We start from the raw sequence: 143,087 nt of genomic DNA, 5'->3' as shown, positions 1-143,087 counted from the left end.
CAGTTGATCATGATCTTAATTGAGTTAATTTATTGTCCGGGCTAATTTGTAACAAGCTTAAAGCTTAGTAAGCTTTAGCTTGAGGGGTGATGTTAGAAGTTTATTTTATTTGGTAGTTTATTTTATTTTCGTATTTTGTTTGACAAACTCATAATGCTTCTTGTTGATGCATCATGAGTTTGAGAGTAGGTGTTAGATAATAAAATAATAGTTTATGTTATTGGGCCTGTTAGTTTAGAGTCCATTAGGTTTTATTATATATTCTCTAGTAACCTTTTTGTAATGTTAAGCAATGCAATAATATTCTATTGAAACCCTAGCCGTCTTTCTCTTTTCCTATTTGTGTATCTTTGATTCTAACACTATCCATGTCGAAAAAACATGGGGATGTATCACCATGAAGTGCAGGTTGTAATTGTATAATTATATCTTACCTTCTCTAACCTATACTTAGGGTGCATTTGATGACAAAAACTGAAATTCTTGTTGCCACTAAATCACAGTTACTTTTTATCCTCTGCACAAGTTGTCTAAAATACCAAAATAACCTTTTGCCTATCAAATATCATGCAACACATAATCGTCCTATGCTGTCATGTCATGTATTGTTGTGTCCAGTAACTATTAATTTCACTAATGTTGAGTTTAATTAGTTCTATATTATATTGATGAAAAAGATTGTTTATGATGACTGAATGTTGTTTCTTTTCAGGTGTGGTTGTACATTCTGCTACAGATGTGGTATGCTTTGGAGTAGCTCCCATAGGTGCGGTGGACATTTTGCTACAGGTGCGGGTGTGGTTGTACCTACTGAAAGGTAACTATATGAAACTGATCTTACTCTTTGCATATGGCATGTAATCCTAATTCTAGTAACATACAAACAAAATATTATACATATCTCATATATATACTGATCATCTAATAAAAATCAATTTGTTTACAATTAGCTCATATGTATTCTATGAAATGACTTGAAATCATTTTAAAGTTAAATGCACAGTTAAAACATTTTTGTAAGTTCTTTGTGAATTAGATTTTCTTCAAATAAGATAATGTGTTTTATAAGAAGGCATTGAATTGAAAGTAAACCACGAAGAACTGATTACGATTTTTTTAACTATAGATTGATCATCCCTAGATTCGTCAAGATTGGAACATGCCTATTATATTTGGGTGTCGTGTGGTTTGCGTCCGCAAGCGGAGCACGTAAGAGGTGACATTACCTCTACTTATAAATTTATATTCAGATTTTTTTTTTTTTTACACTTCAGATAGTTTGCAAGAGGTGAAAATTCTCTGTTTTATGACTTGTGGACATTATTCTAGATACCCCTTAAATTATTGAACATGTTCTACAATAATACTTCAGTTATATTTATGCTTCTAATTTTTGTGTGCCTAACGACCTAATAATTTAGTATGTAATTCTTATTCCTTCTTTTAAATTTTGGGAGAATAACATTATTTGTGTACATGCAATATTATGGTAATATGAATATATTAGTGGTTTTTATCCAAATTATAGTCACTCTTTATGCATGGCTTGTCCACATAGTGAATGATGATGTATTTCATTGAAACATAAAGGACCGATTGAAGGTGTGAAAACACAAGAAGGGGGGGTTGAATTGTGTTTTAGCTAAGTTAAAACTTTTTCAAGTTCTTAACTCAACTACGTTAGCAGCGGAAAAGTAACACAATAAATAACAAGTTAAGGAGATAGAGAGAGAGATCACACAAGCAATTTATACTGGTTCCTCTCACAAAACGAGAGTAGTCCAGTCCCCTTGCACTTCCAAGGGAGTTCACTATAATCACACAAGATTACACCTGCTCAAGCACACAAGCAAGAGACTTCACAACTATGCTCAAGCACACAAGCTTAAGACTTCACACTTAAACACACAAGTTTAAGTTACACACTTAAGCACACAAGCTTAAGTTTCCTCAAGTAATGGTAAAGTATATAAAAATATACAAATGCTCTTAGATGAACCTAAAGTGAGCAAATACAAATAGTACAGAGTATTTGGCTAAAGTGCAAAAACACTTGAGAAAGGTTCAGAGCTTGTATATCACAGAGTTCAGAGTTTGTTCAGCGCACGTTCAATTCTTGATAATTGTTATTTTGTTGTAGCTGATCCTTCTAGTATATATACCACTAGAAAAGAGTCGTTGCAAAAGGAACCGTTGGAGTTGATAACCTTTTGTCTTCAAGCAGTCTGTCTTGATGCAGTTGGTTGTATCCAAAACTAAGAAAGAGTTTCAGGTACTTTGACTACTGCAGAGTGGACTTTCCTTATTCAGCTAACAAAACTGAAGACCCACGTTCTCAAGATAGGACAGACAAAACAGAGGTAGCTGAGCTGATCAGACTTGAAAGGTCCTTTTCTTCATTGGAAGAAGAGTTGACTAGTAAAGAGAATCTTCACAGCTTTCAAAGAGATCTTCAGAGTTTGATGAAGCTCGTAGACAGACAAGAAGTACTGAAGTCTTCATCCTCTGAACGTTGTAACCTCTGAAGTCCAACATCTTCTGAGCGCTTGTGAACTTCTGAATTCACATCCTCTGAACTTCACTCAGAGCTTATATGATGCTTATATCTGCGCACTTAAAATAAATTTTTAGTCCTTCCAATTGTTTATTAATACTTTGTTATCATCAAAACCTTTATAGATTTAGGGGCAAACATTTTTAAATCAATTTTGTTCCAACAATCTCCCCCTTTTTGATGATGACAAACATAAGTATTAATTGACAATTGTTGTTAAATTAACTTATCATGTTTCTCTTAGGTTTATGAGGTTTGCAAGCTCCCCCTAAGATTGATACTCCATAAAGTCTGAACTTTATGTTTTATCCATGATATTTTAATTTAGTATAAGATTAAGATGTTTTGAAATAAAACAAATTTCATATCTTTCTTCAGAGTGAGAGGTTTGCAAGCTCTCCCCCTAAGTCTCATAAGGCTAAGTTAAAATTGCACTCTTAACTTATCCTTACTTATGAAATTTATTTCAGTTTCAACTAACTTAGTCTCCGCATTGAAATACGTAAAGAAACAACTTTTAATTTAACAGATAAAAACGAGATAAAAGGCGTGGTTTCAGTTTTGGAACATATCAATTAATGCGTAACTACTCCCCCTTTTGTCATTATCAAAAAGTAAAACAAAGTTATAAAACCAAGACAGTCAAAGAAGAAAGAGTGGTTGTTACAAAGGTGAATTAATTTCAAAAACAAAAACCAACGCGCTCAAGGGTTTATAAAAAGGAACAAGTTAACATGCCTGCTTCACGTAAAAACAAGAAGAAACAAGTGAAGCAAGAGAAGGTTGGAATAATGAAAAGATTCAGTTTACGCATCGCAGATTTTAAGAGAAGGAAAGAAGACGAAAAACGCGAAGACGATGAGAAGAAGAAAAAAGATAACAAGAAACCACAAGATGCTGAGATAATAATCATCTCATCAGACTCTGAAGCTGAAGAGAATGAAGATGATGCTGACTATGTGGAGTTCTTGGCTAGCTATGTTCCAGAAGAGGAACAAGAAGAAGAAGAACAAGAGCAAAACCCAGATCCCATTGAAATATCATCAGAGGATGCTGAGGAGAAATCAGAGATTTCTTCTGAGTTTTATCCATCTGATTAGGATTAGGTTGTCTTTTTCTTTTTCTTTTTACCAATGTACTCTACATTATCAGATCAGTAATAAAAAGATTTTGTTTTTAGAAAGCATCTTGTGTTCTTATGTTCTAATTTAACAGGGAAAATAATCACAAGCAAAATAGACAAAACATATAACAGACCACATAAAAATCAAACATAACTTAAAAGAAAATTGTTCAGAGGATAAAAAGAAAATAGAAGGAAAGCATAAAACATGTGCATAGAATCCTAGGGTTTCTTAAGAAAGGCTAAGAGTTGGTCGAATTTATCATTCAAGGATCCCACATTGGAAACTAAACCATCCACCTTGGTTTCCAATGTCTCTTGAGCAGCTCTTTGGCGTTCTAGACCTTCTTGCTGTTCCCTCAGGGCTTCTTGAAAAATCTGCAACTGATCTGCCATAGCAGGAGCTTGATCTTTAATCACAGGTTCTGGTTCTTCAACTAAAGGTGCCTTGCCTTTATCAGAGGGTTCACCTTCCTCTGGATAGTCTATCATCAGCACATCCTCTTGATTCTGAGAAGCAAGCACATCCAGTACATCCTCTTCTGTGGCATCTTCATTCTGTAGCTCATTTGCCAACTCAGCAACTCTAGCAGCAACTTCTTCCAGACGTTCATTCTCAGTCCGTTGATCCTCAAGACGTTGCAGAAGAGTAGAATCAACCCAGCAATCTTTGAATTCAGACATACGCCTCACAGCAGCAGCTATAGCGACAAGCTTAGCACGCTCATGCTCTTCATGATTGAATGGCGTTAACCTTTTCAACTCAGCCCTAGCCAGACTGTCCCTCATGAAGCTTATACCTTCCAGATCCCGCTTACCAATAACAGCCTTAACCTTTGCAGCAGCAACATCCAAAGCATTGCAAATCCTTGCCTTAATGCTTGATACTTCGAGATCCACATCAGAAGGACAAACTAAGAACCTGTCCTTTATTGTAGATAATCTAAGCAAGTCTTCATGAAATTGAGTGGATAGATTTCTAAAAGTGTTGGATGATGATGGTGAAGGATTGGGAATGGTAGAGAGAGTAGGTATTTCAGGAGTGGGGTTGTCAATAATCACAACTTCTACCTCTGAAGGCTTGGGAGCACAAGTGTGAATACGCTCAGGAGAAGCATGTTCAGCACTTGGGTTAGGATGGGGTTCAGGGGTTGGTTCAGATGATGAGATGTCAGAAGTGGATTCACGGTGAACATGTTCAGGAGATGGTTCAGGAGATTTATGTTCAGGAGTTGGTTTAGGAGCAATTTGTTCAGGAGTTGGTTCAGGAGATTTGTGTGCAGGGGTTGGTTCAGGAGGTGGAGAGGATTGTTTTGTGGGAGAAGTTGGTTTAGTGACAGGAATATCTGGTTGAGGTTCAGATGGTGGAATGTCAGGTTGAGGTTCAGGTTGAGGTGATGTAGATTTTGGAGGTGAGCTAGATTTGTGTTGAGTTTCATGAGAAAAAGGGTGATTATTAAGAGGGTCAGGGCTCAGATGTTTTTCAAGTTCAGATAGGGGGTTATCAGAGGTTGAAATATCAGAGGTTGGTAAGATGGTTTTGAGAGGTTTGGTGTAACCTAATCCAATCTCTTTTTCATTAAAGACATACTTAGAAGACTTACCTTTATCTTTAGGAGTAGGAGCAGGTCTTTTCCTCAAACGAGTAGCAAGAGTCTCCTCATCAGATTCAGTCTCATCTTCTGATGTAGATCCTTCAGATGAACTGTCTGAACTATCTTCCTCAATAACAATAGGCTTTTTAGAAGCTCCCTCAGCAGCCTTGTTTGCAGTTTCTTCATGCTTCCTCTTAGTTCTCTGTTCAGCCATAGATTGCTCAACCTTAACCTTCTTCTGAGCAAGAAGATCTGGCTTAACTTGCTCATCCTGAGAATCAGCTTTTCTCTTTGGTTTCCTCTTAGGGTTATACAGATTGACAGGAGCAGGAGGAATCATACTCCTATCAACAACAAAACCTTCTTGTCTGAGCACTTCCAAGTAGCCTTGAATTACATGCTCAGCATCAGCTTCAGATATAAGTGGATAGCCTGCGACATACAGACGATCCTCAAGCCTAACAGTGAACTCTTGTGGGGGAGCAACAGGCTTAGATGCAATCAAACGCATCTTGGACAGAAAGTTAGCGTTCAGAATTTCTGGATAGAACCTCTTCTCAACCAATTCAGGGTGGAATTTCCTCAAGTTCTGAACAACATGACCTTGATGCAGAAGGTCAGACAACAGCCTAGGATAAACTATAGTAGTTTTCCTCTGAGATTTACTTGCAAAAATGGCTTCACAAATACGTTCAAAAAAGTAATCTCCAAGATTAACCTTCTTTTCAGTCAGAAGAAAGTACAGCAGATGACGATGAGTCCAGGAGATAGTATCAGTCCCACCAACCCTTGGACTGATAGCTGCTAGGATGATCTTGAAAAGAACTCTACATTCATCAGTCAGACCCTTTACTTTCCCTTTTAAAGAGAAATCTGTGCAAATGAGATGCAGAAGATCATCCCTGTATCTTGTATCCTTTTCAAACACATCTAACTCTATCCCAGAGTTAGGTAGACCAAGAAGAGCATTGAAATGAATAGGCGAGATTGCCATGTTCATCCCACAGATATTTGACCTAATCTGTACACCTGTATAATCCAGCAAACCCATTTCCTTCCTAGTTTTACCTTTCAGACTAGGATCTCTTTCTATTGCAGCAAGCTCTTCCTTCTTAGCTTCATGCTTATCAAACACCTTTGCTTTCATCCAGAATTTCTTCAACAAATCTGGATAAATGGGACCATTAAGCATGTCGAAGTACTTATCCCATCCCTGAGCGATAAAGTACTTTTTAACATCAAACCCATTCGCTTGTAGACCATCGAAATCAACCATCTTCTCTGAAAGAAAAGTAAGTTCAGATTCTGGGAATTCCATCTCATTCCCAACAATCTGAAGATTCTTGAATATGAACGGTGGAATCCTTTTTGAAGAAGAAGACGAAGCACCAGCCATTGTTGGAGATTAGGGTAAGGTTTGGAAGACTAACGAGAGAGAAAGAAATTGTGTTGGAGGTTTAGAGAGAATATGAAAGTGTAGGTTGTGAAAGTGAATAGTGTGCAAGTGTATTGTGTAAGTTTATTTAAATGAGTACAGTTAACACGAAAATAGCAAATTTGGGAAGTTACGCTAATTGACAAAAAGTTGAATACCAAAAATCATCATTAACCACCCACTACCTGACACACGTAGACCACGTGCAGAAAATTTACTCGGTAACTGCTATTTTAATGGACAACTGTTCAGCAGTGAATACTGAACGTTTCCCACTAAAATAATTCAGAGCCTCTGAGTTATTTAAAATTCTCTATCAGAGTTAAGTACTTCAGAGCTTGTGTTTCAGATGTTCTGAATCATAAGTTCTGATATACATAACTTCTTACACTTTAATTGCCAAAAAAAATTTTCATTCAGAGATTGAAAACATGTTCAGATGTTTCTTTATAAAATCAAATCTTTCAACAGATAAGGCTTTAGTAAATATATCAGCCCATTGATTTTCAGTATCAACAAACTTAATATCTATAATGCCTCTCTGAACATAATCTCTGATAAAATGGTGTTTAATTTCAATATGTTTGGCTCTAGAGTGTAGGATAGGATTTTTAGATAAATGAATGGCTGCAGTATTATCACAATATAAAGGAATATTGTTACTGCTTACCTGGTAATCTTCTAACTGATATTTTAACCAGAGTAGTTGTGTGCAACACTTAGCTGCTGAAATGTATTCTGCTTCTGCTGTAGACAAAGCTATAGTAGTTTGTCTCTTACTAGCCCAGGAGATAAGGTTTTCACCAACAAATTGACAATTGCCACTTGTGGATTTTCTTTCAATTTTATCTCCAGCATAGTCAGCATCACAGAATCCATTTAGCACATAATCATTGGATTTCTTGTAGAGAAGTCCAAGATTAGTTGTTCCTTTCAGATACCTAAAGATTCTCTTTACAGCAGTAAGATGAGATTCTCTGGGATCTGACTGGAATCTTGCACATAAGCAAACACTGAATAGAATATCTGGTCTAGAGGCTGTCAGATAGAGTAAGGAACCAATCATACCTCTGTAGACCTTTTGATCTACCTTTCCTTCATCATCTGACTTGCCCATGTTGGTAGTTGGATGCATAGGAGTATTCATTATCTTGCAGTCATCTAGATTGAATTTCTTCAGAAGTTCTTTAGTGTATTTTGATTGATGAACATAAGTTCCTTCCTTCTTCTGATTGATTTGAATTCCAAGAAAGAACTTCAACTCTCCCATCATGCTCATTTCAAATTCATCCTGCATTATCTTAGAAAAACTCTTGCACAAAGCAGCATTAGTTGAACCAAAAATAATATCATCAACATAAATTTGAATGATTAAGATGTCTTCTTTGGTTGTCTTTCTAAAGAGTGTGCAGTCAACCTTTCCTTTCTCAAAACCTTTTTCAAGAAGGAAATTACTGAGTCTGTCATACCAAGCTCTTGGAGCTTGTTTCAGACCATACAGTGATTTCTTCAGTTTAAAAACATGTTCAGGGTTTGAGACATCTTCAAAACCAGGAGGTTGCTTAACATACACTTCTTCAGAAATAAAACCATTTAAGAAGGCACTTTTAACATCCATTTGATATAAGGTTATTCCATGATTAACAGCATAAGATAGAAGTAACCTGATAGCTTCAAGTCTAGCAACTGGTGCAAAGGTTTCAGTATAGTCAATCCCCTCTTGTTGACTATAACCTTGTGCAACCAATCTAGCCTTGTTCCTTACCACTTCACCTTGTTCATTCAGCTTGTTTCTGAATACCCATTTTGTTCCAATAATGTTCTTGTGTGAAGGTTTAGGCACTAGAGTCCATACATCATTCCTTTGGAATTGATTCAGCTCTTCTTGCATTGCTACAATCCAAGCATCATCCTTCAGAGCTTCATCAATCTTTGAAGGTTCCATCATTGAGATAAGACCAACTAATGATTCCTCATTTCTCAGTTGAGATCTTGTCTTTCTTGGACTATCCTTATTGCCTAAGATCAGTTCCTCTGGATGTGATGACTTGTATTTGAAAGTATTTCTTGGGGGCTCATCATCTTCAGACTCATCAACATCAGGTTCAGCAGATGCTTCTGTTCTTGGTTGTTCAGAGTCTGTAGGAACTATTGTGTTCAGAGGTACTTCAGAGAATGGATGTTCTGAGTAGTTTGGAATATCTGAATATTGATCCTCTGATACCTGAAATCTAGATAAACCTTCCACAAGCTCTGACACTTGGTCAGGCTCTTTGTCATCAAATTTGACATGCATACTTTCTTCCACAGTGTGTGTTTCAGAAATATATAGTCTGTATGCTTTTGAGCGTTCAGAATATCCTATAAAGATACCCTTATAACCTCTAGCATCAAATTTCTTTAGATGGACTTTGTTATTTAAGATGTAACACGTACATCCAAACTGATGAAAATAAGAAATATCAGGTTTTCTTCCTTTGAACAATTCATAAGCAGTTTTGTTCAACTTAGATCTGATATAGATTCTATTTTGAACATAACATGCTGTGTTTACAGCTTCTGCCCATAAAAACTTTGCTACATTTGTTTCATGCATCATGGTTCTGGCCATTTCTTGCAGAGTTCTATTCTTCCTTTCTACAACCCCATTTTGTTGAGGAGTTCTAGGAGAAGAGAATTCATGCAGAATGCCAAATTTTTCACAAAAGTTTTCAAAAGGTTCATTTTCAAATTCTCCACCATGATCACTTCTAACTTTTAAAATAGTGTAGCCTTTTTCATTTTGAATTTGTTTGCAGAAGATGCTAAACTCATCATAAGCTTCATCTTTTGTTCTTAGGAATTTTACCCAAGTCCATCTACTGTAATCATCAACAATCACTAATCCATATTTCTTTCCATTGATTGAAGCAGTGTTAACTGGTCCAAAAAGATCAATGTGAAGAAGTTCCAATGGTCTTGAGGTAGAGACAATGTTCTTAGGTTTAAAAGATGACTTTGTAATCTTTCCTTTTTGACATGAACCACAAAGTGTGTTTGAGTGATATTTAATTTTAGGTAAACCTCTGACAAGGTCAAGCTTACTAAGCTTAGAGATTAACCTCCAGTTAGCATGGCCTAACCTCTTATGCCAGATCCATTTTTCTTCACTCAAGGTCAAAAGACACATTACTTTTTGTTCATTCAAATCAGAAAGATTAATTTTATAAACATTGTTCTTTCTCAGACCTTTGAAAATCATGGTGTTATCAGATTGTTTAGACACAGTACATGATTCCTTATTAAAGACAACTACATAACCATTGTCGCAAAATTGACTTATGCTCAATAGATTATGCTTAAGTCCATCAACTAACCAAACATCATTAATAGATAGGGAGGAATTACCTACTGTACCTGTACCTATTATCTTTCCTTTCTGATTACCTCCAAAGCCAACAGAACCTCCTTCTTTCATGGTTAGCTTGGAAAACAGTTGTTTGTCACCAGTCATGTGCCTTGAACACCCACTATCCAGATACCATGAATGATTCATGATACTTCTTTGAGTGATAGGCTCATCAGTTACTTCTGAATCTGATTCTGATTCATCGTCTGAGTCTACATCTGAGTCAGTTGAAGCCATCAGGGCTAGATTTGCTTCTTCTTCTTCCTCAACTTCTTCCTCAGATGATAGCTCTTCAAAAGTAGCCATCAGACTCTTTCTCAATTTACTCTTGAATTGTTGCTTCTTTGAGCTGTATCTTTTGCTTTTGTCTTTAGCAGACATTTCTGGACAATCAGCAATAAAGTGTCCTGGCTTCTTACAGTTGAAGCAGTTCTTCTGATCATCCTTTTTGCTGACAAAATTTCTGGAGCTGTTTCCTCTGAAATTTCTTTTGTTAAATCTGTTCCATTGCTGAAACTTGGTGAATAACGCAAACTCATCCTCATTCATCTCATCCTCTTGACCATCAGCAGAAGATTCTTCTTCAATATCAAGAAGCTGAGTCTTAAGAGCCTTAGAAGTAGTCTTAGTTGACTGTAAAGCCACTGACTTAGACTTCTTCTTAGTTTCTGAGTCAGCATCCAGAACCATCTCATGGCTTCTGAGATTGCTTATCAGAGCTTCAAGACTCAGAGTCTTGAGATTTTGAGCTTCCTCTATTGCAGTGACCTTGGGTCTCCAAGCAATAGGAAGACTTCTCAGAATCTTCTGAACATGGTCATAGGTAGAATAACTTCTCTTAAGAGCTTTAAGACCAGATACAAGGATTTGAAACCTTGTAAACATAGTCTCAATGTTTTCATCTTGTTGCATAGTGAAAAGTTCATATTGTCTTATCAAAAGACTAGCTTTAGCCTCTTGAACCTTTTCATTACCATCATAGGTAGCACACATAGAATCAAAGATAGATTTAGCAGTAGACTTGTTCTCTATTCTGACATAGTCCTCATGTCTAATAGCACCAACAACAATGTCCTTTACTCTATGATGTTTTGTGTAGATTTTTAGGTTAGCTGGTGTGAGTAACTTTCTATTCTCCATGGACAACCTACCATGTTCATTCAAGTTTTCAAAAGTTACTCCCAACTCAACCAAATCCCACAACTCATGATCAATAGCAGTAATATTGCTATACAGTCTCTCTTTCCACCACTCAAATAATGAAGCATCACCATTGAATATAGGGGCTTTTCTATTGCCACTATGTTCATGTGATTCATTACTTAAGTAGTCATAACCAAAAGCATTTCTAGGACCACCACCAGCTCCACTGGCCTCACCTTCACCAGTAGTTCTAGTACTACTATCATCTCCTCCAGACATAGTGTTCTCACAAGATCTTTACTGTCTCACTGTTAAGTGAAAGTAACAGACCAGGTGCTCTGATGCCAATTGAAGGTGTGAAAACACAAGAAGGGGGGGGTTGAATTGTGTTTTAGCTAAGTTAAAACTTTTTCAAGTTCTTAACTCAACTACGTTAGCAGCGGAAAAGTAACACAATAAATAACAAGTTAAGGAGATAGAGAGAGAGATCACACAAGCAATTTATACTGGTTCCTCTCACAAAACGAGAGTAGTCCAGTCCCCTTGCACTTCCAAGGGAGTTCACTATAATCACACAAGATTACACCTGCTCAAGCACACAAGCAAGAGACTTCACAACTATGCTCAAGCACACAAGCTTAAGACTTCACACTTAAACACACAAGTTTAAGTTACACACTTAAGCACACAAGCTTAAGTTTCCTCAAGTAATGGTAAAGTATATAAAAATATACAAATGCTCTTAGATGAACCTAAAGTGAGCAAATACAAATAGTACAGAGTATTTGGCTAAAGTGCAAAAACACTTGAGAAAGGTTCAGAGCTTGTATATCACAGAGTTCAGAGTTTGTTCAGCGCACGTTCAATTCTTGATAATTGTTATTTTGTTGTAGCTGATCCTTCTAGTATATATACCACTAGAAAAGAGTCGTTGCAAAAGGAACCGTTGGAGTTGATAACCTTTTGTCTTCAAGCAGTCTGTCTTGATGCAGTTGGTTGTATCCAAAACTAAGAAAGAGTTTCAGGTACTTTGACTACTGCAGAGTGGACTTTCCTTATTCAGCTAACAAAACTGAAGACCCACGTTCTCAAGATAGGACAGACAAAACAGAGGTAGCTGAGCTGATCAGACTTGAAAGGTCCTTTTCTTCATTGGAAGAAGAGTTGACTAGTAAAGAGAATCTTCACAGCTTTCAAAGAGATCTTCAGAGTTTGATGAAGCTCGTAGACAGACAAGAAGTACTGAAGTCTTCATCCTCTGAACGTTGTAACCTCTGAAGTCCAACATCTTCTGAGCGCTTGTGAACTTCTGAATTCACATCCTCTGAACTTCACTCAGAGCTTATATGATGCTTATATCTGCGCACTTAAAATAAATTTTTAGTCCTTCCAATTGTTTATTAATACTTTGTTATCATCAAAACCTTTATAGATTTAGGGGCAAACATTTTTAAATCAATTTTGTTCCAACACCGAGTTGAGATTCTTTCTATTTCTTATGGGTGTGTTTGTTTCGGGGATTAAAATTATAATCCTAGGATTATTATTCCTTGGAACATTATTGCTGGGAGTATTATTCCTATCAATGTGTTTGGTAAATAAATAAAGTTCCTTGGAACATTTTTAAAATAAATTCAATTAACATTTTAAAATATTAAAATAAAAAAATAAATGAGTTAAAAACAATGGGAGAGTGGGGAGTTATGGGTGGTTACATCTTATTCCCATGGGAATATAAGATTCCCACCATTTAACATGGGAATGAAAAGTGGGAAAGTCATGTGTAATTTATATTCCAAGGAATAAAAAATTCCTAGGCATAATTTTTTAAAACTTGAAACAAACATAGGAATTAAAGATTCCCAAAGTCACATTCCTGGGAATAAATTTATAATCCATGAAACAAACACCCCCTATGAAAAAAAAAGGACAAGACAGTTACCAAAATTTAGATGTATAAATATTCAAATAATATCAACAATTCTCAAAAAACGTGTATTTATATTTTTTGACTTACTCCAACACATACTAGAGATATTCTTCCATGGACCCGTGACCAAAACTTTTATTTGGTCTCATCCAATCAAAATATTTGTATCATGTAGAGAGGGAGTGAAATTAAAAGATTGAAATATAGAAGGATGAAGAAGGCAAGGCTTAAATGCAGTTTTTCCCCCTGTTTTGATTAAATCGGAATTTTACCCTATGTTTTAAAACGCAGACTTTTAATATTCTGATGCTATGCAGTTACGAATGCTCGTAATAGAGATTTTGTGCGAAGCTTTGAAGTTGTGACTCGAAAGCCGATTTTGTGCAGAATTTTGGGGGACATACCTTCACTAAAATGATAATTAATCTCTCTTTGTAACTCCAAATTTAGTGGGGGTTTGATTTTGTGGAAAGATAACTCGATTACGGTCATTTCGATATCTGTTTGGTGAATTATTGATCTAAATTGAGTTGTGTGCGAAGCTTTGAAGTTGTGACTCGAAAGTAGAATTTTAGGGGGGGCAAAATCCAAAAAATTATAAAACAGAGAGTAAAAGTCCGCGTTTTAAAACAGAAGAGGTAAAAGTCCGATTTAATCAAAACAGGGAAGTAAAACTGCATTTAAACCAAAAAAGAAAAATGAGAGAATGGAATTGTTTTCTCTCTCTTTGCTTTCCGTTTGCAATTTTCTCTCTCCGAGTTGTCATATTTTGATTGGTTGACCAAATGTCATTTTTTGGTCACTAGACCATACAAGAATATCTCCACTATAATAATGGACATTCCCATTTTTTTGAGTAATGAAGTGGATCCCTACTTGAAGGAACGTGTACGGGGTTTAAAAAATACAGTGATTCTCTGTTTGAAGAAAATTTAAAGAGATAATATGTATTTTATTTCAAAAGTCAAGTTTTGGTCCCCATTTTCATAACATTCTTGCAATTTTGGTTATAATACAGTTTGATTCTCAAATGGTGATTTTTTAATTTTAATTTTTTTTTTTGAAATAATGGTATTTTTTAACTTAAAAGTGGTAATTTTGTTTCAAAAATGATAATTTTTTTGGTAATTTATCTTCATATTTGAATATGGAGCCAAAATTCATACCTTGTAAGGCTAAAATCTGATGAGACTAAAATTGCAACACAAGTTGTGTTCTAAGCACATGGTTTTCTGTTGGTGTTAAGTTGGGAATTAATTCAAAATTCAATTGAAATTCAAATGATATATAATATTTTCCCAAATCAATTAGTCAAGGAAGCTTTTCAGGTGATATGCCTCTAGGAATTTCTGGTATTTTCAATTTTATGATTGTATTTCAGGCTATGTATAATATTCTTATACATCTATAATTGGTGTATTTGGCGAATATTTTGTATTCTCTTGTAAAGGAATTAGATGTCCACTCTTAAACAAAATTTTTTTTAAAAAAATTGCATGGTGTTTTCATATGGTAAGAGTTGTTGGGTGGGATATTTAATATATTGGGGTTGTCGAATTAGAACCCACATTTATGCATTTTTCTTCACTTAGTGTATGTGAATTTCGTTACTGAACTCTCTAGAAAATAAAGCGGGTGAATAAGCTTGTTGGTACTTGAATTTGTACCAATCGATTAAATTGGTCCCTCAAAATTCTCAATGTGCAGATGTTCTAGCCAAACATGATAAACATATGTGTTTGTTAATTGATGTATGTCCTAGTGATATTAGCCATGTAATTTTAAAGGATGTTTTGAGGATCGTGATCCCCTCGTTTAGTTCTTTTGTAATTTTTTCTCTTCCGAGCATAGGCCCCATTATTACAAAAAAAAAAAGTCAAAGAAAATTAATGTATTTTGAATTAAATACATCAATTTTTTATCTACTTTTGTTTGTAACTAAGGTGAAAAGGAGAAATGAAATGCTGTTACTAGGTTTCCTCCACAAATTCAATTCATTTTAAATTCATAGGTTTTATTAAAGGAATGCAGTACAAGAGAAATATATATATAAAAAATTCACTGGCTTATAATGAGTTGTGCAGTGGAGTAAGTAGTTCACATTTAAAAAAATGTATTAGCCTCATTTTTTACCGGAATGTAGTTTTCTAACAAATTGGTGGCAAAACCTTTATTACCTATGGACGAAATGTAGTTTTCATGGCATATGGCTTGAGACTTGTTTCATTCCTGTGATTATATATGTTGTTCTACACTATAATTTTAATTCCAAAAGATCGACTTGATGTAATTCAATTGTACGTGTTGGCATGGTTCTAAATCGCCATAGAGAAAACTTCATTTGTAGTTTTGTACTGCAATCCTAAATCAAGTCAGGAATTTTTGTTTGATTAATATCATCATGATTCAACGATAACATAAGATTTAAGACAAAAAAAAAAACGACAATATGAGATTCTCACATAGTCACACCTCAACTATGAGAATTTTATGATTGGTTAACGATGGACTATGCAGCTCTTTATCCATAAACTTTAATAAAGACCGGAAAAAATAGTTGAAAGAAAAGAAGAGATAATTGAGAGGAGAGATGAGGATGATGAATGGTGAAAAATAAGAATGAAGGACAACATTCATAGACTACCATGTAAAATGTATAGATTATATATATATTTTTTTTGTTTATAATCTTTTGGTTCCTACGGGAAAGGGGCCCTAGTAGTCCAGAGTTCGGTCGCGAAGTAAGTAAAGTCTGACCAATAAATTGTTTCACCTAGGAATCCAACCCGGGTTCTCCCGAAATCCGTCCTTTTTGATGAATCTCATTAACCACTTGAGCCTAATATCTTGGTTTAAAATTTATAGATTATATTCTATTCAAAAAAAAAAAATGTATAAAACGAGAGAGAAATGAGAAGTTATAAAGAATATAATTCATAAAATTTGTTATTCAAATTTCAAATTGTTCTTTGGTAGAAAAATAAAGAATTGAATATGAGTATGACTCATTGGATAAATGTATGACAAAGTTGAAAAGATGACGATGACATGTGACAATTGTATTTAATATTTGGCATAAAAAATGGCTTGATTGACTTGATTTTAAAAGCAACCAAATTTGGCTTGGTTGGCCAAAAATCAATTTTTTTCTAATGTTATGGTGAATTTGTTATTAACAAATTTATTATAACATAAAACATTTTTTTTAGCCGTAAAAATCTTTTATTAACAAACTCATCATAACATAAGACTTTCATTTTGTAATTTTTGACATAAGTTTGCATAATAGACACAGAAAGCACGAAACGCTCCCTATCTAACCGCTAGTATATAATAATAATAATATAGGTATAGATTGCTTCAAAAAAGATATAGGTATAGATATTGGTAAGATTTTTTTGCTTTTTATGTTATGACGAGTTTGTTATTAAAAGATTTTTGTTGCTACTGAAAGAAGTTAAGAATATTGTCGGTATTATGAAAAATATACATCAAAACTTTTATATCATCTTTTTATACATGTATAGATGCAACAATATGTTTGTTTCTAATGAAAAAAAAACACAAAATAATAGGTAGGCCACGTGGTAAAAAGCCAAAAAATTAACCCACAAAATAACAGTTGGGCACATTAAAAAGTCCAAAAAAAAGTTAAAAGAAAATCTTAGGAAAATTTCTCAACGCACCCACCCACTTTCTCCCGCACTCCCTAGCGCAACTAAAAAAATTCGGAAAATACGTTCCGAACTGTTTTTTAGTGTAAAATTTACACTATAAAAAATTCGGGAAATGTTTTCCGAATTTTTTGGGGAGTGCGGGAGAAAATGGTGGGTGCGTTGAGAAACTGTCAAATCTTAGTGCTATATTGGACCTGTTTGTTTAAACTTTAAAAAAAATGATTTACTTTTAAAAAAAATCTAAAGATTTTTTTTATAGAGATTTCGAAGAAAATGTAAAAGTATTTATTCTGAAGAAAATCAAGGGTAAACAATAAATACTCTTCCTGTCTGCCGCTCACACAATGTTTCTTTTTGAATGATAGTTTTTATGTTCTTCCTTCTTCTTCTTCTTTTTTTTTTTCCTGAATTCTTCCTTCTTTTTTTGTTGCCTGCATCTTCTTAGCAACTATGCTTTTTCCTATTTTCTTTCTGCTGTGTTTTCTTCTTCTATTTTGGTGGGTGCAAAGGTAATAATTTAGGAAATTTAAAGTGCAAAATATATATATAATTTTTTCAAGTTGAAGGGGTAATTTTTTTTAACCACCAAGAATATATAGGCACACACATTCTCAACCACATTATTTCCATACACTGGAATCATAAATCAAACTCTTAAATTAAGCGGATCCAAAACTCTTGCAACTTGTATATATTTATTGTTGATAAATACCAATAACTTTGAATAATCTTCGAAAAATCAAACCATAATTGGAGTAGTCTATTCCAATTTCCAATTAAAATTTCGAAAAAGTTAAGATTAGACTAATACTCCTTCGATCGTTGTTTTTTGTTGAATAAAATCAATAAATCCTTTAATAATTCAGTGCAATCGTATCGTTACACTAAATTTTTATTTTTGACCAAATCGTTACACTAAATAATTAATTGATATTTAATTATTATATATCCACTGAAATTTTGTCATACTTAATTACTCCTTCTTTTACTCCTTCAATCCAGGAATAAACTCCCTATAAATGGTGGGACTCAAAAAATGACCAGTGAAGAAAGAAAAATAAAACCGTTGAAGATGAAAAGGGCTGAAGCTGAAAATGATAGGAAATTTTTGGAGTTAGTCAAAAGAGAGATGTGGCAGAAATGTCCTATATGTTCCATCTATGTTGAGAGGCATAGTGGATGTGAACATATTCGGTGTAGGTTGTATTTTGTAAACTTTATTTCTCTTACTAATCCTATAATATTCATGTTTCTAAACAATTTTTTTTACTCTATACTAACCCTAGTTTATCTTTTTATAGGTGTGGATGTAATTTTTGTTACATGTGTGGAAAGTTTTGGGAGCATGGACATCTATGCAATAAATAGGTAACATACCATGCATAGAGAAATAAACTTCATCTTGATATATAAGCAATGGTGAAAATTTTAGGTTTTTATATTTTACAATATTGGTCAATTCTTGGATACTTGCTTTTATGTTTTCATATATACACAAAATATAGTCTCAATATGTCGATCCAATATATTATTTGAACATCTCAAAAGCTTATTTGTCCCTTAGGTGTATATATGTATTTGTTATATGATTGTCATGTGTGACAATGGGGTTTTGAGTTTTCTATGGTATATACATAAAGTTTTATTAAGATGTTTTGGTAAAAATATTCCTTCCGATCCCAAATACATATATTCATTAGATCTGATATATAAATAAAGGATTTAATTGATATGCACCGACGGTGTAAAATAATTTTACACCGTCAACCAATACCAACCATGTTTTCCGCCACATCACCCACTTTATCCCACTTTCTTGACATGACATGGCAAAATGATGGTTATTTATTGGACGATGGTGTAAAACTATTTTACACCGTCAGTGCATATCAATTAAACTCATAAACAAATCATATTTTTACCGATATTCTTTATTCTAATCCACGCTAATTTTTTGGAACAAATCAATAATAGCTTTTCGATCACATTGCCACGAAATTTTATGAAAAGAGGAAGACAAAAGGGGATAGATCCATTTGTAGACATTGATCAATACTATCTTCGGTTTTCTTTATATAGGAGACATATGATCAATAAAAATTGATGTATATATACACATCAATTTTTATCAACTAATTTTTCTTATAAAAGTGATGATAGGGAGTAGTATACAAAATTCTTAGTAGTTTGTTACATTTTTATACTCTTGTTATGGTGCTTAATTAATTAGTCCCTATTTGAGTGTAATATACCACTAACACATGGTAGATAACAGGTGGTAAAAGGAATTGAATCCTCGCGTGGAAAAGTGCATGAACTTGTAGCTATTGGTGTGTCACAAGGAAATAAATTTTTTGTTACATCACATTCTCCCTAAAAGAGTAGTAATGTTTTTTATGAGGCAACAAAAGAAAGTATTGAAAATTTGATTTTCTTTTGTTCCTTTTTTGGTTGTAATTTTTAAGTTTATATATATATTGTACAATTTCATTGTTGTTATTTATATCCTCATATGAGTGGTCGCTAACTAGACAACCTAAACATTGAAAAAGAAACACAAGTACTCCATGAAACCTTCCTGATTATGAATATCAACATGAAGCATGTTAGACACACCCACACTACCATAGAACTCAAATGGCAATGTACCATCCTTATTCCTTACCAAGCCACCAATACCAACCTTTTCCAATTACGTTTTATTGGAATCAAGTTGGTTCATAAACTACGATCTTAAAGTTTTGATGATAACAAAATTATTAGAATAGTTTAATTTTATTCTATTGTGTTTGCTCAATGAGAAAGAAACAATCATTTATTGCTTATGATCATATAGATCAACCTAAGACACAACATACATATGTTACCTCAGATTAAAGACCAACTTGTGCTTACGGTAAGTTAACATACGTATTGCACGAGATGTATTTGATATCGAGAAACTCATATCATTTGGTGTTCACTCGCGCTAACACATGTGAAGCACATAGTGTATTTGGTACTAAAAGTTGTTACCATCTATCCACCATGTGATATCTACTTCATTTGGTCCTATTAAATTTATGTTAGTCAAGACAACATCATCTACCACTTGAAAGAAAACACTTAAGAGATTTCATTAAATTTGTCAAATTTATCCTTTAACCCAGTTTTTTTTATCCTTGATTTTTTTTTATAATAGCCAAAACATGACCAATTTATCCTTTAACCCAGTTTTTTTTTTTTATGCTTCTTATTGTTATGATGTAGTGTTTGAACTTACGGCGCATTATCATTTTTTCCTTTTATATATTCACCTTGGGTGTCAGACACTAAAATGTGAATAACTCTCATAATTAAAATTCAAACCTTAGGAACATGTTTTGGGAGTTTGAATACAATTGGAATTCAAACTTAATTGATTCATGGTGTTTTATGTTTCGATCCTCTTTGGTTAGTGTAGTAAAAACCATATTCATTTGAAGATCATGGAACATCATATATTATAATAAAGTGTATAAGCACCGTATATCTTATGAGTCTATGCACGCGGTCCAAAATATATGAGAAAATATTATAAAATGGTAAAAATGTATAGTTATCATATTTTTATCTAAATTTGTTGTTCAAATATCTTTTCTCATTATAATATTAACCCTCAAAACAAACACAAAGTTTAGACAATCTAAAACATTCATGGAACATAATTCACCAAAGAAAAAAGCATTTCCATATATTAACTAAGAAAATCAAATATCCACAAACCCTACTAACATAAAATCATAATAGAAAAGTAAAACTTTCCAAGATCATCATATACATGAAATTTCTTTAGTCAACGCGCAACATCAAAGGGTCCAGTAGGATCAAGTTGCTTACAAAGATCAAGATAAGTTAAATAAAGAACCCTATTCTTGGCACCGGTTCGATGATGATTATTGTACTTGCAAAAATATTTCAACTGTTCAAGCTTGCAACAACCAAGCATTTGTCCCAACAACAAAAACAACCAATTGATATTCCTTTTCTTCTTAGCAATCACCGGTTTCACGCTCTTTTCTTGGCCGCAATGCACACATCTCGGCAATGTTGGATGCATCCAAATAGCCGGTGCCCTATCTCTCATGTTGTTCATATTTGTAATAAAATATTGAGAGATTACATCAAATTTTGCCATCAAATCGAATGATATTTGAAACTCTCTTTGACAACTCTTGCATTTAACGTCCCCCGTAATGTTAAAGATTCCGTTTTGTAAGAGATGGTTGAGAGTGTGAATCTTTGCTCGACGATTGGTGGCCCATCCGAAAGGGATAGGGATTGGGTCGTTACGTGGAGGTCGGTAGCGAGAACGAACACGGTGACAGTTAGTGGCAGGGAGATCTTGAGGCGGTGGTGGTGGAGGAGGATTTGATGCCTCAGGGAGAAACATACGTTGAAAAGCTGTTAGAGTTGTGTCCATTTTCTTGGATGAGATGTGAGAGAACTAAAGAAAGAATAAAGAAAGTGTTAGTGTGAAAGAGAATAAGAAAAATAGTAGTAATAATCGATACATATATAGTAATAATGTCTTGGTTTTGAATTTGAAGGCAATGGATATTGTAGGTTCAATGTAACAAAAACTCCTAAAATTCTGTTGTAGAGAAATAAATTTGCTATGTCCAAGATCAAATAACCAACTGAATTCTTTTATTCTCTTAATGGAATTGCCTTTGTCCAAGATCAAAGACCAACTCGGTCAACAAAATAAATATCTAACAACTGAATTCTCCTATTATATTGCCTTTTAATTGCTCTAATTTGTTAGTTCAAATCACATCAAACACAAGTACCTGCTGCAACTGAATTACAGTATGTTGTATATATGCCTGTTACAAATAATGAAATTTGTATCCATCTATTAACAATTTTTTTTTCTTTTTAATTTACCTCAGTAGGACATCACATCGTATATGTATGAGGTTGAAGTTTGGGATATTTAAACTCGGATCACTCCATTCGTGTAAAGTTTTAGTCACTATATTACTTAACTAAAAAAAAATTCTAAAATTTCTTATTCTATCAAAAATTATATAAATTTTTATATCTATAGTTGTATGAATCAACCAAAAAAAACAAAATTTGTCAATTTTATAAAGAAAAAGTTAAATAAGTTTTTTATTTTTATTTTTAAATCATCAAATCATTATTTTTTTCGAAAGTTTTTTGTGCTGAAAATAACAAATTGTGCAAATAACTGAGAATATATTTTTTATTGGCAGTGACGGAGCCAGAAACTTTGAGAAGTAGGGGCAATATTTAAGAAAGTAAAAATATGATATTAAAAATATAACATATCATTTTCAATATATATATATACTGATATGTATCATAAATATTTTTTTGGAGTTTTATTATTCCAAACATTGCCAAAATTAAATAAGTGTTTCAAAAATATATTAACAAGAATTTTTTTAAAATTAATCTTCTAATTCACGGGAGAAGGAGTCATGGTAATATAGTGTTCGATTGTGATGTAACTAAAATCTGATCAATAATTGCTCTGCCAGAATTTGTTTTTGTTATTATTTAAAGGCAAATGCTAATAAGTGCCATAAATATATTTATTAAGAAGCTAAATATAAATATATAAAAATCATTTAAGAAATTGTGTATTCTAAACACCTTAAAAGTAAAAAAATTGTTCTTTTCAAGAGAAAAATAAAAATCTCTTCTATTTTCTTTTTTAGTTTTTTAATAAGAGACACTTGTTAGCAAGACGATTATTTAAAATATAAACAAAAAATTGCGCCAAACTATCAACTTAGATACTATTAAATTGTACACAAATACATTTGTTGTTGTGGTAATAGTTAATTAAATCTATCAATCGTTAGTTGGTTCAGTGGTGATTGACATTGAACTTGGTAGGGAGGGTCGCGGTTCAATCCCCCGCAACTGCGATCGCAAGAAGCTGAAATTACTTAATATCAGAACTGAATCCCGAACCAAATTAAACCGATAGTAAAAACAAAAAAATTAAAAATCTATGCATCACAAGTGACATGCACATATACATATTACATAGTAGTACTAGTAGTAGCAAATTATAATTAAAGTGGGGGCACCAGCCTGCTCCGTCCCTGTCTATTGGTATTGATTAAAAAAAAAACATTTCTATTGGTATAGCATCAACAAAATATGAAATTTTATGATTGATGTAAATAAAAAAGATAAACTAAAATTGTTGACGGACCGACTGACCTGCAAATTTCAGCCATGGGATAAGTGGGGTGAGGCTATACTTACAATATCTATATTTGATTTGTTAATTAAAGATTGATATTACTCTATTCACTTTTCAAGGCTACACAGAGAAGACAAGGATGTTTTGTACCTTTGAGACTCATGTGGAAGGCGACTCTTTAGCTTGAATCCTTTAGACCCCTTAACATGTGGACAACGGCCGTAATTTATAGGTCCTATGAAATTGATAGCTCTAAATCCATTTAACATTACTACAACTCGCAATGAAAAGATTTTCACCACTATGCTGTTGAATTGAAAATTTATATCATGTAAATATTCGATAATTTTTATTTCTAAAAAATTAAAAATCATTTAATATGTTTGATCCATAGACTTGGTTATTTGTTTTTATCATATCACATCTATCATATTAATCTCTTCACCTCTCTTGCTCTCAAGATGTGTACACTTAAATGGCAGGACTTACAAAAAAAAAATGTTGTGTCAGGAAACATTTTCCAAAATTGAATTAGCCTTTGAATCAAAATAAGGGTAAGATCAATCGCTTTTCACACTTAGTAGTGTCACACATAAGTTTCATTTCATCACATTCTACATACGGAATTGAATCAAATGCAGTCGATAGTGGCTGCAATCAAACATCTATGAACCACCCAATCTTAGATCTTAAAATAATTTTTATTTTCCCTTAATATAAAATTTTAAGATTAATTTTTTTTACGGTAAGATTGAAATTTAAATCATCTAATTTTAATCAAACGATCTCGAGTTTGCCGATTATCTTAGAATTGTGTTTTGCGACTAACTCATCCTTATAAAATCAGTTTGTAAGATGAAGATTTTGCGATTATCTCTACTTTATAAACACTTATTCAGCTTATTTTGCAAACGATGTGAAAATTCTTAATAGATTACATGACTATAATGTGAAACCCAATGTCCTGCATATCCTCTAGAAAATAGAAGTGATTTTCATCTTGGGTCATGTTAGTAATAATAATATGTGAGGCCTATGATGGGATATGGTCCTATAAATAAGACAGGGAAAGAACCACTTATACCCTTAAACACACACAGTGAATACTAATTATGTCCCTTCCTTCATTCAGTGTTCTTTCACTTCACTTCCACTGTAACTAACATGCTCTCACACACTGTTATACTCTGTTTCCACTCACACTCTCACCCATGACTTCCAAAACGCATCGTTTAACCACCTGTCACCGTCACCCTTCCCAACCTATCACCGGTTTTTGCGCATCCTGTCTCACCGAACGTCTCGCCGGAATCGAATCCTCTTCTGTCGAACCACAACCCAAACTCCGCCGTACCAAATCTTGCTCCGGCAGTGCCGCTGCCGACCAAGCTTCTTCCTCCGCCGTCGAGCCTCGCCGTAGGTCTTGTGAGATCCTCGCTGCACCTGAGCAGAATCGTGGCACGTTATCGGACCTTTTCAATCTCGACGACGAGAAGAAGAAGAATAAGAAGCAGAGTTCGATTCGGAATCAGAATGTAGAAATCGATTCGAGAAAATCTGGTTTCGAGATTGGGGATTTTGAAGGTGGAGAGACTGTTAGGGTTTTAGTTGAAGATGACATTGAAGAAGAGACGAAGACGATGAAGGAGTTTATAGATCTTGAAATTCGTAGCGGAAAAAACGGAGGGAGAGATTCTAGATTGAGTTTCTGGGATGCGGCTTCGGTTTTCAGTAAGAGATTGAGGAAATGGAAGAAGAAACAGAAGTTGAAGAGAAATGATGCTGCTTGTGACGGTTTTGTTACCGGAAATGGCGTTGGTTTGAGGAACATGGAGGTTGAGAAGCAAAGGGTGAGAAATTTGAGAGAGACACAGTCTGAGGTTGGAGAATATGGTTTATCATTGGGTAGAAGATCATGTGACACTGAGCCTAGATTTTCTGTTGATGATTCGAGGTTTTCGTTTGATGCGCCTCGAGCTTCATGGGATGGTTATTTGATTGGGAAATCGTGTTCGAGGTTTTCGCCAATGGTTGCTATAAATGGTGATGGGGTTTTGGTTGAGGAAGAAGAAGATGAAGAAGAAGGAGAAGAGGTGGTGAATTTGGAAGGTAGTGGTGTTGGTGGTGGAGAGCATTATCCGGGTGGTTCAGCTCAGACAAAGCATTATTATTTGGATCGGAAAAGGAGGAGTTTTGATAGGTCAAACTCTCGAAGGAAATCGGTGGTGATTGGAGATGATGAATTGAGAGTGATATCTAATGCCAAGGTTTCTCCTGCCACAACCGAGTTATTCTATGGTGCAAAAGTTCTAATCACTGAGGAAGATTTGAGGGATGCTAATTTGAAACCTAAGAATAATGTTATTGTTGATAGAACAACAGGATCTGCTTCTAAGGAAGCTTGTGATGCCGAAATTGGAAGTTATCAAAAGGGAACGAACAAGTTTCACAAATGGGGCAAGTTATGGAATAAGTTGGGATTAGTACAGAGGAGAAAAGAAGATAAATTGGTAGAGGAAGAATGTGTTTCCGGTGATGTTGTTAATAAGCCAATTGCAGAGTCTTGGCAGAAGCTGAGGAGGGTTGTTAATGGACAAGGGAGCGAATCGGTTAGCCAGAAGCTTATTCGTAGCTATAGTGTTAGTTGTAGAAATCATAGTAGAATGGCTGGTTTAGTCAATGGCCTTGGCGGTGGTTCTGAAACCAAGGCAAATGTTTTGAATGGAAGACAAGAGTTTACGCTTCAAAGGAATCGGAGTGTTAGGTATTCCACGAGTAATGTTGACACCGGCCTGTTAAGATTCTATTTGACACCGTTGAAGAGCTATAGGCGAAGCAGGTCCGGAAAGAGTAGCTCAAAGGATTTGAATCCATCCGCCAGAAGTTTCTTGTAAAGCTGTAACTTTTGATAGAATATCTGGTTGGAAATATTATATATAGTGTTGTTTCTTATCCGAGATAAAGTTTATCACATTGTTAGATTTTTGTTGCAGTTGTTTACTTAATGTTGGTAGCAGAATAGAACATCGATACCACGATATTATTGGCACAATAAATTTCTGATTTCAACATTGCTAGGAGTAACATGATACACAACACTAGAATTTTACTATAATTTACTGCTATCGAATAAAACTTTTGAATCTGGCAAGATGCATGTTAGGTTTTCAAAGCTTGTTAAGGTAGCATTGAATATGCTTTAGTTCATACATCTATAACAACAGCATAGCTGGGCCAGTATGTAACTTTCTATTCTGTTTATAGTAAGTACTACACATTAATGATAATGATGCTCTCATGCAGTCATGCTCTTATTCTTGGTATGTAATCTTGAAATTATTTCAGTTGGCCTTGAGTTCCTGACTTAACATTGAGGTATGTTCATGAGAGTTTTAAGGCAGTTATTTGATTGGTAACTTTAGTTGCATAAATCAAAATTAGGATATTGTAACTTTAGTTGCATAAATCAAAATTAGGATATTGCATTGCCTTACTACTTCACTCATGTGGTTGGCTTGAAACTGGGCATTGCAGATTGAGAATCTATCCAGTTTACCTGAATTAGAAACCTTCTATATTAACTTTCGTTCGTTTCTCATAAAACCAAGTATGTTTTGGTGCATAGCTTCTGCTGTTCTAATATAGGAGTATGTTTTTCACTGAGTTTATGTGCTGCTTGTGTTTTGGTTGGAAATGACAAAAATTAAGTTCATATTTGTTGAATTTCAATTTATTTCATAGCTTACTGGGTAATTTTACGTTTTCTGATACTGTTAAAAATGAATATTTGGAATTTAGCAAGTTATGTACTCTTTATAGTATCTCTGATGAATGAAAGGGTCATTGCTAATTTGCTAATTCTGTTCTAGTGTTGTGGATATATCTTCATTGTTCACTCACTGATTTTGTTTTTTTGAATTTTTCATCGTTAAAAGATCGCATTAGTAGTAGTATTTTTGCTGATCAGCTTTCTGTCACCTATTTGGTTCAAAAAACACTTTAATTACCTTAAAGTTAACCCAGCTGCAGATCTTGACTAGGATGATGTCAGGTTTCTAGCAGTTACTGACGTTGTAGTACAGTTAAAACTTGACTATTCATAAAGTGGTTACACTTCCACTTTTGTCTAGTCCTCCAACCATGTCCTGTCTCTAACATAATGAATGCATAAGAACGAGTGTTAGGACACCCGTTGACTTAACTTAAAATGAATTTCCTTTGCTTAAACATTATAATTGCCCAAATCCACCGTTCAGTAAACCATGGAAAGAAACTGAATTGGATTTGACACCAGTGATCTTTTTCTCAGGAGTGTTTCTTCTTGTTTCCTTTCATGTTTTTCTTTATAGGACATTCTATAAAAAGCTCCATCCTGCAAACGGTGGAGCACTTGATTGGTAATCAATACATTCTGGAAGATTTTTTAAGTATTCCATTTGGAAAAAAGCTTATTCATCGAGTAAATTAAATTAACCCCAGGGCTAAATTCTCAACTCCCTAAGCTCTTGCCTGTTAACATATTGTTTAAAAAATTGAACCAAATATCAAATTGGTGTGATTTTTGACTTATGGTTGTTTAACTGTATTAAATCATTCGAATTGGGATGAAAGTACACTCGAATTTTTGAACTGGTTTAACCATGTTTTTTTTTAACAAGCTGGTTTAACCATTTTTAGATTTCATTTTTAAAACATTGTGTTAACATTGTATTTTATGATTAGTGATTACTATACTTGATGCTGAGTGAATATGCTGCTAGCATGAACAAATAATCAAAGTTGATGCTAATATGAATATAAGCATAACGGGCAATACTTTTTTGTGTGTAAAAATGAAAATAAGAAAGCTTTTTCTCATGAATGTTTCTTTGTTTCCTTTCATGTCTAACTTTACAGGAACATACTATAGAAAGCTCAATCCTTCAAACGGCAGTGTATTTGGTTGGTAATCAATGGCTTTTGAGAGGTTTTTTCAAGTCAAAACGAAACTCATCAAGTAAATCATCAAGTAAATTAAATTAATCGCGGGGCTAAGTTTTCAACTCTCTTGCCTGTTAACATAATGTTTTAAATTTGAACAAAATATCAAATCGGCAAGACCTTGAATTATGGTTCAACTATTTTAAACCACTTATGTGATGCAACCGTGATCAAACACTAAAATAATCAAATTGTAGACAGTGTTGGTTCATGTATAGTTTTATTCGATTTTTAAAACGCTGCATTACCATTGTAGTTATGATGACTATACTTGGTGCGGAGTGAATGCTAGTAGTCCTCCATTTCTAGTAAAAAGTGGACGTATTTTCTTTAAAGTTTTTCACATTTGTTGCAACTTATAAGCTCTGCATTCAAAAATATCAAAGCTGATGCTAATATGCATCAAAGCTGATACAAATGGCAATACTACTTGGATCTATAAACAGAGCAACAGATATTAACAAATTTGTCCCACACCTATTGTTATGATTATGCAAAAATGAAAATAAGAAAGCTATAACAAGCTTAATCTCCAGCAAGGGAAATTACTTATCAGTTCACTATTTATCACGTAGCAGCATACATATGTTTTCTAAAGTATACTACAATGGCAACCAAATCAGTTCATCAATCATAGGAGTGAGTCGAGTGACGCTGGAATTCATTGTGCTATCACTCGACATCAATACCCTTCTCTCGAAGCTCAGCAACAACCTCATTCTTCATCTTCAACCACATCTTCTGAGCTTCGTGATCAGTCTTCTTTTTCTCCATCTCCTCCCGGCGTCCATATCCATCCTTATCATCACTTTCAACCATCCCTTTTACTTTGGCTACGAACTCCTTCACAGATTCTACATCACTAGGGTACAAATTGGCTTGCGCAAGCTTCTCCTTTATCATCGGTGAATTCATCCTCCACCACTCCACTGGTGAAGAACCATTGTAAATCCACAAAGCCCCAAGTATGGAATAGGAGAAAAGTACGGCCTTCCCAATTTGTTTATAAAAGTGGTAGTCTTCTCTTTCCATCCCAATTTTATTCATGTATTTTTTTGCATGCATTGAACTCAGCATATGAAAACCTGCATCGAAGAAATAATTTAGGTTCAGTTTTTGTGTGAGACATTTTATCAAACAGTTGGTGAGCAAAACTTGGGTTGCAAATAAAAAGGTACCTGTTTTGGGGTCGTTAAAGCGCTTGGGAAACATTGCAACAGTTCAAGTTTTGGTAACCAGTGAATGTGATAATTTAGGGATGGAGCGATTCTTTTATTAACGATAACCTTCAAAATCAAAAGGGATTGTTTTTGCTTCAGTTGCCGAAAACATGGATATAGCGATGTATTTAGCTTAGATTTTTTTCTCAAAATATACCCATGGACCCCTCTTATTTCCCGTAATACCCCCCTCCCATATTTTTTTTCCCGTAATATCTCTCTCAAAGGACAGAAACTGACGCCGCAGAAGGGAGAGGAAGTAGCAACACTCCCAATGTCGCCATAGCCTCTAGGTAGCGACGGTTAGACTATCGCTATTGACCAAGGAATGTTGGTTTTGTTTTTTTCGGTCTCTACATGGGAGGGAGAGATAGAAGAGTTTTTGAATTATTATTTATTAAATATTTTTTTTACTACTATCTCATTCTATAAATATTACACTTCATACTTTCATTTTCCACTCAACTAACTTCATCTTCTTCATTTTATTGTCTCATTTTCTCCACTCTCTTTATTTTTATAAGAAATGATATCTTCTTCCAATGGTTGCCATAATTTTTATGTTAAATTTGAAGGCTGCCAAGAACATTTTAAGTTACTGATTGGCAAATTGAGTTCGCTTGCAGCTTTAAAGAATAAGACTCAAGAAATGTTCTTGTTCAAAAACAATGAACATATAGAAATCGAGCATATGGCCTATTTAGATTCATGCACGGACATCACAAGTGACTCCCCCGAAGCTACGATAAAAAAAAATTGGTACAAATTGAAGGGTGATTTCGAAGTGCAATTCATGTTTTGCCGTGTTGAAAACGAAAATGAACCACATTGTTGTACGTGGTTTATTTTTTTTATGGTTTATGTACTATAGTTAATTAAGAATGATGTAAGTCTTCATTTTATGGTTTAGGTATGTGAACTTTAGTTAATTAAAAATGATGCAAGTCTTTATTTTATTTTAGTGATTTCGTATAAATGTGGACAATTACGTGTTTTGCACCGAAATTTAAGCTTTAATATTGATAGATTCATTCATAATATAATATAAAAATTTAGAAAGAAAAAAAAAATAAAAAACTAGAGTTACGAAGAGGGCCCCACAGCATTATTATCACAATGAGGCGCCCAATGACCCGACACCCGACATAACGCGACATAAACCACAACTTTTCTCTTTTTTGCCGAATTCGTCATTTCGGTTCTAATACGAGACTTTTTTGGACGTCCTTTCTTGACCCTTTTCATATCGAGATGGGGAAAAAGTACCGGACCTTCATATTTGGGCCAATATCTTTCGCTTTGAACCACATCGGAGGTATGCTCATACAAGCGACATACATTGGCAACTTTGAACACATCATCAATAACGAGTGACTGCGTGTGAGTGGGCCTTAGTCATTGCATCTGTAATCCTTTCCTGACACGATTCTGAATACACCTGACCAGAACCTAACACGGCTGTTGCCTGGATTCCGCGTTTTGCAAAACGTTCTGCAGACTTATAGTAGGTTGCTTTGACCAATGCTGTGATTGTTAGGCTGTGGATTTCCTTATACACCGAGTTCATTGCCTCAACAAGATTGCTTGTCATGTGACCCCACTGACGACCTCCATCATGGATTTTTTTCTCCCTGTACCCCCACTTTTTTTGTTTATTTCTGTAATACCCCCGTTTTCAAAAAATTTCTCGTAATACCTCTGTTTGGGACAAAAACTGCAGCTGCGCAGTGCCTGCACATGGCGGAATTGAGACTCACGCCATGTCAGTGAGTATGGCGGAAATGGGAGTCTCGCCATGTACACGTGATGGCGGAAAAGGGAGTGACGCCATTGACTGGCCTCGTTTTCAGTGCATGCGTCCAGTTTGAAACAGACAGCAGGTGTTTGTTTTTTTTTTTTTTACGTTTTTCTGGCCAAAAATGGCTTTTTTAATTTATTTTTTTAAAATAATTATAATTAATAAAACTAAACATTATTAATAAAAAATTAAAATAAATATATAAATTGCGAAATATATTTTATTAAAATAGTACTAATAATACACACTAATACTACATGTTTTCACCGGTGCCACAAGGGGGACGATTATGAGGAGGAAGTCCAAGTCCAAATAATTCTTCATCATCGGTGTCATTATTCTCCTGCACTCCAAGAAAATTTCTAGCTGCTGTTACTGGAGAGGGGGGGTTCAACCGGAGCCGATGCAGAACCTTGACCTTGAGCCCACATTGAGTTTAAATATTCGCCCGATAATTGTGCCCACGTTAATTCCTGAGTGGGTTGGTTGGGGTTGTGTAGATTCACCGGATTGGTAAAGATTTCTGAAATTCTCATTGAAACGTTGTGTTCCCGGTGATTCGAAGTTGGCGTGGACGAAGTCGAAGAAATTCCGCGTTTTGTGGAAATGGGGTCACAAAATCGGATTCACTATATGACATCGACATCAGATATTGGGTAAATGGTTGTTGTTGTGGGGTAGAGTTATGTTGTTGTTGTTGTGCGGTAAAGGTAAATGATGGTGGGTCGGAGATATATGTATGTTGTTGTTGTTGGGTGAATAATGGTGGATCTGGGATATAGGTATGTTGTTGTTGGGTAAATGGTTGTGTGAAGATTGTTTGTTGTTCTTGTTGTTGGGCATATGGGTGTGGGATATTGGTATATTGTGTGACGATTATTATTTGAATGACCTGCATCCACGTCCTGATATGCAACCACAATATACCAATATCCCACACCCATATACCCAACAACAAGAACAACAAACAATCTTCACACAACCATTTACCCAACAACAACATACCTATATCCCAGATCCACCATTATTCACCCAACAACAACAACATACCTATATCATAGATCCACCATCATTTACCTTTACCCCACAACAACAACAAAATAACTCTACCCCACAACAACAACCATTTACCCAACATTCGATGTCGATGTCATATAGTGAATCCGATTTTGTGACCCCATTTCCACAAACGCGGAATTTCTTCGACTTCAACCACGCCAACTTCGAATCACCGGGAACACAACGTTTCAATGAGAATTTCAGAAATCTTTACCAATCCGGTGAATCTACACAACCCCAACCAACCCAACAACCCCCTTAGGAATTAACGTGGGCACAATTATCGGGCGAATATTTAAACTCAACGTGGGCTCAAGGTCAAGGTTCTGCATCGGCTCCGGTTGAACCCCCCTCTCCAGTAACAGTAGCTAGAAATTTTCTTGGAGTGTAGGAGAATAATGACACCAATGATGAAGAATTATTTGGACTTGGACTTCCTCCTCGTAATCGTTCCCCTTGTGGCACCGGTGGACACATGTAGTATTAGTGTGTATTATTAGTACTATTTTAATAAAATATATTTCGCAATGTATATATTTATTTTAATTTTTTATTAATAATGTTTAGTTTTATTAATTATAATTATTTTTTAAAAAAAGAATTAAAAAAGGCCATTTTTGGCCAGAAAAACGTAAAAAAAAAAAACACACCTGCTGTCTGTTTCAAACTGGACGCATGCACTGAAAACGAGGTCAGTCAATGGCGTCACTCCCTTTTCCGCCATCACGTGTACATGGCGTGAGTCTCAATTCCGCCATGTGCAGGCACTGCGCAGCTGCAGTTTTTGTCCCCAAACAGGGGTATTACGAGAAATATTTTCAAAACGGGGGTATTACGGAAATAAACAAAAAAAGTGGGGGTACAGGGAGAAAAAAATCTCCATCATACGCTTGCGTCCATTTTTCTTTGGGGATTTTATCAACCCACCTTAAAGCATCCACGCTTTCCTTCGCAAGTTTGTCCTGCCAGTATTGGAATGAAGTTTCGCTCGGTGCATATCCTAAATTGAATTAAAAAAATTATTTTCAATAATATATTAGCGGCAAATAATAGTAAAATTTAGAAATATTTACCCATATTTATAACTAACGGCCGAATTTTTTTCTGTTTGGTTTCTCTCACGAAGTTCTGGTTGATGTGTCGGATGCAGTACACATGCGACGTTGGAGGATTATTCCAACCATTCGAAGGATTTTCATAAGCACTTTTAATGGACGTGTGCCTATCTGAAATGACGCATATGCCTTCTTGTGGAGTGACGTACTTTCTCAAATTTTTTAGGAAGAAGTTCCATGCTTCCTTGGTTTCCCCTTCAACAATTGCGAAAGCGACCAGGAAAATGTGGTTGTTTCCATCTTGGGCGACGGCCTACAACAACGTCCCCTTATACTTTCCGTACAACCAAGTTCCATCAACTTGCACAATTGGCTTGCAAAGCACAAAACCTTGAATATATATTACTCCGTCTTCCTTTAAACGACCGAGCACGTTTGTAGCGCCTTGTACATCGTGTGACGGATCACCAGAGTACTTTGTTCCGGAAGCAACGTACCTGAAATAATATTTTCACTATACAATTAATATCATAGTAAAATACATATTTATTATTAATAAATAGTATATACTTACTTAAGTTCCAATGGCCTATCGGCGGGTGGACGTACAACTCTTCGACGTTGAAATAATTTTATTTGAGAATAAGCCCATGCCTGGAGAAGTATGACACATCCTGAAATTGTTGTGATTTTTTTTGATGAAGTTGCCGCATCACACATGCCTCTATACAACGACGCCAAAGAAGTCGAACCCCAACTATAGCTTCTAATTGTCGCTATATCTTCCAAGAGTGGCAGATACATAGTATGTATACAGTCGCCAAATTTGTCGGGTAATAAAAATATTCCCAAAAAATATAGAAGGTACACCCTTAGGTGTTGCATTAGTTGTTCGGGTGTAGGTTCGTGTGGCATCGCTTGAAGATATTCTTGTAGTCATTTTGTCCTAAGAGAATACCCATGTCGCATGTTTGCTGGAGGAATGGCTCCCAATAATCGTGGAAAATCTGTTTCCCAAATGGAACTAATTGTTCCAGTAACAGTTCGTCTAGAAATTTGTACATCCAATAACATCGACATGTCTTTGAGAGTTATTGTGCACTCTCCACATGGTAAAAGGAATGTATGTGTCTCGGGTCTCCATCTCATTACAATAGATGTCATTAAATGCCAATCCAACGTACCGTTTTGGATGAGGACGACGTTACCAAAATCACATTGTTCCAAGAATGGTATTAATAAAGAATTTGGTTCCTTAAATGGCCCTGAAATCGCAGTCTACAAGTGTCGGTGTCCTACGCATAACACATATAAAAGAATATATAAATTTGATTAGCTTCCAACCACTTATTTTAAGACTAGTAAATTAAACAAAATAATAACTATAAGTTTATAGTGATTTTTTATTATAACTATGTAGTATATATACCTTAAATATAAATAAAACAATAACATAAATTTATAATAAAAAAATTATAGTGATTGTTATATTTTTTATACTTATATAAGTATAAGTATAAAAATAATTATAATTTTTTTTATTATATATAACTATATATAACATAAATATAAATAAAATAATAACATAAATTATAATAAAAAAATTTATGGCGATCTTATACTTTCTATACTTCTATAAATATAAGTATAAAAATAACTATAATTTTTTTTATTATAACTATATATAACTTAAATATAAATAAAATAATAACATAAAATTAACTCATACTTTTTTGGTTTGTGAAATATGGTGATGACCAATCCATAAATTAGCCATTTTGTGAAGTATTGTGGAGGTATTAGTGAAGAAATGTAGTGAATGTAGAAGTTATTATGGAGAAGTTTGGAGAAGAGATGTAAAAGTTGTAGTGTAGAGAAGAAATTGAGAAGTTGGTGACTTGTTGGGAAGAAATTTAGAAGTTGTAGGGAGGAAGCTAAGCATACATAGTGAAAAATTGTAGTGAAGAAGAAGTGTAGTAAAACAGTTTATTTATAGTAAGTGTATAGGAGTAAGTGTAAGTGAGAGTAGTGAGTGTGTAATTTTCGTTCCTGTACATATTGGCATATCTTATGCATTTGCTTGCATTTAATAAAATTTTCTTTAGCATCGCCATTCAAGGAAGCATGGCGACAGTTGCAGTTCCACCATCGACAGGATTCTGACACGCAGGTTACCTTTATCGGATGGCGACACTCTCAGTTCATCCATCACCTAGGAGATGGCGACGGTGGGAGTTCCACCACCTGGAAAAGTGGTCTTTCCATGCAGTCTTTGTACAGATGGCGACACTGCCATCTCCGCCATTCAATACGAGATGGCGCCGGTGCCGGTTCCAACATCTGATGTTTGCAGGAAAAAAAATTAATTTGACTTACAAATTTTTTCCAGCCAGGGAGTAAAAAAAAATTGCGTAAACTTTTTATACTTTCTCTATTCCAAAATAAATGATCTAGTTGACCACCTTTACATTTGTCAATGCACATCTTAAATCATTAATATTTTAAATTATCTAATATGTTAATATTTGCATATACTCCCTCACTTTAAATTTTGGTCACTATTATAAGCAAAAGTTACATACTTTTAAACTAATTAATACTATTATTCATAATATACCCTTATTTAATTCTATTTTATTTTAAGCATTTATTTCACTTTTACATTTTTCAAACGGATAATATGGTAAACTCAACTCATGTTTTGCATTAAATCTAGAAAATTAATTATATTTAACTAAGTTTCTTAAATAGTACATAAACAATTTTTTTTGCTTATATTTGTGTCCAGATGGAACACATTCCAGTATATAATACTCCTCATATTCCAGTATGTAATAGCCTCTTTCCCTCTGTCTAGGTTAGTAGAAACATTCAAAGAAGATCATATAAATAGTAGATAAAGTATAAAATAGGTAATTTATTTTAGGACGGAGAAAGTATATAATACTCCTAGTCCTTGCGCTTGGGAAACATTGCAACAGTTGAAGTTTTAGTGACCGGTGAATGTGATAATTTAGGGATGGAGCGATTCTTTTATTAACGATAACCTTCAAAATCAAAAGGGATTGTTTTTGCTTAGGTTGCCGAAAACATGGATATAGAGATTGTTAAGAAGTCTCATGGCCTGACTAAGTGTTTATATACTAGAGGCAATCCTCATCTTACAAGCCGGTTTTGTAAGGATGAGTTAGGCCCAATATCCATTTCTGATATGGTATCAGAGCCTCTCCAAGATTCGTTGGGCCACCCGATATCGGGCCACCTACTATTTATATCCGCGTACCAAGCCCAATAGTGCTGGACGCGAGGGGGTGTGTTAAGAAGTCTCACATCGGTTGAGAGATGGCCTGACTAAGTGTTTATATACTAGAGGCAATCCTCACCTTACAAGCCGATTTTGTAAGGATAAGTTAAGTCCAATATCCATTTCTGAGAGAGATGTATTTAGCTTATAAGCATAAGATGTGAACCCAAGACATCTAAATTATGTGATATTTAACCAAGACATTTTTTTTATCAACTCTAACAATTAAAAAGGAAGATAAAAAAAAAACACATAATTTATTTAACAATTATTTTTTTAAGAATTAAAAAAAATTATTTTGGTCCCATAATTTTTAGGGACCTATCAAATCATGTGTATAAGTGTTCCATTTTCAAATAATATAGTGTATGAGGTAATTTCATTGAGTTCTATTTTGAACTAGAAAACCCAAGGTTACATAAAAGTTATGTGGAATGCAATGTTCATCCCACAGTCTCTTTTTCCTTAAGAATCAGAACAAAGAAATTAATGATTGAGTAGGAAGAGCAAAAGGGAACAAATTTATGAAAAATGTTAGCAATACACGCTTTGTCATCCAGATTTTGGTTGCAAGGTAAATAAAACCTAGCCATAATTGTTTCCACCAAGAATCGAACTCGGATTCTCCCGAACGATTCGTCCTAGGAGGAACTCATTAACCACTTGAGTCCAATGTCTTGATTTATCCGGGGATGAAACTTTGAGTAATAGTATTAATACATGAAATTTTGCAATCATTTAACACATGAAAGTTGATTCATTGTAGTAATAGTAAGAACTTTACAATTTGCAACATCTTGATATGGTTCAATGATTTGATTTCACATACTGAGATTACAGTGAATACAAGACCCTGTGAAGTAATTAATCTTCCTTTGTACTATTGGAACTTCCATAACACAATTCAACACATTTTTTCAGCGAAGAGTTCCCACCGTTTTCTTATAAGTATACAACCTAGCCACCACAATAAACAATATCAAATTAAGTACACTTAACACTGCCAATAGCCAGAAGAAATAATCGATGTGACCGTAATTTAGATTATCAGGTATCCATCCAACACTTCCATTCTTTGTACTGATATTTGTCACAATAGTCACAAGCAGAGAACTCAAATACTGTCCGAGCGCAATAGTGAGTAGCGCAAGAGCAGAACACAAACTTCTCATAGCATCAGGAGCTTGTTCATAGAAAAACTCCAACTGACCAATTAATGTGAACACTTCTGCACAACCAATAAGAAAATACTGAGGAACCTGCCAAAATATTGTCATTGGTATCTCCTCGAGTTCATAGTAGTTGTGTCTTCTAACATATCTAAGTCTTATGAGTTCCAAAATTGCTGCAACTACCATTGCAAATATGGATATGAAGAGGCCGACTCCCATTCTTTGGAGCTGAGTTAGGCCGTTTTTGTGGCCTGTGAACTTTCTCGCTAATGGTACGATGATCCGGTCGTAAACTGGGACCCAAAATATGACGCTGAGGGTGTCGAAGATAGAGAGTGATGCTGGTGGGATTTTGAAGCTAGAATTGCCAACATGAGTATTCATGGTTTGGCCTTGTAACACGAATAATGTGCCCATTTGACCATAGACAGTTGCAAATATGATGCCAGTGGCCCATACAGGAAGCAATCTTAGAATGGATTTCAGTTCTTCCACTTGTGTTACAGTGCAAAGTCTCCATGGATTTATGGAGTCCTTTACATTATCTGATTGTCCTAGCACTGCTGCTTTGTCGAAAAATCTGTTATAATAAGAATGTGAATAAAAGTTAAATAAGAAAATAGGGTGTTATTCTTTTCTATGACTTTAAAAAAAGACTAGTGCCCAATTGGTTTGTCAATTTTCTGAATAACACTTTCAATGAACAATTGAAGAACTTGGGATCATGAGATTATCGTATATGGATACGATAGAATGTTGAAGAACTTCTATTTTAAAATTCAATTGTTGTAAAAGTAAAAAAAACACAAATTGCTCATCTAGAAATTTGTTGTATTTGCTATACCTCAACTCATCTGTGTGGTCAAGCTTGCGGCTTCCTTGGATAGCGGATTCTGTATCAGCAATTTCATATAAAAGAGACTTATCAGCAGGTGCTTTAACATTGCATTTTCTTATCGACGCGACGATGACCTGACTGATACGCGTGAGCGCGCTTCCTCCAGGCTTCTGATTCCTATACAATTTAGTACCTGAAAAGAAGCTCCCTACTGCAATTGCCATAGCAACTGCTGGAATGCCAAATCCCCATCCCCAGCCCACATTATCTTGAACCCAGACTAATAAAGAAGAAGCAATGAGAGCACCGATGTTGATTGAGAAATAGAACCAGTTGAAGAAAGAACTCTTGTGTTCCTTCTCATTCTCGTCATTGTCGTCGAACTGGTCTGCTCCGTAGGATGAAACACAAGGCTTGATTCCACCAGTGCCAAGAGCTATAAGGTAAAGAGCTGTGAAGCACACTACACTTTGTAGATCAGTAGCATGGCAATTTTCTTTTCCTTGACATGTTGGTTTTATGCCAGAAACTGATGCAGATAGTGTCAATAGTGTCATTCCCTGATCATATAAACAAGAATACCTTTTAGATCTAAGTACCATGTTGACTAAAGATATGTTTGAATATATAGCTTAACTGGTGCTTATTATATAAGTCCTTATGTATAATCTATTTCCATAACAAAAGATAAAATAGTCAAACTGTTTTCGTATAAACAGTAAGCTGTTTTCATAATCTATCAAGAAGAGCGTATGAAAATAAGTTGAAAACAGCATATGAACATATCAAAAGTTGTTTCCGTAGCTCTTCCAAGCAGTACCAAAAGTGCTTATATCAGTTGATAAGCTCAAAATAAGTTGATTAAAGCAAGCCTATACAGCCTAATAAGTTGATTTTGTGGGGTTGAGTTAAGTCTAAAACATAAGATGACTACACAAGGAGCTCCAAAATTATGTTCCCATTTTAGCAAGAAGCTAGTAATCAAATACATAATATAGTTGTGTCAAAAAAAAATAAAATAATATAGTGATTATACTCACAATAACATAGATTATTGAAAAGCTGGCAATGGTCCAGTATCTTCCAAGATAGGAATCAGCCACAAAGGCTCCAATTAATGGTGTGATGTAGCATGTTCCACTCCAATTCGAGACATTCTTGGAAGCAGTAGCACTATGCTGATGCAACCTCTCCTTAAAATAAAGCACCAAATTTGTACTCATCCCATAATAAGCCAATCTCTCACAACATTCATTTCCTGTAGAAATTGAATCTTGAAATGATAAGCATAATTACATAATACATTTGACCCTATTTGGATAAATAACTTAAGCGATTATCATATATAAGTACTTGTATATAAGCTATTTCCATAACAAAAGATAAATAAAGTCGAACTGTTTTCATATAAGTAAGTTATCATAGAGAACATGTGGAAATAAGCTGAAAACAGTTGACGGACATGCCACTTATTTTCAAAATCTCTCTTAAACGGTCTCAAAAGTGCTTATGCCCGTAAATAAACTCAAATAAGTCAAACCAAATAGACCCAATTGGCCAGTTTGGATTGGCTTATTTTTTAGCTTATGCAAATAAATAAGTTTTTATGTTAATTCATAAGCTGTCACTGAGGAAAATTGCATCTTCATAAACTGTTTTTTCATAAAGTACCGTGACAAGCTTGTATAAGCTAAAAAATAAGTTAATCCAAACGGACTCATATACTAGATACGATAGATAAGCTCAAATAAGTTGATCCAAACAGACTCTATAAAAGTGCTTATGCTGGTAGGAACACCACAATTACCTAAGATAAAAGGACATGCTTTCCAGGTTCCAGTTTTCTTTCTATTAGCTGGATTTCCAAGATAATCTACTGTTCCATCTTTTGAGTAAACATCTTCTTCTTCCATTGTAATTCAAAACTTGTACACACTAGCCACTTATTCACTTGCAACTGCAACCAAACAAAGAAACAAAGAAATTCACAAACTGAAACAACAAGAGTTGAGAATAACAATTTATAGACAAATAGAAATAGAAACATGTGGCTCAAAGATTAATCTTTGCAGTTGCGCGCAGATGATACAGTTGCGCGCAGATGATACAGGTCGCAAAATTGGAATCATCTTTATGTTTACAGAAAATTGTTAGAATCTGAAAAGAAAGATCCAAAAAATGAAAACACAAAAGGACAGTATATGGAATCAAAGAAGTGAATCTCTTACCTTAAAGTTGGTAACTCAAAGATGCAAAATCTAGTTAGCTAGATATTATAATGAATAATGAGTGTACACATTTGTGAATTATGGTTTGCTTTATTTATAGATGAGTTGCAAAACAGGACATGATGATCCTAGTTGTGTTGTGTGACTGTTGACTTGTCTCACATGTTGTGATGTAATATGAAAATAAACTTATGGTATTTGGATTTAGCCTCTTTCTATGGTCAAATACAAAGGCACATAGATAGGGAAAATTAGTGGCACTTGGACTTTAAATTCTACAATTTAGGTAAGCTGTATGTTTACATCACAAACATATTTATTTATGTTAAAATAAATTAAACTGAATATTTCAATATATGAAGGAAGGGGTTGTAATTTAAGTTAAAATATAATTTACTCATATTCGATAGATCACTTGTCCACGGTGGACCACTTGTGAAGGTGGTCCACCGTAGCATTAGCCTTCAAATTGAATATATGTATTTTTAATTGCATCGTTATTTTGGTGCATTTGGCATAATCGAAACGACAAGATCTGAAATGACAATATTCAGTCCCTGAAACAAGTTGGAAGCATGGCGTTCGTCGTCTGGAATTAGTGGTTTATCGTCCACCAAATGCAGCGTCATAACGTTGTTCCTGTTGAGGATCCTAGGCCGGTTCGGTGGGGAGAAACCAGGAGTGAGTTGGATAAAATGTAATGATGATGCTGCGTTTGTAGTTGAGTCCGGTGTTACTTTTATGGGTCTCTGCTTTCGTGATATCAATAGGCGGTTTGTTTGGTTAAAAAAAACAATTAAGAAATTAAAAATATTTTAAAATGATACGTTTTTCAATTTGATGACGGAAGTGTGAAGTGTGTACATTAATGGGAACAGAGGTACATTAATGTTTGATTTTTAAAAGGAGAAAATAAAAATATGCACGATAATGTGTTTTGAAAGAAAAAGGGACCATGACAAGTAAAGCAAGAGTTTCAACGTTCTTGGATAAGCTTTCACATATAATACAAATATTTTAGGCAAATGTTAAATAGTGCTCCCGGGGCACTCTTTAAGCCCTTAAATAGTAAGTTTTTTATAGAATTTTTATGGAAATGCGTAAAGTCAACGCATTGAAAATTGAAATGTTTAATTTTTTGAATAAAAAGTTTCTTTTAATGGAATGCTTAAAAAGTGCCCCGGGGGCGCTCGTTAGCAAGACCCAATATTTTAAATAGATTCCAAGTCTAATTTCTTTTATTTGGTTCATTAGCAGTTTGAGGCATCCAATTGGGTCCTTATTCCTTAAACGGCCAAGAGAGAATAATATATAACTTGGGTCCTTAAGGCATCATCATTGAAAGAAAAAAGGAGGTCTAATGATTATGAGTTGTAATTAAAATATTAATACAACATGATTAGTTATGAAATATGGGTAGATTATTATAATAACAACATATATAAAAATAGATACAACATAGTTTTTTTTTTTGGGTACATAATGGCAAAACAAATAAAAAAGATACAACATAATTTGACTTGTACGTAGGTTAATTTTTTAGAATTGAAATGAAAGTAATATTTTGAATGTATATGATGATGAGTTCGTAGGTTCACCAATAAAATAAAATATGATTTGACGATCGTTGTCATGCCTGCCTGCATACCGTTTCGCTTACACCGATAGAAGAAGGAACATGTAAAATAATCATGTGAACACATATTTAATTTTCTTGCAAGGATTGGACACTTTTTAAACATTTCATTTAAAAAAATAAATTATTTAAAAAATTAAATATTATAATTTCAAATGCTTTGAATTTACGTATTCTCATAAAAATTCTATAAAAAACTTACTATTTAAATTCTTAAAAAGTGCATCGGAGACACTCGTTAGCATTTACCTATAAATAATTAGGACTTGCATCTTCTTTTACAAGTACACCGTTCATAAACTTAATTATACCATGTCTTTTGATGTGTCAAAATAATCAATGTCTTTTTCTCTTTTGACAAAAAATAATCATGTTTTTTTGTTTTGTTTTTCACTACCAGTTGAATCTGGTTCGGGGGTCAGTTCTGACATCAAGTAATTTCAGCCCCCTTCCGATCGCAGTTGCGAAAATAATCATGTCTTTTGAAATCAACGTAATACATAAGCAGGATTACTAAATATTGTCACAAACGAATAGCCAGAGATGCATGCCAACCAACTAGTCACATATTCACTTGCTAATAATCTTTTTACATATTACATATTAATAAAAGAAAACATAGAAATAGTTTAAACTAATGACAACAATTACAAATATGAAAAGATAATTTCTAAAATTATCGATGATTGAAATGACATTTGAGTTACAATAAAAACTTATTTAGAGAAAGATGCAATTCTTTTAACAAAACAATTTTAAAGATATGAATCATATGCGACTTTCATTAACACGTACAAATTTTAAACCAATCAAGTCTCCAACTTTAAAGTAGTTTTGGATGCAAAACATCTTCCATTCATGTCCAACTTAAGAGTATGGTTGAGGCGAATAATAGTCATAATTGTGGCATCAATTCTCTCTCTTGTTTTCCACAAAGTAAAAGAAATTGAAATCCATTTTTGTTGATGGACTCACCAATTTTTGAATCCAATATATGATATTTATATTTGATATTTAAGTTCGTCATTATATTAAGGTGGGGGGCCAAAAGAAATTCTCTCGATGTATAGTCATATGGGCCCTTCGTATAGGCCCAATTACCTTTAGCCCAATATCTAGTCTAATAGACGAAAACGCGTGCTTTTCAAAACTCGGAAGTTGGAACGAAAAGAATGTTTCCATTTCAAAAGTGAAAAAACAACGCGCGCATTCAAATATGGATCTACAAATTTTCGCGAGGTCGCTCTTTCACTTTGCTTCAATTCTTCTCTAGCAAGTTTTAGATTCGAACAATTAAACAAAACGCAATCAGAAAACCTAACCGGTAAAATCATCTCAACCGTTTATTCATCTTCTTCGTTCTTACAAGCATAATGCAAATTCATCTGAATATCTAATTTCTTTTTCAACTAACATTTTGGTAATTGATCGAAGTTAGTTTCCATTTTTTTAAACAAGAATCGAAGCTAGTTTCCTTAATCAAACGTCTATATATGATATGAACATACATTTTCCTTTCGATTTGGTTTATGCATCTTGATTGCCTTCTCAATTTGTTCGATATTATGTTATTCATTTGTTAATCGTTATAGTTGTATGTATGTTATTCATTTGTTAATCGTTATCGTTATAAAATTGTTCCTCATTAGTGGTATGTAAAAAATAAATTAAAAAATTAAAAGAAGAGAGAGTGATAAATAGTTAAATACTTCATTGATGATGTAAATCGACTTATTATTTAGTACAAATATTTTTTTATAACAACTTATAATATGGTACGAAGGAAGTAATTGTTAAGTAATTTTCTTTTTTTTGTTTTCGCCATCAGTTTAATCTGGTTCGGGGATCAGTTCTGACATCAAGTAGTTCCAACCCCCTCCCGATCGCAGTTGCGGGAGATTTAACCGTAGTCCTCCCTATCAAGTTTAGCGTCAATCACTACTGAACCAACTAACGATTATTAAGTACTCCCTCCGGACACAAATATAAGAAAAAATAATCGTTTACGCAGTGTTTAAAAAATTTAGTTAAGTGTAGTTAATTTTCTTGATTTAATGCAAAACATGATTTAAGTTTACTATATTACCCTTTGAAAAGTGATTTATGCCTTGGAAATCACATAAACTTTTGAAAAGTAAAATGATTAAATAAAGGTATATTAGGAATAATATTATTAATTAGTTTAAAAGTAATTGACTTTTACTTATATTTATGTCCAAAATTTAAAGTTTTTTTTCTTATATTTGTGTCCGGAGGAAGTATAGATTATGAAGTATTCATAAGCTTCTCAATAACTAATCCCGATGGAAAAACTTGATTTGTCACATTTAGTGAAATAATTATACATCTCAATCACATTAGTTTTCATCTTTAAATTTCAAATCCAAAATAATCTCTTTTTTTGGAATAACATTTGATTCTAGTTCCACCTCAAATTAATGCAACAATGTAAATATATAGTTGTATTGAATACTATATGCCACCATATCCTTGACTTTAGTCAAAATTGAAAAGTGTATGTCCATGTCACAAATTGGTATGTGTTTGTTGAGTAATATTATACTTTACCCTATATAGGTGGACCAAACTTAGCATCTTATCTGGCCACTTAAAAAAACATCACTTCATAAACTCAACTAGTTTAGCTTCAAAAATCGTCCTTGTTGATGGATATATACAACAAACTTTATGTAGTATACAAGAAATTTCTTTACAGTTTTATGTTATGTGTCATTAATTTGAGTTATTTATACTTCATATACGTATTAAGTATCCCTATACAACCAAATCCTAAAAGGGACATTAGAGCAGAATAGTACGTATCTCTATATAAGGTTGTTCTTTCTTCTCACTCTTGCATTGCATTTTCAAGAGAGTAATCACTAGCCATCATAGAAGAAGCTCTATAGCAACATTTCTTTGTTGAGTAGAGGTGTAGAATACAAAAGGGTTGTTATGGCAGCGGCGCGATTTCAAATTATACTATTGTTGGTAGCATGTTTGCTTCCATTTTCTGTTGATGCTATCGTTCGACACTACAAGTTCAATGTAGGTGCATTACACTTATTTGCATTTTTATCATTTCAATCATGCATTTGAAACTTATGAGCAGAATTTATTTATTTTACTTTGTTTTACACACAGTTATTAAAGTTTTAATCTGCATGTGTTATAAATTTTAAAATAATTATGCACAATGACTTGTAAACAGAGGTCAAGAGTTCACCTTAAATCTTATGTAAATTTTGAATGTGGATAAGTAAATATAACTACTAAATTTGGCTAATATTTACGCCATGATTCCAAGTCAAATTTAACAAAAGTGCGGTGATGCAATTTTTTTAGTATGTGTTTGGTTGAGCGGTAATCATCTATCACAATAAATTTAGTTTACTTATACTATGATTTTTAGAAGCTCCAATACGTAGTTTCAGGTTCACCGTGATTTTGGTGTTTTTCAAAAATACTGAGTAGCCAAATGCTTCAATTGAAATGATGGTCCATCATGGAAGCAAATTATTCCCTCCGGTCCTGATACAAAATTTACTTTTTAGATTTATAGAATATTTGATGTATCTAATTTATAATATTGACCAAATAAATCAGACGCTAATTTTTTTTTTATAATAAGAATTAGATGGAGTATATATATTTTTTCTTCATGGAGCTAATTATCACTTCATTTTAATCTGAATCTGTCAAAAAAAATTCACATATTAAAAATGTGATGATATAGGTAGGTCATGATTTAATTTCTAGTAGTCAAACCCTTCCAATTTGTTCATTTAGTCATATATGCCAAACATCAAAGTAGGTGTAGGATTGTTGAGCAAGGTAAGGCACTTATATTTGGTGTATGTTCTCTCTAGATATTTCACTTCCATATCCTTAGTTTTTAAGAATGTGACATTAAACTGACAATATATATTCCATCGTAGTTGCTAATAATTGGCTGAATGTAATGTATAGGTTGTGACAAAAAATGCCACAAGATTGTGCTCAACCAAGCCAATTGTAACCATAAATGGAAAGTTCCCAGGTCCAACCATCTATGCTAGAGAAGATGACAATGTTCTAATTAAGGTTGTCAACCATGTCAAATACAATGTTAGCATACACTGGTGAGTTAGCTAGAGTTTCTAACCATTCTTTTTATTTTATTTTTTTGTTAAATAGTGGCTAGAATTTTACCTTTTAAGGTGAATGAATCGGGAGTATCAGGGCTCGAATACCGATCCCCATATATTATATGCAATGTTTCTGCCAACTGAGTTATGCTTACGGGACGAGTTTCTAACCATTCTATTAAAATTAAAATATTATTTTCTATTTTTTTAATTTTATATTTTTGTAAATTATTAAAATGAATTGAAATTTATAACAGGCATGGTGTCAAACAGCTAAGAACGGGTTGGGCCGACGGGCCAGCATACATAACCCAATGTCCAATTCAACCGGGCCAGGCCTATGTTTACAACTTCACTCTTACAGGCCAGAGAGGCACACTTTGGTGGCATGCTCATATTCTTTGGCTTAGAGCCACTGTCCATGGTGCCTTGGTCATTTTACCAAAGCTTGGAGTTCCTTACCCTTTTCCTAAACCTCATACGGAACAAGTTATTGTATTAGGTGAATGGTGGAAATCAGATACTGAAGCTATAATAAACGAAGCTTTGAAATCTGGATTGGCTCCAAATATCTCCGATGCTCACACGATCAATGGTCTTCCAGGGCCCGGCCAAGGTTGTGCTTCACAAGGTGAGTTTCAAGAACCAAACTTGCATTTTGCGATTACACAGCGAATGTGACTCAAAACTTGAATATTACTTTTCCGTCTCATTTTACAGCTAATTTACAGCTCAGTGGTAAAAGTTTGATTTATAATTTCAAAGAACAAAGTTCAAATTTCAACGAAAACAATATCACTTAAAAAAAGAAGTTAATTTCTCGCAACATGGACTAATAATATGTTTCAACTTTATTTCATGGACAGATGGATTTTCATTGGAAGTTCAACCAAAAAAAACCTACTTACTAAGAATCATCAATGCTGCACTCAATGAAGAACTTTTCTTCAAAATTGCAAACCATCAATTAACTGTTGTTGAAGTTGATGCAACTTATGTAAAACCCTTCAAAACTGACACAATTGTTATAGCACCTGGTCAAACCACAAACGTGCTTTTAGAAACCAAACAAAAACTAGGAAACTACTTAATTGCAGCTTCTCCTTTCATGGATGTACCAATTATTGTTGACAACAAAACAGCCATTGCCACTTTACACTATTCAAACACACTTGGTTCCACAATCACTTCCTTAACTTCTCTACCTCCAAAAAATGCTACTCCAATTGCTAATACTTTCACCGATTCTCTTAGAAGCTTAAACTCAAAAAAATACCCGGCTAATGTTCCTTTAAAGATTGATCATAAATTATTATTCACTGTTTCTCTTGGTATCAATCCTTGTCCTACTTGTGTCAATAATAGTCGTGTCGTAGCTGATTTCAACAATGTTACATTTGTGATGCCGAAAACCGCGCTTCTTCAAGCACATTTTTTTAAGATTAAAGGAGTTTTTAGTGATGATTTTCCTGGAAATCCTCCTGTGGTATATAATTTCACTGGGACACAATTGACAAATTTTGGAACTACTAAAGGGACAAGGCTTTATAGGCTTGCTTATAATTCTACTGTTGAATTGGTTTTGCAAGATACCGGAATGATAACACCTGAGAATCATCCTATTCATCTTCATGGATTCAATTTCTTTGTAGTTGGTAGTGGTAAAGGGAACTTTGATTCTAAAAATGATGTAAAAAAGTTTAATCTTGTTGATCCTGTTGAGAGGAATACTGTCGGTGTTCCGGCCGGTGGTTGGACTGCTATCAGATTCAGGGCTGATAATCCAGGTAAAGTTGTATTAAAATTAAACTTTTTAATTATGTTTGAACAATGAAAATATGATGCATTTTTTTGTAGAAAGATAAAATGATTTGAATATCAATTTGTATGATGCTAAAGTATGGTATTATGTTTTGTTAGGGGTGTGGTTTATGCATTGTCATTTGGAGATTCATACAACATGGGGACTAAAGATGGCATTTGTTGTGGACAATGGTAAAGGCCCAAATGAATCTCTATTACCACCTCCAAGTGACCTCCCCAAGTGTTGAGGAAAGTAACACCAATTAAGAGAACAACATATTTTAATGGAAGGAGTAAACAAGGCAAAAGACTATTTTATTGGAATATGGGAAGAACAAGATGTCCAATTTTCTTAAAAAAAAAAAAAAAAAGATGTCAAATTGATATTTATTGGTCTACTTTTATTCCTTTTAGTTGTATTATTTTCATTGTTTGTACTCATCTTTCTTCTTGAAAGATATTTTAGGGTTTAATCATGCATATTAATGTTAATCAAAATTTTAAGAAACCTTTCCTATTGTTGCATCAAAAGTTTTTTTAACTTGTTATTGGTACTGAGTAGAGACAGGTTCAGGCACTAATGATTATGCACTGAGGGAAAAGAAAAATAATCCAATAGTTTTCATGTCCAATATTAAGTATTGCAATAAGAGATGTCAAGACCTCTCTCCCTCTCAAGACCAATAATTTAGAACAATTTGAGTTTCATTTTTGGAGGAATAATTTTTTGGTAGATTTTATTTATTTTTCAGTCAAACTTCGAATTAAAATTTGAAAAATTAGCACCAAAAAGTTAAGAGAAAACTTTGTTGTAAACTCTGAATCGTCGTCTTATCTAACTACCGCATTGGATATTAGTTTTACCCATGTCAGACCTCTTCAGCAAATTCATTCTTTCCACTAGTGCTTCCATCTAAAGTATGAAAAATCCTAAAACTCAAAGAATGTTTAATTAGTGGATATAAATATATTTAAAAGGTCTATTTGATTTGTATCGGACAAAACAGTATAAAATAAAATAGCACAAAACAAATGTTAGGTATTTAACAAATTTTGTCTTGTATGATGTTTAGTGGACAAAAAGTTATTTTAATATTTTAGAGAACTTATGAAGAGACAAAAAGTTATCATATCGTTCGTTGAGTGATATTAGAGCAATTTGGAAGCTTTTGGGCCCAAAGATGAGGAAAAATAAGAGTAAGCTAAGGTTTCTTGTGAAGCAAGGTATTGGAAGTAAACAAGAGTTAAACACTGGTTTTTGCGCACCATGCCCAAGAAATGGCACACCAGGCGCAGAAAAGTATGGAAGCAAGGCTGCTCTCTAGAAGTTGTGCATGATGCGCAGGAAATGGCGCATGGTGCGCCATAAGTGATGAAACTGGATGAAGTTGCTGGAAGTTGCGCATGATGCGCAGGAAATGAAAGAAAGCTGAGCTCCCGGGTTAGTGCGCATGATGCGCGGAAATTGGCGCATGGTGCGCCAAAATGGACCAATCAGAGGCTACCACGTCCTATGGCGCATGATGCACAGATCGGCGGCGCATGATGCGCAGATCGCAAAGGATTAAGTATAAAAATCTTGTTCATGCATCTTTTGAAAGGTTACGAATTTTTCTGGAAGAAGTGGTTTTGAAGCTTCAGGTTACTCAACCTTTGGTGGTCCTGAGCTGAAGAATTGAAGATTGAAGATGAAGATTTCATCCTCATTTGAAGATTCTGCTGAATTAGTATTGATGTATCACTAAACTCTTAGATCGGAAACCTTAGGGGAATTTGTGTATGCTTAGGGATGTAATAATTTCTTGTTAATTGAATCAATTGAATCAATTGAATATGTTTCTTATCAATTATTCCTTGAGTTTAATGCTTCATGTTATTTGACCAATTATATGATGAATTTGATGGTTGATTTTATCATGACAGTGAGAATTGATCATGGATCTAGGAGTAGTTGAGCAATTGATGATACTTGAGAGATTTTGTGTTATTAATTGTGATCTACAGATTTAAGTACTTAAAACCTCAATTAATCACAAATCGTCCTAAGAGATTAGAAATTTGTGATCGATTGAGAGAATTGTGATTCAAGAAATTGGACTCAATTAGTTTGTTAGTTCTATCTTGAAACTATTTACTTAATTCATTCATTGACTTTGATTGTTATGTTGTAAGTATGCATGAAGGAACCGGAGGATTTCCAATCCATTACTATTCTTGAACAATTTCGTAAAATTTTCTGGAATGTGCAAATTTTCCCCCCAATCATTTACTTGCATTATAATGTTTAGCATAAGGTTCATTAGTCTTAGTTGAATAACACAATCCCTAGGGATCGATATTTTACTACTTGACACTTATTCGTGCACTTGCGAATTTGCAATCATATATTATAAAGTTCTTAAAAATTTGGGTCTATTTAATTAATATTTTTTTAAAAGGTAAATATTTTTATTTTTATTACTATGATATTTAATACAAAATTTTTAGTGTTATTTGCCTAAAATCTATTTGAGATACTGTGAGAGACACAAAGTGAATTCTTTTATTTCAACCAAATTTGTTTTTCCATAGGAATGAATCATGGATGAATCTCTAACCACTTACTTAAGCATCAAAATGTCGACCAATTTATTATTGGTGGTTTGAGCCTATTCATTTTTTTTGTGGTCAAGTAATATAGTGGTTAGAATTTCATCCTTAAGGTGAATAAGTAGTGTGTCTGAGGTTTGAACATCGGCCCTAACACCCTACTTATATAATGTAATGTCTCTACCGACTGAGTTAAGCGCCTTACGTATATAATGTAATGACCCTAGCACCCACTCATTTAATTTTGGGTCATGTTAAAATGTGCACCAAGGGCACATGTTAAGTTATCTAAAAATAGAAATATGCATTTAATAACATAAAAGAATTTAATATTTAAAAAGTATATGCACAAATTACAAGAAAATATTACTACATTTGTATTCTTAACATGTGCCCTTGGTACACATGTTAACATTTTTCATTAATTTTAGCAACCAAAATCAAATCTATTACCATATGAAACAATTTATCCATGGTAAATAAAGTGCAGTACTTTACTCTGGAGAATCAGAATATATGACCCCTCTTTAACTGGATTTGCACGCGCGCACATGAACTCATCTCGCAGAGCCCTGGCAGCATGACCTGTTTAAAATGCCACCAATCAAATTGTCTTAATAAATATAGAAAAAAAAAGCAGAAAGAAAGAATCTTTCCATTTATGGAAACATTTTGGTGGTAGTTGGTGCCTCTACCAAAAACACCGTTTACTTTATTTTATTCATTCATCAATTCAAAGTTCCTCTTCTTTTTTTATTCTTTCACAACATTAACTATTATTTTTGTTGATGCATATGGAGAGAGATACTTTTCTTTCCAACAAATACCCTTTCTTTACAAGATCATCAAGGGACAGTTAACACAACAACACTAATAGAAATACAAACTATACTTGCAGATAACGAGTTCGAACTCCGATCATCTATTTATTTATTTTATTGGTGTAATTTTTATCTATTAGATTACTTGACAAAAAAATACAAATTAGCTATACCAACTCTCATACAAATCATACAAATATACTTTCTCGGATCTGCAACGTCTAACATGCACAAGTCTCTCAAGTGGTATATGATGCACAAGTAGTGAATAACAGTGTAATGAATATGAAATTTTACAAAATTCAATATTGAATTGAAAGTTTATATCATATAAATATTTATAACTATTTTAAAAAAATTGAAAATTATTTGATATGTTATCGAGATTTATCAAAATTAACGGTATTCAATAAAAACTCGTAAATCTTTAATTTTACTTGTCTTTTGAACAAACACTTGATTATTAATAGAGTCTCACAATTCTCTAAAAACCAGAGAGGATTTACATAAACTAAAAATATGCATCTTTCTTTCTTAAGTCGTTGTCTTCTTGTAATATTTGACAAAATTATTATTTTATAGATTTATTTTCCTTAAAATATATGAATAAATAAATGTGTTTTAGTGAGTCACAAAAAATAAATAAATGTGTTTTAGTCACACACAAAAAAACTAAATGTGTTATATTATTCATTGTGGACAAAGTCAGTATTAAATTAGTGTATTAATTAATTAAGTAATATTAAAATAAGTTAGTTAAATCATTCATACACTAGAAATACAAATGGAACACAATGATGATATATCTTTTTCACACAAAAGAAAAATTGATGATGCCGTGCACAATTGTGTGTTTGTGTATACATGTAGGATCAGAGCAACACCAGTATTTGTTGCATTTTGTGAACATGTATTATTTAAATGGAAGAACATTTAACAACTTCCAAGCTAAGTGACAAAATATTTTTGTTTTCTTTTGTTTCCCACAATAAGTGAATGCATGAACTGCACAACACAATGTGATCAAACAATATTATATTTAAATTTACATTAATCATCGTGCCCATCTAATACAAACAAGCCAAAAAAAGAAAAAGAACAAAATACTTTCCGACATATATACACACCATGCTTTAAAATTGAGAATTAAAGTCTCCGTGAGTATATATATAAACGTTAAAATATAAAGTGAATTGTTAACTACTAAATAAACTACTTAATCAATAAAATAAATAAAAAGTCGGTTTTTTTTTAATTAATAATGTTAAAAGGGTTTGAATTTGTACATTCATCATTGAGCACAATGTCTTTAATTTGAGAAGTGAAACTTTCTTTTAGGGCCCAACAATAGTATCAAAGCATGATTCGACTTGATGGGTGAGTAATAAATGGACGGTGATCGATCATGAACATGGAGGGATACACTTTAATTTTTTTAGGAGAGATGTTGAGTAGCATATGGGTTAGAAAAATTGATGTTGAACAATATATAAATATGATGTCAAAATCACCTTAACTCAAAGCCGAATGTATTGATCCACCCAGCACACATACTCTATACTTTTTTTTTTTGTGAAGGATTTGTCACATACTCTATACTTATTTAATTAAATTTATAAGTAAACGTGCAAAATGTGAGCAATATGAAGTTACTCAATAGTTTCAATATCTCTTTCACTAACCTACGTGTAAGTGTATGGTTTGATTCATGTGTTTTCTCAATGACAGTGTATCCAACAATCTAGTTTCATGCGTCAAAAAGAAAGAAAGAAAACAATCTAGTTTCATTTCATCTACATTTTTTTTCTTCATATTTTTCTACAATTGCAATTACAAAAAGCCTAACAGCCACAATATTGCTTTTAAAAATTCCAATTGTTCAATCCATTAGGCTTAATTACCACAAATTTGCTTTATAATTTTTTAGTATAATTAAGAAGAAGTAAAGGAAGTGGTGCATGTGAATTTGAGAGTGTGAAACTGTGAAGCGGTTCCCGTAAGTAAAATTCAGTTACTTGAAATATTACATATAAAATATAAAGATTGGGGTTCGAACTTCAATACTCTTAAAATTTCATTTTAAAAAATGAAATTTTAGTAACTAGGCTATGATAAAAAAAAAAAAAAAACTCCCGAGGTAAGATGGGATGTTATTTGGATTCTTAAAAGAGTTTTAAGAGGTAGTATTCAAAGGGATTAATGACATTTTTATTGGAATTACATGTGAACGGTCACATATATAGTTTAGGGATGTACTTAACATCTCTATTATAGTCTTGAAAAGTTGACCCAAAATTGGCTAAAAAAGTTGTTCAAATAACATTTCTTTTCCAAAAGGAGCAATAAAATATAGCCATCACAAAATTGAAGAATACTGACCTATTTACTTATCGGTTGCATGTACAAAGTTTTAGCTAAGATTCTAGCGAATAGATTAAGGGGAGTCTACCCAAGAGTACTTAGATGAGATGGTGCGGGTCTCTTCTAACTTAACCAAGGTCCTGGTTTTGATCCTTGGTTTGGGCATGCAGCAGTGTTAAAACTCTTAGGGAGAGTTTGCCACCCATTTGGGTCTCACAAGGCTCGAGAGATTAGTCTCTGCAATTGCGCGCAGAGGATATCCGATTTACACAAAAAAAAAGATTAGGGGAGTCTCCCCGAAAGTAATTTTAGATAACCAAATTAATGTTTATAAAATGTTAGATGCGGTTTGCTAAATGAGCTAGCGAATTAAGCAAAAATAAAACAAGCTTATTTAGGCTGACTTCAAAAAGGAGTATGATTAGGTCAAATTGGCAGTTTTACAATTTATGAAGCCAAAAATGGGGGATTTAATGATAAATAATGATAAATGGAAGGCGAATTGATGAATGTCTAAGTTCAGCAGCAGCATCCATCCTAGTGAATGATAAATGGGGGATTTAAGGTGGAGAGAGGATTGAGACAAGGCGATCCTCTCTCTCCTCTCCATATCCCTCTTCATCTCCATTTCTCTCTATGTTCTTAGTTGTTGTGGAGGGGTTGGGAATGATGATGAAGGTGGTGGAGTTGAGAAAATTTGAAGTGTACAAATTTGGCGCTCAAGATCTTTAAGGGTCTTATCTACAGTGCGTTGATGACACATTGTTGACAGGGTCGAGTACATGATAAAAAAAAATGTTGTAATAAAGGCGATCCTACTTTTATTTGAGTTGTTATCTGGCTTGAAAGTAAATTTTCTTCTTGCAAGACTTGAACTCTAGACCTCCAATTCCTTAATTTTTAGCTCAACTAGTTTAATCAGTTGAACTACACATCCCACCCGTGCATTGACTTATGACAATTATTTTGAAACGAATGAAGTATAAGTTTATCATTCAAGAGAAAAAATTAATTAATGTTTTCTTTTGAGTATTTATTACATACCGTGGAAAATATAGGCTATCCGTCCCAAATTATAAACATTCTTTTGAATATTTTATTCTAAATATATTTTTATGTTAATATAATAACAAACTTAAATATTGAATAAAAATTAATGGATCGTGCGAATGTACGAGCTTATAAAAAATTATAAAGAAAAATTTCATGAGAATTACTTTACCCTTGTCTGATTTATTTTAACTTCTGTCTGTAATTTTTGTATGAAAAATAACCTATCATTATATCACCTTGGTTTTACTTTTACAAATTAAAGAACCCGTAACGTAAGAACTAAGAAGTAATGACAAGTTGCATCAAATTCATGTGGAAGGAAGATGAAAATGACACATTGATATGTAGAAGAAGGTGGTAAAATGGTTAATCAAAGAGCAAATTGATGTAGAAAAATGAAGGTGCATTGCATGAGAGGAAAGGTGATAGTGGTGGGAAACCCAAAGACGCGTAGATTTCCAAAAGGATGGAGACAAAGGCAGTGTGTGTGAGTGGAGCAGTTGGTCATATCTGAGGGGGACCGCTTTGGCTTTTACTATTTCCACCCCGACCCAGGATTTAGATTGAGTGCATTCAAAAATCATGAATGTATGCAGTTAGTGAGACTCGAAAAAAAAAAAAAAGCTCCTTCAATGTTCCGTAATTACCTCACATATTGAGCTGCCCCTAATTTAAAAATAAACACAAAAATTCTAAAACGAGTCATCCTCTATTGATATTTTTTTTTTTTACTAAAACTCTATTGATATATCATAAGTAACATAAATAACTCATTGTAAAAAAAATTAAAAAGAACACAAAAAAAAATAGGTGGCGTCTAGGTGAGGGCTCAATTAAGTCTCTCACCGGTGTACGAGACAAGTTAACCATTTGATTAAATGAGTCTACACGATATCATTAGTTGCTACCACACTGGATCTGGTCCTCCTCCCATCATCATTCACGTTCTTTCTCTCTCCAACTCGTTCTTACATCGCCTGCTAAACAATCCTCATTCATTCCCTGGTATTCTACCATGTTTTGTTCGACCAAAATACAATTGCCTCCTGGTTATAAAATTCCTCAAAACCCAACTACCATAGCAATATTAGAGGAGACATAATCAAAACATAAAACACAATTGTATTTGGATATTCAATTTCACGAGCAATAGTGCTTCAACATGGGTTTCAGTTTCAGGTGCTTTAATGGTGAAATATTTTTAGGGCTCTTGTAGATCTTAGCATAAGAAAGAATTTAATTGATTTAGTTTAGTTTAGTTTATGGTTATGGAATCACCACAACACAACCTACAATTAAACATTTTGATAATATTGAGGAACACAAACTTGTGGTCATTCATTGATAATATCCATCATTGTGTTGAAACATGAAAGATAGTTAAGATAAAATGATAAATAGATTTTGTAGGTTCTGCTTTATCAACTCATTGTTTAAACTAAGTGTGAAGAATGAACATTTATATGGTGATGTTGAAATGTTTCTCTAATCTCCCAGCAATAACCCCTACAACGAGGGTAGAAGTGAAGATTGGATTTTTTTCTAGCCATTAAAGGAGAAGAGTGTAATACAAAGTGTTAAAAGTCCTGCATATGATAAGTTTTTACTCTCAAAACTCATTTCATTCTTCCCACAATCCAGTCTTTAATTTTGAAGAAAAAATTGTTCACACAGAACCCAAACCAAACCTATATTTTTTATTTTTTTTTAAGATTAGATTTGGATCTGAAGGTTGAATTCCATGGATGGAGATGAGTGCTTCTTTCCCAGGATGAAGAAAGTTAAGAAGAGAGAGAAATAAAGGGAAGCAAAGAGAAGATATTGGATTCAGTGTGATAACAAATAATGAGATTATGTGAGATTATTTAATCTAATGGTCAAATTGGATGGTACACCGGTGAGAGACTTAATTGAGCCCTCACCCTAGATGCCACCCAAAAAATAATCATCATTATAAATAACATGCAAAAAAACACATTCTAATAATATCAAAATACAACTTTAAACTAATATTATTATTAACCTTTCTAACACTTCTACTTAACTCATCAAGTTTTTTTTTTATACACTTTCAAACTTTCTATTCATATGAGACAATTTAGGAGGCATAGAGGAATAGTGGAAAATTTTAAATTAATTGAAAAATTGATATATTTAGTCTATACTATAAATTACATTCATCAATTATTCAATGAATTAAAAAATGACTTATCTCTTATAAAAAAGACTAGACGTAGTATTTACTAGTTTATTTTAGACTAAATATCCTTTAAGTTTCGTGTTTGTAATATTTAGATCATTTAAGTTTTTTATAACAAATAGGTCATTTTAAGTTTCTAACTTGTTGCATCGTTACTCTTCCAGTAAATCCTCTCCAACCTATGTGCATTTTTCATCAAAATATCCATTAATGTTAATGGCCACAGTGCAACAAAGTAACTGAAAGAGTAACAGTGCAATAAATTTTTATAACAAAGGAAAACTGGAAGGATAATAATGCAACAAGTTAAAAATCTAAAAAACCTTAAAAAATTGAAAAAAAATTTAACTATTACAAATGTAAAAATTAAAACACCGATACATTTGACCTTTATTTTTTGAGTCTCATTATTTTATAAACGATGTTCACCGCCAAATTATGTGAAGTTGATCATGCACGCTCACGAGTCACGACCATTATAAAGAGACATATAAAGTGACACAAGGCCTTACGTGGATCCAGTGCATTGGCTGGCAGTCTTTAATTGTTTCTATACACTGTTATAGTATTAGAATAATGCTAGCAACACACTTTTTAACAAACACACTCCAACACACTTTCTTTTATTGGTTGAAATTCACATGGGTCCCATAAAAAATATGGACCCATATAACTTTTATGGGACCCATATAAATTTTAACCAATAGAAGAGAGTATGTTAGAGTGTGTCGAGTTAAATTTGGATCAATAATTCACCAAACTGATACCAAAATGATCGTAGTCGAGTTAAATTTCCACAAAATCAAACTTCACTAAATTTGGAGTTAGAGAGAGAGAGAGAGAGAGATTAATTACCGTTTTAGTGAAGGTATGTCCGCCAAAATTCTGCACAAAATTTGCTTTCGAGTCACAACTTCAAAGCTTCGCACACAACTCAATTTGGATCAATAATTCACCAAACGGATACCAAAATGACCGTAATCGAGTTAGCTTTCTACAGAATCAAACCCGACTAAATTTAGAGTTACAAAGAGAGATTAATTACCGTTTTAGTGAAGGTCTGTCCAATTACTAATTTTACATAAATCTACTTCTGACCTTCAAATTCAACATCGTCTACCAAACACATCGTCACTCCAAATTCGACAAGATTGAAATGACAACAAGGGTAATTTCGTTAGCTTTCAAAACATGTAAATACTATTAAAAAATGAGGTACAGGGTGAGAGACATGACAAAAATACCAGTAGTTGTTACATACAATAATTAATTTGGACATACCTTCACTAAAACAATAATTAATCTCTTTCTGTAACTCCAAATTTGGTGGAGTTTGATTCTGTGGAAAACTAACTCAATTGCGGTCATTTCGGTATCAGTTTAGTGAATTATGGATCAAATTGAATTCTGTGCGAAGCTTTGAAGTTGAGACTCGAAAGTAGATTTTGTGCAGAATTTTGATGGGGTGGCAAAATCCAAAAAATGATAAAACAGGGAAAAAAGTCCGCATTTTAAAACAGGAGCGGTAAAATTCCGATTTAATCAAAACAAGGGGGCAAAACTGCATTTAAGCCTACTACTTTTTTACAAATATATACTCATTTTTTCCTAAAACAAGAGAAACCACACAAATTGTTTCTATTGCACTATGTTAGTTAAACGTTAAGCGAATATGATCACTCATATTTTGGCAAAAACGACATATTTTAAAATAAGTTGTATTTTCAATTCGATTCCTCATCTTATTAATATCTACTCCCTCTGTTCCATTTTATACGATCTACTTTGACTAAGTGCATTATTTATATATCTTATTTTGACCATGTTTTTCTAAAGTATATAAATGTAAATATTATCATATAAGATCTTGTTGATTTATTTTGATGAATATTTTCAAAATATCAAATTTTTATAAATTTTACTAATAAACAATTAAAAATATCGGTAATCAAAATTATGTATTGACATACGTGCAATGATGAATGAGTTTTTGATTAATTATATATGAGTTGAATATTTTTTTTTGACAAAATGAATTGAATATCTTTATGTTAAAAAACTTATCGATATTTGATCTATATACACGGTTTTCAAAACTCCTAACACAAAATTTAATACTAGTAGTACTTCTTTTTTTTTTGGTTACAAATACTAGTAGTACTTTATTAGTTAATCATATAAGAGTAATGATTAGCATTTTCATAAACTTTAAACTTAAGATATTGGTGAAGTAATCTTGACCAATAAAAGGGATTAAGAGTAACAACACGTTTCGGAATCTGTTGATAGCTGATAGTACTTGAAGGACCCACGTCCTTGAGATCCTAAACACACAATTATTTGGGAGGCTTGCCAATGAGAAAAGAAAAGGGTAGTAAATGCTCTAATGCTACATTGGACCCATTGCATCCACTACAAGAAAAGTTGTGTATACCCAGGGTGTTTTTACCCACGGCCATTTTCCGTGGGTAATACCCACGGCAAAGCCATCGAAAAGGTAAAAATAAGAAATCACTTGTTTCCCTCTCACATTTTCAAAGGAAAGTGTTGCATCCACTAAAAAACGGGGTTAGCGCGAAAAAATATTTTGGTTACCCACGGCAAATTCGTATATAAGCACATTATAATTATTAATATTTTTTTTTATTAATTTACTTCCACTTCCACTATACCTTTCTTTTCTCTACCACTATTCATACTTTTCCCAATTCTACTCAAAAGTCTGATAAAAAAACGAAGGTTGGAAGACAACATGACGGCGAAAGGCAAAACCCTATCACTCTCTACTCCGGCGACCATCTTCGTTCTGGTGACCCTCTCCGCTCTAAAGACCGTCTCCACTTTCTTCGTTCCCACTGCGTCCTCTCTGTTCGTCCCCCCTCCACCGGAACAGTGAGTATAATCCTTACTACTCAGTCTTCATGTTTTGCTAATTAATCGACATAATCTTGTTGTGTGAAGCTGAGAATTGATTTTGTTGTTGTTGGGAAACTGGGAATTTGATGGGAATCGGTCTTAGTTGCTATATGTGTGTATTGGTTACTTCAATATCATTTTTTATCTTTGTTCTTTTGGGGATTGTTTGCTCATTTGGAAATTACAATTGAAATGTTCAATTTTCTTGTTGGATGATTTACATTTTGTAGTGAAAACCCTAAATTTAATTTTCATATGATTTGAACTTTACATTTTTTTCCTATGAAAGTTCATTCTTTTTGTGGATTCATGATATGAAAAAATTCCCAAATATGAAAAGTAATAATTACCTTTTTTTTTAATGGCAAGAATATATTAATGGTTACCTTTGTGATTTCTGATTAGTGACTACTTAACCATTGTTTTGAGCTATGAAAAAGTTGAGGTACATTCATAATGGAGATTTGTCCAAAAGTTTCTTCAATGGGTCATTGCCTTCTAACACAACCAGCTAAGTGGAATGGAATACAAATAAAAAATAGCAATATAGTCTTCTAACCATGAACCTGCAACAAGTACTACTATGGCAGCAACAACAGCTCAGGTAGCTTGTTTGTGTCTCTTTTTAATAAGAATTGTGTTGTTTTTTAGACGTTTTAGATATTGTTCTTGTTAGCGTTGTCATTAGAATTTATTTTGTTGGATTTTGACAAATAGATTGGAATTGGAAATAAATGAATTTCATATTCAAATACTTTTTATGCATTCAATTTTCCACTTATGTGCTTAGGTGATTTTGGGGTTGTTTGTCTCTTTAAATAAAACTTTTTGAGCTTTATTGGGTCTGCATTGTATGGTTTGCAGTATAGCCTGCATAGTTAGATAATTGGAGCAATTTGGATTATGTTTGCTGAGTTGTGGTTCGGTGGACACTTTGAGTATTGCTTAGGAGCTTTTGTGTGTGTATAAATTTGGGAGTTTTGTTGATGGTTTGTGCTAGGAGTTTCTGATGTATATTGGGCATATTTAATAGGGATTCTCTCATGTAACACATTTGGTTTCCATGTGGTCTCTATGCTGTTTTTTTGTATTGTTTTTCATGTACTATTTCTTTTTCAATGCATCAAATTGATAGATGATTAGTTCTACACTTCTACTGCACTGATATTGAAGACAGTGATCATAACAGATGATTAGTTCTTTGGCACATTACTCCTTGTTTTCCTTTTCGTCAGTTCCGTGTTTGTGGATTTTGACATTCTTTTACTTGTACTTTTAGGTCGCTTTGTCTCTTTAAACTGATTTGACAGTCAGAGCCAAAACAAGTGACGTTGGTGATTTTAGTGCTGGTTCTTATGCAACAATAGTTGGAGCGGAGGTGAATTTCCATTTTTTTTCTTCTTCCGTTACAGTAATCCGTCTACATTTTTTGCATACTAAGAGAAAGGTTAAAATTTGGCTCTGATATCTATGATGTTTGTTTCTATCAAATATTTATTTTTAGTCCACACATTTGACATAAATAATGTGTTTTTTTTTGGTATTGTTTTTCATGTACTATTTATTTTTCAATGCATCAAATTGTATTCAATGTTGCAAATTGATAGATGATTAGTTCTACTGCACTGATATTGATGCTCTGTGGTCATAATTTACATGTATGCCACAAATAGCAATGCTTATTTTATGGTATGGCCTCCAAGTATTATATGAAATGAAGGTAGCATACAAGACTTAGGTGCTTTTGAGTTTGTATGTATGCAATAATTCTTCCTTTGGATCTGCTTGTTCTTAATAAAGTAATGGTTAATAGCATAAAGCAAGTTTTCTTCCTATGTAAGAAATATTTGGCACAAAACTAAAGTCTGTCTTGTTTTATGTTTATGAAAGGCTGCAGAGTTGGGTAGAGTACTCACAGTGGACGGGGTCTTTGTAAGAACTCAAACCAATGCATAGAAGTCATCTTGGGTTGAACAAGATATAAATTGCAGGCCTCAGAAGCTGCAGATGGTAAGGGCTCCCAAACGATCAACACGATCGACCCTCCGACTCATTTTAAGTTATGTGTCTAATCATCTAGGGGGAAAACTGTTATGACTACATATTTTGTCCAAATTGGTAGTGTCTTATCTGTTTATTTTGAAACTTGTAATAGTGTCAATTTTTGTTAACACTACACTTTAGTTTGAGTAAGTGATCTTTTGATGATATGATTCAATTTGCTTAGTTTTAAATTTAGTTATTGTTTAGTTTGTGTTTGATTGGTATTGGTTATCTTGTTGGATGAAAATGGACGGAGTGTTATGTGATAGTAGCATACAATTGCTACCAGCTGGTTTATAGATGAAAAAAAAAATTTGAGCTTACCCACGGTAATACAGTAGGTAATGCTTTCCTATGGAAAAGCCGTGGGTAACTATTTAGAAATGTTTTCTATGGCTTTCTATGGCAAAGCCGTGGGTATGCTCTACTTATGGTATTGCCATGGGTAACTATTCACGGCAAAGTTTTGGATAATAACGTGGGAAAAGCCGTGGGTAGCCTACCCACGGCATTTTCTTGGGTAATGAGTTACCAACGAGGCAAAATGCCACGGACCAATGCCGTGGGTAATCCGTGGGTAAATCTCATGTACTCATAGTGAAGCCGTGGGTAATGGCAAAAATGGCCGTGGGTATAGACTAATTTTCTTGTAGTGATCAACTTGCTCCTTCACATTTTTCTCTCAATCTCAACCGTTCTTTGGCTGCTACCCTTTACCTCACTCACACAAGCATTTCAATTTTTTAAATAAAAAAAATTCATTTCAATAAATAAGTTGAGTGATGTTGTAATTTTGAATTTTCTTGTTTGACATAGTTAAAAAAAATCAAATTCAAATAAATATAGGTCATCATTATTACAATATAGTATTGAGAAAATAATATATGAACTCACAATGTAAATTTATATTGTCGTTAAATAGCAACCGTGTATTCTACCAAATCATCCTATTATACACTTTACTTCAATTGTATGACATGGAAAAATATTTAATTTGATTTGTATTGAATATCAGTGTAAAACTAATTTATACCAACAGAGCATATATATTAAACTCTTTAATATTTTGACTATGATGATATTTTATGTGAAATCATGAGTTTGAATAGATCACAATATTTTTTTTCTTTGTGTGAGTGTTTATTTATTAGGCCGATAACATATATAAAAGAAAAACATATACAAAGGTCAGTGTAGTTTTACAAATATATAATAGTTTGTACAACCTCTAACAATATCAATATGTATGGTCAAATTAATATATTAAATTTGTCAAGAAAAAGTCAATTAAATTAAAGAAATATCATTATTGTATATAGATAACTTGTCTAATCCAAATTACTCAAACCCTTGACCTGTATGAGAATCCATAAAATATTATGGAAGTCAATATTTTGGATAAACTTTGTTAATTACTTTGTTTTTTATATATTGTTGCTTTTTGAATACTCCTACATTAAGGTTTACATCAACATTGATAAGTAATTACTACAAAGGATTATGTAAAGCATCGTTTCTTTTTTATGACACTGAGTGAGTATAAATTCCTTTCTATATATAAATAAGCAAAAATATTGTTTCAAATTTCTTAAATGAATCTGATTATGAATATTTTAATTTTCAACAATCAAAGTTATTTTATTAGTAAAAATTGAACTTAATATTCTAAAATTTACAATACTTACATTACATACTAACCAATATAGTTCTACCATAATACTTATTCCGGTCTCTTTTATAAATAAAAAAAGAAGAAGAAAAAGAAGTGTTTATTTATTTGATCATATGTATACGAAACTTTAATACTTTTCCCTTTTAAATATTTTAATTTCTAAATTTTATTTATGCCCTTGGATATTACTAAGAGAGAATATTAAAAGTAAATCGATATAATTATGATTAATTAATAGAGGTATTTGTTAAATAAATTTAATTTTATAGCCATATTAAATGAAATCAATAAGTATATTTCAATATGTTTCATTGGTCTTGATAAATATGAGCTTTTTTGAGAAAAAAAACTAGAGCAAGTAGTTATTAATATCAAAAGAGCTACACTTTCTTACAAGTTTATGAGAGAACACCAATTCAACTAAAATTTTTAGTATAATCTTTTTAATCTCTATTATATTATAAGAAAAAATCACATAACCAACAATGAATTGGTTTAATTGTAATAGGCGTATTTGACTACTTAAGTAAGTGATTAGGAATTCTATCTTTAACTCTTACATACTATCTCATGTTTGACAAAAAAGTTCTATTTATTTACCTTGTTTTGACAATATTTTTTTAATAATATATAAATGTAAATACTAGCATATAAGATCTTGTTCAATTTGTTTCGATGAATATTTTCAAAATATTAAATTTTTATAAATTTTACTAATAGACAATAAAATGTATTAGTGATCAAAATTATGCATTGGCGTATGTGCAGTGGTCAAACATAGTCTTATAATTAGGGACAGATGTAGTATGATAAAAATTCAATTGAAAGAGGCGAGTGCACCTTATGTGCCTCACAAGTTTCTTAACGAAAATTTGTCACTGATAAACAACGGTGAAAATTTCGTATCAATAATATGATAAAAAAAAAGTCAATTTTTTAATTCATTAAACAACTAATATGTCAAAATATTAACCATTAAATTAATTTAAAAATTATTATTTTCTTATAAAAAATATCATAAGGACTAATTACTAATTAGTACAAAACCATAAGGTTGACCATTTGTACTAACAAGTTGACAAATGTTATTGATAAAGTACACAATAGTTAGAGTCTTATAGACTCTATAGAGATGAGATCGAGTGAGATCCATTGACCAACACAATAGAGCTGAACTTCCATCATTCATAGTGAGCTGCCAATCCAATCCCCCTCAATCAAAAATCAAAAAATAAAAATATAAAATAATTAATAATTAAAGTGTGCAAGTATATGATGCAATAGTATGATAACATGGTATTTAAAAATTATCAATGTCTATCGAATAGTTAGTTGGTTCAATGATGATTGATACTAAACTTAATAGGAAGGAATACAGTTCGATTCTTACAACTATGATTAAAAGAATGTTGAAATTACTTAAACACAGAACTAACATCAAAAAGCAGATTAGGCGGTCTAGTTTACCGAATTTTTTTTATCAATGTCTATATAATAATTATTACTATCATCATAATTAATTTCTTTAATAAAAAGTGCACAAAAGCAGGGGTTTTCTACTTATTATAATAAGAGGGAACTTTTTATATATTTGCAAAATTGCATTTGCAGAATCCACAAACACATAGAACCCAATCACAGCTCACCACATTCATCCACTGCTTTTTTGTTCTCTACCCTTATTGCTTCTTCTTTCATATACCCATTTTTTGTTTTCAACTTCATTAAGCTATGACACTTTCTTTTTCAACTTCAATTTATTTTCCAATCTTTTCCAATTAAAGCACTTATTTTCCTTTTTTGTGTCTTGTTTTTGTCCCAATTTTTTCTTTCCCTTTTCTTTGTTGCCCAACATCAAGGAAAAGGGAAAATAAAAAACACTTCTTTTTATTTTTTCTTCTTCTTCTTCTTCTACTTCATCACACCCTTTCATAAATTCTCAATCTTTCTGCTATTTCCAAACTGGGTTTTCACATTCAATGTCTTATGCTTATACCCTTTTGTTTTTTTCCTTAGTTTCTTATTGATTTTCCCATTTGGGTCATGCTTATGTTCATGCTACACAAATAAAGTTCTCATTTTTACCTTCAAGAAAAAAAATAATTAATTTTTAGCAGTTTTTTTTTTTTCAAGAACTTTTTGGATTTAGATCTTGCACAAGTGCTTTTTTTTTTTTGGACGAATCAGGTAATAGTCTTCAATATTCAATATCAATTTGATGCATTTTCTTTGATAAAGTTGAGTCTATTCTAGATTCTTAAAGAGTGTGTGTGTGTCTCTTTTCACACACAAAAAAATAAAAAAAAGCAAAGAAGAAATTCTGATTCCTTTTGAAAAATGCTTATTGATTTATCTTTCATATTGTTGTTGTGGTAAATTCTCCACCTCTGCTTCTCACCATTTATCTCTTTCCTCTGTTTCAAAACCATAAAGTTTTGATTTTTCAAGTGAAATCTTGAAAAAACTTTTTATACATGCTCTTATAGTTCAATTTTCCATCTTGGGTTTTTTCACTTTTTTGTGATGAAGTGGGAAATGGAAATTCTTTCACCTAATTCTCATCCTCATGCACCATTTGTTCAAAATTCTAACAATACCAACAATTGGTTTTTGGAAGATAATAGCAGCATAATTAACAGGAACACAAAATGGACTCCTGCAGAGAACAAATTGTTTGAAAATGCTCTTGCAGTTTACGATAAGGATAAGCCGGATCGGTGGCATAAAGTAGCTGAAATGATACCTGGAAAGAGTGTTATTGATGTGATGAATCAGTATAAGGAATTAGAAGCTGATGTTTGTAACATAGAAGCTGGTTTAATTCCAATTCCTGGTTATAGTACTAGTACTACTACTACTACTACTTCACCTTTTACCTTAGATTGGGTTAATTCTTCTGGTTATGATGGTTTTAGAGGAATCAATTCAAAGAGAGGCTCTTCTGGTAGATCTCCTGATCAAGAAAGGAAAAAAGGTGTACCATGGACTGAAGAAGAACACAAGTAAGGAAGATAATCACTTATTTTAATAAGTTATTGCTTTTTTCTTTTAATTAGTTCCATAAGATAATTACTTATGTTAATGAAGATTTTACTGTTTGGTTGTTTTACATGTAAATCAGTTTTAAAAAAATTATGATATTAGTGCATGTTTGGAATCACGCTGAGTTTGACAAAATCTGTGTGCAACATGATTTTGTTGAATCCTCTAAAATGTAGTTTTTGTCAAAATTACGCTGACAAGTGACATAGCGTGATTCTGCCAAACTCATCGTCAATCTAGATATGCACTAACAGGATGTAAGAGTAAGAGCCTCAGAGGTGTAATCATTCTATCCCAGAGGGTTAGATATATTTACTAATAGCTCAGATACATGAATTATGCAATGAATCTAGAAAGATGAAATTTGCTTATAAAGTGTCACAGAGGGAGTATTTATTAGTTAAGTCAAAATTGTGAAATAAAAAGTGCATATATGGTTTTTATTTAAGTTGTTGAGGAGTTAATTAAACTTTTGATTATGAAAATTGTTTGACAGGTTATTTCTATTGGGATTGAAAAAGTATGGAAAAGGTGATTGGAGAAACATTTCAAGGAATTTTGTGATAACAAGAACACCAACACAAGTTGCTAGCCATGCTCAAAAGTATTTCATAAGACAACTTTCAGGAGGCAAAGACAAAAGAAGAGCTAGCATTCATGACATAACAACAGTTAATCTCACAGAAACTTCTAGAACTTCTCCAAATTCAGAAGACACAAAAAGATTATCCACTTCACCAAACCATAACAATTCGATGAATATCAACAAGTATTCAGCTGTTAACGCCGCATCTGAGATGCATTTTCAGCCAGCTATGAATGCATTCAATCCTGCTGCACATGAACAAATTTTCATGTCTCCTTATGGAGTTAATAACTCTTATGGATTGCATAGAAATCATCCTCTTCATGAGTCTTCTTACTTTGGATCTCAGACACAAAACATGGTTTTCCAAATGCAATCTTCTCAACAACACTATTCACATGCATGATGTGGTGATTGGTTGCATTGAGTTATTTGAGTTATTTAATATTATGGCTAGAACAAGTATCTTTTGTTTGGTTTTTTACTAGTAGTAGTAGTAGTGTAGTATAGTACAGTGTTTGTGCTTTTTACCAAGTTTTATGTGAATATATTGCATTAGAATATTAGTTAGTTGGTTAGTTAAGTTAGTTATTAGTTATTACCTTCTTGGTATATGAACTTTGATGGAATTGGAAGGTATAATAGACTTTTTTTTTTCTGTAACAACCTTAAACTTCTGAAAGGTGAAAGCTGCAAGAAAAATATGTTCTGTAACTTCTGATTTTGAAGGTAGTTAATATAAGAATATTGAATTTGAAGCCAAGTTTATTTAGAATAAAATGTTAACTTTATGGAAAAAAAAGTACTTGTAGCAGCAATGCATGTGTTTGTGTGTCAAGATATGATATTGTTACTGTTACTAGAATTGCATTTATTAGATTTGGATTCAATGCAGTTACTGCATGCATACACGCATGCACTGTTGTTGGCCGTCCAATCAAATATTAAAGGTTGAGATCAAATACCGTAACAAACTATTAACTTAATGTTGCATAAATATGAACTATTGAATCATAAATCGACGACCAAGATCAACTATTGCATGTAATTACAATAGCGGTCGATCCAGAGCCGAATTTACTGTATTTGTAAAGGAAAATAGTACTGTAGTGTTAGAGTTGAGAGATTCATAATCTAGGAGCTAGTACATTGCCATTGGCAATGGTTCTTTGAAGATAAGATTACGATGCTCAAATTAATGGTACAAAGTAAGATTCATTTGGATTATTTAATAAGTTAAAATATTATAATAAAATATAAGCATATGGTACAAAGTGTGTGATTCATGTGAGATTAGATAGGTAATATATTCATAACAAAGACTTTGGCCATGCAACTGTTTTTTGTACAATTTTACACTTTATTAAGTCCAAAGTAAGCATCATAGTCTTTGTGATTCTCTTGGTACGGATCATTATGAGCCTATATGTTAAACATAATTTAAAAATGTTTTACTGTACTCCATATCTTGGCTCAAATCCTTGATCTTATTTTTGGAGACAATCAACTAAATACATATCTCAAAGTTTGGCTTTATGGTGCATTTAATTATAGACCGTTAAATTAAGCGAGATGATAATTTTTCTATATTAATTTAACGATCTGTAGTCAGATTGCACCATAAAACATAAATATTCTCTCGAAATATATCGATTTATATTTGAATGTACTATGAAGCCAATTGCAGAGGCTTTAATTTGCAACCTAAGCCTTTTTATTCAAAAAGAGTGTTTAGCATTTTCTTAATCAATTATGATAATAGATATGTGGTTGTATTGAGTTCTCGTGATGCTTAAGTGATGACTCACCTAAGAATTTCACTTAAGTGAGAGTACTATATATCACTCTCCAAATATAGACAATAAAATTAACTGGTATATTTTGGAATGAAATATAAACAAATTTTAACAATTTCTTTCCCATTTAATAATAGTATTAATATTTTTAAATCTGGATAGTTTTGTTTCTACATGATTCAAAGTATTAATATAAACAAGTTTTAAAATCTATCCAGATTCTTACAAGTCGTAAAAACAAACTTAGCTAAACTTTCTCTTGATATAAAAAAAAGAGAGTCAAGATTTACTCATTTATAATTATGAGATTCTCTTGAATGAATAAGAAAATCCATTAACCATATGCAGTGATATTTTGTGGTGACTTTCTAAGTTATCTCCAATATGTAGTAGTGCAATTTGTGATGGCCATTTACCAATTTATTCGGCATGATCAAACTTGTAAAGTGCATAGGATTCTAGAATCTAGAATATGTACTCTCTGTCTCTAAGTCAGCCCAAGCAACCAAACAAGTCCTTACTTTAGGCCCCTACAACTTCACTCAGTGTATCATATTAATCTTATAACATATGGCATATAAATTCCACTTTTTTTTTCAAAATTGTCTCTAGATAGAAATATAATTTAAAATCATTGTATACATAATTTATTTTTCTCAAATATTTCATTCTTTAAGAGGCAAACATCATGAATTAACTCAATCAACAATAATGCTCAAACACATCATAAACATGCTTAGTTTACAGAGACATTACATGTAATAGTATGTAAGGATTGAGTTTAAACCTGATACTCTCACTTATTTACATTAAAATGTAAATTTTGGATCACTAAACTACTTAACAAAAAACAATTATGCACATACACCAAAATTGATGTAAAATAAAATTAAAATCATTCACGAGATTTTAGCCAATGCCCCTAAAAAGGCTTGATGCCTTCAATTACCTAATTCACATTAACTTCCTAATGACTAAAAATAATATACTATTTCTTTTATCCAATTATCTAGTGACTAAATTCATACTGTATAAGTTCACACACTATGAGTACAAAGAAATAAGAAATTTTGTTTCTTAAGTCCTAGCTTAACTGGCAAAAATGTCGAAATTGTTAAACCGGACATCCAGGGACGGATCCAGAAACTTACTATACGGAGGGTCGAAAATAAGAACAATTGTTTTGACTCTTAAACTTTTTTTTTTTAGTTATTTTGATTCTCAAATCCTCAAATTTATCTTTTGGCCACTGCCTGCCCTCCTTTGAATCCGTCCCTGCGGACGTCGTGACCCAGGTTCGAACTCGGATCTCACAATTATATGTGAGTTTAATTTTAGTAGATTACCATTTTATCTAAGACAAAAAGAAATATCTGAATTTGAACTTCGATCTCTCCAATAATATATGTAGTAATTAATTACCAACTGAACTATCCTTATAAATATTTTTTCTTCTTTTCAAATAGACCATATTGTCGTAAATTAAATGGAAATAAGTCTCTCTTACACACACATATCCATATTCAAAATGAATATTTTAAAAATATTTATACAAAAAATGGACACATTAAATACACATCCTAATTTTTCATTTTAAAAGTAAATAAGTAAAGTGCTTGGAGTTCAAACTCTAACTTTATGTATATAATATAATGTTCCTACCAACTGAATTAAGTTTACGAAGGAAGAGAGATGCATAAAGACAAGTTTTACTACCTTGTAAGGAGAATCTAGAAATAAATAAATTAATTGAGAAATTAACAGCCTTGAAAATGCGATAATTGAAATATGCAAATCCTCACTACCTTTCTTGTTTGTAATAAGGATATTTTGACCACATCTATACCACTTTTCACATGCCTCACTTTACGAATAGCATATGCCCAGACAAATTCCTCGTGCACATTTGGGACCAATCTAAAATTACTCTCCTGTTTATAATATTTGTCCTATTTCATAAATTTTATTTATATAAATTAAAAAATAATTATAATTTTTAAATAATTATAATTTGACAGTGATGCAAATACCATTAATTAAATGGTGCTATTAGAAAGTATATAATAAAAATTATATTAGAAACTAAAATAGTGTTTTTGGAATATTTTTTAAGTGGCTAACTGCGCATCTATAATTCAATTTGTTCATAACGCGGAGTCATGCGATCAATTCACTCTACGAACAAGTTTTTTGAGTTTGAAAGACAGATACTAAACATTGTAACAACTATTAATAACTTTTCCAAAAAACAAAGACTACTAGTATAATCTTGTCTTTTGTGGTTTGTTGACAACTACGAAGCTCGGACACTTTTAGGATTAAGCGTGTCATGTTGGGCATGTGTTGATGTTCCGACATGTGTCGGAAGATTCAGACAAATGTGTTAAAAAATTATTTTTTTGTTTTGTTTCGACACTCCTTAGACCGGTGTCCGACGTCACTTGTATAACACTAATACTATTAGAAAATAAAATAATGTTGGCGTATTATGTAACAGCCCGGACCCCTTTTCTACGTATTTAGTAGGCAATCCCGGTTGAGGCTGTTACATATTAGTATCCGTATCGTGTCAAGTGTATGTGCTTCATAGATTGACAACATAAATTACGTTTTGAAATATGGATGTTGGAGTCGCAATATAATTTATTTAAGCGAGAAAAGAAGTCTTTTAATTTCACATGTTCATGAGAAATTATTTGATTTTATTGGCTGTGAGGGGAGTTTTACTAGGTTGGTTCAACACATTGGAGACTGGGCAACTACACAAGGGGAGTTTTAATTTCATATGTTCATGAGAAATTATTTGATTTTATTTGACACCACACTTTTACCTAAAATCTTAAGACATTAGGTTTATATGTCTCTCATTTATAAAGCGTTCAACCAATGTAAAACTTAACTCAGGCATAATAGATCTTGAAAACTATTTGGAATTGTTGATCAAACCTTTCCTCATTCGTTCAAGCCGAAGAACATAGATCCAAAACTTATGGAATCAAGTTAAGATAGATTCTTTTGACGTCCTATAAATTTCTCAAACATCGTCTGCCACTTAAGTAGTAGATGATGTTTTTTTTCTCAAATTTTTAATTTGTACTCATCTACTACTTAAACATCGAATAAATAAAAATAGAGCACACATGAAACTCATAGGACGGAGAAGGAAACTATCTAAAATTAATAACCCTACCCTACTAGTGTTTCAATTTAGTTTAAAGTGTGTTTGGATATGCTTCCTCATAGTTGAGCTTGTATTTTGAAGTGGCATTTTGTGACAAGCATGTATTTGGACTTTGGAGCTTTCTTTAGATGTGGGTTTAATTACTTTTCCACGCGGAAACAAATAGGTATATATGCTTAACTAGTTCACATTTTTTTTGACTAATAATAATTCACATTGTTCACTGATTCTTGCACTTTTTTTTGGTGGGTATAATTCTATTGGCTATTCCATTTTATAAGTTTTTTGAAAAATTATTTTTAAACATTTTTTTTGTGTATCAACTCAATCTTACCTACTAAATCTTATTAATCACTTAAGCTCAATAATTTATGTTTAGTTTCACATTTGAAGCCTCTTTTGGAGGTGTAAAATTGATTTTGACATGTTTAGTTTTACCTTTGAATATAATTATTTTTCATCTAAAATTAATTCTAATATGAAGTTAGAATTTGTAGCTTTTAAGTCTAAACATGATTTTTACACTAAAATTTCCTTAAAAAACAAACATTTCCTCACAAAAGAATTATTTCCTCTGAAGAAATATATATGGTCCTTGATAAAAGTAGTACCTTCACCTTTTGGCAACATTATTGAGTGAATTATGCATAAAAATTTCCAAAAATTATTGAGGCATATTTAGAAACGACTCTTGGTAGTTGTTTGCATTTGCAAGTTGGCTAAATTGTAAGCATAAGTCCAAGAAAATAAGCACCAAAATGTATGGCAGTATAACCCAAATGGTCCTGCAATTGGGCTTTGTAACAGTTTAATTATGACATGACTAACCACCACCTTTAACAAAAGGAAAACCTCCTTTTTTGCAAGTGGAATTCAAAAGCAACCTTCACCACTTTATTCTTATTTCCATCAATACTTGCTCCTGTTTCTCACCAAATTGATATACAGATATTTATTTTTGGTAATAATGTGATGCATAACCAATTCAGAAAAAAATAAAAGAAAAAAGAGTGATGCATAAGAATATAATCCAGGACAGATAATAAATATTTTTCTCGGTCTAAAATATAAGAGATAATTTGAGTCAACCAAAATTAATGGTATAAACTCACTACCAATCGAGAGTGAGTAGAAACTTCAAGTAAAATCAGCTTTAAAAAAATTTCTAACTATAGCATGACAACTATAATAAACTATAAACTCACTACCATTATCACATGCCACATTTGCTAAAGCATCCGCAACACAGTTAGCTTCGCGGTACATGTGCCTTATATTTAAGAGCAAAGAGAATAATATAGAGCTTTTTTGAATTCAGTTATATTTTAAACTTATTTAATTAAATTTATCTTATAAAAGGAAAATTTAAGTAAAAAAGTTTGTGATATTTGAACATTTATGCGAAAGTTTGCAGGTTTTTTGTATATGACATTTTTATACTCATCGTTTAATAGTAGTTAATTTCCGCCGAAAAACCTATGAAACATATAAGGTAGATTCTCTTTTCTCAATCGAATTATTTTTATATGCAGAAAACAATTATAAAGCTCCTAACCATCTCATCCATTCCACTAGTTAAAAAAGTGGGAGAAAAATATTTTTTGAACATGCATTCTAATATTAATTGTTCTCTACTGTCCATATGAATTTCATCCAACAGTTAATAAACTCATTCATAAAAAAATAATAAAAATTGTCACCATCTTTAAAAATATTAGATGGATATGAGGGATCATGATTCATGATAATATATTATGTTTACCCAATAATCACTCTCATAATAGTCTTATTGAATTGATATGACCAATCAAGGTCCAACACCAAAGGTAAAGTGGGCAGGATTCTCTCTATGCTTTCCATGGCCTAGAATCTTATAATGTACAGTATAGTGGGGTTTGTATGTTAGTACATTACATTGAAAAGAATAGAGAAAAGCTGGTGTATCAAATCTCAATATCATTAGGTAATTATTATGCACTTGTATCTCAAAGATTTCATCTTCCTATTTTATGAGATTGGGAGAATAAACCAGAATAACTAATGATTAATTTAACAAAATGGAAACAGTGAAAGACATGTCTTCTCAATAAGATTTTTGAGATCTATTGGGATTACTATAATATAATATAATATATAATTGAAATTCTAGACATGAAATACCCAATAGAATGATGCATAGCATAATTTGACCCAATTAATTTAATTTAATCTATTATGAATAAATAATAATTAAAAGCATAAAAAAAAATGTTGACTTGCGATCTTGGAGTATGTTTCTTTCAAGGTTTTCGGTTCGATTTTCTCTAGTGTCATTCATATAGAGCAAAAAATTCTGACTTTAAATGAATTCCGTAAGTGGACGGTGAGATTGGTCCCCTCATATTAATCCGTCCTTTGGCCGGTACCGAAATTTTTTTTATAAAAAAAAAAGCATAAAAGAAAGACATAAATATTAAATATAATCAAGACATTAAGTTCATGAGGATAATGGATTTCCTTAAGACAAATCATTCGAAAAGACTCAAATTTAATTCTTGATAAGAACAATTTTTTATCCCGAATTCTGGATTATTCTTATGGGAATCAAAGAGTTAATATAATAAAACACACAAATGTGCCATCAGAATCATATAGTTTCCATATGTAGTAAAAGATAATATTGCATAGAAATCTAATACAAGAAAGGTTATGCCATATAATTTATTATACCGTCCCTATTTTTTCCACCATTGAGCTTAATCTTTGAAAATATAGCAAACATGAAGGAGCATCTCACACCACATAATAGGAAAAAGTGAAAACATTTATGTTGGTTTTATGTTTTTTATATCTATATTCTTGATGATGGACATCAACCAAGTGTAATTCACTATATACAGTGGGGTAGGGAGGAATATTAATCTGTAGGCTAAATGTGGTTCACATTAGTCAATCTAGTATAAACAAGAAATTCTAAGCATGTCTATATGCTTTTGTTAAGAAACAAAATCTGATTAAATTAGTAAGCTTTGATTTAATGATAAAAATATAGTGGGTGTAGAGATTCTATATAGATTTGTTGTAGCAGCTCAGGTTTTCAACAGCCTGCAGCTCACTCTAGCTATTATTTTCTCGATCACAGCTTAATTAAAGGCCATATGATAAGGGACTCAGACACCTTAATAAATAAGTAGTTGAGATTTGAGAGTTCAATTTTTGACTTTTGAGTATGAAAAAAAATCAGTTGATAAGAGAGGATTCACTTTATATACTTGTTCCAGACTAGGCCAAGGTCCAATACACATGACCCAAGCGTTCTAATATCCAGCCCAAAACCACTCATTCACAGAGGCTTCTCATGCAAGCCAATGATAACGGATACAATTACTAATGTACACCTCATAGCGGAGTTGTTAGATTCATCTCACCGTCCACCATCGCCCCTAATGACAGTTGTTGTCAACTGGTTCATATAGTTATAACTGTCTCCCCCTATATAAAGGCAAGTTTTTGCGCCAATGTATACAATACGATCACTTTTCACTTCTCCTTGATCTCATACTAACTTGAGCGTTGGAGTGTAATGTGACTTGCAGGTACCTTATCCATCGTGAAACACCATACTTGAAGCCTTATCACCACTTTAACAGTTTCAGATCTCACTATCAGATCATCTAGTTCTCCGTTGAGCAGAATAATACTCAACAGTTTTGTTCGGTACAACTTGTATTTAAATAGTACTACGTACCAATTTACAATATTACCCTTGTATTATACCGCGGGAGCTTCACCACCCCCACACTCCAGCCTTGCACGAAACGACATATTCAGACTGTTTAAATATTAAAAGTGAATAAAAATATATATAAAAAAATAAAAAAATAGAGCATGACCTTTTGACAGAAGATGGGTTCGATTCAATCTCATACCCCCAAGAAAAAAGCAATTTTAAACAATAAAAAGAGATTATATAAATTAAACTAGATTTAGATGCAAGTATTATATGGGAGAATTTTTTTCTTAATTTATTATTCATGATACTATTACAATGTAATTCGTTGTTGTGATATTGAAATTTGAAAGCCCTTAAGCTTTAAATAAGCTTTACATAAATTTCTACCCATCTCAATTGCCATATAACATCGGCACTTTATACTGAAGGTTTGTCTGGTGTCTGACACATGTCAGTGTCCAACCCCGATACAACACTAACATGTGTGATTACATTCAACAACTTCAATTTTCATTAAGTAATATTAACATCTATGTATCAGTGTCATGTTCGTGTCTATGCCGGTAATTCATAACTCAACTGAACCTTAGGTGATAAACTGATATCTTTGGACAGTATATCACACATTCACTTATTCATGTAGTTTAGCCCAAAACCAAGAGGAAACAAAGGTTCAGATGAAGAAACACCATCACTTGGTTGATCAAGCTGTTCAACACTTCTAAACCAAGTGACTGGAAGTTGACCTTTAAAGTCATGACTACCAAAGATAACATCGGTGATTCCATCTCCTTCGGTACCTGGCAACCAAGCAGCAACAAGAGCATCTATCTTTGCCACAAGTGATGGTTCTAAAACTAAAGGTCTTCCAGATATCAGAATAACTAGTGTTGGGATTTTGTCGGCAACTAAGCTTATAATATCAGTTCCACTGAAGGGGATTGTGAGCTTTGAATTGTCGCCCAATGACTCGGCATAAGGAGCTTCACCAACTGCTACAATTGCGAAGGAGAATTCATTGTGTTCTATGGTGACTTCTGATGGATACTTCTCGTAAATAACTTGTGTTTCAGCTCCAACGGCTGCCTTAACAGCATCCAAGATTGTTGTGCCTAACATGGTGATGTAAGGTGTAAGTTAATGTGATTATGCAAACACCATGTTTAACATTGGAGGAAAAAAATGCAGAATAGTGTGGAGCAGGAAAGATATACTAGCAATTAACATTTAGTCATAGATATAAGTATGCATTTGCGTAAGCATTTGTCAAACACGGCTTTGAATGAACTTGACTTTACAAAAATGATTTAGCATAAGTTTGGATCTATGTCGCAAACACATAAACGCAGGGTCAACTCAACTGAAAGCTAGTGATAATAGCTTTAGAACAAACGTGAGGTGCCAACGCGGAAGTTACAGTTTCAAAACACACTATTAGATTGGATGTTTTACTTCAAAATCAATTTTTATGTAAAACATAGTTAAAAAAAATTGTAACCAAACATAACATAAAAGCTACTTTTTATAACATCCTATTCGATTAAGGTAGAATCAATTATGATAGTTTTCACTGCAAAATCAAACACACTAAAGTCAATCTTCACATTCTCCGTAGCAAGTTTTCTCAGAGTATATATGAGTGTCTCACACTTTTGAAAAACAATAAATATCATAACTTACCAACTGTAATCCTCCCACTACCGCCATACCAAGTTTTAGTCCAACCTCCACATTGAAATCCAAGATCATCAGCATGAGTTCCGGAAACAAGAATTTTCTTAGCATTTTTGTTCAATGGAAGAAAGGGTTCACCAATATCTTTTCCATTTTTCAAAAGAACCAAAGACTTTCGAACCGCTTCACGTGCTAGATCTCTATGTGGCTGCAGAATAAGTATTATGGTAAATGCTAATATGGCACTTATGTACTCAATTTTATGGTTTTTAATGTGATTTTAAAAAAAAATGCTCATCAAGTCGTGGTAAATTAAATACAAACAATTAACCATGGAACACAGAAATAATAAAACGTGCCGAATTTTCACTTACCTTGCAACCAACTATATCTAGCAAAGATCTGTCACTTAAAGGAAATTCAAAAAGACCAGCAACAAACTTTACTCTCAAAATTCGCTCAACAGCATCGTCGATTCTGCTGATTGGTACTTCCCCTGATTTAATCAAAGAGGTCAATTCTTTGATGAATAGTTCGTACCTGAAAGCCACCATCACCTGCATATGTTATTGGATATGTGAACACAGATCAGAAAAATACACTGATGAAAGATTCTTTGAACGGAAGATCTGTACCATGTCAATTCCAGCATTGACTGCCAAGGAGATGCAGTATCGATAATCTGAACCATGAGGTTTACAAAGTCGGTCAAGTCCCTCCCAGTCGGAAATCACAAAACCCTATAACAATGACAATGTTGTAGATTCCAAAAAATTTATTATCAAATCAAGAAAAAAATATTCCAATTTCAGTCATTTTACCTTAAAACCTAGCTTTTCTTTCAAGATTTCGGTTAAAAGAAAACGGTCAGCATGGAGTTTGCGTCCATTCCAGCTAGTATAAGACGCCATAACGGTTGAAACTCCTTGGGAAATGCAGTCTAAATAAGGTGCCATGTGTATTCTCTCTAAGTCTTCATAGGACAATATAGTATTTCCCTCATTCACACCCTTATGAGTACCTCCATCACCAACGAAATGTTTGGCACATGCGATAACATTGTTCCTGAAGTACATCTTAAACATAAGGAGGTATAAATATTGATAAAAGAAGCGAATTGTTATCGGAACAGCAATAGTTAATTTTTCAATATTTTTATACTTTAGTATTTTGTTAACATTTATATGAATGAATTTTTTTACCGACCTTCCAGCCACAAAAGGGTAACCATGTTCATGTCCTTGTGGCGGCTGACCCTGCAAACCTGAAACGATGGAAGTCATCTTTCTGACTATTTCAGTGTCTTCACTGTAACACTCGTAGGATCTTCCCCATCTAGGATCTTTGCAAACCTGTATAATTAACCAAGTAAACCGCATTTCTTTATTGTATTTGTCTAGATCGAGAAATTTAAATTAGAAAAATAAAATAAAAATGCAAATCATCCTACTTGTTTTAACTCTTGTTTAAAACCAATATACTAACATTTTACCTATCCAAAAAGAAAAAAATTCAAGACAAATATCATTATTGCCTAAAATATATTGATACGTATCTGCAATTTTTTAACTAGAAACCTTTTAAATCGTGTATTCATCAAACTTCTATAATTGATCCAATCAATGAGAATTGACTGAAAAGTCCACGACTATTGGGAAGTGTTTGTGATTGTGAAGGTAAAGTACATTTGTATTGTTTACCGATGAACATAAATTTAATGAATTCAACCAGGGGCAGAACTACATATGCTCGCAAAAATTTCAGAATATAAAATGCTTCCGATAAATGGAGCATCCAAGCAACACAACCTTGTTAAAGCAGCATGGTATATGTGCATGTTGCCACAATTCAGTCATGCATAGAATGAGTTTGTTGATTGCAATTCCTTACCGCCACACAAGGAGCAAAGTTATAGTGCATTCCACTTGCTTTAACTTCAAGTGCCGTAGCAGCTCCAATTCTTCTAACTAAATCAGCGTCTCTACACAAGATATCATCCGTAAAAGTCAAAAACTGATTCCAAATTGTATTAGTAGTATTATTAGAGAACCACATTCAAACTTCATAGTTTCCACCTTAATATTGTCAAATTCTGCTAATTGAGTTTAAAAGCAGCCATTAATCATAGGGAAATAAATGAACTAACCTAGTAGCTCCAAGGGCAACATTGTGAGGAAATATGGTAGCACCATAAACACTATTATTACCATGAACAGCATCAATTCCATAGATGATAGGTATCCCAAGTCTAGATTCTAGAGCTGATTTTTGATAGGCATCTACCATATCAGCCCAATCTGATGACAATGCATTCTCAAAAGGGGCACTTCCTCCAGAACTGAGTATGCTCCCTATAAAATGCACATATAATCAAAATCCATTCCAAACCATTCCAATAAGTCAAACCATTTTCACATAACCTATCTTGAAGAGCTTATGAAAATAAGTCAAAAACAACTATGATCTAGTCATAAGTTCAAATAAATCAATCCAAACAGACCCACATCACACACTCAAACATTAGAATTAAAGTTCCAATTTTTAAGACAGACTCTAAAATGGGTTCCTTCAAATTAATTTCAACTTCGAAAAAGATAAAAGCTTGACTAAAACGGTGGCATGGAAAACACAGAAAAATGATGAAATGGTGTGGTTGGAATTGAAAAACATATAACATACCAATGGAAAGGTTTGTGATGACAGAAGAGGTAGCAACAGTGCGTTCAATTTGGATCATCTGAGCAATCTTTTCATTGAGAGTCATGCGAGAAAGAAGGTCCTTGATACGAGCTTCAATGGGTTGGTTGGGATTCTTGTATAAGCAATCCATGGCTTCTTTGGACTTTGGAGTTCGTTGGTTGACTACAGTGTCTGTTTATTCGATAATAAAGTTATATCACTATGTCACAATATTTTAACTTCATATAGTATATGCCAACATCATTAGCAATGTGTTTTTTTGTTCAAGTACTATTATCCTCCATTCAATATACTATCCTCCATTCAATTATAAGAAAAATATATCTTTGGTTTCGGAGGAAGGGTTACGATAAACCTAAAGTTTACGAGATAAGTAAAATCAAATTAATATTTTTTTTAATCAAAAATCAAATTTGAATTTTCTCAAATGTACGTCTATTAAACATGATAGTGAAATGCGTTTAATTTACTTAATTTTGTGTGAAAAAGTAATTATACTAGTATCTACTAACTATCTCTAATTATAATGGTCATCTAAGGAATTGAATTAAGGGTGTTTTAGAAATAATAATTGTTTATACTTCAAAATAATTAAGTTGTTAGTTGAGAACGACAAACAATAGAATTTAGGATCATCTGAATTTCTTTTAGTTGAATGAAGGTTAGTTGAGTAAATAATTGTCAAATGCAAGACAACCGAGTTTTTCTCAAGTCCACAAAGGTTCATGAATGTCGTTGGAGTGTTAGAATCGGCAAAATTGAAAGGAATTTGACAATTCACATTTTACTCATGTTTTATGTTTTGTGACGCTAACTTAAGTAGTTGTTTGCGCGGAGGAGCGTATCAAGGGGCTTACATGTGGAAAGCGGGGAATCACATACTTCCAATGATGGAAAGAACCGCACACTATCCGCGAAAATAGTCTAGCAAGTACTATTATCCTCCATTCAATATACTATCCTCCATTCAATTATAAGAAAAATATATCTTTGGTTTCGGAGGAAGGGTTATGATAATCTAAAATTTATGAGATAAATAAAATCAGATTAATAATTATTAATTTTTTTTTTATCAAATATTGAATTTGAATTCTCTCAAACGTATGTATATTAAACATGATAGTGAAGTGCCTTTAATTTACTTAATTTTGTGTGAAAAAAGTAATTATACTAGTATCTACTAACTATCTCTAATTATAATGGTCATCTAAGGAATTGAATTAAGGGTGTTTTAGAAATAATAATTGTTTATACTTCAAAATAATTAAGTTGTTTGTTGAGAACGACAATCAATTGAATTTAGGATCATCTGAATTTCTTTTAGTTGAATGAAGGTTAGTTGAGTAAATAATTGTCAAATGCAAGACAACCAAGTTTTTCTCAAGTCCACAGAGGTTCATGAATGTCGTTGGAGTGTTAGAATCGGCAAAATTGAAAGGAATTTGACAATTCACATTTTACTCATGTTTTATGTTTTGTGACGCTAACTTAAGTAGTTGTTTGCGTGGAGGAGCGTATCAAGGGGCTTACGTGTGGAAAGCGGGGAATCACATACTTCCAATGATGGAAAGAACCGCACACTATCCGCGAAAATAGTCTAGCAAGTATTATTATCCTCCATTCAATATACTATCCTCCATTCAATTATAAGAAAGATATATCTTTGGTTTCGTAGGAAGGGTTATGATAATCTAAAATTTACGAGATAAGTAAAATCAGATTAATAATTATTAAATTTTTTTTTATCAAAAATTGAATTTGAATTCTCTAAAACGTATGTCTATTAAACATGATAGTGAAGTGCCTTTAATTTACTTAATTTTGTGTGAAAAAGTAATTATACTAGTATCTACTAACTATCTCTAATTATAATGGTCATCTAAGGAATTGAATTAAGGATGTTTTAGAAATAATAATTGTTTATACTTCTAAATAATTAAGTTGTTAGTTGAGAACGACAAACAATTGAATTTAGGATCATCCAAATTTATTTTAGTTGAATGAAGGTTAGTTGAGTAAATAATTGTCAAATGCAAGACAACCAAGTTTTTCTCAAGTCCACATAGGTTCATGAGTGTCGTTGGAGTGTTAGAATCGGCAAAATTGAAAGGAATTTGACAATTCACATTTTACTCATGTTTTATGTTTTGTGACGCTAACTTAAGTAGTTGTTTGCGCGGAGGAGCGTATCAAGGGGCTTACATGTGGAAAGAGGAAATGAAAAATGCCGCGAAGGAAAGAGAAGAGAGTCAAATGCGGGGAATCACATACTTCCAATGATGGAAAGAACCGCACACTATCCGCGAAAATAGTCTAGCAAGACTAAGTTTTGTAGACTACAATATCAATTTCATCGTGATAAAGAAAAATGTCATCCTCATAACTAACTATGTTTGTTGAATGAACACTCTTTAAATTTTCTATCTTCTCATTTATGGTTCACAAATCTTCAATAGATTTTGGACGTTAACGACCAAACTCTTGACAGTAATGACACTTGATTGTACTCATGTCTCTGTTGAACTTTTAATTACTAGTATTTGAGTGTAGTTGGAACTTGGAAGATTTATCAACCCCTATTATTTGTTGAGTGTACTTCAATGATATCATCACTTCATCTAGCTAGAGTGTACTTCTACTAACATTGAATGCACAAGTAGTTTATAAGATTTGATCAGTAAAGCCAACAAAAATAGTGTTTCTTCACTGTGAAGTCTATTACATAAGGATCATGTGTGTTTTTAACCTTATTCAAACAAATTAAAATTAAGGTTTTTACTACCCCTTCATAATTTGGGGTATTACTTTACCCATCAACCAACAAGAACAAGCCAATGCATGTAAAATAAAAGTTGGTTACAAATTAGTTGTAGATACCACATACAAATCTACTTATTCCCTCCGTCACAAATTATAAGGGAAAAAACCCTTTTTTTTGTCCCAAATTATAAGGGAAAAATCATTTTCAAAAATGTGTTTTTACTTAATCTCATAAAATTAAATGCAAATTGCATTTAGTTTTTTCTCTCTTCCCTTTTCTCAATAAACAACAACTAATAAGAATTGCTTTTACATCTTCTCATGCAACTTATTTCAAGAAAAACCCACAAAACATATTTCAAATTATCATGTTTTACTTTTTTTTTAATAAGTGTGATTTTTATTTTTTCCCTTATAATTTGGGATGGAAGGCGTATGTGATTTGTTCTCATTGAGGGATAAATATCCCCAAATTATGATGCGGTAGAGTAAATCTAACCTAAAATTAATGGTTTATCATAACATATCTTCGTTATTAACCATATTTGGAGGATTATAATTTTAATTTATATCCCACACAGAGTAGATATATACATTTTTCAAGAATTTTTTGAACAAGTACATTTTTTAAGGTTGTTAATATTATAATTGTTTTTTGACAGAAATATATACAATTTGTTTTATTGATATTCCCTTCGGTTTTAGTTTTTACGTGGACTAAATAAGAAAAGAGTAGTATATTTCAAGGTGTCAAAAAAGGGGAATGGATTCTCTCAAGTGTGATTTACACTTGAGAGAATAAAGTGTAATCTAACACCATTTAAATTCATTTTCTCTAAATTTTTATATGTTTCTCTCTCTTGATCAATGGTAACAAACCACACTTTATTCTCTTAAGTGTAAATTACACTTGAGAGAATCCATTCCCGTCAAAAAAAGATATTTAAACCATAATGAGACAAAATGCTAAACACCATATATCATCCACCATCTAAAAGTGCTTGTTTGAGCAAAACTAACATGTGAGAGTGGCCGCTACTCTTTCTTGCTTTGGCATCAAAAGTTACATTGAAAAATAAAACAAGCACAATACTAATCACCACCTATGAACGGTAAAGTTACAATAATCGAACAATTGGAGACATAACTATGCCCTATGCTTTCCCTTTCCCAGCCTGAAGAGATTGCATCTTTTGTTGCAATTTGAGTATCTGCAATATGACAGTAATTTTATAAAAACTGTTGTTTAAATATCACCTACCAAGGCTTACAAATGGATACAGCACAAGTAGAAATTAACACATCCATTCAAGCAAATGGAAACATAATTATGTATAATTTAAGGTTATGCCACAACTCTTAAAAAATAATTAAATATACTAATTTTCAAGATGAAGTAATCTTCTTTGACTAAATATTCTTGTGTATAGTATCAACTAGAGCAGCAGAATGACTAATTAATATAGGGTTGGTTTAGATACAGATAAATAGATGTATTATCAAAAAGTAATAATACTTTGATATTCTAAGATAACAAACAATTTGAGACAAATAAATATTCATTCTAAAGAGGATACATAATATGAGACCGAGAGAGTATAAAAATAACATATTCTATGTTCTCTCTACTCCACTTCAACAGACTCTTAGGGTGTGTTTGCTTAGGTTTTGGAGGGGAGGGCTAAGTGATATATGCTCATGAATCATGTTGTTCTTTAAGTATTTTTAAAATATCAAAAATATACATTAAAAGATAGAATTAGTCCTCCAAAGCATTCCCCCCAAAATCCAACTCGCAAACACAACCTTAGGGTATGTTTGATTTGAGGGTTTTGGAAGGTTTTTGAGGTTTCAGTCAATATGGTATATATTTAAAAATTAAAATAAATTGAAAGAACAACATGATAGATGACATTTCAATTCCACTTAATTTTTAGAAACATTTTATAGCTTCCTTAATTTGAAAAAATAAAATTAAGTCCTCCCCTCATCTGCTCCAAAATCCTTCATCCAAACATACCCTTAGAGGCCTATCTAGTAGCTAGGATGTACCAAATATTATTCTGAAATTCTTTTCCATGAGAAGTAATCTTATAGCCAAAGCTTAAAAAGTAAGTAAAAGATACAAACCGTATCTTTCTTGCTATTCTGCTTCTCTTCCAAATCTTGAACAGTTCCATCAAGACGCTTCCTGACATACAAAGACCATATAAGTTTATCCATGATGATGATAATAATTAGAAAACAAAATAGTAAAGCTCGAGATACCAAAACCATCTACACTATAACAAAACCTACAAACAACAAAACAGTATTACAATGAGGGTAACTGGAGAAAATGAGGATTTGATGTTGGTTAGGGTGGTGTTCCTGGTCTTGTCACAAAAATTTGACAAGTTTAATGTTTAGTGTCAATTGCCTAAACAACCATGTCGTTTAGCTGGGTCATGGGATTTATTATGTAAATATTTGCAACAAAGCACAAATAGGCAAGTTAAACAGCTCAGCTTATTTCATATTTTCCTGCTTAGATATTCTAAGCATCCACTAAATGTTATTTTCGTGTATAATTTTTTTACGATAGCACTCAGATATTCAAATACATCCATAGAACTTTTGAAAAGCCATGCTAATGAAATAACACATGAAAATTTCACAAAGAAACAAAGACCAACAGGTGTCAGGAAAGAAAATTCATGCAAAAGCAGACTAGAATGCAGGGTTCTGCATATTCACTGGCAGGAAATGGGAATTCAAGTCTAAGACATCCTAACAGAAATGCATTTAGATAGTAACAAAATGATATTCTAAAACAAAATGGATTGCTACATCAAACAATACGTATTATTGTGAACAGAGTAGTTATCGATTACATGGACCTGTAACATTATTTGACTGACCTAGAAGGTTGAATCCTCTACACTCCCATTTCTAATCTCTCCAAACATAAACCTTCCTAACAGAGTTCTGCCTATCAACCAATACTCCTCCCACTCCCTCAAAATTTTAAGATCCACCTTGAACATGAAAATGAGGAAAGGTTTCTTGAACGTCTACTTCTGACTCCCAAGCTATCTTCACATTTGGGTAATGTTAGGACTTCTGATGTAAGGAGTGCTAATTATGTTAGAAGAAACAGTACCACGTCAAAGCATTTTCCTTGCTTTTATTTGTTATGTCATTTCTGGTTTCTATCAAACTGGTCCAACCTGCCGGATTTGTGAGAAGGAAGACATTTTTTCATTGAAGGATCAGCTCATTGGAATCAGATGCCACCAAAGAAAATGGAGGTCAAAGTAGCAGCTGTGTAGAAAGAAATGGATACCATTGGGTTGTCTTTCAACGTAATACAATTGAAAGCAGAGAGGAATCACAAAACAATTTTAAAGCAGAGAGGAAACAGGAGAGGTTGATTGCAATGCTCACAAACATGGAGGAAGGTAGCCCTAACAAGTCAATCGCAAAACACATGACGGGCAGATTCTTGTCTAGTAGGCACGTTAGAAATGAAGTACCTCCAAGTGGAGTTTTGTCAATCTTAATAAGTAGATATACCTAAGCAGAAGTCTATTTTCAGGTTCAAGAAACAAGTTCGGCAGTTCAGGTAAATTTGGTTCAGTATGTATTGAAGGGCCAACTATTCCTTTTTTTCTTCCAAATATGTGCTTGATGAAGGAGCCGAATTGACTTGGGTAAACTCAAAGGTGAAATACTAGTTATATGGTGGAATCCGTGAAGGGGATGTGTTTGAGTAGCTAACATATCTTCAATAAGTGAGATGCTTGCTGGATGACGGTGCTCTGGGTATTTTATCCTCAAACTGAAGGAGGGGAATTCAGGGGTATGTTCACAGCATGCAAATGTTGGGATTTCGGTTTCGCTAATGGCTGATGAATGTAACAAGAGTGGTAGAGAGAAAATCACACAAAAAGAGAGAAAGCTGGAATGAGCTGATGCCTGACAAATGCTGGCAGCATAACAGTGTTGTGCGGGGTCCCAATTTCCTATGCCTTGGAATATTTTAAGCCATTGTTGTAATCAGAAAGCAGAGATAAGAGAAAGAAGAATTTTGTAATGAACTGAATGGACAAAAGGACTCAAGTATTCGCAAGACTTGAACTCCTCTTCCCAATATGTCCGATCACAGGCATTTATGGTTCTCTGTTCCACCCTTTTATTCCCTTCCTTATCTTTCGTAACTAATTAGCCGAAGTTAATTATCTATTACAAAATGACCTATATATTTATTTGACAGATCAGGAAGGTTTTATCCTCTGCTCCTCTCCTATTTCTCCTAACCTTCCTTATAGGGAGTTTCTTCTTATAAGAAAGATGTAGGCGAGACTTTAGCCGAACAGTAAGGTTGCTGCTTTAAAGCCTCACTGTTACAGTATCTAATCATAGTATATGAAAATAATTCAAATAAACTAGTTTCAGTGTTTCTCATTTCCATTCTGATCCTACCTTATTAACAATGGATAAAGAGTTGAACCTTGACTTCTTACAAATTATCCAAACTCATCAGTAGTACTAGTCAACTTTTAGTGGAGGATTAACATTTCTGATCAAATATACTTAAATGCAAAACTAACCATAACAGATAAACATTGGCAAATACTTTGAAACAAGAGATTTGTCTAATAGACCAAATAACTCTTAAATCTTATATCTAAAAAAACAGCCTATGGTAATCAACTAATTATAGCAATTATAAAACTATAATTTAAATGAAAAACCAGCTCATCGTTTATAGGAAGCAAAAAAAAAATCTGGTTATAACACTTAGGAGACCAAGATAGTCAAATTAATAGGTTTTATGGATCGAGGAGGGATGTATGTTATCTACAGATTTTAACTCAAGTATGAAACGCATCATTTTTCAGTGCAGATGAATTAAATCATACACTAAAGAAACCTCCAACAACTAAAGAAATCTCCAACATAAAGAAAATAAAAAATAGAAAAGAAACTTTACAGTTCAGCTGAAATGTATTCGATTCTCTTGCGGACATTGGCATTGGCCTCCGCCAAATCTTGCTTAACAAGTACAGGGCCAATCAACTTGTAAACATTTGCATCTTCTTTCAATAAATCCAACTCCTATATAAACAAAAACACAATATAAAAAACCAGTTAAACACAACAAAAATCAAACAGTCATTTTGGTCCTAAATGTGTGATTAGCTTGTCACTCTGATTTGGTACCTGAACTATAGAAATATACTAAGTGTATGATTGGTTCCACTTCTAGGAGGACAAAATTGATTTTAGAGGTGTAAAATTGATTTTGATATATTTTGTTGCTCTAGAATAGAATTGATTTTGGCTCAGAATAAATTCTACTTGAAGCTAGAAATCGCAGCTTCTGATTCTAGAATTGGTTTTTACACTCAAAGTTAATGTTCAACTCACTTTTACATTCGTATTCAAACATAAATCATTTTACTTTCAACTTAATTTAAGCCATAATCAATTAACTCAAAATAAATTTTGGTCACCACCACAGAACCAAACATCATAGGGAGCAAATTAGAGAGAGATTGATAATTGAGGGACGAGAATACCTTGAGGACGAGTTCATTCTCACCAAGTTGGATAGTGTACTTCTTTCTAACTTGGTGATTCTTGGCAATATCTGGATGGAATTTGAAGAGTATTATAGTAAAGAATGAAATTGAAAGAGTGAATTGAGTTGTTAGTTAGTTATTAATTACCCTTTTGAAGCTTGCTGAGATCGTTTGCTTTGTTCTCCAATTCGCGTTGAAGATCTCTAATGGTTGACGAACTCATCATGTTGTATAGGGTTTCAACACAATTCGCGTTCAAGATCAAGTAATCAGCAGCGGGATCAAAGAATCAACGGCTTTGGGTTTGGGTTATGAATGAACGGATTTCGGTGTTATTTTTTGCACCCTTGTGTTTTTACTCATACGCCCACGCCACCACCCCCGTTATTTTTTTTTTTTAAAAAAATAAGGTATTCTCCGCGCGTAACTGTATAAACTAATCCCCTCGAGATAATTGAGATCCATTTAAGAAGTTGACATCTCCCAACAATTTTGGACAATAGTGACTATAGAGCAATTTTGGACAGTAACTAACTAACTCTAACAAACTGATGGAAATTCTAACTAACTAACTAATGGAAGCTCTAATTAACTATCTATATTCTTAAACAATAAGTCTCGAGTTGGGATCCTCTCCATTTTGTATTTTTTTTCCATTATTATATAATTTTGAAAATATAAAGTGTAACATTAAATAAGTCAGCTCTCTCTTACGAAATACTAGTGATCCTAATTTAAAACAACATTTCATAACATGTGCTATGGACTTTGATGATGTGTTATTCAGTCTTACACAAACCAAAGATTCTTTTACCTCTGGAAATTTAACTGGCATGAAATCCAACGGTGCAAGTGTTTTAGAAAAGGTTTATGATTGTGACTACAAGACTCCTTCAACACCATTACTCAAGATTAATGAAGATTTGGAATATGTTACTATTATTATTACTATTCTAACTGATTATTTGGCTGGCAAATATATTTAGTTTTTGTCTTCTTAGCTAGTTATGGGCACCAAATATGTTCTAGTTGGGATTAATAATCTTTACTAGTTTTTATTGAAAATCATATGTTCCGATGCAAAAAAATTTCCAATAGAAATAATACAATGTTTAATTAACTGGCATGATCTTTTTCACTTTTATGCAATTTGACATTGTTTAATAGTATCTGTTTTTATCAGTTTAATATCTGATATGTGGTCCAATGGATCACACGATATTAAATTACTTTTTTGAGGGGGAGGAGCCACTACAATAGCTTACTATTGGGCTTCTCGTGTGTCTCTCATGCGTTGCACTATTGCATAGGCTGGCGCACCCCACAAAAAAAAGGGCAAAATTACACTACAGTTCCTTTATCTTATTTTTTTGTAACAATTTGGTCCTTTATCTTTTTTTTTGTAACAATTTGATCCTTTATCTTTTTTTTGTAACACTTTGGTCCTTATCTTATTTATTTATAAAAAATAAAGGAGCAAAATGTTACAAATAAAAAAAGATAAAAGACCAAACTGTTACAAAAAAAGAGACTAAAGTGTTACAAATAAAAAAAATAAAGGACTAAAGTGTTACAAATAAAAGATCAAGGACCAAAGTGTTACAAAAAAAGATAAAGGACCAAAGTGTTACAAAAAAATAAGATAAAGGACTTGTAGTGTAATTTTGCAAAAAAAAAAATAGCTTTAGGTTAGTCCCACTTTTGTGTATTTTGACACATCTATATGGATTTATTGGGACAAGTATTTTCTCTTGGTATTTCCTTATTGAAAGTTCTGTAAAATTCTACATAGTATTATTCTAATGTATCTAACTTTCTACAATATGAATAAGATAATGTATGTGCAGTGAGACAGAATAATGTTGGGAGTGTTAAGGGAGAAATAGTACGTGCAACTTTACTTTAGTTTTTCTTCTATTTGGCAAGTTCAACCTCTTTGATAAATTAACTTATAAGTCATTTTGCAATTGAGAGAAAAACTAAATAATGTTAACTCCACTTTCTTTAGCCTATAAGTTTCGAGCTTTAGCATTTTCAACTTGCAAGATGCATCACTTTATGTCTTCATGAATCCTCTGTATGTCCCTCAATTGTTTCTTTGTCGCGAACCATTGGCTTAGTTACTTGTGGTTGCGGCAACTCTTCATTGATGTTACCATTTGCTGTTATTTAATGTTTATCTTCTTCAACTACTTCTGTTGATGGCATCTGTTTGAGTTTACAAAACAAAGATGCATAATGCAATGTGTTAGCTAATATGTTACAAATATAAGGTTAAATATATTTTTGATCTCTGTATTGTAAAGTTGAAATTTTTTATCGTGTCTTATCAATAATAAAAACATACAATTTTTGTATTGTTTAGAGATTAAAAACGAATCAAACTTTTGTATTGTCCAAAACAAAGTTTCATCAATTTTATAGAGATCGAAAATATATTTAACACTAAAATATATTATATAATACATAAATAACTCAATTTTAAAGAATCAAAATGTTACTTTGTCATCAACTAAGTCTCTTGATTCCTCATCCATATGCTCCACAGTTTCCACCTTATCTATTTGTTTAGTGGCTTCTGAAGTAGCAGCCTCTTGGCTAATTTGGTGTGAAGAATTGTCTTCACTACTCTCACCATTATTTAACTTGTCTTGTGGTTCCTTCCTGTTGATTTCTTCATCATTCATGTTTCTATAGATATTTGATTCTTCAATGGAATTCTCCATGTGGTTTGTCTGTTCCTGGTAATATTGCACATAAGTTTTCAGATCAATGTCACATAAGTAGTAATTGATGGCACATAACAAGCAAATTTAGGCCTAAGGTTTTCTTTCGTCATAAGAGCTTATGTATACACTATTTCTATAACAAAAGATAAAATAAAGTCAAACTATTTTCATGCAAGTTTATAAGTTGTTTTCATAAGTTATCCTATAGAGTTTACGAAGATAAGATGAAGTCAGCTTATGAACATGTCATAAGTTATTTCCATAAACTCTCTCAAACTGTCTATCAAGTGCTTATGACATTAGATAAACTCAAATAATTCAATCATAATAAGCACTAATTTCCATAAATCATACCTGTGAATAATTGAAGTCAACATTATGCGATTCATGGGTGATATCATCATCCAAAGGTTGGATATTTTGAGGCATGGTGTCATGTTCATGTTCACCACGATTCGATGTTTCTTGTGGCATATCATCTATGTTAGATTGTTGAGGAGAACCTATATCCATCCGTTGATTGAAGTCAACATTATGTGATTCATCGGTGATATCATTCACCAAAGGCTGAATATTTTGAGGCATGGTGTCATGTTCATGTTCATCATGATTCAAAGTATCTTGTGTCATATCCTCCATGTTAGATTGTTGAGAAGAACCTATATCCATCGGTTGATTGAAAGTCGGTGACAAAACTTCGTCTGATATTGTCTTGTCTGGTAATACAGACCTTGGTGATGAAGAAATTGATTCATTAGAGACTTCATCAACCGATTCTTGCCTTACAACCGGTGTGCTACGACCAGGATCTTCATTACTTGTTAAATTTTGTGTGTTACCTTGCTCAATGGTTGTTGAGTTACTTACATCATCGATAACATGTGCCTCATTAGTTGAATTCTCTGATTGGTTGTTCCGCTCCTGTTGAACAATATAGATTCTAAAAATAAGGAGTTTATTCTCATCATTATCTTATATGAAATTAAGCAAAAGAGTGGCATATAATTTCTCAAACATGAATTCACAAGATAAATCTTATATTCTCCTTATCACCTTCTATGGTGATGAGGAGATAAATGCACAAGAACACAACAATTGGTCATGGAGTTCGTCTAATGGTGTTTACGTCTTCGACAACATTGTGTCTATTGTACTTTCCTATTATGCAATGCAATGAATTAGGGTTACATAATAGTACAAAGCTTTGTTTAAATACTACACTTCGTTTTATAAGTTTACCCCTAAACCGTACCAAGGGAGCCTTGCTCCCAATCATTATGGTCGTAACCCAACAAATGAGTGAACCGAGCCCAAAGGGTGAGCACTTTTTCTGTGCTATACTCAAGCGTATGTCCACTTATAAATGAATATAAGCCTTTTTTTAAAATATTATAATAGAAAAATGGAATCAGTACAAGAGGTACTAAACCGTACCAAGGGAGCCTTGCTCCCAATCATTATGGTCGTAACCCAACAAATGAGTGAACCAAGCCCAAAGGGTGAGCACTTTTTCTGTGCTATACTCAAGTGTATGTCCACTTATAAATGAATATAAGCCTTTTTTTAAAATATTATAATAGAAAAATGGAATCAGTACAAGAGGTACTAAATCCACATCAGTAAAAAAAAAGTACAGGTAGTACTCGCCCCAAAACTATAGGTAAATTTCAATGCCTATACATACCTACCAAAAAAATGAATATAAGCCCTGCTCAACATATTATAGTAGAGTAGTATGCTTGGTTCATCAATTACTAATTAACTATATGAACCAAATAAATTTTATTCATAGGACCAAAGTGACTCACCTGTTGTGTTCCTTGGTGTGTTTCATCAGGTAAATGATCCATAGAGCTACCTATCAACTGATTTTGAGGGGATGTCTCGTTAGAAGAATGAGAAGATTGAGGTACTTCATATTTTCCTATGGAATATTTCATATAATTACCAAACACATTATGATCAGTTTTTACTACACAACAAGTTGGAGTATCATCAGGTCCTTCATCTCTTGAAGAATATGAGCTAACATCAGCTGCGTCGTCTTCATCTATTGGTCTTAAACAAATAGGTGAAACAATATCTTTTGAGTTATTGTTTACATCTTCACCATTATTATCCTCCTCCTCCCTAGCTTTAACTCCACCTCCTCCATGACAGGAAGCTCCCCACAAATCTTCATCTCCAGAATTAATATCTCTATCAATGTCTCCATCATATATCGCAGAATCTCTATCACTTGATGAATTAGACTCACCATTTTCATCAACTGTTGATGTAGGCGAACCAACTTCAGAAACTTCCACTTGTAAATCAGAAGCTATGGAATAGGTTGGTGTGTGACAAAGTCGTCGATCGGCTAAGAACATAGCTTCTTGTCTCTTATCAATTGGAGATGGAATATTTTCATACATAGATTCATTTATATTTGTTGTATTAGTAGAAGAATTTGGTATATTAAAGAGCCTCTCATGAGACTTTGAAAACCTCGACGCCATCCTTGACCCTGGAATTGGTGAAACACTATTAGTTTCAACGTTTGAAATGTTTGGAACGGTTAAGGTTGATTTACTTGTTTGATCTGACATGGATTTTGTATCATGACCAGTCTCAAATTTATTACTTTTTATGTCATCTATATCAGTTTTACATTTTCCATGCTCTTCATGTGTTATTTCATCTCTCTTGCTTAGTGATTTTGGTTCTTGAATTCCAATTTCAGCCCCTTCATTGTACATCAACTGGTCAATTAGCCAGTCATGATTTCCTTTATCTGCATGAGTAAAATACAAACAATCTTATTGTTAGAATAACAAATCCAACTCTAAATTTTCGGCAAATTGTGTATGCCACTCCGAAAACAAAGTGACTATTGTAGTTTTCTATTATACAATGTGTAGGGTTACAAAATACAAAGGTCCACTAAACAATTCATAAGCAGTACCGCAAGGGACACTAAAAGAAAAATGCTTCTTTCTTGCAAAATTTCTGCCGAACATGGCCGCCAAAGTGACAAGAGAAAATCTTGAAGAGTTTTTGGCGGCCATGTTGCTTGGAAACATTTGGCACAAAAAGGTGGTAATTTAAAAGGTCAAGGTTTCGACGGTCACAACATTCGAAACTATCAAGCAAACCATTCTAGTGGCTTAGACTGTCGAAAATAAACTGCATGAATAGTCAAATAATTGAAATAAAAATTAATTTTCGGGGGCCTAGTTGTAACCAAACAAAGGAATTGGCCACTTTCTATGCTTGTTTCACTTTCAACTACACTATCTCCAATGCTACGTCGTCTATTCGCGCTTATCAATGAATATGAGTCATACTCAACAATAATAAGGTTTTTTTTGCACAAAATCATTTTTTAAACTTTAGTGTGAGAGTAAGAGACAAGAAGAAAAAGTACAAAAAGAAACTAATTTTCACCTGGATGTCTTCTAGATCTTGAGTAATCATGTCTATCTGAAACTTTTCTCCCAAGAAATGAATAACCCTCTCTATTTCCATGTTCTTGTTTCATTTCTGATGACAAATTTATAAAACCTCCATTCCTACAAAAAGGCACGTCCTTTCGAAACTCTTGAAAAAATCCATCACCTCTAAGATTTGGTTTCTCCTCAAAAGGTTCATAAGGAATATCATAAGGACTTCTTGGCATAACAGAAGGAGCAGAACCAGGCATATCAAAATCATCAATATCACAATTTTCTCTTGTAATATGTAATGGTTTCATTAAACTTGGTGTCTTTGTTTTTTTATCAAGTAAACCATTCTCAATTTGCAACTTCGACAATTTTCTTTCTCTCCTTCTAGCTATAAGATTCTCCAACCTTCTATTTCTCTCCATCTCAGAATTTCCAACATCCATCAAATTCTTCTGATCATTTTCTGTCCATTCAATAGCATTTTTCACATCATCTTTTGCATCTTCTTCGTCGTCGTCCTCCATCTTTTCTATCTCAATTTCTGTATCGGGACATTCTACAAGATCAACCATTGAAGGCTCAGACCTTAATGGTTGTCTCTTAGGAGCTAGATGAGATCTTCTACCAGATGATAAACCATAATACACAGAACTCTCTCCCTTCTTGAAAGGTTCAATGTTTCTTCTATTAGTGTACTCATTTTGAAACACTTCTGATAAATCTTTAGCTTTTTCTTCTAATCCACCATACACATCCCATTTCCTATCTCTAAAATTTCTCCTTCTACTTGTTGCATTTTGCGACGGATACTTAAAAAGAATTTGTTCATGTCTTGCAATATTGTTTGGCCATGGTATATTTGGTGGTGGAACTTTTGGTTCAACTTTTTTTGGTTGCTCTTCTTTTTTCTCTTCTATTTTCACATATCTTAGTTCAGTTTTCTCAGAACTCCAAAAGATTCTCAAAAAAATTGCACCGCATAAAAGAAAAGGTGACATATAAGCCAATATTATGTAAATGTATGAAAGGAATATATATATGATTAACAATACCAATGAAATACATGAAAATATTGGATGTCTTTTTAGAAACATGTGACTAGACTCAGTTGAAACATGAAATATTCTTAACAAACGAAGTTTAATGTCTTTTACATTCGATTTCAAACCCATGTTTCTCTTTTTCAATTGTTTGCACAAAGAAGAGACTATATATGCTTTCAAGCTTGTGGTAGAAAATTCAAATTGTGCACATTTTATTAATTACTAGCTAGATTCAAACAAGTTAAAAAAAAAGTGGTATATGTAACATGATTATAGGTGAAATGTTTGTGATAAAAAATGTATGAAGACTTAGAGTTGGCTTAGGAGAACAATGATGGATAAGAAAAATGCAGCATTGATGTGTTTTGGTAAAGGTTCATAGAAACCAACTAGAAAATTGAAAAACTAAAGGAGTAAAGAGAAAAACAAGGTCAATTTTCTCTCAAGTGATGGCTACCAATAAACATAATTTTGATCCTCTAACAAATGTTAGTCGGTTGTGAACCATGACAATTTAGTTTGCCTTTTTTAAGGAAACTTTTTTGCTTGGTTGAAAATTTCATAGATCCTTTTTTTTAGGAGTTTTACTATGCACAAAGGTGCATTAGAGAAAACAATGAGAGGAAGTGTAAACATAAAAGAAAGAAAAAAAGGAAAAAAAAAAATCAGTTTCATAAGTCAGAGCAAAGTGGCATTAGTGAGCAAATAGGTAGGGATGACAAAAAAACTCAAACTCGAGAGACCCACCCGAATTCAAACCCAAGTCAACGGGCGAAACCCGATTTGACCGGGTTTGGGTTCGGGTGACACCCGATAATATGGGTGTGGGTTTGGTATCAGTCAAACCCACACCCGAAACCCATACACCCACCCGAAATATTTTATAATTACTTAATTACCCTCATAGTCTCCCTCAATTTCCTTGGAAAACCTTAAATTTTAGTTGTAATTTAATTTTTTGAAAGTATATGTTGTAATTTCTTGAAAGTCTATGTTTGAATTTCTTTGGAAGACTTTAATTTTAGTTGTAATTTAATTCAAAGTCTATGTTGGAATTTAATTTCTTAAATTTGCAAATTATTTTTAAATGTGTTGTGGGTTTGGGTGGAAAAAACCCGAACCCAATGGGTGTGGGCGTGGGTGTTGTTTTGCCACCCGAACAGTCTTTGGGTTTGGGTTTGGGTGATGATTTCGGGTGTGGGTTTGGTAAGTGTCAAACCCGCACCCATGGGCGCCCGTTGCCATCCCTACAAATAGGGGCCCGAAAATTTTGAGGCTTGATGTCGTCGCTCACCCTGCATGTCCATAGGGGCCGGGCCTGGTTGTATGTGCGGCTTTTAAGAAATTTTTTTATATTGAGTTTCTTAATATATGCCTATGGTATATGTTATCTTTCTCCTATGTATTCTTAATTATAATAAAAGTTAGGAAAATATTAACCAGTGCACTGTAATATTAATTAATAAATCAAATATAGCAAAATGATCTTAAAACTTGTATAATTAACTTTTAAAATATTAAAAAACACTATTTTTAATATAAAAATTACTTGTTTTGATTTTCTTAATTAACTAGTGCACCAAAACACTAGTTAGCAAGATGCTAAAAATTAAGTAGTTGACAACCCTAATTGAAACACTTTTTCTCCGAACATAACTTTCACACATGCACAAATAATCTAATTACATAATACTCCTTTTTAATAATTTACAAAGTTTGTTGTAAGAATTGTCTTTGTAACTAATCATCATCACGATTTCTTGCGAGAATTATATCTTTGTACCTATGAGAATAAATGATATCCTTTGAGCCATACAAAAAATGAACATACGGACTCCTACACATACATCACAACACGATACGGATACGGCGACACCGCTGATATAAAAAATATAGGACACCAACACCGTTACATATTTATAAAAGATATAAATTGAGAATTAAAATATATACATATAAATTTATGTTGAGCAAATTATTTCTCAAAAAAAGTTTTAAAACAAGATATGATATTATTTTACCTTTAATTATCCATTTACTATCGAAAAAGCTAAAAATATTGTTAACAAAATGTAATCTCTTCAACCCCTCGTTGATCAATATTGTTGTTTCGACACAAAAATTTTCGGGATACTTGTCTGACAAGTGTCGTACGAGTGTGTTACAGATGTCAGACACCGATCAATGGAGTGTCAATGTAAAGGAAAAATTGAGTGTTTTTTGGACACTGATATGAACTATCCGACATGTGTTATATGAGTGTCAAACGAGTGTCGGACACCACGACACGCTTAATCATAAAGATATCCATACTTCATAGATTATAGATTATAATTTAGAATCTCTCGGCATACAAAATTTATGCAATAGAGGTACTTGGAGATTGAGAGGCACCGAAAAAAATATATGCATCAATTGAGATTTAGAGATTTAAAATGAAAAATTTGTTTCGTCCATACCGTCAATTTAGTCTCTGACTATATCATTAGTCAACTTGTCCCACTAATCTACCTACTAAACGTGTCATGTGTTTCAGTCACTTAAGTGACTTATCACATCAGCGTTCACTTAGTTAAAATTGATCTTTTGTAAAATGAGATAAAGATAGGGGACCATAATTGCTATTTTGAAAATTATGGAGCTAAATTTGTTAAACTTAAGAGGCCAAAAATACAATTTAACCTTAAAAATAAAAGTTGATATATTTAAAAATGCTAAAAATATATTTAAACAAAAAATCAGTAGATTTGCCGTCAAAAATAAATCAGTAGTTTTTTTTTTTTTTTTTTGCAATGAAAAAATCAGTAGATTTGTTCTTTGACTAGAAACATGACCAGTACCAACCAATATCCAATCCAATAAAAATAAATAAAAAAAGACGAGAGAAACAGATACCAGAATTAATCAAAGGGTTGAAATCTTCCCAAGTCTCCAAATAATCCAACGGCTGAAATTCAGCGTCGCTTCTTCATCTCCTTCCTCTTCCTCATCCACCATTGTTCCTCTGCAACCCAATTCACAATTTTCAATTTTTCGTTTCTGTGTCTCATAAAAACTCTCTTCGAATGTTACCTTTAGAGTATCATCTTCACTATCGATCTCCCTTAATCCATAACAAACCTTGCCAATTTTCCCGCCTAAATTCTAGGGTTCCTCCTTACCCATGTCGTTTTGTTCCTTCTTCATGTCGTTTTAAATCTCTACCTTCATCCAATTCACGAAGCTTTGGATTTTCGGTCAACAACGACAGACCCACAAGATGGGTTTGTCGTTCTACAAGTGAGACAGATTCAGCAACCGGTTCGAGTTCGGATGAGAAAAAAACCGGGGAGGGTCCGGTTGTTGTTGTTGATGATGATACCGGTTCGACAAGCTCCGGTTCGGACAGGAGGAAGGAGAAACAGAGGAAGGGTGGTTGGTGGCGGTGGAAGTGGCCGGAGTTACGGTGGCAACCGCTGGTTCAGGGACAGGAAACTGGGGTTTTTGTATTGCAATTAGGGTTGATGATTTTTGTTATGAAGTTGATCCTACCCGGAACATCGTTACCCGGGTTGGTTCCTAAGTCTCAAACATCGTTTGTGCCTGTGCCTTATAGTGAGTTTTTGAGTAGAGTTAATAGCAACCAGGTGAGAAAAGTGGAGGTTGATGGGGTTCATGTTATGTTCAAGTTGAAAAGTGGTGTTAGAAATGTTCATGATGGTGAAGTTTCAGGAGATAGTAGTAGTAGTAGTAGGTTGCATGAATCAGAGTCTTTGGTGAAAGGTGTTGCACCAACTAGAAGGATAGTTTATACTACAACAAGGCCAAGTGATATTAGAGCTCCTTATGAAAAGATGTTGGAGAATGAGGTGGTGTTTGGGTCGCCCGATAAACGTTCTGGTGGATTCTTAAACACTGCACTGGTATGGAAGTTGATTGAATTTAGTCCTTATGTTTGAATTTCTGTAAGGTTTAACTAACCTTCAATTAGTTGGTAGTTAAGAATTTGTTGCACTGACCATAACATAATCTGGTATTTCAATTGGTATTTAGTTCCTAGTTTACTACTTTTATGTTTTTTGTAACGGATTATCTTGCATGAGAGTGGAGGTAACTGATTAGGAGAAAGATTAGTAATTTTCACCGACCATAGGTCAAATGCATAGAGTAGATGACTTACATTATTTATTAGGTCAAATGCATCCAGGGATCCTTTAAGCTTCACATTTATAACAGTTAGGTCCTTTAAGTTTTTTAGGTAACAGTTAGGTATTTTAAGTTTTTTAGGTAACAAATAGGTCCTTTACGTTTCTAACTTGTTGCACCGTTATCCTTCTAGTTAACCTCCGTTACCCTTGTTGCACTATGGTTGTTAACGTTGACTTCCACCATGGTGGATATTTTGGTGAAAAAGGCACATATTTGATGAGATTAACTAGAAGAGTAACGATGCAACAAGTTTTTGTAACAGAGGATAACTGGAAGGGTAACAGTGCAACAAGTTAGAAACATGAAACTTAAAGGACCCTCTGATGCATTTGGCCTAATTATTATTGTTTGTTTTGGAAACTTTAGATATAAGTTCATACCTAAGCTGAATTTACTTAGAGTGTGAGGAGATTTATGCTAGAAATGAATATCAAGGGTCTCATTAGTTTGAAAAAGCATTTTCGGTTTCACGTTTAAGAACAAAATATTTTAAAACAGAGTGAAAACAAGGCGATAGATTTGTAATATAAAAGCAAAAACTAAAATATGAGAACATGAAACATTTTCTGAAACCAATCTGACCCCAATCTGCTATAGTTCTAGCTATTTTCTTTCTCTTCTCCGCTTCTTCAGTTTCATGTTTACAGAGGAGGCTGGATATTTGAAGCTTAATTTTTTCATTGTGGCATTTCAGTTGTTGGGAGACACTTTTATGACTCTTGAAGGATTAATAAGAACTATGGTTATTTCTAAGATCGCAATCCTTTCACCAAGTCCTTTAAAAATGTGTTAATGATCCAAATCAATAGCTATTAGAGGTGTAAGACCTTTTTAACAAGTTCTTATTATGAATCGTAAGATACATTACCATTAAAAGTAGGTCATATTTAAGTAAAACACAATTGCAATAACAAAATTGTAAGCTGATATATCTATCATATATGAACCTCAAAATAATTCAATATTCAAGTCATAAAGGAATGACAAAAGAAAAGTGGTTGGTTATGCAAAGTTGAAAACAAAACCGTAGTTGACTACACTAAGTTTAGTTAGTGTTTCATTAGAATGAAATCAATTGATCGGGATTCATTATAGTGAATCGGGGATTGAAAATGAGATTCATGTCCAAATAGATACATACTAGAGATTCATATCGACCAGGTTAATGTATTGTAAGATTCTAACAACCATGATAATACCCCATTTGAAGCTATAAATTCTTGAAGATATGGATACTTTGTTTAAAAGAAGCTAAGTTTTATATAGGCATAATGAAGTTAATATGCATACACCAGGCAGAAACAAAGAGCCTTTTGATTCTTGAAATGTGTTAAATATGCATTGTTGTAGCTGTGAACAGGTTATGTTCACTCTAACTAATACTGCATAATTAATGTAAACTAAATATCAAGCCTTGATTTGTACATTTGATTTAATTTAATGTATCACTGGTTCTTAATATTCACCTTCTTATTGTAATTTGTTATCAATTTCCATGGTTTTCGTGGTAGATACATATATATAACTGTGACATTCTGACTTTCATTCTCAATTTCGCAGATAGCCTTTTTTTGTGCTGCTGGGCTTGCAGGGGTTCTCAGTCGATTACCTATAAACTTTTCTGTGGTGTGACTTTGCATTCTTAACCCTTTTTGATTTATTGGGCCTTCTGATTCAACTCACGTTTCCTAATTTTTTTTTTTTACTAAATGTTCCCTACAATTTTAAAACGATACGTTTTTCTAAATGATTATTGGTTGCTTGCAGCATACTACTGGTCAGCTTCGAAACCGCAAATCAGGCCCTTCCGGTACAAAGTCATCTGAACGAGGTGAAACAGTCACTTTTGCTGACATTGCTGGAGTGGATGAGGCTAAAGAGGAGTTAGAAGAGATTGTGGTAGGCCATTATCTCATCATTTTCAGTGCTTACAATCTGCGGGGTGTTTAAAAGGCTTTTTATTATACAGCTTAGTCATATATTTTCATTTTGAATGGTGATACAGGGAAGTAGTTTTGATTATGCTGATTTTCTCTTGTCAGGAATTTCTTCGAAATCCAGACAGATACACAAGACTCGGCGCTCGTCCTCCTCGCGGTGTTTTATTGGTGAGTTGCGGATAACACTCTGAAGGAATCAAATTTGTGAAATTTGAACTGGTTTATCTTCATTTAACATTCAGCAGAATTTCCTACTGTGTTATATTCATTATCATATTTAAGTAATTTTTTTTTTGACACAATATTTAAGTAATTCTTAAGTTGCAAAAAACTGGACTAATATTTTGTTTGACTAACCTATGTGCATGTCACAGGTAGTTATAACTTATCTGAATAAATCGTTGAACTAATTTTGGTCCTGTTGTTTCGGCATTTTTGAGCTAGTGTATCATGTAATTTGATGAATTTTTGTTTTGGATCAAGTGATAGGTAGTAAATATCGGTTGATTTATGTTACAGGTGGGCCTTCCTGGGACAGGCAAGACTCTACTAGCAAAGGCTGTGGCTGGGGAAGCTGATGTGCCATTTATAAGTTGTTCTGCTAGTGAGTTTGTAGAGTTGTTTGTTGGTATGGGTGCCTCTCGTGTAAGAGATCTCTTTGCAAGGGCAAAGAAGGAAGCTCCATCCATAATATTTATCGACGAGGTATAAAAATGTATTCTCATGTTGCATGTGAATCCTGCATCCCGACTTGTGATTCCGACAACATTGCATGGGATGATCAGAGTTTTTTTTTGTATGCAGATAGATGCTGTAGCTAAAAGTCGTGATGGCAAATTTCGCATGGTCAGCAATGATGAACGAGAACAAACCCTGAATCAGTTACTCACTGTTAGTAGTATTCCTTTGACATTACTCATTCTTTCAAATGTAAAAAAATTAAGAAAAAGACCCTACTGCCCCTATATGAGGCTAAAAAGTTAAAGTTACATTGCAGGAGATGGATGGCTTTGACAGCAACTCTGCAGTGATAGTTCTTGGAGCTACTAATAGGGCAGATGTCTTGGACCCTGCTCTTCGTCGTCCAGGAAGATTTGATCGCGTAGTTATGGTCTGTATCGTATATTAGTACACTGCCTCCTTTATTTTAACTAGTATGCAGACAGACACTAACATTTTTGTCTGCCTGTTCGCTTTTCTCGATAGAAGTTATGGAAGTTACAAAATTTTATGTCATTAATTTAAAAAAATTGAATTATTGTTGTGGATTTTCTGAAAAGAGTTCAAAGTGTGTCCCCTTGGTTTGTGGATGTAGTTTTTCAGAGGGTTGGTTTTGCCATGCATAAAGGTTTAGCGGCGCAGCTTGTTGCCCATTACCTTTCATTCATTCATGTGCTTGTGTGTGTGTGTTTGTGTGTATAAGTGTAAATAAGAAAAAAGACCACTAAAACTTGGAATCCCCTCTATGTGTAGGTATAGAATACTGAATTACTGATATTGAACTATGAATTATTGACTCTGCATATCTGTAACAAACTTGCCAAAAAAATTTACAGGTGGAAGCGCCTGATAGGGTTGGAAGAGAAGCTATCCTTAAAGTTCATGTTTCCAAAAAAGAACTCCCTTTAGCCAAAGATGTTGGCCTTGGTGACATTGCTTCTATGACCACTGGTTTCACCGGGTAATTGAGCTTACTATATTTTTCGCTTGCACTCTCCTTTTCTCTTCGAATACATAGAGATCAGAATTTGATTTGACACAAGTCATTGTTACAGAGCAGATCTTGCAAACCTAGTAAATGAGGCCGCATTACTGGCTGGAAGACAAAGTAAAGCTGTAGTCGAGAAAATTGATTTCATTCATGCTGTAGAAAGATCAATAGCTGTAAGTTATACTCACTGGTATATAATTGACACAAATTGGTCTTTTGTCACTCTTGAATATTTTCTTGTTATAATTGAATATTTTCTGTCAAACAACAAAATAATAAATTAGACTAGTTGTGGTGAATATGAACCGAATTACTTGTTTTAGGGCATAGAGAAGAAGACTGCCAAGTTGCAAGGAATTGAGAAAGCTGTTGTTGCACGACATGAGGCTGGTCATGCTGTAGTAGGTACTGCAGTTGCAAAGCTTCTTCCTGGACAACCACGTGTCGAGGTAAACACATTGAAGATTTTCTATCATTAGCTTCATCAATTTAAAGATGCCACCGCTATTGCAGATATCCGGATTCGGCTTATATTACATGTACAACTACTTGGTTGTTTGAAACGCATTTGCTATGACTACTGGTTTCTATTAAATATTGCTCTTCTTTGGGATTCTTAATTTGTTTGCCTGTTAAAAGAAAGGGAAATGCCAGGGCACTCTTTAAGGATCTTAAATAGTAAGTTTTTATGAAAATGTGTGGAGTCAATGCATTTGAAATTGAAATGTTTAACTTTTTGAATAAAAATAATTTCTTTAAATGGAATCCTTAAAGAGTGTTCCAGGAGGATTCGTTAGCAAAACCCTAAAAGAAAATGTCTTGCTCATCTGCCACATTAAATAGTTTAAGGATGATTCAATGCCTTAATACATTGTATGATTTATGATTCAATGCCTTGATACATTGTACTGTATGTGTTATCAGAAACTAAGTATATTGCCAAGGTCAGGAGGCGCTTTGGGGTTTACTTATACTCCTCCAACAAACGAGGATAGATATTTGCTATTCATTGATGAGTTGCATGGTCGCCTGGTGACTCTTCTTGGAGGACGTGCAGCTGAAGAAGTTGTTTATTCTGGCCGGGTTTCAACTGGTGCACTTGATGACATACGACGGGCAACTGATATGGCATACAAGGCTATAGCTGAATATGGTCTTAATCAGACCATAGGCCCTATGTCAATTTCCACTCTTTCTAGTGGCGGAATTGATGAATCTGGGGGTGCAGCTCCTTGGGGAAAAGATCAGGTGCTGTAGTTAATTAACTATTTTCTTCTTGTTATTCAAATTTTTCCACATGCTGATCTCAGTATGTACATAACAGGGACACCTGGTTGATGTTGTTCAAAGGGAGGTGCAAACATTACTGCAGTCTGCACTGGCTGTTGCACTTTGCATTATCCGAGCAAATCCAACTGTTCTGGAGGGTCTTGGTGCTTATTTGGAAGGTAATTATACTTTGCTATTTTTAATGTTTGGTGATTTAGCTGAATGTTCGCTGGTGATTGCCACACATCAACAATAAATACAGTTATACACAATATATGTAGCACCGACACTTTAGAAACTATGTAGCACTGACACTTTAGACCAAACGTCTGTATGTGTCGATGCCGTGTCTGGTGTTCGTGTCTGTGTCATGTGATTCATACCATACAATATCTTTTGACTTAATTGGTAATAGATATTTTTGGGGTTAAGGATCTGCTATTAAAATTGAAGGGATCATAAATCGATACTTGTTTATGATGTTGAACAACTTCTAACGTTACTTTTCTTCAGAAAAGGAGAAAGTTGAAGGTGAAGAGCTACAGAAGTGGTTAAAATTGGTGGTTGCACCAACAGAACTTGCTCTCTTCATCAAAAGTACACAAGAGTCTCTTTTCCCATTGCAAGAGTCTCTTCTCCCATTGGAGACACGTTCGTGACAGTTAAAAGAGTTGTTGAATATGGTAGCAGCGTGTGGAGTGTAACTTAGCGTACAACTTTTTTCGTCACCTAGCTAAAGCCAGTGAAGTTATATCCCAAATACCAATAGCATGAGTCCACCTTTCCTTGTACATTTTTGTAAGGTAAATTTTGGCATCTTTTTTACCATGTAGTCATCAAGTTATTTATGTTATAACTCAATTCACACAACCAAAGACACAGGGAACTGGAAATAAACATAGATATATAAATCAATTGGTCTGTCTTCAAAATTTTCTTTAGTCTTAAACTGCATTCATACATGCTATTGATGTTAACATATAACATGGACTGGCTGCTATTGTAATTGTTACATAATATTATTCATTATTGTATACAGTTTGATTATGTGAAATATATTGGACTCTTCTGTTTATGTGAAAATGTATTGATTAGTTTGTTTACAAATGGTGATCTCCATCCTTTAATTATTATTAAGATACTATTAGGGCCCGTTTGGTGCACAGGATAAGAGACAGGATATGATAACTGTATCATATCCTGCCGCAATCCAGTGTTTGGTGATACAGCAGGATATGATAAGTTAATCCTGAAGCTTATCATATCCTGTCTCTCTAGTTATAATTCTTATCTGAATTTGAGCTGGGTTACCAGCAGGATAGGATAAGAAGAAAAAAAAAATTACTGATTTATTTTATAAAATATATTTTAAAATACATAAAATAAAATTAATAAAATATAAATAATAAAATAATTAATTTTTAAATATATATGTGATTTTCTCACAGGGATAATTTTGTAATTTATATATTCTAAAAAATCAAAATTTTACTAAAATTACAATATTTTAAAGTAAAATGATTATTAAAAAATTGACAAATAGGGATATTAACTTAAATTTTATAAAAAATTAAATATAATTCTTTTGCAATAGTAGTTTTATTATTTACGTATGAGATATATCATATATTTATTTGGCTTATCTAACATGTATATATTATTGAGTTATTTATTTGATCATGATTCATATAAAAAATTAAACTTGATTATTTTTTCATGATTTTTATTTTAAATTATATAAAGTTATTTGATTAATTATTTATATTTTTTATTTATAAAATTCAAAGTATAACAAAATAATTTTTAAAAAATAATAATTGTTTTACAAGAGTAATTTTGTCAATTAAATATGTTATATATCTTATCATATTATTATGAGAAAGTATGTATTAAAAACAAAATATAATAGTTATCATGTTTGTTATCCTGTGTGCACCAAATAGAGCTGTCAAAATGGGCTAGCCCGAATGGGCCGGCCCGCCAAGCCCGATTTTTTCCCGGGCTCGGGCCTTGAAAATCCTAGCCCGAATTATTTCCGGGCTTTTTAGCCCGGCCCGACAAAGCCCGATTAAAATATGGGCTAGCCCGAATGGGCCGCGGGCGGCCCGCAAGCTCGAAAAATTTAAATTAAAAATAAAATAAAATATAAATATAAATAATTTGTTTCGGATGATTTGAAATTAGTTTGTAATATAAATTATAAAATGCCGTCCGCTACTTCTACTTAAGTAGCGGGAGTAAAAATAGGGCACCCAAGAAACTCGTAGGTAGCGGATGAGTAAAAATAGGACGCGCGAGAAACTCGTACGTAGGGGATGAATAAAAATAGGGCGCGCGAGAAACTCGTACGTAGCGGATGAGTAAAAATAGGGCGCGCGAGAAAGTCGTAGGTAGCGGATGAGTAAAAGTATGACGCGCGAGAAACTCGAAAGTAGCGGATGCGTAAAAATAGGGCGCGAGAAACTCGTAGGTAGAGGATGAGTAAAAATAGGGCGCGCGAGAAACTCGTACATAGTGGATGAATAAAAATAGGGCGCGCGAGAAACTCGTAGTAGCGAATGAGTAAAAATAGGGCGCGCGAGAAAGTTCTAGGTAGCGGATGAGTAAAAATATGACGCGCGAGAAACTCGTAAGTAGCGGATTCGTAAAAATAGGGCGTGAGAAACTCGTAGGTAGTGGATGAGTAAAAATAGGGCGCGCGAGAAACTCGTAGATAGGGGATGAGTAAAAATACGGCGCGCGCGAATTATATAATATTTATAGCGGATGAGTAAAAAATAGGATGCGCGAGAATTATTAATGTTATTTATATAGTTGAGTTTGAGCACTAAAAGTAAAAAAAAAAATAAAAAAAGATAAACCGGGCCGCCCGAAAGCCCGACTACCCGTACCGGGCCGGGCTCGGGCACTAATTTTGGTAGCCCGTTTTTTATCCGGGCTTTTTAGCCCGGCCCGACGAAGCCCGAAGCCCGACCGGGCCGGCCCGAAATTGGCCGGGCCGCCCGTTTTGACAGCTCTAGCACCAAACATATGATATGATAACTGAGTATAACTGTTATCCTGTTGTTATCCTATCCTTATCCTGTTTTATATCCTATCCTGTCACTATGCTATCCTGCGCACCAAATGGGCTGTTAAAGATATTATAAAACAGGCCTATAAAGTTGAGGTATCGTCATCAGATGGTGAGGTTTCTTGTCCATTTGTGAGGGCGTTGAGTGATTGATGATGATGATTTTGTCCATTTTCTATTGACAAAGAATTTTAAAGGAAAACTAAAATATCTTTGCTCACTAAATGCAACTTTTATGTATGACCTCTTTATTTGCTAAAAAGAACAATAATGCAAAATGCTTTTGGTGGACCATCTTCTCTTGTGGTTGAATTTCCTGGAGGATGTCATATTCATGTCGCTAATTGTCGTGATTTTATATCTTTTCACTGTTCAAAAAAGTTTGATATCAAATCCAAAGTTGCCTATAAAAACGCAATATAAGGCCAATTTTATGGTGGACAGGTGAGAGGATGTTTGTATGATGTATAAATTTGTTTTTACTATTGGATAAATAAGTTTTACCGATAAATTGAATGTGTTATGTTGTGACTTATTGGTTTAATAGTGTAGAAATTAACTCATTCGCAAGAGTTAAAGATCGGACATGTGACCATTTGTTTAAGGGGTTCAAGTTTCTTTTACCGATTAAACCAATTTATTGTTTATTGATGAAATACTGATTTACTTATTTCATATTAGAAAAAAGTCATAATAATATAATGATAATATGATGGGCATCATCATCATCATTATTAAGATCCTGCTTCACCGGGTTGGAAATGAATTGACTTGTTTATGAACCACAAAGCAAAGACATTGTCCAACAAGACTTATAGTGACAGAACTTCTTTTTGTGCCCCCGGCTTTTCTCGTGTGCTTTGGGAAATTCTAAAGATATTCTCCTCGCTCGCTATTTAAGTAGCAGGTGCTAAAAGAGGCACACAATACGTTATTAAGTAGCGAACCTTATAAAATCTAATATTTTTGTCCTCTTAGTCTTCATCCACCCCTATCAAAATAATTTTATAAGGTTCGCTAGTTAAACTTAAGTAGCGAACTGTATATTCCAGATTTTGCACCCTTCAACACTAGTTAGTTATCTTGCGAAAGAGATATTTTAGAAAATCTAGGGAGCGCTTGGGAAGTTCAGGAGACATGAAAAAGAAGTTCTCTTATAGTGATTCGGAATCTTCAATTATATATATATATATATATATATATATATATATATATATATACACCAAGGTAAGGATAGATATACCAATTATGTTGTCACTCCTATCCTTTCACGTCTTCCACCTATAGCTCATATTATTATTATTAATATAAGAAAATTAAGATTAAATGTATACAATTAAAATCCATAAACCGTTGATTTTGATGGGTCTCAATAACATATCAAATAATTTTTCGATTTCTTTTAAAAAAATCATGAATGATTTTGTAAAATTTGTATTATTTATAATAATATTCGCAAGTGGTGCATGGTGCAAGAAATGACAAGCTCTTGCACCCTAGAACTCGCCGCAAATATGATATAATATTTGAAGTAAATTTTACTATAAGAATCCCCGTAAATATAGCTCAATTGGTAGATATTACAATATGCAAAGACCGAGATTAAATATAAAATTTTTCACTTATTCACTTTAAGGGACAAAATTCTCACTAATTTTTTTTTTTTGACATTAAATTCTCGCTGGACTACTTGTCATAAAAAATATCACTAATAATATAAATATTCCTACACATAGATATATTTTGTCCACAAAGATAGCTCAGGTGGTAGTTACTAGAGACATTATTAAAGGGACATAAGTTTGAATCCTGAATTTCTCACTTCTTTACACTTAAATTTCATTTTATTTGCAAAAGTTAAGCTCTAGACAGAACAATACATGACATAACAACACTGAACAAATGTTTGATGTATTGAACAAATTTGTCCTGTAGGATGTTTGCTAAAAAAATGTTGTCCTCTGAATTAGCAAGGGACAAAAATTTTAGTTTTTGTCCAATCTATTGACCGTTAGTTAGTTCCATCCTAAAAACCGTTTTAAAATAAAACACAATATAACTTAAATTGTACTATTCAACTCTTATTTTTAGCCGTAGTTTTATAGTATGTGAATTTAGCTAGTAAAAAAAAAAAAAATTCTAGTACTTACCCTTTGAGGACTAATGAATGAATACAAATTTTGGAGTGAAAATATCTTGAAAGGCAAAAAATGAATCACGAGAATTACGTATGTCCTATTGTCTTGTGCCACTTTTTATGTCCCCCTCTCTCTGTCCTATATAAAACACAACACTCACCAACGTTAGTGTTGAACCGTTCACTCACTCAATATCAGTGCCATTTCATTGCTCTCTTCAGATAAGACCAATCCTTTAATCTTCTTCTTCTTCAGGTCCCCTCTCTCTCTCTCTCTCTCACACCATTTCATCATTTTCATCTAATATGTGATCATGTTTTATTGCTTGTGAAATTTTATGTGTCTTTAATTTGTTTGTTTTCACAATCTTATTCTTCGTTTTTGAATGCATTGGATTAAGGACAAAGTAAGATAACATGTAAAAGATCGTCTCGTTTTAATTGATTTAGACATGCACATAGAAAGCTTATAAATTAAATTGCGTAATTCAATAATTAGAGTACCAATGAATAAGAGAAAATAAGCAAAACCATGACCATCAAGTGGATTTTAGATTTGTTGTGAGTTTGACAAATTCACGGTGAAACCGTAATTTTATATAAGCTCAAAATTATGAAAACGGACCATGATTCTGCCAAACTGACGTCAATTCGAATATAATCTAAATTTAATGGATTTAATTATAATAGGATATTTTGTTGGTGTAAAATTTTGTAGTTTATTCTAGTTAATGAGGGCATTTTTTTTTTAATTTAATTAATTTTTTTAAAAAAATGAGGTTTTTTTGTTAATATTTGCATCTCAATATGGCTTGTTTGATTATCATAATATCATTTATGTAAAAGGGGTATGGAAGATATTGTTTGAAAGTATCTGCTTTTGTCTTGTTGTGCTTTTCTGAGATGGAGGAATCTTCACTCAAGCACTAGTGAATTTTTATCTGGGTAGTTTTTGTTTTTTTATTTAGTTATAAAGAAGTGTTAGTTTTTTGATCTTTCAAGAAACATAATTGTGAACCGGAACAATTGTCATTTTGTTATATGTAGAAACCTATGTAACTTCATATTGAAGGTGTGTCTGGCGTTTGACACACCGATACATATATATGGTTACATTTAATTGTTCCAATCTCTCAAATTATTATTGATGTTGATGTGTCAGTATCGTGTTGGTATTAGTGTTTCATAGGTAGAAAATAATGTTTCCATTCTCGACTTTAAGAGTTTGGATAAATCTGATGAAAAGTGAAAACCATTGTTAGGATTTTTTATAATTTTTTATCAAGAGCACAAAGTTGATTTGCTAACTAATTGTGAACTCTAGAGTTTGTATTTGAAGTTTTTTTTGAACAAAGTTTGTATTTGAAGTTAATTTGACATGCATGACTATTGTGAAACAACTAAAAATTTGTTTTCAAAAACTTGAATTTTTGTAGTTCTGCGCTGAGATGGCGTCGGTGCATGCTAATGTGACATCAGTTGTTTGCAAGAATGGAAACCATGCTTCTCAATCAAAGTTCCCGAATTCTACATTCTTGCCTCGGTTTGACGTTGTTGGCCGTTCTTCAAATGTTTGGAAGAAGGAACTAGTTCCATCTTCCATGGCTTTAGTACCTAGAGCAACCTTGACATTTGATCCTCCAACAACTAATGCAAACAAAACCAAACAAACGAAGCACACGATTGATCCTGCTTCTCCTGATTTTCTTCCTCTTCCTTCCTTCGAACAGTGCTTTCCAAAGAGCACTAAAGAAATCAGGTATACCTTGTTTTCTTTAAATACATACATACGTTGATTACAAATTGTTCGGCTTTCCATGCCTTTTGTTACCAAACTTGCTATGCGTCCGGTGTAATATATCATCATGTCTACAGGGAAGTCATTCATGAAGAAAGTGGTCATGTGCTCAAAGTTCCATTTCGACGAGTTCATTTGTCTGGTGATGAATCGCACTTTGATAATTATGACACCAGCGGTCCCCAAAATATAAGTCCAAGGATAGGTATAAAAATCAAGTTTTTTTATTCGCCGTGCCATTTCTTTAACCATATATCTTGAGTCTGTGTTACGTTTTTTGTGACGAATATTAGACTAATAAAAACAGGTTTTATATTGTATACTTACACTAATTCTTCAGAAAATTGCATTAATCTAATTGTTTTGTTTTCATGGATTTGATAATTAGGACTACCAAAGTTGCGCCAAGAGTGGATTGATAGGAGAGAAAAAACAAGTCCTCCAAGATTCACTCAGATGTACTATGCTAAGCAGGGAATCATTACTGAGGAGATGCTTTATTGCGCCACTCGTGAGAAGCTCAGCCCAGAGTTTGTGAGGTCAGAAGTTGCTCGAGGACGAGCCATCATTCCTTCCAACAAGAAGCACTTGGAGTTAGAGCCAACAATAGTCGGAAGAAACTTTTTGGTGAAAGTAAATGCAAACATTGGAAATTCTGCAGTTGTAAGCTCTATAGAAGAGGAAGTTTACAAGGTTCAATGGGCAACTATGTGGGGAGCTGATACAGTTATGGATCTCTCAACCGGTCGCCACATCCACGAAACTCGAGAGTGGATCTTACGCAACTCTGCTGTGCCGGTTGGGACTGTACCTATTTATCAAGCACTTGAGAAAGTTAATGGAATTGCGGAAGATCTTAACTGGGAGGTTTTCAGGGAGACATTGATTGAACAAGCTGAACAAGGTGTAGATTACTTCACCATTCATGCAGGAGTACTTCTTAGGTATATTCCTTTAACTGCGAAGCGCATGACGGGAATAGTTTCTAGAGGAGGATCGATTCATGCAAAGTGGTGCTTAGCTTATCACAAAGAGAATTTTGCTTATGAGCACTGGGATGACATACTCGACATCTGCAATCAGTATGATGTGGCACTATCCATTGGTGATGGTTTAAGACCTGGATCCATTTATGATGCAAATGACACAGCTCAATTTGCCGAGCTTTTGACACAAGGTGAACTCACTCGTAGAGCATGGGAAAAGGATGTACAGGTGATACATATTACTCCCTCCATTTGTGCCTTTTTAATTGTCGCTTTTTTAGAAAAGTTTCTTCATATTAACTTGTCGTTTCCAAAGTTCAATGCAACATTAACTATTGTTTTATCAATAATACGCTTAACTGTTTATTGCACAGAGAAATGTATGGACTGCGTTAATTAAGTGTTAATCATATAAGTGCTTATATATAAGCTATTACTATAACAGGATAAAATAAAGTCAAACTATTTTCATGTAAGTTATAAGACATGTCGTAAGCTGCTCCCTCAAACTCTCTTAAATAGTCTCACAGGTACTTATATTAGTAGATGAACTCAAATAAGTCATTCCAAGTATGCCTTTGTTAATATGATATTAGACTATCATCAGCTGATGTGTTGTTTACCATCGATAATACATTTCTGGATACCATGAGTGCTTTTTGTTTACTTTGAGTTGCTTTGCAGGTGATGAATGAAGGACCTGGACATGTTCCAATGCACAAGATTCCTGAAAACATGCAAAAACAGCTAGAATGGTGTAATGAAGCGCCTTTCTACACTCTCGGTCCTTTAACAACTGATATTGCCCCTGGTTACGATCACATCACCTCGGCTATTGGTGCTGCTAACATTGGTGCACTTGGTACAGCTCTTCTCTGTTATGTGACTCCAAAAGAACATCTCGGACTTCCAAACCGAGATGATGTGAAGGCTGGAGTTATAGCTTACAAGATAGCTGCTCATGCTGCCGATTTAGCCAAACAACATCCTCACGCTCAAGCCTGGGATGATGCCTTAAGCAAGGCAAGATTTGAGTTTCGATGGATGGATCAGTTTGCTTTGTCATTGGATCCAATGACTGCCATGTCCTTCCACGATGAAACACTGCCAGCAGAAGGTGCAAAGGTGGCTCATTTCTGCTCGATGTGCGGCCCTAAATTCTGTTCTATGAAGATAACCGAGGATGTGAGAAAGTATGCTGAGAAACATGGGTATGGGGATGTTGAGGAAGCTTTGAAGGAGGGGATGAATGCTATGAGTGCAGAATTTCTAGCTGCAAAGAAAACTATCAGTGGAGAACAACACGGTGAAGCTGGTGGAGAGATTTACTTGCCAGAATCTTACGTAAGCTCTAAGGAAGGGTAAGTCTTCCTTTATTGTATAATGTTTTTTATAAGCTTTGCATCTTCACTTAATATAGATTAAAAAGAAAACTTGGGAATCAAGTATATAAAGATTAAATGATTTTATTCAATATTTTTTTGCAGGGCTATATAAATCGAGCAAATCGTATGAGAGAACTGGGGGCTATCTACAAAACTGGCCAGCGAGGACAGTGAAGTATTTGCGAGCAATAGGATAATACAAACTTTAGTTTGTGAACATTTAAGAACTCCATCTTTATTTTTCTTTTGTTGTGTTATCCAATCTCATCAATAAATTGCATTAGTACGTTCATGTTTGGTACCTTTTTTTATCTTATCGGCTGTTATTAACTCCCGAGATGCACCAGGGGTGCCTGTATCTGCCTAGCATGCTAGCAGTTCAGGCTGAGACAGTCCCTTCGAACCTGATCAGGGTGATGCCTGCGTAGGGAGCGTGCATTATTTTTTTTATTTCTGCAGGAAATATGCGTTATATACTTAGTTGCGGAATCAGCTACAGCATGTTGTTCATGCCGGTTGCGGAAGCGGCTACAGCATGTTGTTCATGCCGATTGTTCACAGTTGGAAAGTAGCTGACTGGAAGAATACTACATGATCTGAATTATTAGTTTCCTATTGTTAATATATAGAATGAACTTATAAAGGTCTTATAATACATCATAAAGTATACTAATCCTCACATAATCATGTCTTTTATGAAAGATGAAGTTTTCACCGATGAATCTGTGCGACTGCAAGTACACAGATCATCTTAATCCTGCATGTCAAACAAAATATAGCTCACATTGTCTTTCTGGTTAAAAGATAAGAGTATTATATCTCAAATCGTTAGAGGTTTCAGAGTCCTGCATCTTGGATCCTCTGCAACCGTCTCATTAAATCCGATCATGAGGATTAGTATACTTTGTGAGCCATTGTTTGCCCCCAACTTGCTGGAGGGTGAATGATTGGATTCTGAGTCAGAATAAAGATGGTTCACAGGTTACCAAGAATTCAATGGGAATCTTCCCAATATGGCACAAGTTAATTTCTTGTACTAATCATGCATTTTTCATTTCAATTTCAATGCAAATTATAAAATCCAGGTGAATTCTAAGGTGGACCACCTTTATAAGTGGTTACTCATTAGAGTATCTCACTTAAAAATCACCTGAAATTCTAACGACGGTTGACAATACTCTTTAGAAGTAAAAACTCATGACTCTCCTTGTCTGTAAGGCTAAGATGATGATCTGATTGATGTCGGTTCAATGCAAGCTACATATTTGTTTTTCATTATTTTAATTGAACTGATATCAATTAAGTACTTATCTTAACCGTGAAAATGAGAAGGACCGTTAACAAGAGACGTTTGTTGTTGATGAAGCTTTGAACATTTTTAAGTATTGGTCCACATTAGAATTTGCCATAAAATAATATCACAAGAGTTTTACCTATGTTATCTAAGGTAAATTTCCCAAACAGGAAACTCAATTAGTGAGTTAAAAGTACTAATAAGGAGATTTAGACTTCAAACACAGAATACTAATAAAATCTTCCCAACCATTTCAACCACCCAATCTTTTATTTGCTGCCACAACATTTATAAAATTGAAGGGTTTTCCTCTTTTGATTTGTCCAAATTCTGGGGCAGCAGGAAAGTTTAGAAAACCAAAATCCTCTAAAATGGATATGTCTTTGCCTAAGTAAAGTATCATGAAAGTGAACAAGTTTCTCTTCTCATTTATGTTTTCTTTTCACCCATTACACATTCCTCTTTTCTCACCATCCTTAACCAACCTTTTTGGCACTAGTTTTTGTACCTTCTACACACCTCTTTCATCACGCGTGCGCGCACACACATAGTTGTTTCCTTAAAAAGGTTTATACAATCTCTCAACCATGAAAATGTTTCATTGCATAGTGCAAGAAAATTTACCAACTTCTCTAACTAAATAAAAACATTCCTCATTTCCAACCATACTAACAACTGTTTTGTTGGGTCATACCTAATACAATTCCTTTAACCTTTTACCACATAACATGACAAACAGATTCTCTAATGCTTTCACACTCCATCCATTGTATATAACACTATCACTATGCAAAAAAGAAAACAAAAGGGAAACACAATGAATAATACAAACTACTTCTATGAGAAAACAAGCATGCCATGGAAAAAGAACACTAGAAAGAGAGCAGCTAAAAACTCGCATGCGAAATGCAGCATGATAAGGATTCCTTGGATTCCTGAATTTTCTCCTATTGAGTTTCTGAAGGGTGTTGCAGAAAGAGTGAAAAAATCTATGTGCTTTTCATCTATGAGAAGATCTTCGAACCGAGTTTCGTCTTCTTCCATGGGAAGATCAAAGAGTATAGGTGTTTCTGTTGATTATTTTAGGACAGCTGCTGTTGAAGATTGCATTGAGTTCTTCCACATCCAATCTTCCTTTTCTAGATCAAATTCTGTAAACATTACTCCTCGAGAAGAATTTACGCGATTTTCTTTCAGAAAGTTTTGATTCATAGAATCTGAACCATTCATGTTGTGTGCTTGCTACAATACATCAGTGTGTATCTTCTTGCATGTGATAAGGTTTGCTGAATAATTATGCTGTGACACCAAAAGGTTATTGTTCAAATGTGTGTGTAATATATGTGTGCTGTGTAAGAGGGTTATATAAATAGTTGGTGCATACTCTGGTACACATCTTATTTGGATATATACCGGTACACTACGGAGGTGGATAATTCTGATAGGTCCACAAATAGTGTTTAATTTAGGAAAATTAATAAACACTATTTGTGAACCTATCAGAGTTGTCCACCTCAACAGGTGTATCGGTACATATTCAAACAACATTTGTACCGAAGAATTCACTTAAATAGTAATTGTTCATGCTTCAAAAGCTCAAAGCTCTCTTGCTTGATAGGGGTACACACTAATGATTAGAGATCTGATATAAAATTATTTGTGTCTACTCTTGACAATCCAAACTTATGAGGAGTTGGTTATGATCAGTTGAAACAGGTAGTTTGAATTTAAATTTGCATCTTTGATTAGATGAAAATTTACATTTTAATAGTGCATATATAGTTGGTTATCACATATGGTTCTATTGGAATTTAATTTACATAACAGGACTACTTATTCTTTTTGGAGTGTAAAATTTGAGCGAGTCTCAACTATTTACAAGTCATAAAAAACAACCTATAAGTCTACATTACACACACTGAATGAATATATAGATTCATCCCCTAAGCAAATTGAGTAATCATCTTCCTTTAATCATTAAGGATTTTTGACAAGCATCAAGTTTGAATGGTTTTACACTGACCATTTTGCTATAGAAGGTAGTGCTAGTGCCAAGATTATCTGAGTTGAACTGTTGTATGTTTGGATTAGTGGCGAGTTTGACAATCACGGGCACTGCATTGTGATTTTGTCGAAGCTGCAAAGAGTAATTTTTGCCAAACATTTACTTCGAATCAAAACTTAAATCAGAAGATTCCATTTTCAAGTCCCTAGAAATTACAGTAACAAGGCTGAAACTTGCCTTGATCCTTTCAAGACATTGGATCTTGTCTTTGATCAAAACTTTTAACATGGTGTAAACTCCATCTAATATTTTGGATATGTCTATAACCATCTATACAAACTGGATTAATAGTAAATTAACTTTCAATATCATTATCAAAACAATAGGCTAGGCTATAACCATTTAATTTATTTTCTTACTTACAGACAACAATATTTCAATAACAAGCTATAAAAGCTAATCACCTGATTTAATAAGATTTAGTTGCAATTAGTAACACACAATTAAACAATATAATCCAAAGTTCGACCGCGAGGTAAATAAAGTCTGACAAAAAATTGTTTCCAACAGGAATCAAACCAAAATGAATAGATTTTGTCATGTAAAATGTAAACATAAAACATATAATATGACTCAACATCAATCATACTTAATTAATAACATAAAACATATATTCATAAGGTCAAGATGTTGAAAACTAGGTTGAAAATACAACAATGCATACATTTAAGATAGGTAAAAAAATGTAAAACAAATATTGCTTTAATTCTTAGCAAACAAGCCTCCAAAACCACCACCCTTTTTCTTTTGTGGCACAGCCACAGTGTTCTTGCGACCATTGCTAGCAGTACCTGTCCCTCCACTCTTCTCTTCCACCTTCTTGAGAATAGGATCAGTTTCAAAAAACTGATCTTCCTTTTGCATTCCACCAAGAATCCAATCTAAAAAACCTTTCTCTTCTTTGCTACTACTAGCACTTGTAGTACCTTTTGTTGCAGTTGCTGCAAAAACTCTAGTAGTTGTTGGAGTAAATGACATGATCAATGAAGCCATTTTGCAATCTTTGAGATTTTTGAACTAATCTTTAGCAGAAAATGGGGTGTGGACAGAATTTGATGAATTTGATCATGATATATAATGTATATCTTTTGTGGCTGGATCTAACAAGTGAATGTGAGCCGTTGGATTGTGTTTTGTATGCTGACATGGAGCTTTATACCACGAGTCCTCCACAAGTGCATTATCTTGATTGTTTTTTATATTTATTTTTGTACATATATGGAAAATTACGGCAAGTTGGAGGTTCATATTCTTAGTTGATGAGGCTATGAGTTTGTGTGGCTAAACTAGATCCATTGACTCTTATACCCCTTTTGGGGTTTTTCTTGTCAAATTATGTATTGGATCATATAAAGATAGGAGTCAGGCCCAATTCATCAAGAAATCGCTTCATGGGTTAAATAATGTGAGAATTTCTTTTGTCACACCCTATATTTTCTTGTGTGTCGTAAGAAATTCTAAAAAGTAGTCTGCTAGTTAACTAGCAAACACAATTTGCTAACTAAGAAATGTTAAATATGCTTGGATCTCATCCCCAAAAGCTAGCTCAAAGGATGAGGTTACCCTCACATATTTATACACTTCACATTCCGGGAACCTAAGCAATGTGGGACTTCAAACAATCTCCAACAGCACATCAACACATTCAACACCCACCCTCACGCCTAGTGTGGTCCTAGGTCAAATGCCCACATTGCAGTTCTTAACCCGGCTCTAATACCATGTTAAATATGCTTGAATCTCATCCCAAAAACTAGCTCAAAGGGTGAGGCTGCCCTCATATATTTATACACTTCACATTCCGGGAACATAAACAATGTGGGACTTCAAACAATCTCCAACAGCACAACAACACATTCAACATGGTGTTGTTGTTGTTGTGTTTGAAGTCTCACATTGCTTATGTTTCCCGGGATGTGAAGTTAATAAATATGTGAGGGGACCCTCACTCTTTGAGCTAGCTTTTGGGGATGAGATCCAAACATATTTAACATGGTATCAGAGTCGGGTTAAGAACTGCAATGTGGGCATTTGACCCAGGACCACGCTAGGCGTGAGGGTGTGTGTTGAATATGTTGGTTGTTGTTGTGTTTGAAGTCTCACATTGCTTAGGTTCTCGGAATGTGAAGTGTATAAATATGTGAAAGCAACTTCACTCTTTGAGCTAGCTTTTGGGGTTGAGATCCATGCATATTTAATAAGAAAAAGATGGATAAATGAGAGAAGAGAGGAAGACAGATGAAAGGCAATATTTATATACTCGAGCGAGACAACCGATTCGTCGATAAGAGGCAACATCTATACAAATACCAATTAAAATAGGCCACTGGTTAAGGACCAAGCCTATGATCACCGGTCATTCGCGCAGTTCAAATTCTAGAACTCGGGCAACTAAAAACACACTTCTAGTTCTAGAACTCAAACGAAGTATTTCAGGGGAGGGGGCAATTTTTTTCTAGCATATGTATACATGTTGGTACATATTTCTTTTTCTCATCTAAAAATCTATTCATAAATTATACATGTAATCTTATAAATTGATTTTGTAATAATAAGTTTGACATATTAAAATACTTAATTCCATTGTACCACAAAAATGAACTTATTCCAATTAGGTCAGTTTTGGACTAACAATTTCTCAAATTCGTCACATAACATTTGTTTCACAAACCGTTTGACAAAAAACAATGTGCAAGTTTTCATAAGAGAAAAAGGAAAAAAATAAAATGATGGGTTGGTGTCATTTATTAGGGAAACGGGGATAAATGAGATTTTTCTCATATGTCTTTTGAGTTTATACATGTTTTTCTCACACGAAACATTGCAAATTTTCAAGTCATTTCCACATTTTTTAGAAAACACATTTTCTCTATCGGGTACACCATCTCTAACTACTAATTGTCTTGCACTTTACACTGTACTGTGAAGTGCTTCACAAGAAGCAAAGCAAAACAGATGAGTTTGGCAAATTTATTAATTGGTTTTGAAAGACACTAAAGTAGTTAGGGGCTATGTGCGTACTTGCTTACACACATGTATATATTTGTTTTATGGGTTTGGTTAGGAATATAAATTAGGAATAATACCTAAGATGAACAATGAAGGATAATAAGAGTCATTATAGTAGTTCTATAAATAAAGGAAGAGTAACTTTGACCTTTTTTTTCCCTTTATTTTTATACTTTAAAACAGTAACACTTTTTTATTTCCTAGTGCTACCATAAGAAATTCATATACTATCATGAATTATAATCAGTGATAAATATTATTACAAACGAAAGTTAATTTAGTTGGTAAGAAGTTGACTCATTTTTCATAAGCAAGGACGTGGGTGCAACTTCCGCTATAAGTTACACCTTGTTGGTATTGGTGATAACTTGTAAGCATCCTTGTGTGAATTTTGAGGTCTTTTTTGACCCTAATGAGCCATCGGGATCCAACACACCTAAATTTTATGTTAAAAAAATGGACTTAGACCTTGTTATGGTTATTATAGCATAAGTGCTTACGATTGAAATATATATATATATATATATATATATATATATATATATATATATATATATATATATATATATTATTGTTACACTGCCCGAACGGATTTGACTCTACCATCCTGAATGAATAAATTTGTTGTTTTAGACAACCAAAATATTTTTAGCATTGCTTCCAGACTAATGATGAGTATTCTTTTTTCCGCTTTTTCAAGCTGATCTTGAGTATTCATACTGTCACTTCAAAAAACTTATGTTGAATATTCTTATCTCTGCCTTTCTAGGCTGATATTTTGAGTATTCTTATTATCACCGCCTCACCTGACAAGTGAAATTTTACTTATATTTTGTCACGGGGAGAAGAGAGTATACAAAAATTATCGAATTGAAAATTTGGTTTACAATGGAGCTGATGATCGAATCCAGGACCTCGTGCATATTGTCCAAACCCCTTACCACTAGATCAAACATAGTGGCTTTTGAATTGAAAATTTGAAATACAATTATTATGTAAGAAAAACACTTAAATGTAATAAATTTTGTCTTTGATTTAATTTGTTGTCCGCATAAAGTTGGGTTGAACTAGCTAGTCTTGTTTTAGAAACTAAATGACTATAAACAGAAATAGTAATAATAAGTCCATGCATGGATGCCTACTTTGTTTAGTATCACACGTACGTACCACTTCTATCAACCAAACAGAGACTAATCACACTATGTAAGACCATAATATTCCCACCAACTTTTCCTAAACTCCATCCCATCCCATTCTTTACATATTTAAACACCAATTATCTCTCCTTAAACTTCAAACCAAACCAAAACCCAAATTTACTTCTTAAAGTTACTCAAACAATACCCACTCACACAAACCATACAATAATAACTATAGTAATACACATTTCATTACTATGATATCTTTTGTTCAGAACAAGATCATGGAAATGGATACAAATGCATTTCCACTTTTTATCACCCTAGCAGCTACACTCTCCGCATACTTATTTTGGTTCCACTTACTCACTCGAAACTTAACCGGTCCAAAAGTTTTCCCATTTTTCGGCAGCCTCCCGGTTCTTTTCATGAACCGAAATCGGGTTCACGACTGGATGACCTCAAACCTAAGCCAAACCGGTGGTTCATCAACTTACCAAACATGTATCCTCCCATTCCCTTTCTTGGCTCGCAAACAAGGCTTCTACACAGTCACAAGCCACCCGAAAAACATCGAACACATACTCCGAACCCGGTTTGACAATTACCCGAAAGGACCCACATGGCAAACCGCTTTCCATGATCTTTTAGGACATGGAATATTCAATAGTGATGGTGACACGTGGCTGGTTCAACGTAAAACCGCTGCACTCGAATTCACAACTCGAACCCTTCGTCAAGCCATGGCTCGTTGGGTGAACCGAACCATAAAAAACCGGTTATGGTGTATTTTAGATAAAGCCGCTAAAGAAAAAAGAACCGTTGATTTACAAGATCTTCTTTTACGGTTAACTTTTGATAACATTTGTGGACTTACTTTCGGTAAAGACCCGGAAACTCTCTCTCCGGATCTACCCGATAACCCGTTTTCTCTTTCTTTTGATAATGCTACTGCAGCTACATTGCAAAGACTACTTTACCCCGGATTCATTTGGAGATTCCAGAAGCTTCTAGACCTCGGTGCTGAAAAGAAACTAAAACAGAGTTTGAAAATCGTTGAAAATTACATGAACGACGCAGTTTCAGCTCGAGAGAAATCTCCCTCCGATGATCTTTTATCGCGGTTTCTGAAAAAGCGCGACGGCAATGGAAAACCGTTTGACACCGGAAAATTGATGCACATTGCGTTGAATTTTGTTCTCGCCGGGAGAGATACTTCATCAGTGGCATTGAGTTGGTTTTTCTGGCTTGTGATGAATCATCCGATCGTCGAGGAGAAGATTTTGGCGGAGTTGACGGAGGTTTTAGCAGAATCTCGCGGTGGAGATTGTAACCGGTGGACGGAAGAGGCGGTGGATTTCGAGGAAGCGGAGAAGCTAGTTTATCTGAAAGCAGCATTGGCTGAGACATTACGATTGTATCCATCTGTGCCGGAGGATTTTAAATATGCGGTGGAGGATGATGTGTTGCCGGACGGTACGGTGGTTCCGGCGGGTTCAACGGTGACGTATTCGATATATTCAGTTGGGAGAATGAAAAGTGTTTGGGGTGAAGATTGCATGGAATTTAAACCGGAGAGATGGCTATCGGTTCAAGGAAACCGGTTCGAACCGCCAAAAGATGGTTATAAGTTTGTGGCTTTTAATGCTGGACCGAGAACTTGTTTGGGGAAAGATTTGGCTTATCTACAAATGAAATCTGTTGCTGCTGCTGTGTTGATTCGTTACCGGCTATTACCGGTTCCCGGTCATAAAGTTCAGCAGAAAATGTCTCTAACACTTTTCATGAAGTATGGGTTACGTGTGTTCTTGTATCCACGTCAGCTTCAGAAACTTGACTCTGCTGTGTCTCATTGATTCGGTCATATGCTGTACAAAGGGCAGTGTGGTCATTTCATTATTATACATGTGTTAATTTGTTTTTTTTTTTGTGACTAAATGTGTTAATTTGTTTGTGTTTCCTTGTTATTGTTATTAAATTATTATTAGTAATAGTAATATTTATTTACGGTTGTTTTTGGGAGGGTATGTTTGTTTGAGGTTGGTGACTTGGTGGAGTCATGGGTGGGTCAACTTTGAGCTTACAGTTTGCTCAACTAAAGTGTACTTTGTTGTTGTTTAAGGTCCAATTCATAGGGACTTTCATATTCATGTTGTTGTTCATCAATAATATATTCATCACACAAATATTATAATTTTTTTTCTTATTTAAGGTAATAACATATGTTTGGTCGTAAATTGTAATATATAGAAGAAAATGATACTTAGCGAAGACACCTATCATGACAATGTCACGATACTTTTTACTGGTACATTTTTCTTTATCTTATTCATTTGTAATCATCTATATTTTTAATGAAGCGCAAGATTTAATGGATGAAATTATTTCTTGAGAAATCCGTGATTACTTTTTTTTTTGTTGCTAGAAATAGCACTACTGAAACCCAAATCCTTGTGAAATGAGTTGATATTTTCCAACTTAATTAACATCAGAGTGACACAAAGTGCCCAATTTATTATTTTGAAACACTAACACACATAAATTATATTCAAGTACTTGTGAATATGTACTATTTTTTCCAACTCTTATTATTTATTAAAATTAATCATTGAAATCACAATTTACCCCGGTAGATAAACTTAGATTTGGTTTTATATGAAGCATTTGACATCCATAGCATCAATTCATAGATGACTGCAGTCTCACTGACACAAAATTACCAATCCTAATCCTATGCTTAGGTGAAGTTGGTTGATCCATAGTAGCTCTTCAACTATATCACAAATCTCATAAATATTGCATATTCACATGCATGGATTGTTTTTAACTAAAACCACTGTTCTTTTGCATATATATGATTGGTCACTGCAAGAAGTTTCAAGCAAAAAGTTTTTAATCACATTCTTTTACGGTCACATTCTGCAACAAAAGGTTACATTGTGCAGCACGGTAAGTATTTGTAATCACAAATATTTGGTGAAGACATGAATAATTTATTATATCTCTTAACATGGAATGGAAGCTTAAAATATTTAGTCTGCACACTGCAATACTAACATTACCAACTTAATTGACCAAAGTCTGCAAGTAAATCAGGTAGATAAGAAAATAGAAAGACAAAAGAAGCTCTATATGAATAATACTACATTGACTACTTTTCTTGATTCATTGTCACAAAATTGATGTGTTGGTTTGGAAATTATATTTACACGTATATGATGTTAATAAAGAAATCACTATAAACTTCCCACCAAATATGGGAAAAAAATAAATAAAGATACATTAAGGATTACATACAGCTAATCCAATTCATCTTTCAAGGCCAACATAGACATTTGCCATCCCTCTGCTCTGCGAAACGCGCTATCCACAAAATTTACCATTTTATCAGACGAGTTCTGATAAAAAGAGAGTTACTTCGTATTTGAACCCGTTTCTCTTCTTGTAGTCCTCTTGTGAGAAAGTACTCAAGATGTATCTACATGTGTTGTGTGACAAAGTATCAATTATCGGTAACAGTATGTTAGTCTATGATCTTTTCACCAGTCGAAAAAAGGTTCCACACCACGGTTCCGACCAAATACAGCCCAACTGAAACCTTGAAAACATCATCCCATGAGCCTGATAACAAGCAAAGAGAATGAACGGTGTCATATCGTCGTTCCAAATACTTCCATGATAATTGACCATTGAGATTTAGTAAGAATAAATTATGAGTAACAAATACTTACCGTGCTGCAGAATGTAACCTGTTGCTGCTGTTCCAAGGACACCAGCAAGTACTCCAGCGGTATTGGATAGACCGAGCAATATCCCCTAAGAATAAATATAGGAAATTAATATTGAAAACTTCTTTCTTTCCCTAAGGACAACAAATTAGCATACAAACAATTTGCTTGTTTTTGCATTCTTATTCTGCATTTCAAAATTATAAAATGCCATGCTACTGAAAGTTTCAGGTAAAGTGAATCCTCTTACAGAATATCGAGGAGCTATATCTTGATGGTTTGAATATAATCCGGACTGAGAGAATGCATCAGTTCCCTATTCAGAAAGAATATGAAACAAGTGAGGAACGAGAAAGGTCAATGGAATGAATGGATTAACCAACAGTAACTAATTTTAAATGATGTTATAGCGAGAAAGAAATGTATAGTTATGCTGTTTTAAAAGAACTTTCAAGACTGCGTCAAAAAAAAAAAAAAAAAAAAACTTTCAAGACACTGTTGTAAAGAAAATTTAATTTTGCTGTAAAAATTGCAAAATATGAAGACCTGGTATGAACTAAATAGTAAATATCATGATAAAAGTTATACAAGTGACACTCTGACTTAGGAACAATGTTGAGGCTATAACAGTGCTATATCGATAGATTAGTGAAATTTGAACAAATCGCTATTGCACTGTTGCGTTGCGGATTTTGAATAAATCGTTATTTTTAGCCATTTGCGATTGACGGCACATTTTAGGAAATTATATTAGCACTAGCACTTTCTCTAAAAACATTTAAGGAGATGCTTAAGAATAGATTTTATGTTAATATGAAAATTCCTTATCAGAATAAGAATGAGAAGCAAACCTGACTGCAAGTCATACACAAAACAGCCATCACAGGAGAATTAATATGGCTCAATTGAGTCAAGAAGAAAGCAGGGCCTAAAAACCCAACTGTTTGCATTATCTGCAAAGAAAAAGTAGAACTATAGTGTGAAGTAATAACCTGGTAGCCGGTAGCAATGGAATTGAGTTCATCAAACAGGAAGTAAAAGCACTAGACTGCTCGATGATTAAGGAACAGATAGGCCAAAGAGATCTGTCTCCAAATTATGTAGAAAACTTTTTTTTTTTGATGAAAAATGTAGAAAACTTTTTGAAGCTAGCTTCAGTAATATTAATGAGTATTTGGAAAACAATTTTGTCATTTCCATTAAAGGCACTAGTGCTAAAAAAATACGAAACTGTTTCCCAACTCCTCATACACAAGGATGTTTGTCAAAAGAATTAATCTGAAGAACTATTTCGACAAGTGTCAGCTACAAGAAAAACTAATAAATAAAAAAGAGTTGAAGGGAGATACCTTGCGGACAGTTGTAACAGATACACCTCGGGTCACAAGAGTGTCTGCAATCCAACCACCAAAATTTGCAGAAATTGCCATCGTAAGCCACGGTAAAACACAAAATAGTCCAGATTCTGTAAGATTGAACTTCAACACCTATGATTATATTTGAAAAAATACCTTTGGTTAACTTTAACAATGTCATTTGCATTCGAAGTATCCAATTAGATTGCAAATAAAAACATTTTGCGTATCAAAAAGTAACAATACTAATTACTAACATTGTTTGTTTCAAAAAAAAAATGTTGGTTAACACGAGTCAAAAACTGAATTCTACTAGCTTCAATCTTGACAGTTTTGAGAATTGAAGCTTGATGAATATATCAGGTAAGATAGTTTCAACAATAGAATGATATGAATAGATGAGATAACAGAACTAAAAGGAAGAGACTAATGTTTTAGGTGAAAGAACAAAGAGGTAATAATATCAATTTTATGTTGTAATTATAAGAGTTTCATGAAAGACAAAAAAAAGCTATAGAAAATAAAAATCAAAAGCATCAGCAAGCAAATAAAAGAACAAAGAAATAGCATCACATTTATGTCACTCAACATACACCAATATCAAGAATCTCCAGATAAAGAATCCTAATAATGGGAATTATAAAAGGAAAAACCAGATATATATATAAAAAAAAAAAGGCCTTCAATTTACCACATCACACAATACTAATCATGCAGAAGAAATGACGATAAAATGGCTTTTGAGAACATGGAATACAGATGAATGATGAGAAAAAAATGATAAACTCGTCACTTATTATATCACCATCTTACCCTCTTCCCTATCCATCCATTAGTATATCAGTAATCAGATGATGCAATAGTTTTAAGTTGTCTTTCCAAAAGTACTTTTTCTTATGCATAGGTAAAGTTAACTTTATCATAGAAATAAACTCATACACAAAAATATTATGAATCTAACTTTGTTCACTTCACATCGGGTACTTAGCAAACATACGGAGAAAAGAAAAGAAAAAAGATTTACTTGGTTATAATATGTTGGCATCCATGTAAGAAGAATGAAAGTTCCCCAGTTGTGACAAAAGTGGGACACTATCAGGGCCCAGACTGGTGGTTTCGACAAAATTAACCCCCAGGGTATTTCCTTCACAGGTTCCTTGGACAAACCGTTTGTAGCAATCAACTTCTTTTCTTCTGGCCGCATTTCAGGATCATCAAGTGGTGAACTATGTGCCTACAGCTCCCGAAACAACATAGAAAATTAGCATGTAAGACAAAAAAAGTTCTACTAAGATAAGGCGAACTTTTTGGAACCAAAAAAAATGTTTGTATTTGGTAGTCAGAAAATACATAAAAAAGAGATCAACTTTGAAATAAAAAGCATTTGTATCAAGAAAGGAACCATCTATGCGAAGGTAATAACTTCACATATGTGAATTCTAACCTTACTAAGCCATATACAAAACCAAACTGTCCCTAGAGAACCAAAGGAGTAAAACACTGATGGCCATCCATACTGATGAATTAGGAAAGGTGAAAAGGCGAGTCCAGTGACTGATCCAAGGTACATGCCACTGTATACCAGAGCTAATGATCTACTTCTCTCTGCCACGGGAACCCATTTCGAAAGAATATTGTTCATCGCCGGCATAGCAACCCCCTAGTAAGATCCAAAAGAAGTAAGCTAATGAAGAAAAAAAAATGCTATCATCATATTGTAACCATCACCAATTATATGAATCAAATCATTACTATAACCAGTGACAATATCGGGTGCAACAAAGAACATTTTAACAGAACGCACCTCACCAATTCCCATGAATGCACGGGCAACTAGAAGAAAAGGCAACCCAAGTTTGGCAGCTACAGGAGTGAGGATTGTGGCAACAGACCACCAAATGACTCCAAATGCTAAAACCTGTTTTCCTCCCACTGTGTCGGCCCATATTCCACCGGCAATCTGCAACAAGTATCTACCGATGCATCAGAGCCATGGCCTGAAGTTCAAACTCATACGAAGATACAAAAAGCTACTAATCAAAATGAAACTGCATTTACCTGAGTTAGAAGGTATCCCCAAAAGAAAGAAGATTGTACTAAACCTACAGTGGTTGGGTTCCAGTTGTACTCTGCCGACATAGGAAGTATAGCAATACTCATATTTACCTGCAAACGCAAAACAGATAGAAGTTTCTAAGAGCTAAAGCCAACCGAATAATCTACTGCAATACTAACCTAATATTCTAAATAATTTTTTTTCCATAATTCCAAATTAACCTGTTCACCAAGTTTTTCAAAACCAATTTTCCTTTACCACAATTATTGTCGCAACATCAAGGTTTTTGATGTCTTTAAACTGCAATTTGACCCTAATTTTTCGCAGTATCAAGAATCGCGATTCGCCACACAATTGCTAGGTAAAACCTTGTTCTCTACCTCAACTTATTCCAAAAAAACCCCTTACTTAAACAACTTGAAAATTATAAAGTTCCCTCTAAGTTAATAAGAATGAAAAACTTATCTCTAATTAGAAACTTCCATAAGGTAAAAACTAAAAACTAATCAATTGCATTCCACTTTAGTTGCTAAGTATGTCAAATAACAGATTATCCCAAAAGCTTAAGCTGTTAGGATAGAGCCACATCAATGGTTTTATATTATTTCTAACACAATACAAGTAATAACTAATAAACTATGCTTGTATACACACATCTTTTTATGTAATGGAGCTGCGATAAATTTAAATTGCACGGCTTGAGAGAGTATTAGAACTTAGTGAGCTGCATATGAAGCATGAACACTCCTCAAATTAGGTGTATCCCGATGTCCGACACATATGATTACATTGAATTATGTCATTTTCTCAATTGTTACTAGTAGTGTCGACATGTCATCTGGTGTCTGTGTGTTTGTATTTCATGGTTAGTTGCTAATGTACTATACTTAGCACTAGACACTTCAAATTGAATGCATGTCTGGTGTCGAGTGACAATAAGACACATTGACATATAGTTAGTTCAATCACTTTCATTTTCTTAAATTATTAACCGTATCTAAGTTTCATTTGCAAATTCTTCATAACATAATTACAACTCCATTCCAATTTCCAACTTTTTTGTATTTTAAATTGATTGATTCATAGAATAGGTTGAAAAAATGGGAAGAAAAAGAAGCATACTCACTCTATCCATGTTACAAAGAAGAAAAGCAGAGAAGCAAAGAATAACAATGACCCATCTCTTAGGGAAAATTTCCCACCATGGTGCTACTTCATCATCTTCTTCTTCTTCTTCCACGTCATCACCAACCAAAGCACGTGCTACTTTCTTATGAATAGCAAGATCCTGATACTTGCTGGAAGGTTCTGGAACTTGCTTCTCGGACTTGACATCCGCCCAGACCTTTCCTCCTCCTCTCCGGCGGGTCAGTAAGTGGAATGGAAACGGAGAAGGTGAATGGTTAGAGAGGAGGATTCTGGAGCGTGATTGTGGTGAGGAAGAAGGTGAAGGTGGAGAGAATGAGAAGAGTAGAGCTCTGCTACTCATCCTGCTGCCGTGGTTGTTATGGTTTCTTCTTCTTCCTCAGCTTGCTTGCTGTTACTGTAACGGTTTGGAGATTTTATTTTGCGATAGATATTTATTTGTACTGGCTCTTGTTTTGACACGTGGAGATTGCATACAAATGTTATAATGAAAAATGAAATTTGTTTATATTGTTTACTCCATCAAATCAAATTCATCCATTTGTCAATCCACCTGCTACTACTTCCTCGAATTTAATTTATATACACCGTCAGTGTAAAACTGTTATTTTACGCATGCATCAAATAATATACTAACACATCATGTATGATGTTTAAAAATACATCATGTGTCACATTTATTAAATGATGAGACTCTAGTCTAATTATAAGATCTGTTTTACAAATATTTCATCTGGTATATTCAATTAGGTACACTCAATTATTAATATATTTGATTCATGACACAAAATTGTGTCAATGTAGAATCCATCTCGCCACGATTTGAGTTCTTAATTACATGAGAGATTTGTTTTGGACAGAATCGTGGTGCGATTTATATAGATAGTTTCCCCTGATTTTGTAGCTTGGATTGCGCCACTATGAAGTTCTATAGAGGCGCGATTTTTCCAGTAAATTGATCATATTTTGTGTTTTTTCTTCAAACTCGTGTACTCTCTTCAATTGAGCTAAATTTCTTATTTTTACCATGTAATTACACCTAAAACTAACACAAATACTATAAACTCACTACTAAAAACCAAACATGACTAAATGTCATCAGTCAACCTTGTTTGAAGCGGACTGCGTCCAATATTTGTTTGTATGCTTCAACTGCATTCATCAATTATGCTATGGTGAAAGCAACCACCATTTGTGCATTACACAATTTTTCAACAAGGTTTAGCCTTTTGATCTTGACCTGGCTAGGAGCTTTCGATAAATATTTTCAAAGATTCAATTTTCTACTCTTTCATATATAGTCTACAATAAAACTGCAGACATTATTTGCTTAATTATCCTCGTTCAAGACTCTTAACATTTTTAATACTAGATCATTAGTTGTGGTAGTATCAATTACAATATAAGAAATCTATAGTACCTGGTAAAATCAAAAATACCCTTGCTTAAGAGTATGACATGTGTCCAAAACAGGGACATTTTGTGTCCAAAATTTATATAACTGAACTAAATGAGCAAGTAACTAAGCCATATTCCAAGCCAACCAAGCCAAAACTTTGTTATGTGAGAGAAAAAGTTGCTTTCCATGAGCCATTTGGTTCCAATAAACTGATTTGGTTAGAATTCAAAAAATTCAGTTTTGATCTTAAATTTAACATGTGACCTACCCATCACACATCACTCTTTTTCCTTTACCCACTTTCACTTCTCCCAATACTGACAAATCTCTATCACTATTTTTTCAAATTAAAAAAACATTTCCCCCTCTTTAGTAATTGAAATTTGATTATATACTCATTCAAAATTTCAATCACTTTCTCATATCTTCTACTTTTTCTGGTTTTTTTATTAATTTCTCTCATCATTAAGTATATTTTCTTTAATATATAATTTATGTTTTGCAAAAAAATTAATAAAAACCCAATGTCAAATTTAAAATACTTTTTGACCCACATTTCCCTCTCATTGTGGAATTCAAATTTTGAATTCAATGCTATATTACCTTCTCTCACCAACATAAATTAGAAACAAATGAACCTCTCTTAATTTTCTCATTCTCTCACAATTCTTTCCTTCATCATCTTTTACTACAATTCTATAATAACTTGATTTTTTGTTTGTTTTGCAGAAAGATTAAAATATATTCATCTCCATCTAACAACAACGCGGGTAAACTCATTTTTTCTCATACTCATTTTAAACTTCTCTTCTCACCTGTTTTATTTGTTCTTGATTTTTCTTACTTCAACTGCATAATCTAAACTTGAATGAATATTTGTTCTTTGCAGGAAAGTTGAAAGTATTTTAGTGATAACATCAAACAAGAACACGTGAAAGTAGAATAGTATAACATTTTTCATGATTGAACAAATTCTACTCAAGATTCATGAACAAATTCTACTTCAAGGTATAATCTTCACACAATTTTATATATTACTTTTTCATCAAAATAATTGTATTAATCCATAAAGGTTATACCAACAATGTATTCACAAGATATGTCACATGGAGAACAAAAAATAATCTAACTTAATTTTTCACAATGATCTGTCACAAGATAGGGAGATGTTGAAAACAGTGGTTTTGCATCAAACAACTTTCAAAGATTCAAGTAACCAAGACCCAAAAATTATTCATGATAAAAACAAAAGATGAACACGGGAAACAAAACACTACCAAGGAAGATCGCGAGAAAAGAAAACACATACCAAGAAAGTGGAAGAATTTGATTTTGATAACATTTCTGAGTGATTATATGGCAGGTATACTATACAACATATTCATATTATTTTATTGTACAATTAACATAATTTTATCTTTTAGTTTCAGATCAAAATTAAATTACAATATTTACAGAGGAAAAAAGATGAATAAAATATAATTAAATCTACAAAATAAAAAGAATAAATCATATATACCGAGTAAAAAAAACCATACAAAACATGGAAAAGTTATCAATTTTATTAGATTTATAAAAATAAAAATAAAAAGTAGATCAAGGGTGTGTAGAAACTAGAAAGAGAAAGAGATATTGGTAATGGTTACACTGATGCAATAAACTTTTTTATTTTGTGGGTCTCAATGACAATGAGCATACAGAAGTACTAATATTCATTTAATATAATCTTATACCTTTGATGTGATTAATCATGTAGGTAGTACTGCACAGTAGATTGCAGTACAGGTGCAGGTTTTGTACCCAAAAAAATGTGCAGGTTGCGTAAGAAATATCATTATTACTGTTTAAATTAAATTAAAATTAGAGTTAATGATAGAATTTGAAACAACCAAACATATTCTAGAAATATTCATATTACAATTGTTCTAAAATGATTGTTCTAAAAATATCTCAAACTGAATTAAAAAAAAAAGATGAGTAAAAGTAAACAAATTTAAATTAAAAAAAAAAGATCAATTAACATTAAATAAGAGGAATAAGAATATATACAGATCCAAAAAGAAACTATATTTTATTTCAGAAACTTTTGTAGAATCTAGAATCTAAAAGGAAACTGAAAAATACCAGATTGGCAAAAGAGAAGAAGATGAAGCCACACCCCAGATCGAAAAAAAATCCAATTACAACATGATGAAGGTCATATATCTGGTATTAAACTCCATTAATGAGTTCATAGTTGACCTGTGATAGAGCTTTGACGGCGGAGCTCCGATGTGAACTTCACAAAGATGAAAAAAAAAAAAAAAAAAGAACGCCAAATAAATTGTTTTTATTTTTTCGTATGTTCAAAGTTTTGATGCAAATATATTTTGTTGTTGGGTTTTGAAAGAAAAAAAAAATTCAACAAAGTAGATCTAGGGTTTTGTAGGTTTTTGAGATTTTTGTTTGATTTTGTGTTTTTTTGGTTTGATTTGGGTTTAAAAAGGTTAAATAAGTGTTTCTGGTTGAATATGGGATTTTTCTAGGGACGGTGGCCGGCCGCCGGAAACAGAGTTGAGAAAGAGTGAAGGAGGGAGTAAGAGAGAGAAAGAAAAATGGAAAATGAAGGATCTGTGAAGAAAAAGTGTATATATACCCAATGTGATCCAATGTGCAAGTGTCCACGGCTGCACACCGTAAGCTTTCCATCATCACCTCAGTTTGAATCCTGGCCCTTTTTATTTTTTTACGCTACTGTGCCCCAGCCTTTTGGTTTGGGCCTACGTTTTGCTATACTTGCATCCCCTGTTTTCAGTTTGCACTCCCCTTACCCGTTTAATTATTTATTTAATTTAAGTCTTTTAGTTTATTTTTATTTCTTCGTTTTGTTTATATATTTTGGTTTTTTCAAACTCAAAGTATAAATAATGCCAAAAAATATAAAAATATCAATTTTATTCTCTATATTGATCTACATACATATCTATAAACTACTAAAAAAATTTAATTTGGTTTCTTTCTTTTTTGTCTCTAATATTGTTATGTATGACAGGAGATGAGAAGATGAAGCCACACCCAAGATCAGGGAACAAGTATCTCCAATTTTTTCATAATCCATTTTTAGACAAATTATACTACTCATTCATGTAATTGATAACAGTTTCAAAATAGCTAACATTTACATTAAATAAATCATATATGGGACAAATATGCTATTAATTCATAGTACTCATACTGATTAAATAAATCTAACTTCGAACAACAATTTTTTTTTAATTTTTATTAATAAAGTGTAATTTATATGAATATAGGCATAACATTACAACTCGTGCGATAGCACAGGTCCCTTAAAATTAATAAAAATTGGTTATTTTATATGGGATGAAGGTATATGGTAATATATGAGTATTTTTCATTTTAAATGTAGTAACATTGTATGATTCAATTAAATTTTTATTTAAACTACAAAGAAAATATCCTTTATACTATAGTAAAATGGAAGGGACGTGAATTCATGGATACACTCCACATCCACATGTTCATGCATATGCTAAGGCTAGCTATCTATACTAAAGTATGGATATTGTATTATTTTATTTCTAATATATTGCAAAGACAGAAACAATATATAATGGGTATTTGGACAAAATATTCTAACACATGGTAAAAATTATAATATTGTATTATTGTTTTTTATAAAAATTTTAAAAATTTCATAATATCATATATACTGATAACAACCTCAAAATAATTATCATATATACTAAATAAATCATACATGAGACAAATTATGCTACTAATTCATGAAACTCATAACAATCTCAAAATAACTATCTTATATACTAAATAAATCATACATGAGACAAATTATACTACTGATTCATATAACTCATAACAATATCAAAATAACAATCACATATATTAAATAAATCATACATGAGACAAATTATGCTACTGATTAATGAGCTCATAACAATCTCAAAATAACTATCATATATATATACTAAATAAATCTTACATGAGACGAAATATGTTACTGATTCATATAACTCATAACAATATCAAAATAACAATCATATATAATAAATAAATCATCCATGGGACAAATTATGCTACTGATTCATATAACTCATAACAATATCAAAATAATAATCATATATATTAAATAAATCATACATGAGACAAATTATGCTACTGATTCATGAAACTCATAACAATCTCAAAATAACTATCATATATACTAAATAAATCATACATGGGACAAATTATGTATATAATTGATTAAATAAATTTAACTTTAAAAACATTTTTCAAGTAATGTTAACCATCTTTTAATTAATCATATTACTTTAACTATTAATGAATATATACTCTTATTACTTTTTAAAAGTTGACTTAGCAAAGTGTAACTTAAAAAATATACGCGTAACGTTACGACCCGTGCGATAGCACGGGTATTATGCTAGTTATACATAGTAAAAACTATTATGGTGTCCTAAAGGCCTCCTTTGGAAAGTCCTTAAAATCCTCTTATTTTTTCCACTAAATTACAAATATTTAAAAATTAAGTATAAACTCACTGCATTGGTATTGACTTGGGACCTGAGAGTGTACTCCTCTTGAGGTCTGAGGTTCGATTCTCTCTGGCGCCAATTCGGGTGGACTAATTTAGCTTCTTCAAAAAAAATTAAATATTAAGTATAATTGTTAATGAGGTAAGATAAGAGCGGGTAGAGGATGACATTGCAACTTCGTAGGGGTGATGGAGTTATTCTTATGTGGTCATAAGACCAAGAAATTAAATTTGATCACACACTCAAAACACAACAAATAATTTAATCATTTAAAAAATTATATATTATTTTATTATTACTTTTTCTACATTTACTTTTCTTGTGTGTGTGACCAAGAATGTGGTCCAAATTTTTGGATCGATGGAAGAATATCTCGGGGTAATGTATCTATAAGGACTTCAATGCTCAAATCAGTGACAATTTTAAGAGAGATCGATGATGATTTAACCAATATGAATGTTTTTATTGGTGAGGTGTTAGTGAGAGTCATGCACAACAACAATAGTCACATCGCTTACTTATTGTGTATTTTGAATAAAGTGTGAAATGAGGTTAAATAACTTGTAAAAAATCATTCAAAACACGGGGTGTTCGAGAGTTCGATTGGGCCAATTTTAGTTAAATTTGTTACCCGATCCAATCATAGTTAATGGTTGGATGAAAAATCTGTAATTTTTGGGTCAATTGGTCATTACATATAAATATTTAAAAAAAAATCAAAAATATATAGTTAATTGACGTACAATTACATGAAAGTTCAAAATGTAGACTAAGTTTTACTATTTAAAATTTAAACACTTAAAATTACATGAAACACTACAAGTATATTTTCAAAATTTAAGATTTTAACATATAAAATTCTTAAAAACTTTGAAATGGAATATTTGTGATTGTCTTAAAGAAGATTAAAACTTTTTTAAAACAGCGATTTGAATCCGGTATCTCTTTTATAAATTGTTTTTTAAATAAAAAAGTTGAATAACACAACTCAAACACTATATCTAAATAAAAATAGTCACAACATTTATTTTGGGTAAACAATAATCATTTATCTCCCTACAACTTTCAAAGAAGAGAGGTAAATAAGAGTACATAAACTCTTAAATAGCAGTTCTAAATTCATCTTGAACTTTAACTATAGCATAACATATCATGACAACATACAAAATAGAGTATTCAACAACATAAATTCCACAAAGCATCTAATACAATTAAAATATTTCAAATACATAACTAAATGCATAAAAGTAAGATTAACAACCTGATCACTAAGATTGGAATGAATTTTCACAGGGCCTTGAGATCATACTTGTTGGATGGACAATTGGCATATTTTGATTTGAAGCAGGAAAATTCTGTTGTCTAATTATGTTGAATACATTGTCAACCTTGGAAACCATATTTCTATTTAAGATACAACTATTATTGCTGACATTTCCATTTTCATTAGAGATCTTAGCTCCAAAAAGATTTATTTCCTTTTCAGCATTATCATAAACTGATGTGTGCATAAGAGCAGCTGCAAAGGCTTGATAACTGTTATTGATGAAAATGTTTTTGTCCACAACATTTGAAATGGTGTTGATACTTCTTTTTTGTTGACTTTCACTATCTTGAATAGTCAATGACTTATTAACAATATTCAAATTGTTTGCATTTGAAGGTTGTTGAAACTTTAGGCCTTCTAGTTTTTTTGCTGCAACCTTTTGGGCTATTGGTCCACAATCTTTCACAAATCTTAGAAGACTATCTTTGTAATTGATGGGACTTAACTGCCAATACAAAGCATCATAAATTAATGTTTATAGCTTAGATTTTAGAATTGAAACTCTTGGCAAGCATAAATTATTTTGAATATTTTCGAGTAATATTTCTCCAGATGTAAGAAGCTCTCTGACCTAATTGTTTATAGATCTCCCACTTATTCTTGAAAGAAAAAAAAAAACATAACTTACTTGAATGTTGAGCCTTGGAGCAGTTATAAATTCTGAATTCAACGACCTGTTACATGCAGGCCAATACATGAGCCTCTTTTCAGTTTCAGAAACCTTTCCTCCTATGTAAATGAAAGACAAAAAGAAAACATTAAGTAGTTGTTCTTGTTAGAATTAGAGATACACAAATAGGCAGAATTCAAAATAGTGAAAGTCCCAAATTTTTCAGCCAAAATAGGCAGAAACCTTTCCTCCTATTTTCCAGCCGATTCTTTCAAAACAGCACGAGAAAGATCCAACAAAATAATTCAAAATACCCAACACTAGCAATCAAACACACAATATTCCCAAATTTTTGGGAACTCGGCAGCGGAATAATGACATACGATCTAAGGAGGATCGAAACAAGCTCTCGATACCATGTTATACTTTTCCCACCAAACCTGCTTGTTGATTCAAGTGCAAAGAAAGTTTCTATGCCCATGGAATAACAAAAACAAAACAATACGGCAAAAATCAAAACCACAAAGCAAGATGCACCTTATTGAAAGAAGATGAAAGAGAAACTGAATATTGAATTTTCATTTTCTTGTATTGAACTGAATTAGTTACAGGCAGTTACAAGTTCCTCATTTATAGTAGATGGAACTATGACCTGCTATAGCAGGTTCTATCCTAATTGTGACTGCCAGCTGTCCATTAATTGCCAGCTGTCATAACTGCCTAATTACACATAGAGTAAGCTTTGACTCAGCTAATTACACATAGAGTAAACTTTAACTAAGCTATATTTATAATCTGTTGATGTATCTCTAATACCCCCCCCCCCCACAAGCTCAAGGTGGGTGAGAGGAGGAGCCCACATTGAGCTTGGGTCTGAGAGCAAGAAACTTAGCAGAGGAAAGGGGTTTGGTGAATAGATCGGCCCACTGGTCAGTGCCAGGAATGTGTACCACCTGAAGCTGCTTAGCAAGGACCTTCTCTCGGACAAAGAAAAGATCAATCTCCATATGTTTTGTACGAGCATGAAGAACAGGATTGTGTGCGAGAGCAACTGTCGATTGATTATCACATAACACAAGGGGAGTGGTGGAAGGCACAAGCAATTCCTGAAGCAAGGTTTGAATCCATAAGATCTCAGCAGTGACATGAGCAAGGCTTCGATATTCAGCCTCTGCACTAGATCTGGCCACAACTGGCTGCTTACGAGACCACCAAGAGACAAGGTTGGGACCAAAATACACAGCAGCACCAGAGGTACTTCTTCGATCATCAGGGTCAGAAGCCCAATCAGCATCACAAAAGGCCTTGATGGAAGGAGGCTGGTGAGAAGAGAGAGGGTGTAGGCGCAGATGGTGATCCATAGTGCCCTTAAGATAACGCAAAATGCGTTTCACTGCAGTCCAATGAGATTCTAATGGATGGGACATGAACTGACAAACTTTGTTAACAGAGTAAGATATTTCTGGCCTGGTGATGGTGGCATATTGTAGAGCACCCACTACAGACCTATACATGAACGGATCAGCTAAGGCATTAGAACCAAGTTTGCTGAGCTTGCAAGAGGACTGCATAGGGGTGGAGACAGGGCTGCAGTTAAGCATTTTGGTCCTTGTGAGAATGTCTCTAATGTACTTGGATTGATTGAGAGCAAGAGACCCATCAGGCAGTGACTTAACCTCAATCCCAAGAAAATAGTCCAGATCACCCAGATGCTTGAGAGAGAATGCTTGATTAAGTTGAGTAATAAATGACTGGATGAGAGAGGGAGATGTACCAGTGAGAATAATATCATCCACATAAACAAGGAAATAGAGAACATGACCGGAAGCTGAGTAAATGAACAGGGACGGGTCACATCTGCTAGCTTTGAAACCCAACTTTAATAGAGTAGCTTGCAGTTTCTCAAACCATTGCCTAGGGGCCTGCTTGAGGCCATAGAGAGCTTTATTGAGCTTGCAAACCAGAGAAGAGTCACCTTGTTCAAAACCTTGCGGTTGTTGCATATAGACCTCTTCAGTAAGATGCCCATTAAGGAAGGCATTGTTGACATCCAGCTGTTGTAAGGACCATTTTTGTGTGATGGCAAGGGTGAGAATCAGCCGGATAGTAACGGGCTTCACAACTGGGGAGAATGTCTCAGTGAAGTCAATCCCTTGTCGTTGGTGAAAACCTTTGGCAACTAAGCGTGCTTTATACTTGTTGAGAGTGCCATCAGAATTTTGTTTAACACGAAAAACCCATTTGCAGCCAATTGAAGATCTATCAGACGGTAAAGGCACTAGTGTCCAAGTGTTATTGGCCAATAAGGCATCATATTCAGCTTGCATTGCAGTTTTCCATTCAGGCACCTGAAGAGCTTGTTTAACAGATGCAGGCTCAATGTGAGTAAGAAGTAATCTGGGCTCAAGACGAGGCTGTGTAAAACCATCTTTGGCTCTTGTGAGCATGGGATGTAGATTAGATGGTTTGTGGACAACTGGTTTAGCTTTAGGAGGGATAGGGGGAGCATTGGGAGGTGACAGTGACTCAGGAGATGTGACAGGAGGAGAGGTGGGAGATACAACTGGTGAACTAGCAGAAGGTGGGGGACTATTGGGTATTGAAGGGCTTGGTGAAGAGGTAGGTGAAGGACTGTGAGATGGATGGTGGACCAATGGTGATAAAGTAACTGCAGAGGACTTTGAGGGGACAGCAGAGTGAGGAGAAGTAAAAAGATCAATAAAGGGAAAACGTGACTCATTAAAAATGACATCCTTGGAAATAAAAAGTCTACCATTAGGTGAAAGACACCGGTACCCTTTATGAGAGGGGGAATATCCTAGAAAGAGACACTCATGAGACCTATAGTCAAGTTTATGGGTGTTGTAGGGCCTGAGGAGAGGAAAGCAGGCACAACCAAAAACTTTGAGAAATTTATAATCAGGGTCTTGATGAAATAAAAGTGTATAGGGTATTTTAAAATCCAAGGGTGCAGAGGGAAGTCTATTGATGAGGTAGACAGCTGTGAGAAAAGCATAGTCCCAATAGGAAAGAGGTAAAGAAGCTTGACTAAGTAAAGTGAGGCCAAGATCCACAATGTGTCGATGTTTCCGCTCAACAACCCCATTTTGATGATGAGTGTGAGGACAAATCAATCTGTGTATAACCCCCAGGTCTTTGAGAAACTTAGTGAAAGGTCTGAACTCCCCTCCCCAATCAGTTTGAAGTGCTTTAAGGGAGTGACCAAATTGTAACTCTACCATAGCTTTGAATTGTTTAAATATAATGAACGCATCAGACTTGGATTTAAGCAAATAAATCCAAGTGAACCGAGAGTATGCATCTACAAAGGTTATATAGTAGTTGTAGCCTAGGGTAGATGGTTGAGGAGATGGTCCCCACAGGTCACTGAAGACCAATTCAAGAGGATGAGTGTATTGAGTGTGTGAGGGTAATGAATGTAACTTGTGGGCTTTACCCATGCAACATGCTGTACAAAAAGTAGAAACATCTTTATTAGAATTGAAAGGAATCTTACAATGCTGAAGTACAAGCTTAAGAGTATTACTATGAGGATGTCCTAGGCGTAGATGCCACATATATTGACTATTCTGTGTAATACACACAGGATTATTTGCAACAGTAAGAGAATTAACAGAAGGAAATTTAGCAACAGACATGGAACTATTAGAAGAAAGAGACTTAGGTACTAGGGGAGGCTTGCCAGTATGCAGCCTAATAGCTTGGAACTCATAAAGACCATCAGATCCAACTTGACCTTGGAGAAGAGTAGCATTATTTGCCTGTGATTTTACAAGACACTCATTAGACGTAAAAACAAAGTAGACAGAGTTATCTTTACAGAATTGAGAGACACTAATGAGGTTCTTAGTGATGTGAGGTACATGTAGTAAATTATTGAGTGTAAGGTTTAGGTGAGGGTGTGTAGGGGAAGGAAAAGTGCTTGAACCAGAAGAGAGAATAGGCAAACCTTGACCATTTCCTATGTAAATTTGATCGTGACCTTCAAAAGGTGTGAGTTGCTGCAAGTTCCGTGAGTCACCAGTGACATGAAACGACGCTCCAGAGTCAGGGAACCATGAGTTGGAGGTGGATGGTGCAGCATTGGTAAGGAATGCACTAGGTGGAGCCATAGTTAACTGAGCTTGAGCTGGTGGACGCATCCATGTGTTTTGAGGAGGAAAAGGTGCATAGCCAAAGGCTTGAGGTGGAGCATTACCATAGGGATTACCATAGGGATTACCATAGGGATTTCCATAGCGAGGCTGAGGCACAGGTGGTGCAGGATTGCCTTGAAACTGCTGATTGAAACGATGCCAGCAATTGAGAGCAGAGTGACCAAACTTAGCACAAACCTGACACTGCAGATCAGAGTTCCGACCTCTACCACGGCCTCCACGGCCGCCACGGCCACCGCGTCCACCACGACTGCCGCGGAAGGAGTTGTAATCCGGTTCAGGAGACGGCGGGGGAGGTGATTCAGTAGGAGTTTCGTTGGAATCACCATTGGTCACATGTGCAGTAGAGCTGGAAGCATGAGTTAGGTTAAGCGACGCAACATCAGAAATTACACGCTTCTTGAACTTTTCCATACGTAACTCATGAGCAAGGAGAAGGACCTCAACTTCATCAAGATCAATTGCATCAAAACGTCCTTCAATAACAGAAACTACCGGAGCAAAATCAGAGGGTAAGCCTTCAAGAATGACATCGATGTGATGCGACGGAGGAAGCGGATCGCCGATGGAGGCGAGAGCATCAACTGTCTTCCGGATCTGG

At 33.5% G+C, this 143,087-nt stretch overlaps 13 protein-coding genes, 3 long non-coding RNA genes and 1 other non-coding gene across 22 annotated transcripts; 8 read left to right on the top strand and 9 right to left on the bottom strand.

Moving 5' to 3' along the window:
- Positions 1 to 20,659: 20,659 nt before the first annotated feature.
- LOC123915134 lies at positions 20,660 to 21,286 on the bottom strand. The gene has a single exon (XM_045966284.1). It carries the CDS (start codon positions 21,284 to 21,286, stop codon positions 20,660 to 20,662), a length of 627 nt encoding a protein of 208 aa, XP_045822240.1.
- A 2,828-nt stretch (positions 21,287 to 24,114) lies between these two features.
- On the top strand, positions 24,115 to 26,042 carry LOC123916897 (protein OCTOPUS-like). The gene has a single exon (XM_045968473.1). It carries the CDS (start codon positions 24,262 to 24,264, stop codon positions 25,942 to 25,944), a length of 1,683 nt encoding a protein of 560 aa, XP_045824429.1. The 5' UTR covers positions 24,115 to 24,261; the 3' UTR covers positions 25,945 to 26,042.
- Positions 26,043 to 28,439: 2,397 nt separating this feature from the next.
- Positions 28,440 to 36,227, bottom strand: LOC123916322. Of its 2 annotated transcripts, XM_045967758.1 has the most exons (3): positions 36,160 to 36,227; positions 29,209 to 29,266; positions 28,440 to 29,115 (listed from the first exon to the last, which is right to left on the bottom strand). In XM_045967758.1, exons 2-3 carry the CDS (start codon positions 29,240 to 29,242, stop codon positions 28,703 to 28,705), a joined length of 447 nt encoding a protein of 148 aa, XP_045823714.1. In that variant the 5' UTR covers positions 29,243 to 29,266; positions 36,160 to 36,227; the 3' UTR covers positions 28,440 to 28,702. The 2 variants fall into 2 exon arrangements, with proteins under 2 accessions (XP_045823714.1, XP_045823715.1); XM_045967759.1 differs by lacking the exon at positions 36,160 to 36,227 and having other exon boundaries at positions 29,209 to 29,580.
- A 1,042-nt stretch (positions 36,228 to 37,269) lies between these two features.
- LOC123913857 (protein NRT1/ PTR FAMILY 8.1-like) lies at positions 37,270 to 40,997 on the bottom strand. Its single transcript, XM_045964746.1, has 5 exons — positions 40,705 to 40,997; positions 40,284 to 40,433; positions 39,517 to 39,734; positions 38,483 to 39,036; positions 37,270 to 38,218 (listed from the first exon to the last, which is right to left on the bottom strand). The coding sequence occupies exons 2-5, from the start codon at positions 40,387 to 40,389 to the stop codon at positions 37,384 to 37,386; spliced, it is 1,713 nt and encodes a 570-aa protein (XP_045820702.1). The 5' UTR covers positions 40,390 to 40,433; positions 40,705 to 40,997; the 3' UTR covers positions 37,270 to 37,383.
- Positions 40,998 to 45,196: 4,199 nt separating this feature from the next.
- LOC123913858 (laccase-4-like) lies at positions 45,197 to 48,902 on the top strand. Its single transcript, XM_045964747.1, has 5 exons — positions 45,197 to 45,388; positions 46,310 to 46,461; positions 46,725 to 47,098; positions 47,334 to 48,254; positions 48,388 to 48,902. The coding sequence occupies exons 1-5, from the start codon at positions 45,296 to 45,298 to the stop codon at positions 48,516 to 48,518; spliced, it is 1,671 nt and encodes a 556-aa protein (XP_045820703.1). The 5' UTR covers positions 45,197 to 45,295; the 3' UTR covers positions 48,519 to 48,902.
- Positions 48,903 to 59,710: 10,808 nt separating this feature from the next.
- On the top strand, positions 59,711 to 62,448 carry LOC123916401. Its single transcript, XR_006812122.1, has 3 exons — positions 59,711 to 60,814; positions 61,521 to 61,588; positions 62,101 to 62,448. It is a non-coding gene; the product is annotated as an uncharacterized LOC123916401 (long non-coding RNA).
- A 2,995-nt stretch (positions 62,449 to 65,443) lies between these two features.
- Positions 65,444 to 68,316, top strand: LOC123915755 (transcription factor DIVARICATA-like). Its single transcript, XM_045966980.1, has 2 exons — positions 65,444 to 66,927; positions 67,464 to 68,316. Exons 1-2 carry the CDS (start codon positions 66,449 to 66,451, stop codon positions 67,957 to 67,959), a joined length of 975 nt encoding a protein of 324 aa, XP_045822936.1. The 5' UTR covers positions 65,444 to 66,448; the 3' UTR covers positions 67,960 to 68,316.
- Positions 68,317 to 76,475: 8,159 nt separating this feature from the next.
- LOC123915904 (beta-glucosidase BoGH3B-like) lies at positions 76,476 to 81,433 on the bottom strand. Its single transcript, XM_045967179.1, has 9 exons — positions 80,596 to 81,433; positions 80,063 to 80,267; positions 79,807 to 79,897; positions 79,123 to 79,268; positions 78,738 to 78,981; positions 78,552 to 78,656; positions 78,291 to 78,473; positions 77,923 to 78,124; positions 76,476 to 77,354 (listed from the first exon to the last, which is right to left on the bottom strand). The coding sequence occupies exons 1-9, from the start codon at positions 80,744 to 80,746 to the stop codon at positions 76,870 to 76,872; spliced, it is 1,812 nt and encodes a 603-aa protein (XP_045823135.1). The 5' UTR covers positions 80,747 to 81,433; the 3' UTR covers positions 76,476 to 76,869.
- Positions 81,434 to 84,330: 2,897 nt separating this feature from the next.
- On the bottom strand, positions 84,331 to 89,349 carry LOC123917571 (prefoldin subunit 6). Its single transcript, XM_045969332.1, has 5 exons — positions 89,091 to 89,349; positions 88,941 to 89,011; positions 88,352 to 88,476; positions 85,507 to 85,567; positions 84,331 to 84,587 (listed from the first exon to the last, which is right to left on the bottom strand). Exons 1-5 carry the CDS (start codon positions 89,167 to 89,169, stop codon positions 84,531 to 84,533), a joined length of 393 nt encoding a protein of 130 aa, XP_045825288.1. The 5' UTR covers positions 89,170 to 89,349; the 3' UTR covers positions 84,331 to 84,530.
- A 728-nt stretch (positions 89,350 to 90,077) lies between these two features.
- LOC123919133 lies at positions 90,078 to 90,268 on the top strand. The gene has a single exon (XR_006813059.1). It is a non-coding gene; the product is annotated as a U2 spliceosomal RNA (small nuclear RNA).
- Positions 90,269 to 90,817: 549 nt separating this feature from the next.
- On the bottom strand, positions 90,818 to 91,658 carry LOC123914089. Its single transcript, XR_006811760.1, has 2 exons — positions 91,445 to 91,658; positions 90,818 to 91,151 (listed from the first exon to the last, which is right to left on the bottom strand). It is a non-coding gene; the product is annotated as an uncharacterized LOC123914089 (long non-coding RNA).
- Positions 91,659 to 92,020: 362 nt separating this feature from the next.
- On the bottom strand, positions 92,021 to 96,269 carry LOC123915133. The gene is made up of 3 exons (XM_045966283.1): positions 95,105 to 96,269; positions 93,481 to 94,454; positions 92,021 to 92,593 (listed from the first exon to the last, which is right to left on the bottom strand). Exons 1-3 carry the CDS (start codon positions 96,267 to 96,269, stop codon positions 92,021 to 92,023), a joined length of 2,712 nt encoding a protein of 903 aa, XP_045822239.1.
- Positions 96,270 to 98,931: 2,662 nt separating this feature from the next.
- LOC123914087 (phosphomethylpyrimidine synthase, chloroplastic) lies at positions 98,932 to 114,919 on the top strand. Of its 4 annotated transcripts, XM_045965081.1 has the most exons (14): positions 99,048 to 100,042; positions 101,889 to 101,954; positions 102,096 to 102,227; positions 102,371 to 102,436; positions 102,788 to 102,973; positions 103,073 to 103,159; positions 103,266 to 103,379; positions 103,825 to 103,949; positions 104,044 to 104,152; positions 111,907 to 112,217; positions 112,334 to 112,461; positions 112,645 to 113,471; positions 113,927 to 114,603; positions 114,730 to 114,919. In XM_045965081.1, exons 1-14 carry the CDS (start codon positions 99,206 to 99,208, stop codon positions 114,737 to 114,739), a joined length of 3,675 nt encoding a protein of 1,224 aa, XP_045821037.1. In that variant the 5' UTR covers positions 99,048 to 99,205; the 3' UTR covers positions 114,740 to 114,919. The 4 variants fall into 4 exon arrangements, with proteins under 4 accessions (XP_045821034.1, XP_045821037.1, XP_045821035.1 ...); XM_045965078.1 differs by lacking the exons at positions 111,907 to 112,217; positions 112,334 to 112,461; positions 112,645 to 113,471; positions 113,927 to 114,603; positions 114,730 to 114,919 and adding exons at positions 104,303 to 104,428; positions 104,904 to 105,227; positions 105,304 to 105,427; positions 105,762 to 106,323 and having other exon boundaries at positions 98,932 to 100,042; XM_045965079.1 differs by lacking the exons at positions 99,048 to 100,042; positions 101,889 to 101,954; positions 102,096 to 102,227; ... (4 more) ...; positions 103,825 to 103,949; positions 104,044 to 104,152 and adding an exon at positions 110,495 to 110,714 and having other exon boundaries at positions 111,895 to 112,217.
- Positions 114,920 to 118,555: 3,636 nt separating this feature from the next.
- On the bottom strand, positions 118,556 to 119,053 carry LOC123914088. Its single transcript, XM_045965082.1, has one exon. The coding sequence runs from the start codon at positions 118,977 to 118,979 to the stop codon at positions 118,689 to 118,691; it is 291 nt and encodes a 96-aa protein (XP_045821038.1). The 5' UTR covers positions 118,980 to 119,053; the 3' UTR covers positions 118,556 to 118,688.
- Positions 119,054 to 122,289: 3,236 nt separating this feature from the next.
- Positions 122,290 to 124,328, top strand: LOC123918067 (cytochrome P450 86A1-like). The gene has a single exon (XM_045970006.1). The coding sequence runs from the start codon at positions 122,392 to 122,394 to the stop codon at positions 123,988 to 123,990; it is 1,599 nt and encodes a 532-aa protein (XP_045825962.1). The 5' UTR covers positions 122,290 to 122,391; the 3' UTR covers positions 123,991 to 124,328.
- A 939-nt stretch (positions 124,329 to 125,267) lies between these two features.
- Positions 125,268 to 130,896, bottom strand: LOC123914364 (sodium-dependent phosphate transport protein 1, chloroplastic-like). Of its 2 annotated transcripts, XM_045965485.1 has the most exons (10): positions 130,400 to 130,896; positions 129,276 to 129,383; positions 129,022 to 129,177; positions 128,662 to 128,877; positions 128,242 to 128,451; positions 127,212 to 127,349; positions 126,714 to 126,815; positions 126,113 to 126,178; positions 125,866 to 125,950; positions 125,268 to 125,755 (listed from the first exon to the last, which is right to left on the bottom strand). In XM_045965485.1, the coding sequence occupies exons 1-10, from the start codon at positions 130,760 to 130,762 to the stop codon at positions 125,658 to 125,660; spliced, it is 1,542 nt and encodes a 513-aa protein (XP_045821441.1). In that variant the 5' UTR covers positions 130,763 to 130,896; the 3' UTR covers positions 125,268 to 125,657. The 2 variants fall into 2 exon arrangements, 1 of the variants encoding a protein (XP_045821441.1); XR_006811817.1 differs by lacking the exon at positions 125,268 to 125,755 and having other exon boundaries at positions 125,875 to 125,950; positions 126,714 to 126,834; positions 130,400 to 130,851.
- Positions 130,897 to 132,460: 1,564 nt separating this feature from the next.
- LOC123916432 lies at positions 132,461 to 135,051 on the top strand. The gene is made up of 5 exons (XR_006812142.1): positions 132,461 to 132,588; positions 132,708 to 132,826; positions 132,977 to 133,181; positions 134,344 to 134,493; positions 134,850 to 135,051. It is a non-coding gene; the product is annotated as an uncharacterized LOC123916432 (long non-coding RNA).
- The last annotated feature ends 8,036 nt before the right edge of the window (positions 135,052 to 143,087 follow it).

The sequence above is a fragment of the Trifolium pratense genome, linkage group LG3 (genome assembly GCF_020283565.1).
Source record: "Trifolium pratense cultivar HEN17-A07 linkage group LG3, ARS_RC_1.1, whole genome shotgun sequence".
Taxonomy (NCBI): domain Eukaryota; kingdom Viridiplantae; phylum Streptophyta; class Magnoliopsida; order Fabales; family Fabaceae; genus Trifolium; species Trifolium pratense.
Note: the sequence above shows the minus strand (reverse complement) of the source record. Positions and strands in the feature narration are given on the sequence as shown.

What these genes read in the sequence shown, in the direction of transcription:
- LOC123918067 (XM_045970006.1), top strand. Translation starts at nt 122,392, where the DNA reads ATGATATCTTTTGTTCAGAACAAGATCATGGAAATGGATACAAATGCA.
- LOC123913858 (XM_045964747.1), top strand. Translation starts at nt 45,296, where the DNA reads ATGGCAGCGGCGCGATTTCAAATTATACTATTGTTGGTAGCATGTTTG. An exon ending in TACAATGTTAGCATACACTG is followed by an intron (nt 46,462 to 46,724) that starts GTGAGTTAGCTA and finishes AATTTATAACAG; the next exon opens with GCATGGTGTCAAACAGCTAA. An exon ending in ATTCAGGGCTGATAATCCAG is followed by an intron (nt 48,255 to 48,387) that starts GTAAAGTTGTAT and finishes ATGTTTTGTTAG; the next exon opens with GGGTGTGGTTTATGCATTGT.
- LOC123915904 (XM_045967179.1), bottom strand. Translation starts at nt 80,746, where the DNA reads ATGGATTGCTTATACAAGAATCCCAACCAACCCATTGAAGCTCGTATC. An exon ending in TACCCTTTTGTGGCTGGAAG is followed by an intron (nt 78,982 to 79,122) that starts GTCGGTAAAAAA and finishes GATGTACTTCAG; the next exon opens with GAACAATGTTATCGCATGTG. An exon ending in TAGATATAGTTGGTTGCAAG is followed by an intron (nt 78,125 to 78,290) that starts GTAAGTGAAAAT and finishes CTTATTCTGCAG; the next exon opens with CCACATAGAGATCTAGCACG.
- LOC123913857 (XM_045964746.1), bottom strand. Translation starts at nt 40,389, where the DNA reads ATGGAAGAAGAAGATGTTTACTCAAAAGATGGAACAGTAGATTATCTT. An exon ending in TTTCAATAATCTATGTTATT is followed by an intron (nt 39,037 to 39,516) that starts GTGAGTATAATC and finishes TTATATGATCAG; the next exon opens with GGAATGACACTATTGACACT. An exon ending in GACCACACAGATGAGTTGAG is followed by an intron (nt 38,219 to 38,482) that starts GTATAGCAAATA and finishes TTATTATAACAG; the next exon opens with ATTTTTCGACAAAGCAGCAG.
- LOC123915134 (XM_045966284.1), bottom strand. Translation starts at nt 21,286, where the DNA reads ATGGACACAACTCTAACAGCTTTTCAACGTATGTTTCTCCCTGAGGCA.
- LOC123917571 (XM_045969332.1), bottom strand. Translation starts at nt 89,169, where the DNA reads ATGATGAGTTCGTCAACCATTAGAGATCTTCAACGCGAATTGGAGAAC. An exon ending in GAATACATTTCAGCTGAACT is followed by an intron (nt 85,568 to 88,351) that starts GTAAAGTTTCTT and finishes TTTGTATGTCAG; the next exon opens with GAAGCGTCTTGATGGAACTG. An exon ending in AGAATAGCAAGAAAGATACG is followed by an intron (nt 84,588 to 85,506) that starts GTTTGTATCTTT and finishes GTCATATTGCAG; the next exon opens with ATACTCAAATTGCAACAAAA.
- LOC123915133 (XM_045966283.1), bottom strand. Translation starts at nt 96,269, where the DNA reads ATGGGTTTGAAATCGAATGTAAAAGACATTAAACTTCGTTTGTTAAGA. An exon ending in TTACTCAAGATCTAGAAGAC is followed by an intron (nt 94,455 to 95,104) that starts ATCCAGGTGAAA and finishes GTTTGTATTTTA; the next exon opens with CTCATGCAGATAAAGGAAAT. An exon ending in CACACCAAGGAACACAACAG is followed by an intron (nt 92,594 to 93,480) that starts GTGAGTCACTTT and finishes ATTGTTCAACAG; the next exon opens with GAGCGGAACAACCAATCAGA.
- LOC123916897 (XM_045968473.1), top strand. Translation starts at nt 24,262, where the DNA reads ATGACTTCCAAAACGCATCGTTTAACCACCTGTCACCGTCACCCTTCC.
- LOC123914087 (XM_045965081.1), top strand. Translation starts at nt 99,206, where the DNA reads ATGTTACCTTTAGAGTATCATCTTCACTATCGATCTCCCTTAATCCAT. An exon ending in CCCTGAATCAGTTACTCACT is followed by an intron (nt 103,160 to 103,265) that starts GTTAGTAGTATT and finishes GTTACATTGCAG; the next exon opens with GAGATGGATGGCTTTGACAG. An exon ending in AAGAGCACTAAAGAAATCAG is followed by an intron (nt 112,218 to 112,333) that starts GTATACCTTGTT and finishes TCATGTCTACAG; the next exon opens with GGAAGTCATTCATGAAGAAA.
- LOC123916322 (XM_045967758.1), bottom strand. Translation starts at nt 29,242, where the DNA reads ATGTTTCCCAAGCGCTTTAACGACCCCAAAACAG. An exon ending in CTTTAACGACCCCAAAACAG is followed by an intron (nt 29,116 to 29,208) that starts GTACCTTTTTAT and finishes TCTTCGATGCAG; the next exon opens with GTTTTCATATGCTGAGTTCA.
- LOC123914364 (XM_045965485.1), bottom strand. Translation starts at nt 130,762, where the DNA reads ATGAGTAGCAGAGCTCTACTCTTCTCATTCTCTCCACCTTCACCTTCT. An exon ending in TTCTTTGTAACATGGATAGA is followed by an intron (nt 129,384 to 130,399) that starts GTGAGTATGCTT and finishes TTGCGTTTGCAG; the next exon opens with GTAAATATGAGTATTGCTAT. An exon ending in TTTGTATATGGCTTAGTAAG is followed by an intron (nt 128,452 to 128,661) that starts GTTAGAATTCAC and finishes CGGGAGCTGTAG; the next exon opens with GCACATAGTTCACCACTTGA.
- LOC123915755 (XM_045966980.1), top strand. Translation starts at nt 66,449, where the DNA reads ATGAAGTGGGAAATGGAAATTCTTTCACCTAATTCTCATCCTCATGCA. An exon ending in TGGACTGAAGAAGAACACAA is followed by an intron (nt 66,928 to 67,463) that starts GTAAGGAAGATA and finishes ATTGTTTGACAG; the next exon opens with GTTATTTCTATTGGGATTGA.
- LOC123914088 (XM_045965082.1), bottom strand. Translation starts at nt 118,979, where the DNA reads ATGGCTTCATTGATCATGTCATTTACTCCAACAACTACTAGAGTTTTT.